At 40.0% G+C, this 143,627-nt stretch overlaps 4 protein-coding genes and 2 non-coding genes across 25 annotated transcripts; 5 read left to right on the forward strand and 1 right to left on the reverse strand.

The window, feature by feature from the left end:
• Positions 1–251: 251 nt before the first annotated feature.
• Positions 252–83,746, forward strand: MAPRE3 (microtubule associated protein RP/EB family member 3). 8 transcript variants are annotated; one of them, XM_074300137.1, is made up of 8 exons: positions 257–451; positions 23,517–23,633; positions 79,673–79,800; positions 80,226–80,371; positions 81,355–81,556; positions 83,004–83,158; positions 83,309–83,461; positions 83,585–83,746. In XM_074300137.1, the coding sequence occupies exons 3-8, from the start codon at positions 79,680–79,682 to the stop codon at positions 83,651–83,653; spliced, it is 846 nt and encodes a 281-aa protein (XP_074156238.1). In that variant the 5' UTR covers positions 257–451; positions 23,517–23,633; positions 79,673–79,679; the 3' UTR covers positions 83,654–83,746. The 8 variants fall into 8 exon arrangements, with proteins under 8 accessions (XP_074156233.1, XP_074156240.1, XP_074156238.1 ...); XM_074300136.1 differs by lacking the exon at positions 23,517–23,633 and adding an exon at positions 62,759–62,851; XM_074300132.1 differs by lacking the exon at positions 23,517–23,633 and having other exon boundaries at positions 252–451.
• Positions 83,747–91,125: 7,379 nt separating this feature from the next.
• On the forward strand, positions 91,126–102,418 carry TMEM214 (transmembrane protein 214). Of its 2 annotated transcripts, none has more exons than XM_074300130.1 (17): positions 91,126–91,404; positions 93,062–93,258; positions 95,414–95,564; positions 95,825–95,959; positions 96,326–96,408; positions 96,757–96,862; positions 97,559–97,640; positions 97,928–98,029; positions 98,265–98,406; positions 98,900–98,991; positions 99,343–99,391; positions 99,609–99,722; positions 100,000–100,117; positions 100,396–100,492; positions 100,675–100,843; positions 100,955–101,100; positions 101,247–102,418. In XM_074300130.1, the coding sequence occupies exons 2-17, from the start codon at positions 93,112–93,114 to the stop codon at positions 101,371–101,373; spliced, it is 1,860 nt and encodes a 619-aa protein (XP_074156231.1). In that variant the 5' UTR covers positions 91,126–91,404; positions 93,062–93,111; the 3' UTR covers positions 101,374–102,418. The 2 variants fall into 2 exon arrangements, with proteins under 2 accessions (XP_074156231.1, XP_074156230.1); XM_074300129.1 differs by lacking the exon at positions 91,126–91,404 and adding an exon at positions 92,412–92,571.
• A 17,951-nt stretch (positions 102,419–120,369) lies between these two features.
• On the forward strand, positions 120,370–139,495 carry AGBL5 (AGBL carboxypeptidase 5). 12 transcript variants are annotated; one of them, XR_012487953.1, is made up of 19 exons: positions 120,371–120,429; positions 121,013–121,095; positions 121,562–121,737; positions 122,995–123,258; positions 123,506–123,677; positions 123,860–124,023; positions 124,680–124,857; positions 125,031–125,209; positions 125,697–126,153; positions 126,735–126,904; positions 127,240–127,375; positions 128,065–128,267; positions 128,815–129,017; positions 135,885–135,992; positions 136,530–136,685; positions 137,443–137,555; positions 137,840–137,908; positions 138,369–138,578; positions 138,971–139,485. XR_012487953.1 is itself a non-coding variant. In XM_074300141.1 (19 exons), the coding sequence occupies exons 3-19, from the start codon at positions 121,718–121,720 to the stop codon at positions 139,140–139,142; spliced, it is 2,898 nt and encodes a 965-aa protein (XP_074156242.1). In that variant the 5' UTR covers positions 120,371–120,429; positions 121,013–121,095; positions 121,562–121,717; the 3' UTR covers positions 139,143–139,485. The 12 variants fall into 12 exon arrangements, 9 of the variants coding, with proteins under 9 accessions (XP_074156244.1, XP_074156242.1, XP_074156241.1 ...); XR_012487954.1 differs by having other exon boundaries at positions 137,862–137,908; positions 138,445–138,578; XM_074300141.1 differs by having other exon boundaries at positions 138,445–138,578.
• On the forward strand, positions 120,766–120,854 carry TRNAY-GUA (transfer RNA tyrosine (anticodon GUA)). Its single transcript is given in 2 exon segments — positions 120,766–120,802; positions 120,819–120,854. It is a non-coding gene; the product is annotated as a tRNA-Tyr (tRNA).
• Positions 121,320–121,392, forward strand: TRNAA-AGC (transfer RNA alanine (anticodon AGC)). The gene has a single exon. It is a non-coding gene; the product is annotated as a tRNA-Ala (tRNA).
• Positions 139,496–139,819: 324 nt separating the features above from the next.
• On the reverse strand, positions 139,820–140,453 carry OST4 (oligosaccharyltransferase complex subunit 4, non-catalytic). Its single transcript, XM_074300150.1, has 3 exons — positions 140,394–140,453; positions 140,127–140,263; positions 139,820–140,034 (listed from the first exon to the last, which is right to left on the reverse strand). Exon 2 carries the CDS (start codon positions 140,260–140,262, stop codon positions 140,149–140,151), a length of 114 nt encoding a protein of 37 aa, XP_074156251.1. The 5' UTR covers position 140,263; positions 140,394–140,453; the 3' UTR covers positions 139,820–140,034; positions 140,127–140,148.
• Between the last annotated feature and the right edge of the window lie 3,174 nt (positions 140,454–143,627).

Consider the following 143,627-nt stretch of genomic DNA (forward strand, 5'->3'; position numbering starts at 1 on the left):
AAGGGAAAAGACGGAAAGGTTGTTCCCAGTTGCCATGGTGATGTGGAAGTGTTCCCTCGTTCCCTAAGTGACTTTGGAGGACGGTGTGGTTCCCTGTTGCTATGGCAATATAGGGGGCCTGTTCCGTTGCTAGGGAGAGGTGGAGGTATGGGCTGTCCCACTGTCCCTGTGCTCGGTTGCCATGGAGACGGCGGGACCTAGCCCCGCCCCCTCGGACTCTGACAGCAGCGGCCGCATCGCGCCTGCGCAGTGCTCTCTTCCCCCGCAGTCTCGGTGCGTTGGAGCCGGAGACAGCGGCGGCCTTTGCTTAGGACCCTCCGCCCCGGAGCCCCCAGCCCGCCCGGCCGGCCCGGAGCCTCAGATACAGCCGCCTCGCCCGTCCCCCTCCCCCGTCCGCCGCCCGTCCCCTTTCCCCGCCGCCGCCTCCGCCGGAGCCATCGCCTCGTGCACTGTGAGTCGGGGCCGAGGCGACAGGAGCAGCCGTGGGGCTGAGTCAGCGAGAGGCCCGGGCCCGGGCGGGGGGAGGGGAGGGGACGGGACGGAGGGCTGCGGGGGGGGGGGGAGGGGGGAGGGACAGAAGGATCTCCAGGTGTCCCCGCCCTTAAGGTGTCCTCCCCTCACCTGCGGGCCGCTGCCCCCTGGGGCCCAGCTCCTCGGCCGGCAGGCCTCCCCAGCAGCCACTCCCCCTCTCCAGGCCGCCCAGAAATCGGGGGGCGCCGGCCCTTGCCCCTTCTCTCGGTGGTCTCTCCACCCCGCCCACCACGTGTGGCCCCGCCACGCCTCTGGTCTTCTGGGAATCGTTTCCTTTCCCCCTCGCCCCGGCCTCGTCCGCACTGCTCCCCAGCCCTCACCTCTCCTGGACCTGACATCCTTTATCTCCTCTGCTTTTCCCTTCTGCTGTGAGCCAGGAGAGAGGGAGAGGGGGGAGGAAGGGAGGGGAAGCTGAAGGGTCCCCGTCTTACTGGCCGGGAATCCGCTGGAGGCCGTGGCGAGGACTCCCGCTCGCTCCCCCCTCTCCCCGGGACTGGTTTGGGGAAGCAGGTCTGGGCCATCCCGGCTGGCTGCTGAATCCTAAGATTTCGGAGCAGCGTGGGGTGGGGGTGGGGGCAGCTCAGTGGAGGTGAGGACAGGGTTTTCCTCCCGTCATTTCCAGCCAATGTTTAGGGGGCACTCGCTAGAGACAGGGTGCTGGTCTAGGTGGGGCCCCCTGTCCTTACTGGGGTCTGAAGAGTTCTCGGAGGGGATGGGAGCGAAGGTCTCTGGTAGCTAAGGTGTTGTACAGTGAAGACCTCCTTTTAACGACGTGATGATGTGAGTAAATTACATCTGAAGCAGTTTTACTTTAAAATATATTTATGGTTTAGTCTACCATAACCCTCCCCCCCCCTTTTTTTTTCCTGTTTGTATTTGTGATTAGATAACAAGGGGATTAGATAAGAAAATCCTCAAACTACCTTTCCATTCTGATGAGGTAGGAGTCTGATTTAACCTGCGGTATAACAAAATCCGAAGCAACTGTTACCTAGGGATGCTACTGTACTTGCATGGGGGAAAGAGATGGAAAACATATGGTGATTATAAGATGTGTATCTGAAGCCTGGAGCTCCGGCCTGGAGCGCCCGGCTTCTCAGCAGTGACACTGCATGGGGACCATGTTGGTAGGAGTTACAGTACTTTGGGTGTGTATGCTCTTAACAAGGCACCTAATCCTGGTACATATACTGTCTCGTTTTTTCCTGTTCCATCAGAGGAGGGGCAGTTTTCAAATACCTTTAGTTTTCTGAAGAGTCAAAATCTTCATGGAGGTTAAAGCTGTATTAGTTGTCAAAGCCAAGAGCAGCCTCTTAATTTATATGCTTCAACTTGAGCCCTCCCCAACCACTCCACTTTCATTTGTGTTTTCCTTTGATTTTTTTTTTTTGCTCATAAATTTTATTATATGACTTTATTATAAGCAAGTGAAAACATAAGCTAGTTTCACTAGTCCAGTTCCACTGTATTAGATGTTGGTCTTTGACAATAATGGGTTTGGGCAGCAAGTGGGGTGGGAAAACATGGCAACTTCTCTACTCATTTGGATTTGCTGATTGCAGAAAGTAATAATTCATGGTATAGTTGACTCTAACTTTTCCAATCCACAACAGCTTTTTTAGACCTCCCTGATCTACATCAGATTAATTTAAAATAGCACAGGTGACTTCCACTGTTGTATAAACTCAGACATGAAGTGTCAAGGAAAACAGTATTGGATCTTGTGTCAGTGTTGCAGACTGCATTTGGTGACATTTATCTTCCTCCAGTGTGATAGTGACCATGGGATCTGAGAGGTTGCATTTCTTTTGTTTTTCCCTCTCTGACTTCTATGTTAAACAACTTGATAAAATGTCTGATTGAACAGGAATAGAGAAAGTAGCTGGTCCAAGAACTGTTCCTCTTGCCTTGGATAAATTTTGAAAATCATCAGTGTTAATTGGGAATGGAGAGGAAAAAATGCATCATGATTATGACAGGTCAGAAAGATGCTCCTAGCTTTCTGTGCAGTTCAGTACATCAGTCTGGACTTACATGAATTAATTAGTCTTTTAAATCTAAGTTTTAAAAACTACAGTGGAACAAACCTCTTCTACCTATATCACTGGAGAAAATAATCACATTAATTGAGATCATAAAGATCCTGAAGTTAGAAAACTAAACTAATATCTTATGGGCTAACCCAATATCTTAGTCTTATTGTATATCTAATTGTGCTTTGAAGGACATGAAAAATCATAAATAAAATAATAACTAACATTATATAGCAGCTTTGTTTTTATGGACCAGGTACTGTGCTAAGCGCTTTTCAGGCATTATCTCATTTTATCCTCAGAACAACCCTGGAAGATGGGTGCTATTAATATCACTGTTATCACACTGGGTATTTACCCCATTTTACAGCTGAAGGAACAGAAGCAGATTGAGATTAAGGACCTTGTCCAAGGTCACACAGCTAGTAAATGTCTTAAACTGGATTTGAACTCATTTTCTTTACTTCAGACCCAGTACTCTGCATGTAGAAAGCTGTGTCCTACATATTGGCTTTACAGGTTTACATTAAATATATCAAGAATCAACATATAAAATGGATATGGCCCCAATCAAGAAAAGTGGTTCAAATCCTACTCTAACATATTTAGTCTAACCATATTCCTGGGCAAATCTACTGATTTCTCAGTGCCTTAGGCCTTCTCTTACCTTATAAGTTTCAGATACAATTCTAAGTCTGCATTGGTAGAAAAAATTTTCCCAATCAGGAATTCCCTATACCAGTGGAATTACAGTTCTAGTCCCCACCCCTATAATGTGTACTGTCTTTTATATTTAATGCACCATCAGTGAAGAATCCCCTTAAAATTATTTTTCTAATAGTGGTGATGGATTTGCACTGGTCCATTCACCCTTCTTCACCTAATCCTCCTTATAATTGTTATTCAGGGTTAAGAGACTCATGTTGTGACAATGGAGCAGAGAAAATGTAAGGATTGAATCTATGGCCTTAGCATGATATTCAAACCAACTGACTTAATCAGCTGGCAGAACACTGGGCATCTGCTATACCTGCGTTTAGCCAAATAGGCTACATCTTACTGGATTGAAACATAAAAGGATTTTACACACACACACACACACACACACAATTTATTTATTTTTGCTGAGGCAATTGGGGTTAAGTGACTTGCCCAGGGTCACACAGTTAGGAAGTGTTAAGTGTTCGAGGTCAGACCTCAGGTCCTCCTGACTTCAGAGCTGGTGCTCTGTCCACTGCACCACCTAGCTGCCCCAAAAGGATTATATTTTAAGTCAAAATAGACCCTGCCCAAATTTATTTAGTGTCCTTTGAGTAGGAATTAAGGATATGTACATAAAACACTAATGTTCACAGCTAACCAGAACTCTTAAAATATTTTTTCTAATGATTTATCAGAGCTGACAAGAGCCTGATGTAGGCCCCTCTGCCCCTTTTTATAGATGCAGAAACTGAGGTGTGGAGGTAAAGTGATTTGCCCAAGGTTATCTAGCTAGTCAGTGATATAGTGAAGCCTCTTCATTCCCAGAATGTATATTCAGTATTCTTTTATCTACATTATGCTGCCTCATCCCCGCTATTACAGGGTGCTTTGACAAAATAATTTGCTATTATATAATTATCCCTGTAGATATGGATTATTTCATTATTTGGCATATTGCAGAGCCAGGAACATTTTAGCATGAACCTCCTTAAACATTTATTCTTGCCACCAAAAAAAGAGAACTCCTCTCACTCATTCTGACTTCAAAAGATGGTTACTAGTTTTTCTTTTTTTTTTTTTTTTTTTTTGTCTTTTTTTTTTTTTGAGCTTGGATGACACTAACAAAGAAATGAATGGAGAGTTTAGTGTTGGGGTCTGCTCAGACTGGTTTCTGGCTGCTGCCCTCTAAAAGCAAAAGGATATCTGTTCTGTGCTGCTACTTAGCCCATCTTCCTTCTCTTAGAAGCCAGAAGGAACCTCCAAACCCCAGGCTACATTTATACAAATGAAAAAAATGAAAAAATGCCTTTTGAAAATTATTGTAATAACTTCACTCCATACTAAAATGCTATAAGTAAGACACAGTTCCTTAAGGTAGTTTCTCAGTCCCTCAAGGGTAACTTTGGTCAGGAGTACAGGGAAAATTTTATCCATAAAGATCTGGCATATGAAATGTTGTTGCAACTGCCAAAGTTGGAATATATGAACTGCCCCTTTGTCTCTGGATTTTCAGCTGACCTGGTTATCTGAAAGGCTGGTGTATGCAGCATTTGGCTGTTGAAGCACAGGCTTAGTGTGTTTCTGTATTTTCTGGAAGTAGCTGGTCTTCAAAGCAGTTAGACTCAGGCTTTTCTGATTAGTGCCTGTAATTTCTAATGGAAGAGCAATCCAAGTTTTAAGCACTTTTAGTTGCCTTTGTTTCAAGAATGAAGGCTCCATTTGACTTCTCCACTAGATATGATATAGTTTTAACATGTGAACTTGTCCAGATTAGCTGTATCAGGTATTCAAACACTGAACAAAGCTTGTATTACTTGGAGAAGAAAAGACTCGAGGGAATTATGATAATTGTCTTCATGTACTTGAAGGGTTAGCACAGGAAGAAGAGATTAGCTTGTTCTGTTTAGCACCATAGAGCAAAGCCAGGATCCATGGTTGGATATTGCAAAGTCAAAATTGGCTTGATGTTGGGACAAACTCCCAAGGCAGTGAGATCTATCCCAAAATGGAATGGGCTGCTTTGAGAGGTGGGAGGCTCCTCTCCTGGGAGGTCTTTGAGTAGAAGGTCCTATCCTTGTAGGACAGGATTCTCATATAGGAGTTCACCTACTTGACCACTGAAATCCCTTCCAACTCAGAAATTCTGTGAAGAAATAAAGGAGTATCAAAAAGGCGATAAAGGAGTATCAAAGAAGGCAAGCCTGAAATTTGCAAAAATTTTTGTTGTTGTTTTAAGTCATTATGATTCACAGCTGCTTCATGAGAAGCCAGAAAAGAGATTAGAGTCACTAAGGAACTTGTTCATTTAAGAAGGTACCATGGTCTAATGGAAAGAATGCTATATTTGGACCCAGGACCATAGATTCACTTGGGAAAGACACAATCTTTCTGAGCTTCAATTTTCTCATCTGCATAATAAAAGATTGTATTTGGATCAATCAGTAAGCATCCAGTAATATGTGATCACAGAGATTGCATCAGACCTAGTATTTTAACTTCAGCAGTACCCTCACTTATATCTGCCCCTTTCATTAGAGAATGGAGAACATAACAAAAAACTTCTTCCAAACCCCCCATTTAAAGAAAGCTCAGCAACTCTGTATTTCCCTGCGGCTGATCTGCTTGAATTAAAATCTACCATTATCATGCCCTAACTATTGTATCCCCAGCACTTAGCACAGTGCCTGGCACATAGCAGGTGCTTAATGAATATCTATTGTATTATTTTGTTTGGACAAACACCACTTTGTGCCAGGCACTGTGCTAAGCAATAATAGTATATTTTTTAAAATCCCTGAACATGGAGATAAAATGTGCATTTATAAGTAAATACAGAATAAATAAAAAATCAATGCAAGATAAGGAGGAAGGGCACTAGTAGTTGTAGGAGCCAAAAAAAAAAAAAAAAAGAGGCTTAGTATAAAAGGTGTTACTGGATCTCTGAGGTGGCTTCCACAAGGCAGAGATAAGGAAGAAGTGTACACTAGGTGTGGGGAATGGTCAGTGTCTAAACATGAATACAGATCCCAACCTTAGCTGTGAGGACCAAAGAAGGCCAGTTAGACCTGGACAGTAAAGTGCAGGAAAGGGAAGTACTGTATGGTGAGACTGAAGACAGGCTTTGGACCAACCAGGCTGTGAAGGTCTTTAAAAGCCAAACAGAAGAATTTATATCCTATCACCCAGCTAGGCAGTCAGTTAATCAACAAGAATTTATTAGGGGCCTATTATGTGCCAGGTACTGGAGATATAAAGATAAAAATGAAAAAAAAAATTTCTACCTGCAAGGAGCTTACATAAATATGAGAAGACAACATATACATGTGTACAACAAGATAAAATTTTGGAGGAAGCACTAGTGGTGGGGAAGATCAAGAAGAGCCTTTTTTTTTTTTCCTGAGGCAATTAGAGTTAAGTGACTTGCCCAGCTTCACACAGCCAGGAAATGTTAAGTGACAGATCAGATTTGATCTCAGGTCCTCCTGACTTCAGGGTTGGTGCTCTATCCACTGTACCACCTAGCTGCTCCAAAAAAGCACCATTTGTGGAAGATGATGATTGAGCTGAACATTTCAGGAAGCTAGAAATTCCAAGACAAGGGAGTGTAATAAAAAGAGTATATTTCAAGCATAGCGCTAGGAAGTAGAATGTCATATATGAGGAGCAAAAAAGGGCAGTTTGACTCAAGAGTGAATAGATTATGTGAAGGGGAATGATATGTAATAAGACTAGAAAAGGTAAGTGGGAACCCAGTTGTGAAGGGCTTTGAATGCTAAACAGAAGACTCTTTTGTTGTATTTGGTCTTAAAGGTGAGTAGGGTTTATGAAGCTGGGAAGTGACATAATCAAACCTGTGCTTTCAGCTTTAAAGGTATATGGAAAGAAGTAAAGGGACTGGCAAAGGATACAGTCACATCAGATTTACTTGTCTTTAAATCTATTTGTGAAGTTACAATCTATGGGGGGAAGGGGGCTGGCAAACTTCCAAAAAGGCTTAAAGTAGAGATGTGAAAATCATGGCATGAGTAGAATTGGACTACATCTTTAAGAGAAGTCTAGGCTGATGATCATGATCTTACCTGTAAGTGAAATTTGGGGGGAATAGTGCTTCCAGAATAAGATGTCTCAAGATGACTGTGTACTTGACAACCCAGGGCATCTAATGTTTAAAAAGCTTTAGGGGCCAGGTACTTTTCTTTATTTCACTTCTTTCCTGTCATTTCATGCCTTTTTAAAATTTATTTTTGTTCTATTAATCTGTTAAGGTAAATGTTTATTTAATTTATTATTATTTAGCTTACTATTATTATTAGAATGTCAGTTTTCAAAGGGTGTGTAGACCCCTGAGATCATTTCATGGGATCTGAGAGGTCAAAACGTTTTTATAAAAATACTAATTTGTGATTTGCCTATTTTCCAACTTCATGTCTGCATGAAGCTGAATTTTCTTTGAATTGTTGTTCAGTCATGTCTCATTCTTCATGATCACATTATGGAGTTTTCTTGGCAAAGATTATAGAGTGGGTCTCCATTTCCTTCTCCAGTAGATTAAGGCAAAATGAAGTTAAATGTCTTGCCTGGAATCACACAGCTAGTAAATGTCTGAAATCACATTTGAACTCAGGTCTTCTTGACTCTTGGCCACCTCTCTATCCACTGAGCCATCTAGTTGCCTCAAGTATTCCTTTGAACATTTTACCTCAAAACAGTATAACAGATCGAATGCAGAATCAGATAGAAAAATCCAGTTGTCTTCTTTTTATGTCAGACAATAAAGATTTATACAAAAATATGTAAAACAATGGCACTCTTTCTCATTAATTTTTCTTTTGGAAAAATATAGTTATTTTTCATAAAAACATGTTATTTATATTATGTTTATTTTTATTTTTAAATCAGTTAAAAATTTAAATATCTGTTTTAATTTTTAATATAGTAAATATTGATAGATATAAAACCACATGAGCAAACGCTCTTTTGGGTTCTTAGTAATTTTTAAGAGTGTAAAGGGGTCCCAAAACCAAAAAGTTTAAAAATTGTTGTATTAGAATAACTAACATGCAGACTCTGAAGAATATTTTAGCTTAATGTTAACAATAGTATTGGTGTTCTTACTAATAACTTATATTTGCATAGATTTTAAATTTTTAAATGTACTTTACATATTCTTATTGGAACTTTCTAGCACTGAAGCAGGTAATACAAATATTATTTTCATTTTATAAATGAAGAAATTGGAACTCAGAAAAATTTTCATTTGCTCAAGATCACACAGCTTTAAAAAAAAAAAAAAAAAAAAAAAAAAGGCAGAGCAGGGACTCAAATTATGTTTTTGGACCTCTTTCTAAAAGGAAGTCAGTTGTCATGTCCAGCATGTCACAACAATTAGACTTTGTAATCAGGTATATGATTTTGACCTATGTGGGAAACTGAAATTCATAAATAATAAAATGTCATGTCCTAGGTCATCCAACTAGTTGAAGACTGGGACTGGGATCTCAACTTCCAGTCTGATATTCTTTCTATGGTTATTATTTATCTAATGCAGACCTCTGGCTTCAGGCATGTTTCATTTAAGCCATTTAAGCCAGTAGTCATTTATTCAGTGTTTGTTATGTGCTGGGTACTATGCTAGAAGTTAATACAAGGCAAAAATAAAATTGCTCTAGCCCTCATGGAACTTACATGCAAAAGGGATAAACATCAAGAACTCAGATAAATTAATGTACAATATATACAAAATAAGTACAATGTCATTTCAGGACCACACTAAGTGTGGTCATTGGGAAAGACCTCATTTAAGCTGCTGAAGTACTTGAGCCACTCTTTGAAGGAAGCTATGATTCTAAGTGGTGTAAATGAGAACAGAGCATTTCAAGAATTGGAAGACAGGCAACTTGTGTAATGGCACAGACATGAGGTGCAGTGTTATATATAAGGGATCCTAACAAGTTAGAATGTATGGAAGGGATTAGTGTATATAATAAGTCTGGAAAAATAGGCTGGAGCCAGAAAGGCTTTAAGTGCCAGAGGATTTTGCCTTTGATTCTTGAATCAGCAGGGAGCTATTGAAGCTTCCGGAGCAGGGGAGTAACATGTTAGACCTTTGCTTTAGTGATTTCATTTTGACAACCTCAAGAAAGCTGCATTAGAAATAAGTGAACAAGATGGAGACATGTACTCTAGGTAATTATATAATACATTTAGTGAATTCAGAACTAGTTGAATAAGTAGACCAATCATCACTAATACATCCATCTTAAATGGAGCACTCTTAAGGATCTGTCCTTGACCCAGGTACATGGATAAAAATAACATTTTTATTAGTAATCTTAGTGAATGAATGAAGAATGAATGAACGAGTGAAAAAAGCTTTTGTTATATTTCCTTTGTGCAAAGCACTGGAGAATAACAAGATAGTCTCTTTTCTCAAGAAGCTCACAATCTAAAAGTGGGAGATAAAATATAGAAGTCTCAACTGCACTCAGTAACAGCCAGTAACTATTGTTGCAAAGTAGATGGTAATGCATCTTTTTCGATGTCATTTCCTTTAATAATATCGTGGCCAACTTTGATATTGAACCACTGGAAAGTGCCAACAATTTTGGTCACAAGATCTTTCTTTTCCAGGTCTCCAGCAGCTTTCACTGTTGAAGACACAGGGACAGCTACTCCTACCCTCAGTTGCTAGGTTTCATTTTGCCAACGGTTGCTCTCTCGGATAATGGCATTGTGATATAAAACATTAGGAAAGGGAACTAGTCTATGAGGCAAGAAGCTCTAGGATCAAATCCATTCTAGCAGTATGACCCTGTAGAAGTTACTTAACCCCTCACTGTCCCCTGGCAACTCTCTTAGACAATCAGTAATAGATCAGTTAAGTGATCTGCATTGATACATTGTCACCTAATCCATCTTTTTGGGGAAAATTCTGGTGGAAAAAAAAAAAGAAAAATTCTGTTGATACATTTTGATTTTTAAATTTCTCACCTTAAGAGTTTGTTTTTCTGGACTATGCATGCTTATGATGGGGGGGTTGTTTTTTATTTTTGTTGCCCAATAAAGGGAGACAGGAGGAGGGAGCAATTACAAATAAAATATTATATATACATATATATATATTTATATATATTTAAGTCTTGTTTTTAAAAATTCTCATAATGCAGAAAAAAAATCTCAGAAAAACTGACTGCCACATTGACCACACATCCTAACCCTAACCCTCCTTTTGTTCACAGGAATCTATTTGTAAGATAGCATATCTAAACTGAGATGATGATGAAAAAATTTCTGTACTTAGCTTACGATTGAATCCATGGTCTTGATTTTATTAGCTAAATGCTATACCCTAACTAGCTGGACTAAACAGCTCAGACTTTCTAACACAACTTTGCAGCATGGTATCATAGATTCTTAGAGTTGGAGAGGATATTAAATGTTAACACTGTGATTAATAACCTAATGCATGAATCCTCCCTACAACATTCCTGACAAATTGCTATCTTGCCTCTGAACATTTACAGCTATGAGCAGTATTTGGGTCTTTGAATGCTTCATTTGCCCATGAAATGAAGATTTATGTTCTCTTGAGAACTTCTCTATTTGAAAAAACACTTTATAATGTTTAGTATATGTAGATATATATGTTTACATATATTAATTTGTCAGCGTCACTTGTATGGAGATACAGGACTTTACAGTTTTCTCTTTTTAAAAAATTTAATTAATTTTTAGACTATATTTGTACATTCATTTTTAGCATATTTCCAAATGAGTCATGTTGGGGAAGAAAATTCAGAACACAAGGGAAAAACCACAAGAAAGAAAAAAAAAAAAACCAAAAGAAAAAAAAAAGTGATAATAGGAGATGCAGGAATTTAAAGTGAATTTTATATAAAAATCACCATTGTTCAATTTAAAACCAACTGAGCAACAAATATGGTTTCAAATGTTCACAATGATTTTTCAGTGTTGTACCCTGTACAATGCATCTCTACCAGGGGAGCCTACGGTGTTTAATCCCTTCTGAGGCACTCTTTTTATAGTCTTTATGCTATCATGACTGGGATTCCCCACCAAGCACTTTCCTTCAAACTGCCTTTGTAGAGGTCTCTTCAATGATGGAATAAGAAAGAGCTCTGAGCTTCGGTCCTTTATTCTTTTTTAGCTTAAAAGTGTCTCACAGCAATACCACCAAGTAAAACAGTTTTCGATTGTGAGATGTAAGGCATAGGTGTAAGATTAAAAAAAAAAAAGAAAGAAAGAAAGAAAGAAAAAAAGAAAAGAAAAGAAAAGAAAAAAGTAGTTCTTAAAGTGTTTTCTTTACCTTCTAACTTGTGTCACTTAGAATTTTAAAGAAGCATTTCACAAGAAAGAATCTTAGTGAAGACTCTCTTCCCTCTGGCTTATATTTCAAGATTTCATTTTGTTTTTGTTTTTCATTTTTAAAGCCATCCCATCTAAACCAAAAATCTAGCCTTGGCCTGCCTCAAATTTTTTGCCATGTGTTAATCTACTTAGAATTTCTGGCACTGCCTGCTAATGCTGAACCCTGCCATATCCTTTGTGACCACTGGCGCCATTTTTATACAAGTGCAAGAGGAGGTAAAAAAACAAAACAAAACAAAATAAAATACATTCTTATTGTTCACAACCATGATATCTATAAAGGGCTAGATTAATACCTTCCTCCTGACTATCCAAGTATATCAGCTTTGCAATCATAGCATTATTAAAGGACAAGACCAATGATAGTCCTTTTGCCACTGGTATAGCAGAGATCATTCTATTTACCCTTAAATAATTTTTCTCCACCCCCACTGCCATATGTACTACCTTGATTGGCTAGCCTCCTAGACATATGTCTGAATGTCCACTTGGATTGTTTAATCCAGAGTACAGGGGAATACATTTCTGGCATCATTTTCGGGATCCAGGGCTTGGAGCATACAGAACATATGGGCTGTCATGCAGCTCTGCTTGTGCTGCCGTAAATGTTTTCTAAGCTGTATCTGTCTTGTCTTCTAAACTGATCTGACTACCCAAACACTCTTTGTTTAGGCTGGTGCAAAGGCCTCCTCTGCTTCGTGTGCTTATTGGTGAGTAGCTTTGTGGATTTGTTTGTGATGGCAGCTTACAGTAGACTGATTACCAGGCAAGATTCACCCAGCCCCAGGGGAATTACTGATCTAAAATGTTTGCTGACTGGCAAGAAATAAAATCATGGGTGTCTGAGTCAGTGAGACCAGTTAGGTTAATGAGTATATGTAAAAGGGCAGGGCTTGGAAGGCTGTGTGAAACTAAATAGCCATTCCCATGTGTAGAGTTCTTCATCAAATCTGTATCTGTTGTGGTTTTATGTTTACTGCAAAGTCAGACGTTTTTTCAGGCACCTGATTTTTGGCACCAGCCCACAGAATCCCTGTTGATCTCCTCAAGTTATCAGCAATTTGGAATTATTCTCTGCTCTGATTTTTTAGATGGGAATAGTCCAGAAGCTCCCAAGATAGAAATTGATTTCATTTTGGTATTCTTTTGATATACCTTCCAGTTCTTGGCATTCTTCCCTGCCCTTAAATGTACTGTTCTGTACTGGCCTCAGAAATGGCAGAATACAGGGGGAGGAGGGAGGTAGTAGGGCTGAGCATTAAATCTCTGTTGCATTAAGTCTAGAGATACCCAAACTTGTGAATTATTCATACAAATTTGTATATTTGATCATAGGGCCTTCTTATTGAACCCCTGCTTTGAACTGGTACTATGCAATATGGCATACAGAAGATACATGTTAGTCCCTGCCCACCGTGAACTTTAGTTGAAGAAAAGAGAATAAATTGGCTAGTGAACAAAATAGCATTTATATATGTGTGTATTTACATTTTATGCATATATACTTATTGGTATAAAAATACTAAATTATAATTGAACATTACAGATATAAGATAATATATATGGTATTAAACAGTTAAGTGTAAAAATAGTTTAGAAAAGAGCTAGCATTATCAGAGTAGGCTTCTTGGAGGAAACAGTAGATGGAGCAGTGTCATGGAAATCAAGAGAGAAAATTTCCTGAATAAAGAGTGGTAAGCAATATCAACTACTACAGAGTAGTTCAAAAGGATTTGGCGGCCATTGGATTTGGCCAAGGAGATCAAAGGTGAGATCCTTTTTATTCTTGGAAGTGATAGAGATAGGAACCGAAATCTTTTTTAAGTTTGGGAGATAGCACATATAAAGGTAAAAGAGAATTCTGTCTCCTATCAGTCAAGGCTCCAACCTACCTTTCCAGACTTAAGCATCACTATTTCTTCTTCATGTACTTTGTTCCAGCCAAATTGGCTGACTAAATGCCCCCCATTCATGTTCTGTCTTCTCATCTTGCCTTTCCTCATGCTGTTAGCCAATTCTCCATTAATTCCCTCCTCCCAAAACTCACACCATTCTCTTTTCCTTGAGATCTTTTCCTTTCTTCAAAGCCCACCTCAGATATTAATTCTTCCAGGTGTCTGTGACCCAAATGAACATTTCTTCTTCTACAGATTTCTCATTGTAAAGGTCTAGACAACATGTTTTGAGTCTATTATATTCTTCCTTATATCATCACTCTCTGTAAATATGTGTATGTATATATGCAACTAGATTATAAGCTTTTCGAGGACAAGGTCTGTGTATTTTATCTTTGTATTCTTAACATTTTGCATATAGTAATCAATTAATAAATATTTCTTATTTGAATTGAAGGACAAAGTAAGCTGTGAAGAGATTGAAGATGCTAGAGAGAAGAGATAAGCATGGAATCAAGTTTCATTGCCTCAAGGGGCAAGAAGGGATGATATTTAGGACATGGATGAAGGGGTTAGCTTCCCAGAGGAAAAAGACTACCTCTTTCTTTAAGACTAGCTGCAAGGAAGAAGAAATGCATGTAATGATAGGTATGTTAAGATGAAAATAAGAAATCTCATTTTGTTTGATCCCAGTCACATAATAAAGAAATAATCAACAGTGAGGAAAGATGGGATAGTAGTCTTGAGTAAATCTAAAGCAGTCATTATGAAAAGAGTTTTTAAACATGTAGGAGGTTAATAAAGGGATTGTTAAATAGGGGATAAGTACAAGTTGATATTTGACAGCTTGAATTTGTAATGGATCTTGTCTGCATAGTTCTGCATCTTCTTTCCACCACTGTTCATGCCCAGGGAACAAATACAGTCAGTTCTTCTATAATGCTTCTCTTGGAAAATTCAAATTTGTTCTAACACAATTGATTAATAAACATTTTGCGTATAATTTAAATTTGAATTTGCTGATACTCAATTTCTTCTGCAAGAAATAGCAAATATACAGAAAATTGCACCACTTCACAATAATTCACAAACTGAAATCCTTCTGACATTTATTTCCACAAACAAACTTGAGCTCTTTGTCTTATCTTCTAGTGCAGTCAGAGTTATTGAAGAGAAAGCTGGTTCATCCCCCATATTCTTCCCCACTTTCTATCATAGCCTCTAATCCCAACTTCCAGAGTTATGTATGACCTGTCCAACTAGCAGAAGATTTTTGTCAGCTCTGGCCATGGTGAGGATAAGCAGTAAGCTGGGACTGCAGAAGCTGTATTCCAACTATTAACAAGTATAAAACTACTATTAAATGCTAATAAAAGAGGGCAGCAAGGTGGCGCAGTGGATAGAGCGCCAGCCTTGAATTCAGGAGGACCTGAGTTCAAATGTGGTCTCAGACACTTAACACTTCCTAGCTGTATGACCCTGGGCAAGTCACTCAACCCCAGCCTGGGGGGGGAGGGGGGGAAGAAAGAAAAGAAAAAAATGCTAATAAAAACTACTATTTTAAAAATTAAGATTTTTTAAAAATCATGATGAAATTTGTGAGCATTGTGCCCCTAACCCCATTTTTCCCCATAAACTCTATGGTTTTTATTGTGCTATTTTGCATAGCAAGGACTTTTTAAGAAGTTATAACAGAACTGACTGTAGTGTATTTGGAGGTGAGTGGAGATGGCAATTCATTGTTGGGGATTTGATTTAAAAGGTCTAATCAAAGTAATTTAATGAGAGCAGCAACAGTGAATTAGCTTATCATGTTGTCAGAGTTAGATAGTCTTGTGAATCTAGAAAGATGGACTAATGGAACAAGTGAAATAAGAGGAACTGAACAATTATAGGTCCCAGTGAGCACAGAAAGAAAATTCATTATATGTGTAAGAAAAAAGACAGGTAAAGCAGTTGTGGCTTCAGGTGAAGGTGGAGAGGGTTTGTTTGTTTTGGGGGGGCTTTTTTTGGAGGGGGGAGGCATAATATTGAATTAAAGATTCTGAAAGTAGAGTAGTACCTTTTGGTGATGAGGTAAAAGTTATTGAGATGTGACAGATAAGGGTTAATGCAATAAGAGTTTGGGAAGGTTTTAGAATTTTAAGTATTCTCACAAAGTATATGATTTCTACCTGTATTTGGTCACCAGTTTACATGTGCTTCTCTTTCTTACTCTGAAGAGGACCTATACACCTGCCAGCTGTTTTTTGTCCCCAGTTACCTACCTTTGGGGGAATGAGACTCTTTTTATAGACATCCTCTTAGGACTCGCTTCCTGTCTAGTTAGAATCCTGGACCCCACATAAATCCCAGTGAATATTTAGTCTATGTTCCATTCATGTGTTGCTTCCTGATCTAGGCCTTTGGCCTGCTTAAGTGTACCTACTTAAGGTTCATACCTGGCCTTTTTCCTTCAGGTTGTCCTGATAATTCTGAATGATTCTTCTTTCAGCACACAAAGTGAACTCTAAAAAGGCCATCTCACTTCTACAGGGGCAGTGTCCTGATTGTAGGGCCATGCTAAGCTGCCCTGCTCTCACTTGTCCTCTTGTTATACCTTCTTACACCTGCATGAGCCTATGATGACAAAAGAATCTTAGGGTTTGAAGAACCTGATATTAATATTGCAGAATTTTATGGCAGGAGACAGAAAATTGGAAAAATGTGAGCCAATTGTTGACATCTTCTCAGAAGGGAGAAAAAAGTGACCAATGACCTTCATTCTTTCCTGTGGCCACAGATCAACCCTGAATCCTTTTGTGATACTGTATAAATGTTTCATTTCCATAATAACAAAACTGGATAAAATAATTGATGATGGGTCTGCACCTGGTTTTCTCAGGGTTAGACAAATAAATCAAATAATTCAGATTCACTTCTGGCTGGAACAAAAACTAAGAGATCTCATTTTATACCTAGAGTCAAATAAACAGAAATCTCCTGTCTCTGTTCCTATTATTTTTCTTTTCCAGGAGGTCTATAGGGAGGTAATTCAGAACTCCCTTTACTTCCCTTTATAGAACACCTGCAGAGGCATGAGTAGGAAGCAAGGTCACATCATGGAAAGACACCTAGGTCTGGTTTCCCCCCCTGCAGTCACTTCATCTCTTCAGGGCTTTGTTTCCTCAGTTGTCAAGTGGAGGAGGGGTTCATGACAGCTGATCTCAAAAATCTCTATCAGGCTCAAGATTTTATATAGTTCTCTGAAAAAGATCTTGGGACAAGTTGGCAGTAAAGACATAAGAATTGAAGTCCTTGCTTTCCAGAAATGGGCATTTAAAAGCTTGTAATGGATCCTTGGCCTAGAGATACAAGGAATGAGAGCAGATTGGACATCAATAAAATATGACAGGAATGTTATGTTTTCATTATTGCAATGACATAAAGACATGTCAAATAAGTCCAGAAAAGGGAATTTATTCATGGTGAAACAGAAGACTCTAGAAGTCACAACAAAAAGGTATGGTGAGAGTAGGAGAGGCTCAAATAGTGTAGGACTGAAGAGAATTGGGAATGACCACTAAGGGTAAGAAAATTTGAATTGAAGAATACTTATTATAAGTAGAATCCTCTAATATGGATGTTTCATGCATAGAAAAGAATCAATTTTTCTCATGTACATAAAATTAGGTCAAGTAAAATAAAATATTCAATCTATTCAAAACATTATTTTGACCATAGTATGCAAAAATTAATAAATATGATCATATCCAAAATTGAGGGGAAAAAAAAGAAATTTCTTTCTTTTTTTATTTTGTAAACCATACTTGCCTATTCCTTTCACAAGCTTTCATACAACTCCTGACTTGTGAAGGTTATCAGTAAGACAGAGGAAAAGGTACCAACTTGGAAAATAAGGGATTTGATATATCAGAAGAGGAAGGATGATTTATATTTATAATGGGTGTGGGAAGAGGATTGGAAAAGAAAATTGCTACATAAGTAGATCCAATTCTTAGATATGTTTGCAACTTCAAGTAGGTAGAATGCTATAAGATCAGAAGTTAATTTGAAGACAGAATGCTGTATCTATTGTCAGACCCAGTCATTCTAGCAGATGTCTGTTGAATTGTTTTTCTTTGTTATTAAAGAAGGTTCAATTATCCAGAACAGGTTATTTACAGAAATGACTATAATGGAATTAAAGGCAGTAATGCAGCTTTTTTTTTTTTTTTTTAAGTGAAAGTAGTGAATGAAGGCATGACAGAGATAGATTCCCCTTCCAAATTCCTCTTACATAAAATGAATATTGAGTCCTATGTTGTTAGTGACCTTATATATTGGATAGGATTCCTTTGTTTTCCATGTAGAACTTTTTTACTATGGGAATTTGTGTATGGATTTCCTTTGGTCCTGATAGAGAAAGAAATAGTTAAGACTATCTACTGCGAAAAGAGCCAGAGGCATTTTTCTTCTCTGTCTGTCCAAGTCTTAGGGTCAGGAGTAGCATTGAAGTTCTTATTTACTAATAATCACTCATTTATTTGGGGCTTATTGGGGCTCAAGGCCTGTGATTGTTCTACTAATTTCTTTAACAACATATTTTAGGAATCTCTTGCTGTAGAGTACTTTATACCTACATTAGCCCCCTCAGCATTCCTAAACTGCTTCTTAAAAGTTTGATTATTCTGAAAGATCAAATCCTGTCAGTCTGACCTTAAAGGTCTAGAACACTCCTGGTAGCTCAGATCAATTCAATCCTGAATGTGATGGTTAAATCTTCTTTCAAAGAATTACCAAGCTAGAAGATACATTAGAAAGCATCAGGTTAAACATATTTGAACAAGAATGCCTTCCACAATGTCCTTGATTTATAATCTTACAACCATCATTGGAAGCCCTTGCGTGATGAGACCTCACTCCCCATAGAGGCAGCCCATTCCAATTTGGAACAGCTTGATTGTAAGAAAACGTCTGATTATCAGTACTAACTTAAGTCTCTCTGCTTTAGAAAGAACTCCAGAAATCTTCCCCACCTCAACCCTGTATATAGATAAGAATCTCTGACAGTGTTTCTGACAGGCAGTCATATAACTTTTCTAGAAAGACTTCAGTGAATGAATCAGCCCCCCTGAGTCCTGTCAAAAAAAAAAAAAAAAAAAAAAAAAAAACAAGAATCCCCAAAAAGGCTGTAGAATTGGATGCTGAATTTTTGTCTCTGGAGCCTTACGAATGGCCTGATCTAACTCCTTTCCTTGGTGTGGCCTTACCACAAGCAGAGCTGACACAACAATAGGTGCCAATCAGTGCCTTTTGCCCCAGGAAAAACACAGACAACTCTTGTGAGATCAGGATGGTAACCCTTTAAAAGGCCATTTAACTAATTTTTCCAGGTACTATTAACAGCTAAACCTAGTGTAAAAAAAAAAAAAAAAATCTTATGCACAAGAAAAGAATAACTCTCTTCTTATCAAGTAGAGCTTTCCCCAACTAATTATAATTCTTCTAGCCTCTTCTCCTAAAATCTTGCCTCCATGTATTCACATGGATGTTGAGATGGTGCAGTGGTAGAATGCTAATCGTGGAATCAGGAAGATCTGAGTTCAATCCAGCCTCAAATATTTACTAGCTGTGTGACCCTGGGCAAGTCACTTAATCCCAATTGCCTCAGCCAAAAAAAGAAAAGAAAAAAGAAAAAAAAAGATCCGACTCATTTCTTCATGAAGCCTTTCCTCTTCCCCAGTTTAAAATGATCTCTTCTCAGACTTTTATAAATCACTTTTATTTATTCCTCTCCCCTGTTCTATTCTTTTATATATCAATACTTAAACTTCTTGAAGGTCTATATCTTTTTCTCTGCAGAACCAAAAATAATGAGAATATGTTTAAAAGGATTACACATTTTTAACCTATCTCATACTACTTGCTGTCTTGGGGAGAGGGGAGATAACAGAAGGAGGGAAAAAAAATTTGAACACAAGGTCTTATAAGGATGAATGTTGAAAACTATCTTTACATGTATTTGAAAAATAAAATATTATTGAAGTTCCAAAAAGGAACCACATATAATATCTTGGCTAGGGTAGGCATTTAAATGTTTATCGAATTAAATTGATTTTGGCTGAGCCAGTGAAATAGTCAACAAGCATTTACAATCACAGAGAAAAATTGAACCACCAAAGGTACACACAGATATACAAGGGGATTTTTTTAATGAATATATTTTTGATGTCAGAATATTTTACTATTCATTGGGATTAAATATGTGTGATGGTAGTGTGTTACATGATACCTTAAATCTCTAGTAGGAGGCTAGCTTGCACAAATAAATTGTCTAAGTTCCAGAGTTCTTCTGATCTGCTTACCCAAATGCCCTTGGGACTGCTCTAGCCCAAAAGAAGTTCCCCTTCTTTGACTACAGTAGGCTCTTCACTGTGATCTGACCTAGCCAGTATTTCCCTGATCAGGGTCCTATTGCTGGAATAGATCAATTGGCACAAATTCAACAATAAATTCCAGTATGTGCCAATGGATATGTTGGGAGAAGCCTCTGGAGAAGTATTTCCTCACTGTGCCTAAGGAGTATTGTAAAAGTCCTTCTTTCCAATTTGTCCCTTTCCCCTGTGAGCTCAATGTAAACTCTTTAAACTACCACTAACTGTTCTGTAAAGTATCATTCTGCTTGCTGTTAATAAGCAAAGTCTGCTGGCTGCCACAGTGGACAGAATGCTGGACTTGGAAATAGGAGAACCTGAAGTCAAATCCAGCCTAAGAACTACTGGCTGTGTGATCTTGGGCTGTCACTTAACCTTTGTTTGCCTCAACTGCTAAGTGGGGATAATAATAGAACCTCTACTAAGCTTGTTGTGAGAATCTGAATGTATAGAATTTGTAAAGCACAGTGCCTGGCACATGGTAGGCACTATATAAATGCTAGGTATTATCATTAATAATGATGATAAATTCTCTTCCTATTCAACCTCAACAGGAGCTTCAGGAGAGCAGATTGTTTGAGTTCCCATTACTAATTTTGTTCCAGAGAAACATGTATCATAGTGGATGTTAGGAAGACCTAGGTTTGAGTGTTGTTTCTGACACGTATAGGCAAGCTAATCTTGCAGTAATCTAAGCATTTCTTTTTAAGATTCTAAGTTAGGGGCAGTTAGGTTATATGGTGGATAAAATATTGGCCCCAAGTCAGGAGGGCCTGAGTTAAAATTTGGCCTCAGGCACTTATTAGCTATGTGACTCTGGACAAGTCACTTTACCCTGATTGCCTCAAAACAAAATCTAAATTATAGACAGAGTTTCCATAGCAGGAGTTCCCCATATGCCAATGCACCAATGAAATCACACAAGTCCATATTATAATATTGTTATTTAGTGTTTTAAAGTTTAAAAAAGTGTTTTCCTAACCACCACCTTGCGAGGTAGAGATTGAATAGTGTAAAGGACACATACATGCTAAAAAAAAAAAATCACATAGCCATCGCTTCATACCCTTTTGCCTGGACTATTGCAATGGCCTCCCAATTGTACTCCCTACCTCATGTCTGTCTTCTCTCCAAGACTTTTTCTTCATAAATGCCAGAATGATATTCCATATCATTCTCATTCTCAGTGAACTCCATGGTTCCCTCTTAATACTAGGATCAGATACAAACTCTTCTGTTTGGCATTTAATAGCCCTTTCCAACTTGGCTCTAGTCTGCCTTTCCCACCTTCTTTCTCATTACTCCCCATTATGAGCTCAAGCCTAATCCAACTTGTCTTCCTCCTGCTCTTCTCATGTGACATTTTCTCTTCCATCTTCAGGGGTTTGTACAGACTATCCCCTAACCTAGGATATGCTTCCTCCTCTCCTCTGCCTCTTAAAATCCCAAGTTTCCTTCAGAACTCATCTCTGAGCATTACCTAATTCTTTCCCCACTCCCAAGAAATTCCCTTATATTTATTCTGTATATATTTCGTGTTTACCATGTGTATATGACGTGTCCTTGCTCAAAATATGGCCTCCTGGAGATCAGGGATTGTCCCTTTGTCCCTTGTCCTCCAAAACTTAGCATAGTTGACTGTCAATAAACATTTAATAAATGCATGCTGACTAGTAAGGAGAAGACAGTTATTCTAGATGTGGGCTCATTCAGATGTTATCAGTTCCATCTCCATTATTTTTTAGATGAAAAAACTGGAGGAAGAAGTTAAATAGCTTTCTCTAGATTACAGAAAAGAGCAAAACTAGGATTCTGACACCATCCTTTCCACTACACTATGATTAAAGGCATTGAAATGAGAAAGCATAGGCCATGTGGGAGGTGGCAAGTTAGAGTCCAACTTGGGGTCTGGAAGAGTGTGAGAAAATGCTGGTAAGATTAAACAGGCCAATGTTTTATTGTTCTGTATTTCTTTTTAAATCTTCATTGAAAGATGCTAAGGAAAAGTTGCCTGTCAGATGCAATTATACTTTTGTGTTTCATCAGTCCTATTCCCAAGTCGTTTAAATCACTTGTCAGGCCACTTTCATCTTTTCCCAACTCCTGAGAAATTAGTAGACCCTGAAATTTTTTGATACTTTAATAGTATTTTATTTTTTTCTAATTATATGTAAAGATAATTTTCAGCATTCATTTTTGTGAGATTTTTCTCCCTTCCTTTTTTCCCTCCTCCCTTCCCAAGACATCAAGCAGTCCAGTATAGGCATGTTAAGAATGTATTAAACATATTTCCATATTAGTCCTGTTGTGAAAGAAGAATCAAAACTAAAGAAAAATATCACAGGAAAGAAAAAACAAAAAACATTTTAAAAAATGAAAATGGTATGTTTCGATCTGCATTCAGACTTCATAGTTCTTTCTCTGAATGTGCATGGCATTTTCTATCACAAGTCCTTTGGATTTGTCTTGAATCACTGTATTGCTGAGAAGAGCTAAGCCTGTCATAACTGATCATCACACAATGTTGTTACTATGTACAATATTCTGGTTCTGCTCTTCTCACTCAGCATCAGTTCATGTAAAGTAGACATTAAATTGTATTTTCACGAACAAATATGTAAACTGAAACACGGACAAGGAACTGATTTGTCAATCACAGTGAATTTATACTTAAATTGGGATTTGAGTCTCATTACTCCATCTGCTGCCCTGAATTTATTTAAATTAACTTAAACCTTATTGGAATATTTGGAATTGGGAAGAGGGGTCTTCTTAAAACAGAATCATTCAGCACCAAGAGTCATTAAATTGAGTGATGTATTAGAAAGAATGCTGGACTTAGAATAGTTATCTCACAGGGCTTGTTGTGTAACCTCTTAGAGTCTCAATTTCTTCTATAAAATGAGGGGGAAAATAGTATTACTACTTAATGCTTTGTAAAATTTAAAGCATATGTAAAATGGAGCAAGTGATTCTGTGGCCTTAAGCTGTCAGACCACAGCCATCTACATCTCCCCCTCAGGATCTAGAAACATTCTCAAGGTGGTGTAGATATCTCCTTGGGACTACATGCCTGAGTCCCCATGCCAACTGTGTTCCCCTCACTGTTAGCCACAGATTAGCTCCCCAGTTCCAAGTAACAATATTAAGTAACTGTTACAAAAGGATATTTACTTTGAAATTAAAGCAAAAACAGAAGCATTTGCTCCCAACTCTTGATAGTTTCTACATAGCACTGGCCCTACCAGGTTTGGTTCTTGTTTCAATTCCAGCAGTCCCTAAAGGTCCCTAAAAGTCATACTTGCTGCTCAAGGCCTCGAAACTGGGTTTGCTGTGAAACCCATCCTGGACTGGAACTCCAGCCTCTCCAAGTGGTCCACTCTCCTGACTGACCTTACAGACCTTTTGATACAGGGTTATAGCCTCTGATTTCTTTCACCTAAAATGAAAAAAAAAAAAAAAAAAAAGAAAAAAGAAAAAGAAAAACCAAAAGCCAGGCACCCATGTTCATGGGAGGCCTACTGCCTCATAGCATCTCTTTCCTCACCCAGGTGTTGTCCTCCTGGAAGAAGCCAAACCAAGAGAGGAAGAGGGTGATTAGTGCCTTTTGGATACCTGCCACTCCCGGGCATTCCGCTACCGCCTCATGGTTAGCAGATAAGATCCAGGTATAGAATGTTTGCCTATGCTCTAAAGCTCTCCAAGGCACTTCCATTACATGTCATCACAACTCTCCTGGAAGTAGGCTCCCCAGCATCTTCCACCTGGGGAATTTCTTCAGCAGCATTCTGCTAATGCTCATAAGTCCTGAACTCCCCAGCCAGTGCCCTGGTACACAAATATGAAATGGTGATTTTCTTTTATGCAGTTGTATGTCTTCCCTCCCTCCCCCCATACCTGGCACATAATAGGTACTTAACAAATATTTATTAAATTATATTTACTGATTGGGGGTAGCAATAGTATATGTAGTATCACTTCTAATTTATCTTTAAATTGAAGGGTCAGCCATAGATTTAGAGCTACAAAGGACTTTATAAAGTTCATCAAGCTCACCCACTCCTTTTACAGATGAGAAAATGTTGAGGACTAGGCCTAAGTGTGAAGGGACAGGTCGGTTCTCCGAAAGCCCCCACAGTTGTGAATCATAACACACTTGAAGGAATTCCAAATAAGCCTTTACTAACGCAGATGTTGCTTGTGAATTGGGAATGAAATAAATCAGAGGGAAGAGGAAAGGGATTAGAAAATGCAACTGTCTCTCAGTTTCCTAGTATGATTATCATCCTCTCACAAGAAGGGATCTATTCTGCTAGTCAGAATTAGATCCCCAGCCACTAGCAGGTGGCTCCCATAACAAAAGAACTGAATCCCAAAGTGGTAAGATAACTTGCCCAGGATCACAGAGATTTGAATCCTGGTCTTCTTAGCTCCAAGTCCAGGTCTCTAGCCACTGTAACACATTACTTTTCATGAACACAGATTGGTCTGGACTTTTTTCATGATCATAGCAAGTTATATAGGGGGCAATCTCTCCTAGTTCATGAGCCATTTACAAAACAAGATTCTTATATTTCATTCCTTTATACAAAAGAAAAATGTGGTGATGGTGGTGGTGTTTTTTAAATAGAAACCAAATGTCCCTTTTACCAAGATCAATAAATTGGGTTCTAGAGCCAGTAATGAGCCCTACCCACTTAACCCATCCCACTTGTTTAATGTCTTCCCTAGACAGTCCTACGCCAAAACATTCTTAGCCAAAAAATAGGTTAGCCAATTGCTAGAATCTGTGTTTGGCCCTCATGACTTTGAGATAGTAAAAGATAATTCATTTACAATGAATATGAAAGCTTGTTCAAGCTTTTTGAAATTATGTCGGTTCAAAATGTGATTGGATAAATTCATGTGTGATAGAATTTCATTAAGATGAACTAGGAAAATTGAGCTTCTAAACCTGTTGAGATAAACTTTTCGAGGGCCACATGATCTTCTCTAATATCCCTTGGTGTCATTATTAGATATAGGACTGATTGGACTGGACTTGGTCCATTATGACATTACTTTTATTGAAATCCTTATGTTATCCTTGGTGCTAGCAAGAAACACAGAGAGGATCCCAAAGATTAGACCCAAGAAAAGATATAGTAATCTGTAGAAATACTAGAATTGGAGTGAGAAACATATTTGTGAGATCAAGTGTCATGGATCACATAGTAAAGGGACACAGGTAGATTGTGATACTATAGATTTAAAATAATATTAGTCTACTTGTTAAATGAGAATAAAAGAAACAGATCCTACAGAGGTAATAGTAAGGTAATACTGGCATGGGATAGAGGTAATTAAAAAAAAACTTAATATGCTGTAATTGTAATCTGTTTCTCAATGTTGAACCCCACTTGGGCATTGAAAAATGACTGGTTCTCTTACAATCAGTGTGTGGTTTACTGGATGAAAGGATGATTAAGTACTCTAAACCCAAATTGGCAGTCAGGCCAGTGTTGTAATTCCTCCTCTGTTTTTTTAACTATGATTTTCGGAAATGACATTTAAAAAATCTTTTTCTTCCTTAAATGTAAATAATGCTCATCTCTCAGAGTTGCTAGATGATGAGCAAGCATTAATTATTAATGTGTGTATTTTCATATCCACAGATTAAAGGCACTCTAATTTCAAAGAGGTAGAGTTGGATCTGGGGAAAGCTAATAATGTGAGCTTCAAAATTGTCTGCTATTCTCACCCACAAAAGGCCAAGTTCTTGGTGTTGGCAGAATTTTTCATAGTTGATTTTTCAGTCAAATGTAAAGGAAAAAGCTCTCCTAGCAGAACAGAAGCATCAAGTGGCAAAATTGCTGGAGGACACATGAAATGTGAGAGGATTAGGTCCTCTTAAGGATTTGTGTTTGTTACTGATCATTTAAACAGACTTCTTAGGACAAGTCTTTGAACAAAGCTACCTACACATCCCCAGTATCCAATATAGCTCATCCTGCACACTTGATAAAATTTTTTTAAAGTTATGGGGAATTCCTAGGAACTTTGCCTGATAATTAATAATTTAATTTCACATTGGACCTTATTCTTACAGAACACATACACTCGAGACACATCTATTGAAATTAAAGAAAATTTGTTTTATTTGCTTTATGTATTTGAATGCAAGGGCTAGAAACTGAGATAGTAAACAGGGAGAGACATAATAGAAATTATTACGTGCTCTTTCATCTCAGAAACATTTATGCAGAGGCATGGTTTCTTTGCCATTTCTTTGCCATACGGAATCCAACACAAGATATTTTAGTGTTTGGCCTGATTACTGAGGAATTAGAAAAAACCTAAGTAGGCATATATTAAGGTTTCTAACTTTAGTATGTGAGGTCTTCTGTTAAATGTACAGAAAGTTCTACATATCTTCCAGCTTCATATTCCATGATTGTGAGACGTCATTTCTGCTCTGTCCTCAGGAATCCATACTGATTTTTTTTTTAAAATTCTCTGCATGTGACTGACTTTGCAAGGAAAGGACACTGTGCTTTATGCATTCAGCCTGTTTTTGAATGGTAATAGAAAAGATTATTGGTCACTTTTCAGGATCCATATAACATTTATCATTTTATTTGCTTTGGTTTTGCCTCCATCAGAATCAGAATCAAGACCTCTAATTCTAGGCATCAAAATGAGAGAAGACTGAGGCTAAGAGACAGTGGGGAAATTAAAATGTGAGGGGAAAGCACATGTACTTCTACTTCTCTACTACATATCAAATCTATTCTGAGTCAAAACAATGACTTTTTGTCAAAAGGAGCAATATTATATGGAGGATTTGCTGAAAATGAAAAGGCGTCCTGTTCCATGTCTACAGAATGAGAATCACCCATTTTTCCCTTCAATTTAATGAAATGAACCCCTCATTGGACACAGCTTCTCTTCCAGTAAGAAATCTACAATTTGAATTCCTGAGTAGGAGGATGGAGCCTATTCCTCTCAGTATGTTCCCAATGATCTGAAAATAGCTGAATGGGATATTAGGCAAGCATCAAATTATATTGTCGTCCTACCTTTATTGTTCATCCTCTGTCTTTGCCAGTTGGCTTAATATATCAAATTCCTCAACAAACATATATGTAATTGCAATAGTGCATCAGTTGAGCCTTGAAGTGCATCTTTCTTTGCTATTCTGATTAATGATAATAGCTGACATTTATATGATGCTTATTATATGCTAATAAGTACTTTACAATTTTTATCTCATTTGATCTTCACAATAATCCTGGGAGGTAGATACTATTATTACTCTCAATTTACAGATGAGGAAACTGATGCAAACATTGAATGATTTGCCCATGGTCACATAGATTGAGGAAATTGGGTCTATCTGACTCCAAATCTGGTTCTCTAACTACTGTGCCATCTAAGTGCCTCAGCAATGATTGTTTCATCATAGAAGCTTTTGTTGTCCCAGTGAAGAAATTGCACATATATTTTTGATATAAAATAACTATAAGAAATATTACCCAAACCTAATCGGTTTATAGCTAGGTTTTTCTGTGGCCCCTACTTTGTAGGACACAAGGGAAAAAAGATTCATTATGGCTTTCATACAGTTAGGTTGACTAACAGAAAGATCTGGAAATAAGCAGTCTTGGGTTCTGTTCTCAGCCTGTTGTTGACTCACCACTGTAAAAAAAGGAATTTGACTCCACAGTGTCTCAATTTCTCTCTATAAAATAGAGTTATTACCTACTCCCATTGTCTGCACATGAACTCAAGTTTAGAAGCACTCAGATGAAAGGCATTTAAAAAAAAGCAAAATGAAATGCTGATGCAGGAAAGTAGAAGGGAAAAGAACAAGCTGGAAAAGTTTGGGAAAGCATAGTTCTTCTAATTTTGTGATGATAGAGGCTCTTCTGAAACTCAGTTCTCTTTGACTAGGCATACTGTAAATAATAACAACATGTATGTATATATATATATGTGAAATATATTATTATTTATATGAGAATATATTGAAGTATTATATATTATTATGTAATACATAACATATTTAATTATTATTAAATATTTTATTTGATAACTTAATTTTCTAAATTTTACTTCTTAAATAACAATATTAATAAATAATAATATATAATATTATAATAGCCAAATGTGTAAATTCTGTATATATAGCTTTAAGGTTACAAAGTAGTCTGTTTTCTTTTTCTCCTCACAATAGTTCTATGAATTAAATGTTTTAAGTATCTTCCCCATTTTATAGATGAACAAATTAGCATGAGAGGCTACATGACATGTAACAAACCATTTCAACAATTTCCACCCTGAATCTTTTGCTTTCTTGTCCTTTTATTCGTATTCTACTAATTTCCAGTCCTAAGTTATCCCACAATCTTATTTTCTACTCCTACTGAATTAATTGAATGCTCCTGAAACTTTTGATTAGATATATCATAAATTTATGTTGTCAAGCTGCAACTGAATCCTCAGAAATGAATAGTAATTCTTTTATTCACTTCTGTTTGACTTCCTCTGACATTCCCCATAGCAACTGTTTTAATCTCTTAAACTTCCAATTCTACTTCAATCAATATTTACTTAGTCTTTCCTGAGAACCAGACACAATGCTCAACACTGGAAATAGAAAAAGCAAAAACCAGCTTTGCCTTCAAGATCTTATAATTGCATGGAGAAGAGGTAATATATACACACAACAATATATATGTATTGTCCATGTGCTGTTTTTGTAGAAGATCTCACCCCTTTATAGAGAAGAAGATTTTGGCCATCAATTATGTTCTTTTACCTTCCTTTTGTTTTCAGAGGATAAAGTGGCTCTCCATATCTCAGTAAGGCAGAATGGTGAGAAGAAAAGGATGCAAAACAGGGGTTGGACAGACCATGGGTCTGGGATAATGTGTGGGATAATGCAAGGGCTTCTGGGAAGAAGTACTCCAACCAATGAGCTTGCTCCTCTTAAGAATCTGAGCCAGAGAACTATCAAGTCAACCTGAGTTCTCACCTTGTAATTGTCCAGACAACCTGAATTCTCACCTTGTCATTGTCCAGCAAATTGTTTAGCCTGTTTTCGTAAAACAAAGTTTTATTGTATTTAGGGTTCTTAGCTTTAAAGACAGATAGATGGATAGGATTTGGCCTTCAACTTTAGTTTGTGGCCCATAGGTTAGATTACAGAGAAACTGTATAGTCTGCTTTGCTGGATCTTCATCCAGATTATGCCCACTAACCCTGGGAGTCCCAAGGCATTGCCGTGGGTCTTCTTTTCCCTCTCTTGTGGTTGGTGTTCTCACCAGCTCCCATGAGTCATCATCTTTATGCAGATGTTTCCCAGATCTAAATGCATTCTCTCTCTAGCTCTAGTTTTATGAATTAAGAAGTTAGATGGTACAGTGGATAGAGCACTGGGCTTGGAATCAGAAAGACCTGAGTTTAACTTACTAGCTGTGTTACTTAAATCAGCCTCAGTTTCATCTGCTATAAACTGAGAAAAAATAAATAGCATCCATCTCTCAGGGATGTTGTAAATATCAAATGAAATAATATTTATAAAGTACTTAGCAAAGTTTCTGACCTATAGTGGATGCTTAATAAATGCCAATTTTCTCCCCTTCTTTTAGACATCTCTAATGGGGTGTCTTGAAGGCATCTCAATCTCAGCATATCTAAAAAAGAATTCATTATCTTTCCCACCAAATCCTCCCCCCTTTCAAAATACCCTCTTAATGTTGAGGGGGCCATCATCCTACTTGGTATCTAGATTGGCAACCTCATTGTCATCCTTGACTCTCTTCTCATACTCTCTAGAGATATCCAAACTATTTTTAAGTTGTGTCATACTTAAACTTCACAGCATCTCTCATATACTCCCCCATCTCTTCTGCACTGCCATTATCCTACTGCAGGCCCTCATCATCTGGACAGCTACATAAACCTTCTAATTGATCTCCTTAAGTTCTTCCCATTACAGCCTGTCATCATCTACACACCTGTCAAAGTGATCTGTCTTAAAATGACCTATCTTTCTAAAGAGCAGATTTAACTATGTCAATCTCCTACTTGATAAACTCTAGTGCCTTCCTATTGCCTCCAGGACCCAATATAGATTTCTCTCTGGTTTTTAAAGCCCTTCACAATCTGATCCTTTTCTACTTTTTAAATCTTCTCATATTTCTCAATACATATTTTGTGATTTACTGGCATCAGTCTCCTTTCTGTCTTCTGACAGGACACGCTAAATTCCAGCTAGGTGTTTTTTAACTGTGTCCCTTGCCTGGATTGCTTTCTCTTTACTTCCTTGCTTCCTGACTTTTCTAACATCCTTCAAGTCTCAGCTCAACCAATGCCTTTTTCAAGAGGCTTTTCCCAATCTTGCTCTCTTACTTCCACTTCTAGTGATGAGATTTGGCACAGGGCAGAGAGTTGTGGAACCCCTTCTGGTAGGCATAGGTCCTTCGTAAAAGAATTAATGAACCTGAAAAGTTAAACTGGCAAAAAGAAGTTTGTCAGCACTGAGAAGTCAGCTTTTGCTAGGAGGCTGACTTCCTTAGTGGCAAGGTCTCGACAAAGAAGTAAAAGTCTAGCAGAGTCTAGTCAGCTAGACTCCCTAGCTGAGAAGTGAGTCTATTCTTAGCAGGCAGAGGGTCCTCAAAGGCAGCTAAGCCAAGGAAAGAGAGAAAGGTTCCTTGGCATGGCATGTCCTGCTTTTGGCCCTCTGCAAAGAAGTGCCTCAAGTTGCCCCTTTTAAAAGGAATTTGAAACTTGGCTAGAGGCTGGGGGCAGTTTCAGTTGAAATCAGACCAAAATCTTTGAATTGAATAGAAATTTTCCAATTGAATGAGCATCTCTGGACTAATCTTCAATAAAGTTTGAAATCTAGATCTCTAGCCTGTGCTACTGAGGAGTGGTCCTGGATTTAACCAATCCCACCCAGATAACTGAATGAAACCACTTTATCTTGATTCCCTGGGGCGGGTCTCTCAGGGGAGAGCTTCTCCGAGGTTCTAAGAGTTTCTTAGGCGGTCCCCCCAAAGTCAGAGAGAGAGAGACAGTTTCAGGGTTCCCCTGTCACTAGGGCTTCCTTTTGAGATTTACTTCTACTTATCCCCTCAAAATGTGAGCTTACTGAGAACAGAGACCTCTTTCTTTGTATCCCCAGCAAACTTAGTGCAGTATTTGATACAAGTAAGTCGTTAATAAATGCTGTTGACTGCCAAAACTGTCTAGAGAGCATTGGGCCTAAAGGCAGGAAAGCCTGAGTCACATTCTTACTAGCTGTTTGACCCTATAGAAGTAAGTTATCTTTTTTCTGCCTCAGTTAGAATAATAGTAGTACCCATATTCCAGAGTTGTTTTGAGGACAAAATGAGATCATATTTTAGACTACTAGCTGGTACTTAATAAATACTCCTTACCTTACCTTCCCAAGTCTAACCTCTGCTTTTAATTTTAAAAGTCACTGAATACCAGTCTTCATCCTTCTTGACCTTTCTGCAGCATTTGATGTTGTTGAACACCCCTTCCTTATTTATAGTCTCTTTCTTTAGCTTCTTTGACACTACTGTCCACTTTTAAGTCTTCAATTCTTCAGCCTTATTGTGCTTCCACATACTACATGGGAAAGCTCTATCTTTTAGAAAGTTTGCCAGGGGGCAGATAGGTAGTGCAGTGGATAGAGCACTAACCTTGAATTCAGGATGACCCCAGTTCAAATTTGGTCTCAGACACTTAATACTTCCTAGCTGTGTGACCCTGGGCAAGTCACTTAACCCCAGCCTCAGGAAAAAAAAAAAAAAAGAAAAAAGAAAGTTTTCCTGATTTTGAGCCTACAGTTAATTCTCTTAATTTCTATCCATTGCCTCTAGTTTTTCTCTTTAAGGCCAAGCAGAATATAGCTAATACTTCATCTCCACCTCCTGGTTTCCCTGACTTATTTCAAGTTCCAGCTAAAATCCTATCTTCTCCAGCAAACCTTTCTCATCTCCCGTTAGTACTAGTGCCTTCCCTTTGAGATTATCTCCAATTTACCCCATATATTATATATGTCTTGTTTGAACATAGTTTTGTTGTCTCCCTCTTTAGATTATGGGTTCCAAAAGAGTAGGGTCTGTTTTAGTATAATGTATAATACTTCACATGTAATAGGTGGTTAACAAATGCTTCTTGATTTGACTCTTATACAGGGCATTCCCTTAAATACTTGAAGACAGTGATCATGTCTGTCCAAATCTCCAGATTAAGCATTCCCTCTTCTTTCAAGTTTTTTTCCCCATGATTTCAAGACTCTTTAGCTGGTCAGCAAACATTTACTATAAGTACTTGCTATATTCCAAGCAGTGTAGTCTCTCTTCTGAACACTTTTCAGAAATATCAGTGTATAAAATCTAAATTCCAAAACTAAATACAGTTTTCCATATGTAGTCTGACTAGAACAAAGTAGAGAAGTGTTATCTCCTTAGTCGTGGACCTTGCCTCTCCATGCAGCTTAAGATCATATTAATACTTTTGGCTGCCATATCATATTTTTGATTCATACTGAGTTCCTTAAAATATCAATTTACTTTTTAATTATGCTTCTCCTCTCTTGTACCTGTGGAGTCTATTTGTTATAACCAAATCTAAGACCACATTTATCCTCAATTACATTTCATTTTATTTGGTTCAAATACATTTTCTAACTTATCAAGATTTTTTTTGATCTTGAATCTGTAATCCCACCTATTAAAAATTTTTGTGCCATTTATGGTGGTAGTGAGAATAGAAAATGAGGAATATGTACAAGAGTATTGTGGAACTAGAATATAATTTAGGCAATTGATTGTATGTGGAGAATGTGTGTATGATGAAGATAACAGAGCCAAAGATGACTCTAAGATTACAAAGCCCGGCATGGACAAAGAGCAAGTTTGAGGGAGAAAGATAAAGAATTTGATTTTGAACTTACTGAGTTCAAGAATGTTGATGAGATAGCCAAGTTATGATGCCTATCAAACAGTTGGAAATGTAAGATTAGAGCTCAGAGGAGAATTTTGGGTGGAATACTTCTATTTGTTGGAAGTAAAATGCATAGAGGTAATAATTGAAGCAATGGAAATGGATGAGCTTGTTGAAAAGTAGAGAAAATAAAAAGACCAAGAGCCGAACACCTTGTTTGAGAATCTATACTTAAAAAACAGTAAGATGAAAGTGAACCAGAGAAAATGGAAAAGGAGTGTTCAGAGAGGCAGGATACCAAGAGAGAGCAGTGTCGCAGAAGTTGCAAGAAAGAATATAAAGAGACAATAAGTATGGTCAGATGCTATGAAGAGAACATAGAGGATGAGAATTAGGAAAGGCTATTGAGTTTGGCAATTAAGACATTTTTATTATCCTTAAAGAGAAGTTTCAGTAGACTGGAGATAGAAGCAAGATTGTAGGGATTTGAGGACTATCTGGATGGGAGCAAATGTAAAACACTCCTTATGATAGTTTGGCAAGAAAAGGGAAGAGTAAATGATAGCATAGAAGATAATGGAACTAAAGAGGCTTTAAAAAATCTTGGCCATAGTCATAGAGGAAGAACTCAGAGAAGAAAAATTAAATATGAGTGATCAGTGAAGAAGGGAAGAGAATGAAATCAAAGGCACAAGTGGAAGGTTTGATCTTGACTTAAGGCTATTTCATCTTTAGACATCAGTGAAAAGGAAAAATAAATAGGTGAAGACAAAAGATTTTGAGGTATGAAAGAAGGGAAAGAAGGGCACTCAAGTCATTCTCAATCTAGGAAATTAAATCATCCACAGAGAATGGAGTACAGCATTCAAGTAGAGATTTTCAATAGCAAAGAAAGATTTTTTTAAATTGTAATAGGGAATATGATTGGAATTAAATGAGATGAATAAAAAGATGACTCTTCAGCTTGTAAGAGTCCTGTTTGTATGTCTTTCCAGTGAACTCAGTGAGACTGATTTTTGTGACTTCTTCCAGCAACACTCAGTTGATAAGGTTTGGCCGCAGGGCAGAGAATTGTGGGAACTCCTTCTGATCTGCGCTGGTCCTTCTTAGAAAAATTTGCAAACCCAAAAAGTGAGATTTGCAAAAATAAGTTTATTGGCCCTGAGAAATCAGCATTTGCTAGGAAGACTGACTTCCTTCGTGGCAAGGTCCTGACAGAAAAGTAAAAGTCTAGCAGAGGGAGAGAAGGAGAGAGGAAGAGAGGGAGGGAGAGGAAGGGAGAGGGAGGGAGAGGAAGGGAGAGGAAGGGAGGGAGAGAGAGAGAGAGAGAGAGAGAGAGAGAGAGAGAGAGAGAGGCGGGCAGAGGGTCCTCAAAAGCAGCTATGCCAAAGAGAGAAGTTCCTTGGCATGATTCCTGCATTTGGCCCTCTGCAAACAATGAGCCCCAAAGTTTTTATAATTTTTTTTTAATAATTTGAAACTTTGGCTAGAGACTGGATTCAGTTTGAGTTGAAATCAGACAGAAATCTTTGAGAATTGAATAGAAATTTTCCAATTGAATGAGTGTCTCTGGACTAATCTCCAACTAAATAAAGGGTGTAATTAGTAGTGGGTGTTTTCCATGGGAGTGTGCCAGTCTCCTCCAGAATAACAGAATGAAACTATTTATCTTGATTCCTTAAGGGGCGTCTCTCAGGGGAGAGCTTCTCTGAGGGTTCAAAGATTTTCTCAAGGGTTTCCCCCAAAGTCAGAGAGACAGTTTCAGGGTTCCCCACATCACAGTGATTTAGGATTAGGAGCAAAAATGAATGGTAGTAATGCGGTTTGAGTGGTCTCAATTCCTGGTGATCAAGAGGTTAGTACAATAAGAGAATTGTTAAAAAAAAATCCCCTTTAAATTGGCCACAGGTTTAGTGAAAGAATTCACTCGTTCCCTAATTATTACTTGCAAAATGAAAGTTTATTGTTGGATAGAAGTCAGTTTACCAAGAGACTGACTTCTATAGTGGCAGTTCTATGGAATATGGAATTTGGGCACTGAGCTTTCTCAGTTTGCAGAATGGTCCTGGCAAATTGCTTAGTCCATCTGCAAAGATCTTGGTTGAGGGAAGCTGTTATATTGAGTATCTTGGTGGAGAGATTGGGACATCCCAAGCAGATCAGGCCAAGTGGGAACTAGGACAGCCAGGATCTCCTATTGGAATTAACAAACATCAAAGGAGTGCTTTTTGACCAGGATTTCTAATTGAATCATCCAGGAAAGATAGCTTGTCTGGGGAGAATATGCCTTTCCCAGGAGGAGCTGAGATTCTGAAAGGGATCACAGATCAAAAGGAAATACAGTTTCTTCAAGGGACCACAACATAGTAAACAGTTCCCTCCTGCTTCATCCCCCCATAGGCAGTTAAGCTTAAATTCATTTAGGGAAAAAAGGATGAAGATCTCAACTTCATATAGCTGCTTCAAACTGAGAAGGGTCATAGAGACATTGTGAGGTCCAAGGCAGGAGAGGTGTGAGAACTGAAGACAGCAGCAGAGCATCTGATTGTGTGTCATGTGTCCCAATCAGTCCCTGTATGCAGGCTGGAGGGCAGTTGAAAATTCACAGCTTGAAGCCTAGAGAAAACAAATCTCAGCATATTAAAAATGGGATGTTATCCAGGGTGGAAATTATGACATTTAGAAATGGGGCCTTTTTGCAGAAAAATGTATCAAGTCCAGTCTGTGGACTGCCTTAAGAATGTTAGTTCTTAACAATAGTTAGGTTAGCCTACCTAACAATACTGAATACTGAAAGTAGTTAAGGAGTTTTCAAATAGTTTCTGTCTTTTCCTCTGACTCCATATTGCCCTGCTGCAGTCAGGGAACAAGAAAAGGAACAGGGAAAAGAAAGAAACTATCTTTGATGAGGTATAACCAAATGATATCTAAATAAAATTAGGATTAATTGAGTCTAGTGGCAGGTTTGGGGTACAGGGAGTCAAATGGAACTCCCCTGCAATCCCTTTGAGTTCGGCGCAAGGATACAAAATTAAATGAGGTCTAGCAGCGTTGAGAGTCCCCTGTAAAGGAATTTACAGGCCCGAAAACCTAGATTGATAAAAAGAGGTTTATTGTAGGGTTTGGAAGTAAGGTTAAAGTCTGGTTAGTAAAAGATATTAGATAGAGGAAGAAATACACCAAAAGTGGGGGGACAGAGAGTCTGTGATGCAAAGCATGTTTCAACTCTCTGCCAAGAGATGATTCCCGCTTGACTCTTTTATCTGCTTGAAGGGGTTCCTGGTTGATTCCTCTAGGGCCAGAACCCACCAGGTGGGGGTTGGGCTACCTGAGCAGATAGTGGGGGCTGAAAACCCAAGCCAGCTCAGATCCGGTGGGGGCTGGGTACGGCCCAAACTGGCTCAGATCCGGATATTTCCCCTTGGAATACAAGTCCAGATCTTGTAAATCAAAGATCAGTCCCAAAGAAAGTTGGAGATCAGAATAAGGAATCTTAAAGGGGGCTACGCCCGCATCATCTTCACTCTTAACAATTTAATTAAATTGTTTTGGAATTTTATTCTCCAACCATCATTCCAATGGACTTTCCTAAAGCTGCAACTTTGGCCAGAGTTGGAGCTTACAGGAAAGAAACCTTTAATTGCTGGCAGGGGTATAGAATGCCAATCCAGAAAAATAGCAAAAAAGTTCCCACCTTTAAAGTTAGGTAGGCGTGCAACAAGAAAATTGGATTTACACACATATGTTGTATCTAGGTTATACTGTAACACATTTAATATGTATGGAATTGCCTGTCATCTAGGGGAGGGAGTAGAGGGAAGAAGGGGAAAATTTGGAAAAATGAATACAAGGGATAAGGTTGTAAAAAAAAAAAAAATTACTCATGCATATGTACTGTCAAAAAAATATAATTATAAAATTAATTTTAAAAATTTAAAAATTAAAAAAAGTTAGATAGGAGAGTGAGAGAAAAAACATAGCCTGCTTTTCCCAGTGTGCTCATTTTGAAAGGTAGGCTGTGTATCTCTTTGCAAGGAGCTTAGGCAGGTTTAAGCAAGTGCCCTGAGACTAGAGGAAAAAAAAACTGAAAGCAGTTTGAAATCCCCTGTCCTTCTAGATAGCCTCATAAACATGCAAAAGCATAGGTCTCTTCAATTAAAAGGCTGTGACAGGAGGCACTGCTCTAAGGCAGGATGACCAAATCAGAGAAACCAAGTCTAGTTTTAAAATGTATGGAACACGAATGCTTCCTGAGAGGGCTAGAAGCTTTGGCTCCTTTAAGAGCCAAAGGTTCTGGGAGGAGCATGGCCTCATAGTCCAGATTCCTGTTAAACTTCTGTTAATTTAAAAGTTGGTAAAAATTTTTTCTGGAGATTTGAGAAGATTGAGTCCCCAATCTCCCCACTGTACAGTACCCCAGTAAGGGGACAGGATAGGAGTATTTAAATGACAGGTTACCAAGCCATATAGGAGAGGTCTGAAACAGGTCTTGGGTTTCTCTGCAACCCCTACTCTATGGGGGACGGGGAGGAAAGACCAGAGGTGTAGAGCGAGAATGAAGAAGAAAGAAATGGAATTTTCTTACCCAGCCGCTTCCCAAATAGTGAGGGTTCCTCTGTTGATTCTACATTGGAACTCGAGAAGGGGGACCTTGACCAAGCCCCTCTGGAGAGCAGGACGTTAAGGAGATGGCTCGATCCCTGTAGTTCCTGGGAGTAGCAGCCAAGGGTAGAACGAGATGTCTCCAAGGCTTGCTTTAATTACATGACCTTTCTCTCCTCATAGCTATAGCCTGATCATTAAAAACTCCAGCAGCTGTATGTAACAGTGGAGTGGGAGAATCTTGAGGGCTCAAGCTTGGCTTCTCTAGGTTTCTCTGTTTATCTCCCCAAGACAGATCAAAGAAAGTGCTAACCTTGGACCCCTGAGAGGGGTCCCCAGGTTTCTCCTTTGTCTGGGGGGCGTTCAGCTACCTTAAAGAGACACTTCCTCTCGAGTTTCAGAGTTTCTGCCTTAGGACAAGGCTTAAAATCAGAATCTTGGAAAAGCTGGAAGGCCCAGGATTCAGGGCAGATGAGAGAAAATGGAATTTAGGAGGGCCTTGAGATACAAAGGAAGGTTCCTTTGTCTCTGGAGGGGTTGGATAGAGGGAGTTTGAGTCCCTTCCAGCAAAACCTAAGCATCTTAAGCTTTCCAGTTAGGGGATTTTTCTCAAACCAAATATCTCTGCTCAAGGAAGGATTTTTAGAGGCAGAGGTGTTTTGCCTCATTGTAGACAGGTAAAAGCTTTTAGTTTTTCCCCAATTCTGGCAGCAACTCTCGTGTGTCTAGATGTCTCTAGAAACAGAGAGCAACAAAAGGAGGCCTTTTGTCGGTCCACAGCAATTCCCATGGGACGTCCCCCGAGAATTGTGTTCAAGTTTGGGGCTCTAACACGGTGGCTCAAGTCTAACCCCAGGTGCTTGGGCACCACTACAGAACAGAGAAGAAAAAAAGTTTGTTTTTTTTTACCTTATCCAGAGTTTGGGGATTTCCTGGTTCCACTATCACTAGGAATAGTGTGACAAAAGGAGGCTTTTTGTCAGAAAATGCAGATATTCTCCCTGGGAGAATACTGCTCACAGCCCAAACCCATGTCCACTATCTTTAGAGATAGAGTGAGACAAAAGAAGCTTGAGATTTCCCAGTCAGGGAACCATCAACATGATGCGGTTTGAGTGATCTCAGTACCTGTTGGTCTAGAGGTTAGTAGCAATAAGAGAGTTGTTAAGAATCCTCTTTAAATCAGCCTCAGGTTTAGAGTAAAAGAATTCACTTGTTCCTGTATTAATAGGATTATAATAGGATCTTAAATAGAAGGATTAGGATTCTAGAGAGCTTTTGACCTTCTCATCTATTCCTTTGGTTTCAGTAAAGACCTCTGTATAAGTGACTATTATAAAATTCCAAACCTGTCCCTCTGCCCAGCTTCCCTTTTTTTTTTTAATAGCTCCAGCACCCCAAAATCAGAGTAATTTTTGGCTCCCCCAACCAATTGTCAAATCCTTTCAATTCTATATCCTTAATATTTCTGAAATCTATCCTTTCTTCTCATACTATCACAATACTAGTTCAGGATTTAATCACCATGCACCTAGATTATTGTAATAGGATCTTAACTGGACTCCCTGTTTTCAATTTTTCCCATTTTTTTGCATGATCCTCACAATCATATTCCTAATGCATGTTTCCCCAGTGGGTAAGAGTCACTTCAGTGACTCCCCATTGCCTATAGGGCAAAGTACCAAGGCAGTAAGCTGACACTGAAGGCCCTTCCAAATTGGACTATTTTTTAAAAATCATCCACTATGATCAGCCTTCCTATATCCCTTCTTTGAACCTTCCTTTGATCTCAACATAACTGTTCTGTTAACAGTTTCTCATCCACTTTCAGTTCATTCTGAGACTTAGCTGCTACTCTTTTGTAATTCATTCTCAGTTATGTGCCATTAATTCCATGTTCTATATATTTTTAATTAGTTAAAAAGTTGTCTATATATGTCTACATCAAATTTTAGATAGTTATTTACTTTCTCATAGAAATTGTCAACAGAATTTTAGCACTTCTCATCCATCATGAGCCAACTTCCCTTGTAAAATTTTAGGCTATGAGATCCTACAGTTAAGTTTTCTCTAAACTCTTTGAAGTCTGTTTTACTCAAATTTCCCAATCATTTCTATTTCAATAGTACTTAAAGCATAGTATTTGGCATATAATGAATATGATTAACAAATACTTATTAACTTCCGTATTGGTCAGAATCAGGTTCAGAATATCAGTTTCCTTTATTGTTTCTGGTACTTTTTAAAGAACAAAAGTGTTGTTAAAGGAAATTTTTAAATTATTCATATCTTTATTTTTGGCAATGAATTCTAGTAAATAGACAGATGGCTGAAATCCCTCCTTGATGCTATAATATGCATCCATGAATTAATGTAAAAGCATTTACTAAAGCACTTACTATGTGCAAAACACTGAGAATAGAAACAGAAAAGGGAAGATAATCCCTGCTACCAAGGAATTCATATTTTAATGAAGGAAACACAAATAAGAGGTTTCAGTGGCGAGTTAAAAAGGCCTTCTACTGCTGATAAGTAGTTCTCAATCTTCCCATCTGCTTTCCACAGCAACTTTTATAAACCTTTTCATTCCTCCTCAATCCTCCCAGGGTTCCCCCTACCTCCATACTCTTAGCTGAGAGCTTTGTCTCATATTTTATAGAAAAAAGTCAAGACCATTCACCATGAGTTTTTTCTTCTTCATCTCTTATCACTCAGATATCTTCTGCACTTTCTCTCCTTCATCCATTTCATGAAGAAAGATGTGGCTGACTAACCCCTCTCCTTATTCAGGTGATCTCATTCCATTCCCTCTTCTCCAATAAATTGCTTTCTCTATCAGCCTCCTCCCATCATGCTCCTTTTCTATTGCCTCCAAATATATCTATGTCTCTTCTATCCTCAAAAAACCCTTACTTGATCTTCCCATTCCTGCAATTGTTCTGTATCTCTTCTGTCCTTTGTAGCTAAACTCCTTGAAAAGGCCATCCACAATAAGTATAATGCTGGAGAAACTGAGCAAGATTCCCAATATAAAACTGCTTTTCCTATCATATTTCAAATAATGAAACAGCATAGTTTCTTTCTCTCCTTCTGGCCCCATGTGGCTATTATTCCCAATGGCCTTCTCCTAAGCTCCAACTTGGCCAGAGTTGAAGCCTTCAGAAAAGTCAGATCCTTTTTGCTACATACTTTACCTAATTAGAGGCCTTTCAAGCAAGTTAACATAACTTCACTTAACAGGCTATTGTTCTTTTAAGATCTTATACTTAAAGATAACTAAATCTGGCATGCAAAGGCAATAGTAAAATTATTTCCCAAATTTAGACTCATCCTAAAATTCTTAATAATAATTAATAATCAAATGTTTTCTCCAGCTGAAGTTCAGAATTAAACTAAGTACAGTTGCAACATTGAAATAACCAATTCCCAAATTTCTTGATCATTTTTCTTAAATTTAACAGAGCTCTTAAATTAACAAAACAGACAAACAAATTACACAGAACACACAGACTGTGCAGTCACAACATTTAACACAGACCAGGGGCTATCTAGAAAGAATAGCCCTGAGGGAAGTTGTCGGCTCCAGTCTTCCCTCCCATAATCCAAACGGAGCCTTTTTTTTTTTTTTTTTAGCCAGATGTTTTAGCCAGACACCCAAATTTATACTCTGGAATACCCAGAGTTCTGCCAACTGGCACACAGAACCAGATGTGTCTTAAGACACCCAAGTAGGATCCCCTGCATCCAGAAGACCCCAGTCCCAGAATTTATGCCCTTCAGCATTTCATAATTCTGGGAATCCAGATGCTAGCATATAAACAGAATAGAATAGGTCTTAAGACTTAACCAGATGGTACCCCAAAAGGTACCCAGGCAGACTTACTCTCCTGTGGCCAAAATGGGGGTGTCTACCATCAGGCTGTTGTGGCTGGAAATTGCTGTCTTTCCTGGAGGCTCTGGAAAAAAATCCAAGGGGGCATGGCTCCTCAAGGCCAAGAATTCAGATCTACAGCCACCCCGAGGTCCAAGGCAGAGACAGGAAAGTCTATCTCTAATCCTGCTCATTTTCTATCATCTTACTGGGGCCTCCAAAATGTAATGCTGGAGAAACGAACGAAATTAGAGAGTATTTAACAATTTATTAAAATGAGAGAGATTTACTGGGACCAAATGGATCCATGGTTTGGTCTCAGGGCTGAATGAGACTATGATCTCCAAGAATCCAGCAGAAAATGTCAGGTACAAGATTCTTTTATAGAGTAACAAGAACAATGACATAATGGAGGAGGTACCTGGATAGAGATAACCTAATGGGGAGAGGCACCTAGGATGACATAATGGGAGGTACTGGAGAGGCTCCGGATATTCTAATGACATCTAAAATAGAAAAAGACCTTTATCCCTTTCAAACATTAAGAGGGAATGATTATAGCCTAAGGTCTAAGATATAAGACCTTTATCCTAACATTAAGAGGAAATGGTTATAACCTGAGACCGAGAAACTGAATAGGACAGTTAGGGAAACTGGGCCAGGACATTAAAAGGGAATTGTGGCACAACATAGGGACATCTACTTTCTCTCCCTTCACTCTCTTTTTAACCCTTTACAATCCAGTTTCTAACCTTATCTGTCCAAAATTACCAATGATCTTTTAATTGCCAAATCTAATAGTCTTTACTTAAATCCCAATTATCCTTGATCTTTCTGCAGTCTTTGATAAAGTTGATTACCTTCTTGTCTTTGATACTATCTTCTTTCTAGGTTTTCAAAATACTATTCTCCCCTAGTTCTTCTCCTACCTATTAAACAATTGTCCTGTCTCCTTAGTTGGATCTTTATCCAGTTTGCTCCTTCTAACTCTTCACTAAGACAAACCCCAATCCTTGTTCAGCTGATCCCATTCCATTCCCTCTCCTCCAACAGATTGCTTTCCCTGTCATCTCCCCCATCATATTCCTTCTCTATTGCCTATGTCTCTTCCATTCTCAAAAAGCCCTCACTGATCTTCCTATCTCCACAATCTGACCTGGGCCTTTTCCTGTTTGGTGATTTCATAAACTCCCCTGGATTTAACTACAACCTTTATGCTGATGATTCTCAAACCTACCTATCTTGTCCCAAACTTTCTGCTAACCTCCAATTTCTCATGTCCAAATATCTCTCAGAATTATGCTGCTAGCAAGGTTAGTAATCTGAGAATGCTATATTGATAATCCTGAGGCTTTGGGGCTTATGGCATTGATAGTAACTGCTCATTGGTTAGTGCTGGTGGTGGCAAAGTATGTGGGCCCTTTCTTCATAGTGTTTGCTCTTCTTAGTGATGGCTGAAAGGCCTGAGCTAGGAGGAAGATTGGTGAGGAGCCTTGTTAGTCCAAGAGCTCTGGTTTAGAGTTCTGGGGAATCTTCACTACAGCTGAAAGGATGTGATAATTGAAGTGGAAATGGTGGTTTGATTACCTTGTACATGCTGACTCAATACTTTTGTTGCTCCATGATAGGTTTGTGATGAATTTCTTTAACTAATACTGATGAGATTAGGGTTCCTGCTGGTCAGGGAATTAAATGATAAGGTTAGTGGCAGATTCAGGGTTCAGGGAATGAAGAGGTTTGTCTCCCCTAGATTTCCCCTAGGATTTGGCACAGGGTAGGGAGTTGTGGGAATCCCTTCGAGTGGTGCAGAGATCCTTTGTAAAGGAATTTATGAACCTGAAAAGCTAGACTGGTAAAAGAAGTTTATTATTGGCATTGGAAAGTCAGCCTTTGCTACGCATGAATAGAAAGACTGAATTCCTTGGTGGTAAAGTAAAGTTTCTAGTGGAGGAGTCCTGGCAGAGAGATAGAGAATTTGAGCAGAGAAATCCCGACAGAGAGATATAAAGTCTTGTTAAGGAAATAGGTAAGAAAGATAAAGAGAGAGTAATGCTGAAACAGAATATCATTTTAGCAGGCAGAGGTTGCTGCTACACCAGGGGAAGAAATTCCTTGGCATGTTAGGTTCTCTGCAAGGACTGAGCCCCAAGTTAGCTCATTTTATAATTGAGGCTTTGGCTCAAGTTGGGGTTTGCTCTTGTTGGAGGCTGCTGCAGCTTGAGCTGGAATTTGAATAGAGAATCTTAGAATTGAATGAGTGTCTTTAGGCTGATCTTTAATTCAATGGAAAGCTTAATCAGTAGTGAGTGTTATCAATGGAGGTGGTGCCCATCTCTCAGGATAACCTAATGAAGCTATCAGGGTCTTTTACCGAGGCCAGGATTCAAGGAGACTTTCTCCTTGAAGGAGTTTTAGAGAGTTTGGTGTCCCCCCCCTCATCAATAATATCTGTTTCTCCCTTCTGAGTGTGTAATAGCTAGCATACTTCTACCACAATACTAGTTCTGCTTCTTCCTTTGGTCCTCATTCAGCTATTCCTCAGTTGGTTTGCCATTTTCTTTTTTTCTTTCTTTTTTTTTTTCTGAGGCTGGGGTTAAGTGACTTGCCTAGGGTCACACAGCTAGGAAGTGTTAAGTGTCTGAGACCAGATTTGAACTCGAGTCCTCCTGAATTCATGGCTGGTGCTCTATCCACTGCACCACCTAGCTACCCCCTACTTTTGCCATTTTCTAACATGCCACCATCAATCCCTTTCCCACCTTCATTTTCCTCTCCATGAAATATAATCAAGTTACAAAGACCTGAATTCAAATCCAGCTTGAAGTGTTTACCAGCTGTTTGACCCTAGAAAAGTCACTCAACCTCTCTGTCTTATTTTCTCTATCTGTAAAACGGAAGGAGTACTAGCCCCTACTTCCTAAGATAATTGTAGGATATTATAATATGAACAATAATAATATCACATATAATATCACCATCCCTAGGACTTCCCAGATCAAAACACACTCCCCTATTTTTCATCGCTTTTTCTTCTCTACTTTGATTCCGCTACTTTATTACCTGTGAAACCTTGGTTATTTAACTTTTTAAGGCCCTTGTTCCTTATCTATAAAATGGGAGGTTTAGACTACATGGCTCCTAAATTCCCTTCCAATTCTAAATCAATGATTCTCTGATCTTTCTGGTTTGCATGAATATAGCTATCCTTTTTTTTTTTTTTTTCTATCTCTTTGGGCTAAGTTAATCACTTTTAGTGCCATATTTCAATCATAATTCATATTTTACAATCTCAGTAGAATTGTTATTGTTATTTTATTATATTGTTGTTGCTTACCTGTACTAGGATCTCTAGTTTCCCCAAGTTGTTTAGATATACTTGGTGCAATTAAGCATTTATTGAGGCCATGGGTTTTTATTGCTGGTTCCTTTCATGGATTTTTGTCTCCTGTGAATTTCTGGCTGTTTCTACATCTATGTTTTCTTCCTGATGTTATAATACTCTCTCTGTCCTTTGGGCTTAGTAGATCTATAAAAGCAGTATTTTCCCTCCCTTTTCTTTAAAGCTGCTTTGATTAGTTTAGCAAGCTACCAGACCAAAACATTTTGCCAGCCTGTGTTGTTATTACATGCCTTAGTCAAGAGTTTATTATGCTTATATTTAAGATATAGATCAGAAATCTAAATCTTGTTTTCATGCAATCAGCTACCTATTAGATCTATCTTTTCTGAAGTTTTGCTTTTAAACAATGGTGATAAAAATATTACTTGTGTCCTTTTAAGGACTTCAGGTTGGGTTTTATTATTGCTCTTGCTTTGTTTTGATTTTGCCAGGAATTAAAAGAGTCTTAGAAATACTTTTGAGGTTTTTTTTTAATATTTTTATGATAGATTATGTTTTATACCATCTATCTGAGATTCCCATATATAGCTCCCTTGTCCCCATCTTTCAAATTAATTACTTTAATAACAAAAAGAATAAGACCTGGGACCAACCACTAAAAAAGCTACAATTGCATACTATTCCTCATCTTAACCAATTTCTCTCCCCTTCACTCAATCCACTCACTTTCACTACCATTATGATCCAAGATTTACCTGGCTCCCCCCAAAATATCCTAGTATAATGAAAGCATCACAAAGACATACTCTATATACAGTGTCATGGACTACCTGCTCCTTTTCTACAAAGTTCCTTCTATTTGTCTTACAGTACTGACAGACTGGACCACTAAGATGTTCCCTTGTCTCTTCATGCTTTCTCCAATTTGTGTATTCTAGCCTCTAGGCCTGGAACAAACTTCCTTTGCATATCTGCCAGTTGAAACTCTTATCTTCCTTCAAGGTCCAGCTTAGGTTTCTAACGTCTTTCATGAAAATTTCCCTGATTCCTGCTTCCTTTTATCACCTCTTACCACCAAATACCACCATTCTTCTGCCTCAGATTTATCATAGCTTCTTTCAAGACTGCTCCTTTGCACTTGTCACATTCTATCTTGTATCATACATTTCTGTATCTCTTCACCACCACTATTAATATTCCTCTATTAATGATTTTTGTCTTCAGAGAAAGACCTGATATCATGTCCTTTTTCAGCTTCAGTCCCTAACACCTAGCATAGGTGCTTAATAGTTGTATGTTCAATTGAATTATGAAATCACAGAAAAGAAAGTGACCTCAGAAATTTATTTCATCCCCCTAGTTACAAGCAGTTTAAATGTAAACCTTCTAATTTAGGTTACTGTTTTCTGACCTCAGTGGCAGCTCTCATGCATTTTAGGTGGTGGCACCTCAGTTCTCCACCAGCCCACATATAGTAGAACCCTAGCTGGGGAACAAGGGAGGAAACCATCAACACCTCCAGCAGTACACTGGTGGGAATGGACCCTGCTATCCCTAAGGTAAGGATGGCCTTCAAATTTAAAGATCCCCAAGAAAGGAGATTCCATATTTCCCTTTGGAAGCCTTTCAGAATTCAACAACTCTATTCTTAGTAAGCTTTTCTGTGTTTCTAATAAACATTTAAATCATATAGAGATGGAAATGAAAGGCTTTTTAGAAGAATAGTCAGACTTAGTGCCTAAATCAGAACATAAGCACCTAGGATTATGGGTTTTAAACTGAGTGATCTTAGAGATCTTCTAACCTAACTTGGCTCATTTTACAAATGAAGAAACTAAGTTCCAAATAGATTTAAAAAAAAAAAAAAGGCAGAAGGGGAAGGAGTATTTGTTGAATTTGAGGAATGAGATTTAATTCATTCAACAGATATTCATTAAACACTATGCTAAATGCTGAGGGTTATAAAATTGAATAATAAATAAATAAGGTTCAGTCCCTGATCTCTAAGACTTAATACCTAGAGGGATTAATTCAAGGCTGATGGTTTAAGGCAAGGGTTCTCAAACTAAGGCCCACCAATTTATGGCAAATGGTCTGAGGGGCGGAGACAGAGTGTGAGTTTTTGTTTTTACGATAGTCCAGCCCTCCACCAGTCTGAGGGACAGTGAACTGGCCCCCTATTTAAAAAGTTTGAGGACCACTGGTTTAAGGCATGAAGGTTGAGAGACTGTATCAGTTAGGAGAATCAGAGAACAAGTGTAGGACTTTGGCAGATGAAGCTGTGGAAAGGACATGCTCTGCCAAGAACAGAGAATTGCCCCAGGCTTAGTGGAGTATATTCCAACACTGGGCTACTTAGGATGAATTGATCTCCCAGCCTGCCTCTCTTTTCCTCATCTTTAGATCCATAGATCCACTAGGAGGCATTGAGGAAGAGCCCTGTCAGAGGCTTGGGGTTAACAAACTTAACACACCAGCCATTTATCTTTTACACGATCTGTCTTCTCATCAGTAAAATAAGATTGTGGTGAAGGGCCTCCATGGTCCTTTTCAGCTCTAGATTGGAAGAGAACCAGCGCCCTCATTTTACAGATGTGAGGACTCCAGAGTGCCATCTCCAGAGTGACAGGGGTAGTTAAGCTGACACGGAGCTGAGATTTAAGCTTTTCTACTACATCATATTGCCTCCCTCCATTGTTCCTATTCTTTCCTTTTCTCCCACTTAGCTAAATTGGACATTTTCCTCTTTCCCTTTTTGAATCCATTTTAAACACTAACTTTTTTGGTGTTTGCTATCTTCCAAAAAATGTCACAGTACATTTCAGAGACCTCTGAAGTAGACAATTCCTTTAGGTTTTAAGTTGTTACTTAAGATCGTGCCTTACTAGTAATTCATTTATTATTCACTTTATAACCTACAATACTTATTGCAATGCCTAATTAGTAGAGGCTTAATGAATATCAGCCAAATGAATTAACTCTCATTCCTCAAATTCAACAAGATCAAGTCCCAAACTTGCCTACTTTCTCTATTGTTTAAAAAAAAAAAGTATCGGAGCGCAATTTCCTTACCAGCTCAGTAGTCACTTCATTCTGCTGTTGCCTCATTTTATTTTTCCTCTTTACTAGATGCTTATCTTTTCTTATGAGTCTTATCAACACTATAACTTGTGAGTTTATTGATCTTGTGTAATATTTTATTTTGAATTTTGTGATATCTGGTGCCTATTAATGACTTTTGTGGGTAATATTCAGTACTGTTTAGACCCACCATAAAGTCTCAGTATGAAGCTTGATGAGAAATAATGAAGTCAAGATTTTGCGTAGTCCTGACTTTGTCCTTCAAAGTGATAAAAGAAAAAAAAAAACAAAAAACCCAAGATGTATTCACTTGATTAATGAGGGGGAAAGACATAAACAAAGGAAGAAAGTGTTAAGACAATTAAATTCTAGAAGCTAAGAATGAGAAATTTGAACTTGCCTGGAAGGCTTTAGGAAGCTAAAAAGGGTTTTGTTGAGTGTAGCACCAGGTTTTCAGTAACAGAGAAATAAGGTGGTCTTTAGCACTACTTGGTCAAGGCTTCTTTTTTGTCAGATTCTTTTTAATTACTCACTGTTGATAAGGACTCATAATCACCCAAGATTTCTTTTTTAGAATTTGATGTGCCTTTTAATGAATTGTTCTTTACTTAAATTATATACATTCTTTTATCCAACTAGGAAAAATGATTCCAATTATTTATTTGCTGTTTCCTTTTGAAAAACATTTGAGGTTATTGAACTATCTTGACCATATTATTATATTACTGCTTCATGGTCCCTATTTCTGTGCTTCTAGAACATGATATTGAAGAGGGAACCCCAAAACTGAAAATCCTTAAAGGAGAAAATCTCCTTCGACTCTGCCTCTGTTAGAGGACTCCACCCCAAGCACTAACAGTTTCGTCTTTGTTATCTGGGTGGGGTCGGCTCAGTCCTGAAACCCATTAAATTCAATTCAAATTCTAGCCCTAGCTGAAATCCAGGGAGGAGCCAACCTAGGAATCCACCCAGGAGCTCCCTTAGGCTTGTAGCCAAAGCCCCTATCATAAAAGAGCCAAACTAAAACCCTCTCTTTGCAGAGGTTCCAAATATGCTAGCCATACCATGCTTGGCACCCCCAAGGAGCTTCTGCCCACTGGAATACTGTTTCCAGTACCCTCTTATCTTTACCCTCACTTATTTCCTTACTTCCAATCCCCATAATAAACCTCTTTTACCAGTCTAGGTTTTTGGGTCTGTAAGTTCCTTTACAGAGAACTGTTTGCGCCACTAGAAGGGAATCCTCAGAACTCCCTACCCTTGCACTGTCACTAGACCTTATTTAACTCCCTGACCACCAGAAATTTCATTTGGGTACCTCAAATCTAAATCTCATCAATATCAATAAGAGCTTTTGTCTCCTGGGATGGGAAATGCCACCTGCATCCAAAGAGAGAACTATGGAGGCTGAATATGGATCAAAACATAGTATTTTCACTTTTTTTTATTTTTGATTTGTCTATTTTTTCTATCTCATGGTTCCCCCCCCCCTTTTTGGTCTGTTTTTCTTGTACAATATGACAAATATGCAAATACGTATAAAAGGATTGCATATATTTAACCTATATCAGATTGTTTTTGTCTTGGACAGGGAAAAGATGAGAGAGGGAGGGAGAAAAATTTGGAACACAGAGTCTTACAAAAATGAATGTTAAAACTATTTTATATGTTTTTAGAAAAATAAAATACTATTGAGAAGGGAAAAAAAGCTTTTGTCTCAAATCTACTTGACTTTTGGGATAAGTACAATAAAGTGATAGTACCATTAATACTTAAATGTTTTTAACAATAGGTTTCTTAGGGTCATAAGATATCTAGTAGTGTTTTTTGAGGTGTATTAAAGTAAATATTCCTGAGAAGCCTGTGTCATTAAGCTTCTTAATGACAATATAGAACTGAATTTTTATTTGATGAATGACTTACCCTATTTTTACTTCAATTAATTTTAAAACCTTGCCTATCTTATTTTAAAATCAGATAAGAGAATATTACTTTCTCCTTTAAAAAATGTCAACTAAGTTGTTTTTATATCTTTGTGACTCCTAAATGATATTTTTCTATGGATCATTGGTCATCAGTAGAAATAAAATTATTTACTCCAGTACTAATTAATAATCATTTATCGATAATAACACCTGATTACACCTTGAAGTGTAATTTATAAATGAATACCTGGAAGAGTAATCTATAAATGCCAGCAGTTCTATGGAAAACATTGAAAATGATAATCCAAAACTATTTTTCAGCAAATATGAGCAACATTTTTAAAAGAAAAAAATTAAATGTCTAATATATTATAGTTAAAAATTAGATAAAGTAACATGGTATAGTGAAAAGAATGCTTCATTTGCAAAAACTTGGATTTGAATATACTATGACCTTAGGAAAGCTCCATCTTTTCTGAGTTTCAGTTTCCTTCTTTGTAAATGAAGGAATGAGACCATTTCAGCACAATCCAGTGAAGACAGTCTAGCTTCTTTTTGTATGCCCACATAACCATTCTGGATCCCACAATTTCATGTTTATTAAAAATTATAACCATCTTCCCCTTCCTCCAATTCGACAGTCCAGATGTGACTTTTTCAAACAAGTTCAACAAGTTCAATGTGACTTCCATTAGTTGAACTTTATAACAATAGTTCTATTTATCTAAGAAACCAGATATCCACATGGAAACTACTTAGTATCCTAAGTAGTTAATTCTAGGATTTTACTCTGCACCAAGCTGATACAAAATTGCCTTCTCATCACATTAGGAGTTCATGTAGGTATATTCTATAGGTTCTGTTGCATTGACCTCCACAAAGATGAATCCCTTTTAGAAAATGATACCTCAAGTTTTTTTGAGAGCCTTTACTCTTTAGCAGTCTTAAAACTCTGTACCTGCTCATTTCCCCAAAATCTAAAGGAGGGGTCCAGCTATCAGAGATCCTAACCCATGGGGTAAGATCTGCTGCTGAAGTAGCTGAAGTGGTTGTATATTCTTCTACATGTCATATCATCAAGCTGATAAATCTCCAGTTTTGAAGACAGAAATAGCCCATTATACCGATCAGAAACTAACAGGTGCCACTATAACAGATGCCTAGAGATTCAGTCTTTCCTAGATTAAACTAAAATTAAATATCCTACCCAGCAGAGATATTTAGCATCCTAGTATGATTCAGGATGGCTTACATATAAAAGGAGCAGTTTCTCACTGTGAAATTTTCACTCTGAAATTTGTACCTACAAATGCTATCTTTTCCTAGGCCAGGAAAGAATATTGAACTTCCAGTGATTGAATAATTTCTCTGGCCTCCTCCTCTTTGGTAGATGATCTGTATATTTTCCCTGCTTTTTATGTGTGTGTGTATTTTCGAGTTCCTGCTTTTTAATGAATCCAACATGTACAATTATTCAACATGGTTTCCATGGTGAACTAACTTCTGAGTTAGTCTGGGATTAGAGGGCCTATCTTAGTTCTTCTGTCTCTGTGTCCCATGCTAACACGAGAATAATGAGATCAGTCTTAGAGATTGCGCAAAAAATCTTCTGAGGACTTAATCTTCATTGACTGATATACATGATATACAATAGTTTTGTCTTGAAAATGCATGGTAACCTGTACATATATTTAGATAGTATTATCACATATGAAGAGAATCAAGACCCTCTTAGTAGTAAAGCAAATCAGAAGAGGCTAATGGCAGGCAACGAGACAATTAAATATAGTAGAGTTAAAAGCAGCAAAAAGAGAGCATTTGAAATAGGAATAAATGAAGAGTGGTTTCTAGGTCTCTGTTTGCCACTTCATTCAGTATTACTATTTCAAAATATAAAAATTGGAAGTCTTTCTCATCAGTTTTCATCAAAATAATCCCAGATGTTTGTTCAAATTAAGACTTTCCAACTAGCCTACAGAAATTGGTGATGCAGTTTTCACTTTGACATTGTTGTCCTGCTATCCCCTATAAAATTGTAGCATTTTAAGGTTTGTACTCATTGATACACAACCCTGTGAGGTAAGTACTATCCCAGTACTATCCCCATTTGATAGATGAGGAGACAGATTCAGAGGGATTAAATGGGTTGTCTAGAGTCACATGTAGCAAGTTGAGGCAAGATTCAAATTCACTTCAACAGTCTGCCTCCTCTGCTATGCTACTTCTCAGTAGTATTTGTAATAATTAAATAGATGTTTTTGCTTTTTTCTTCATCAGATGTTTTTGGTAGAGGGCAAGGAGGAAACATTTAAAAATCATTATTCTAAACTTTGCAAGAAGATTGTTTCTAAATTTATTCCCATCCTCCTCACTCAAAACAGCAAGAAACATCAAATCAATAAAGCCTACAAAAAGAAAAGAAACATTTCCCAAAAAGGTAATTCATATAGGAAAAAAAATTTTATATGACTAACTTCCAGGTCCAACTTAACCCAGTGTTCCGACCTGCTCCCCTGGCCCATACTCAGAGCTTCAGGTTACAGGTATACCTGCTATAATATTTCTCCTTGGGCAGTGGTCCAGCCAGATACCCCAATTTCTTAATTGGGGAAAGTCATTGAATTTGGCTAATGCTCATATTGAGAAGAGGGACCAAGCGCAGTGTAAAGCCTGATCTAAGAGTCTGAAATAAAAGGGAGGGATCTTGAGATAAGATGATTAAAAAAAAAAAAAAATGTACGTAAGTACAGTCAATCAACATACTAGCACACTAAAAAGGAACCAAATAAACTAAAGAAGGCAAGGTAGTAGGGTGATGGGATGGAGAACAATTACAAGAAAAGAAAGGAAAGGGAACTTCTGGCAAGATAGCTGAATAAAAGGTTATATCTAAGCCCTAGTATCCTTCTATAACCTCAAAGTAACAAGTAGTAGATCAAATGGAAAAGAGGAGATAGAAAAGAATTCATTATATAAAGAGCAAACACAGATAAAGAAGCAGTAAAACTGATAAAGAAAAAAATTAGGTACACACTTCTTTTTCTAGCTGGAATTATGGTGGGCATGGGGGAAAAGGTGCTATTCATTCCAGAATTCCTTCTGAAAAGCGTTTGCTAAACTGAAAGAAGTTGTTTCTTTAAAAAGAAAAAAAAACTTCCCCAAACTATGAAAGGTATAAATAAAACTTGTCATAATATATAGTCCAGTATACAAAAGTAAAATTTTCCTGACTAGTATGGGTTGAAAAGAAAGCATCTATTATGAACTTTTCGAATACTAACAAATTAGCTTTTGTGATAGAGAATCAAGAAGAGCAAGGGTATCAGCCTCAAAAGTACTTGAGATATTTTAGCTTTTGAGTATTTACCATATTTTCAGTGACATATTTATCAAACTCATCAAAATTTCAATGAACATTCTTGATGATTGTGGAATCATACAACAAATGTATTACTTAAACCTGAAATCTGTAAATGACTCGTTTGATTAACATATAAGGGAATTGTAGTTCATGTGAACCTTTGTTTCCTCAGTTATTTCAGTCAATCCAGTTATTATACATATTTACGGCAAGATCAAGAAACAGCTTATTGCTCTGTTTGATAATGCCCTTATTGCAAAAATCTCTTGGTACATATGGAAGTATTTGCATGGAGTAATTGATCCATAAAATTGTTGATAAGATTTTAAAATTTCAGCAACTTCCTATTGCCCTTCTCCACATTTTGTAGAAAGTGGAGATGCTTTTAATAAGGAAGACTAAATCAACAGACTTATTCAAAGAGTTAATAAAGATGTAGGTCATGATTGTTTTTCAAATAGTACATTAATAGAAAAAATTCCTGTGCCATAGTTTGAGGTGGGGGAGCAAAAAAAAAAAAAGAGCAATCCATATGTAAAGAGACACAGTATGCTGAAAGAGAAAGCAAACAATATAAATGAACAGCATTCTGGACTTCAAAATAGGAAAACCTGGTTTTGAATCCTGTTTCTTTCTTTCTTTCTTTTCTTTTCTTCCTTCCTTCCTTCCTTTCATTCTCTTCCTTCCTTCCTTCCTTCTTTCTCTTTCTTTCTTTCTTTCTTTCTTTCTTTCTTTCTTTCTTTCTTTCTTTCTTTCTTTCTTTCTTTCTTTCTTTCTTCCTTCCTTCCTTCCTTCCTTCCTTCCTTCCTTCCTTCCTTCCTTCCTTCCTTCCTTCCTTCCTTCCTTCCTTCCTTCCTTTCTCTTCCTTCCTTCCTTCCTTCCTTCCTTCCTTCCTTCCTTCCTTCCTTCCTTCCTTCCTTCCTTCCTTCCTTCCTTCCTTCCTTTCTTTCTTTCTTTCTTTCTTTCTTTCTTTCTTTCTTTCTTTCTTTCTTTCTTTCTTTCTTTCTTTCTTTCTTTCTTTCTTTCTTTCTTTCTTTTCTTTCTTTCTTTCTTTCTTTCTTTCTTTCTTTCTTTCTTTCTTTCTTTCTTTCTTTCTTTCTTTCTACTTATATTCCATATGACCCTGGACAAGTCACTTACAACATCTCTCAAAATAAGTTGTTTCCTCTACAAAATAAAAATAACATATAACTCCTACCAAACAGTTGTGAGGATCAAATGAAATTTTCATAAAATACTTCATAAGCCTTAAAATACTATGTAAATGTTAGATCTTAACTAACTAAATACTACAGAATAAAGGAAAAATATTTTTAAATTCACTATGAAAAGGAAAAGTAAGGCAATAAATTTTGTAGGACCCCAGAAATAATGGAATAAGCTTCCAAAATGGTTCAAAAGAGAAGTAAAATAATTAAAAAAGATTAGAATGAAAATTAAGGTAGAAATCAGCTCTCAGAGAAGATATCAAAAAAAAACAGAGTAGACAATTTAGATGAAAAGATTCGAGAACTACCTTTTAACATACCAAATTATCAGGAGGATACTATAATGTTCATTTTAAAAAGGAAAGCCCAGGAAGAAAAAAGATTTGAAGAGTCAGAGATGAATTTTGACAGAGGTGTGAGCAAATGATAGTAAGAGACTTAAGTTATCCAAACATCAGCTGGAGTTTACAGTCTTCCAAAAATAGATTTATTAATAATTTTTATCTGACTTGAATTAACAAAGAAGTTATATTCTGAATATGATTCTCATCAACAGGGAAGAATTGGTTGATAGGATGGAAATGATGGCAGCATTTCAAGGAAGCTTGACTCCTTTTTCTTAGAATTTATCATAGAGAAAGAGAGGAAAGCTATGTATTGTTAGATTAGATTTTGGCAGCACAAATTGCAAAGAGTCTAGATAAAAAATAAGTAGAATTCCATGGAATAACATTTTATAGGTGAAGTCAGTCCAGGAAGGGATGATAAGATGTCAAGAATGAAATTCTGAAGAATTCCAATGAAAAGAAAATAGGGGAGTGGTCTAAGTAAACATATGGGGATGTACCAAGAACTCAACAATTTAGATTTTGTTAAGATATACACAAAAAATGGAAACAAAGGTTGGTACCAGAGCTAACAACAAATATACAAATTTTGTATTTGTATGGCAAAAGCATAATTTTAAGTTAAGGTTATAATTTAAAATTTAATTTTAATTAAGTTTAAATCAAAAGTTATGCTAGAAATTATAGCATGGCCTATGAAAAGTGTCAGAAATACTAAAAGCTCATAATAAAATGAGGCTGGTAAAAGTTAAGGATAATGAAAAAGAGTTAGGGTTTTTTGTTTTGGTTTGGTTTCCAGTGTATTGGGAACTGAGAATAAACTAATGATGAAGAGATGCTTAATTTAGGTTTTGCTTTCTTTTTTTTTCTGCCAAGGAGAATGATTTTTGGATTGGAAAGGATATAACATTCCCAACTTAGAGTTGATATCAAAAATAAATAAGATCATAGTAAGAGAGCACCTTGGTTCATCACTAAGGGATGGGGATATGAGCATAATAGCTTTCTTTTCAAGTATTTGAAGGACTACAACATGGAAAAGAGATTAGACTTGTTTTGTTTGTTCAAAAAGGAAGAACTAAGAACAATTGGCAAAAATTGCAAAGAAGCAAATATAGATTTGGTATAAGGAAAAATTTTGAAGCAATTAAAGCTTGCTAAAAATGTTATGAGTGGGAACTACAAAAAGAAAATGGCAATTTTTAACTAGAAAATTACAAATGTTGAAAAAGGTATAAAAAATATTGAAAAACATGAGTAGTATAGAAGTCAAAATGAATGATTTTGAGAACAAGTCCACATATCCTCATGATCACAGTTCTAGGGAAAAAATGGAATTTGATTTTTAAAAAGGCTAAACATCAGGAAATCTCTGTTACTCAAATCTCCTATCTCATCAGTTTAGATGTTCCCTCCAATGTTGTACCCTTCAATCTATCTGTTCCTATTCATCCTATGTGATTCTTTTCCATGATTCCACCCCCCCCAAGTTTACTATAGAGAGTTTATTCAGGTATTCACTTCATATTGGAGGCCTTTCTTACTTCTTCCTAATATTGCAAGAGTACTAGTGTAACACTCTGACTGCTCTTGCCATGATACCAACCCATCTTATCTTCCTAATATATAAATTCATTATCTTTTACTCCTATGCTTTAGAGTCCCTTGTTGGTTACATGTTTTAGCCTACTCATGCCCACCATGTGCCTTGCCTCTCCATTGTCCTCTTCAGAAAGAATTTTTTAATTCTTCAGAGAGAGTTAAAATCTGTATCTCATTGCCATATAGCAAATTGTCTCAAGATATTGGGAACAGAGAGCAAAAGATAGTTGGCTAGAATCCACATAACACTAAAAGAAAAAAGCAGCAAGTTTAATAATTGACCAAAAATTGTGATGGTTATGCTTAAGAACTTCATTTATTAAGCAATACTATTGCAAGCATCTAGAAAAAAGCTTGTTCACTACTAATGAGAAACATTCAAATAGTTTAAGACAGTTTACTAATTTATGAGAGACAAGAATAAGATTTGGAATATGATAATCTAAAAAGCAAAGATCATCTGTTTGTACTTCAAGGTAACATAAGCTGAATCTAATCATCACTAACAGGAAATGTTAACTTTTAGCAAATAGGAATATATTGAGTTATTTCCTGGAAAAAAAAAAAACAGATGTAAGGCAGCATATTTTCTTTTTTATTAAAGTTTTTTATTTTCAAAACATATACATGGATAATTTTTCAACATTGACCCTTGCAAAATCTTGTATTCCACTTTCCTCCCTTGTAAACCTCCCACCCAGAGATTACTGATTATCAGTCATGCCTAATTCCCAGGCCTTCAGAAATCCCTTGCCACTGTCTCATACATGGTTCTTTACCAATCTTATCCCAATCAGAGATCTTCAGAGATCTCTGGCCACCACCTCTCCAAGTGGTAGTTCTCAAATCCAACAGAGCACCGGAAGACACAGCTCCAGACTCTTACACTCCCCACTCTCTCTCCCAGATGGCAAGTAATCCAATATATGTTAAACATGGCAAAAATACGTTAAATCCAATATATGCATACATACTTAAACAATTATCTTGCTAACGCATATTTTCCATTAAACATATCAAAAGAGATAAAAGAAAAGTACGTAAATGCATAGCTAATAAGTAAGCTAGTAAGAAAAGGCTTAGGCAATAAAATTACGTTTTTCATGCTTCTAATGCTAGACAAGGCTATTAATTTTTTTTTAAAAAGTCATTGAAAATAAAGAAGACATCTATAGTCAAAAGAACTAAGGTTAAAAAAGTAATGAATAGGAAAGGAGGAAAATTGCATCAAAATTTCTTCAAGTAATATCACATTGTCTCATGAGTCAGTATTTTGGAGTACGAGAAAGTATAGATGAAAATCATTTGGGAAGCAACAAGAAGAATTTAGTGAAAAATTCCCACATGGTCTGAGCTTTAGAGAAGGATGAATTTTTGTTTTTGAATAACTGTGCATGGGGAACTTTTAAGAGATTGAAGAACATTAGGCAATAGGAAGTGAGAATTTGTTCTGCCTTTTAGAAAACAAATGCTTCTTCAATGGCAAGATCTTGCAATAGATTACATTCTGGAAGTAGGCATTTCTGGAGACCTGTTTTTAAGCAGGTGTGTTCTCTGGGACTACTTCCACTGAAAGAGAAATAAGTATTTCAGCTCCGAGTATCGGGTGCATGGGTCAGAGATGGGCAAGGCATAGGAACAATCAAAGATCAGATGGACAGGTAGTTAATGAAAAGGCTTGAATTGAAGCAGGATCAGGCCTCTTGATAATAGGATGCAAAGTGCCTTCTGGTATACTACAATGTTTCTTTCATGAATTAGTTTCTATTTTCTAGAATTGAGGCTTTTCAGAAGAAGAACTTGAAAAAAACCCAGAGATGATGATAAGAAGGCACTGGTAAAAATACATAGTGGAATCGTTGGGTTGGATAGAGGAAGAGAGCAAAACTTTTGTCTTCTAGAAGCTCAAGATCTGGTATTTTCATGGAGAAAACTCTAAAAAGCAAACAAACAAAAAATTTGTAAGTGCAAAATCTTGAAGAGGAAATAAGATTCCTGAGCAGCCTTGAAAGGGAAAGTAGTAAGGAAGGAGAGGATTAAGTAAATTAGGACTTCTTGGCAAAGAGTACCATAAATTATTGTTTCTCAGTTAAGAAAGAGAGAATGGTGATTTTAGGCGGGTTGGATTCTGTACTAATCCAATTAATCTAAGTTGAGAGTGAATATAAAAATTGAGTAAACTCAAGGGATTTGGGCTGAGGTATGATAAGAGGAAGAGTGTGATCAAATAAGCAAAACAAATCAGTCTTGGTGCTAAGGAAAAGAGAAGAAAAATCAATATAATAGCAGAAAATAGAAATTTAGCAGCTATAACCCTAAATATGAATAAACTAAACTCCATGATAAAATGTCAATGAATGGCAAAATAAATATGAATGTGAAAATATGAATTAAACAGCATACAAGAAACACATTCAAGGCATAAAAACAGGTGAAAATGAGTTAAGGACAATATGTGCTTTAGAGGATTCTAAAAAGCAGAAGTTTTAATCATGATCATAAGTAAAGTTGTTAAAAATTGGCAATGGCATAACTAAACAAGCAAATTGTATTATGATTAAAGTCACCAACTATGGTGCAGCAATATATATATTATATATTTACACACATGCATATAAATATGTATATGTAGTGTATATATAGCAAATGGCAAAGGATCTAAATTCTTAAAGAAAAGCTAATTGAATTGCAAATATATATATATATATATATATATATATATATATATATATATATATGATAGTAACAACAGTTGTAGAAATTTTAAGGATTTTTTTCTTTTTCTTTTTGTTGAAGCAGTTGGGGTTAAATGACTTGTCCAAGGTCACACAGCTAGGAAGTGTTAACTGTCTGAGGGCAGATTTGAACTCAGGTACTCCTGACCTCAAGGCTGATACTCTATTCACTGCACCACCTAGCTGCCCCTTAATGGCTCTTTTTCAAGACTAGATATTTCTGACAAGTATAAGAAGAAAAATATAAAATTATTTAAACCTTAGGAAAAAACATTTCTAAGGCTTAGAAAAAGCTTTATGGCAACTTCTGGATAAATGTTTCTATTCCATCAAGAAGTACTTTTACAAACTTGAATATGTTATAAAGCAGAAAAAAGATCATTTGCAAAAATACTAAACATTCTTTATAAACTATAACAATTTTTTTAAATCATAAAACTACAGACTTTAATGGAGACACTAAAATATATCCAGAAAAGTGAGTCAAAACTCATTATTTTTAGGGAACAAATAAATTTAATAATATTCTCAGTCTATTTCTAAGGAGTGACTTTTAACTTGCAGTGTTACCAGGAATGAGGGAGATTAATATCACCTTTTTTAAAAAAGCAACATAAAAACCCTTGCAACATCTAATAACCAAAAGTGTTTGGAACCTAACTGGTCAGAATTAATCTATTCTTTATTTGGCACTTCTTTCTGTGTTCCTATTCTGAGATGCCCCAAATTCTATTGTTTCTTTTACCTCTTAATATCTGCTATTTATTTTGACCACTCTTTCCAGGCCACTCTTTCTAACCTCATTTTTTTCCTATTATAAGAACTTTCCCTGGAGAAGATAGCCTCAATCCAATGCTTGGGGTTTTCTATTTTGCATATTCCCAAACCACAGGGATTTGGGTAGTCTTCAGTCTGTCTTCCTCTAGGGATGTTACACAGGTTTCAACTAAAAGAGTAGACAAGGTAGAATTCAGGGGCATTTGTAAGAACAGACCTGGGAAAAAGAAGTTTATCATAGTTCATCTCCTCCAGTGCGTCCCTCCTTTCCTTTCTTCCTAAGGGTCAGGTAAAATTCTGTCTATCTTTCACTTCAGGCTGCTCTGAACAGTATCAAGATTACAAAGATATACAGGTTCCCTTTCACCTTTTTTACCATTAGGACACAATTACTTTGCTAACAAGTCTAGGCTAAGTCACAAGCCCTAGAATACCATCAGTGATTCAGAAAGAGACAATTTCCTAATTCTTTTAAGTTAAAATTCAGTTATATTCAACAAAGGTTTATTAAACACTGATGTGCTAAGAACTGTTCAGGATGATGAAGAAAATACAAAGAAAAAAACTTCATGAAGAAGTTTGTGTTTGAATTGTGGTTAATAGAAATTCAGTAGTTCCAGGCACAAAGAACAGCTTAAGCAGAAGCAAAGCTAAGAAAATACCAGGCATGTCTGTGTCCATTTTGGTTAGTGTAGATTGAAGGAGTAATATAAGATCAGGCTAATAGCTCAAATATCAGGTAAAAGCATATGAAATTTACTCATTTATCAATAGGGAACTAATGAAGTTATTTTTCTTTCCTACAAAGAAGTAGCATGACTAGAGCCCCCTGCCTAAGCCAAAAAGTCATGGGAAATCAGAAGAATTTAAGGTTTCCTGTTTGATTTCCCTGACTTCCAGTTATGACTTCCATGATTATTGGAAAACTCTTGAAAACTCTTCTAGACATAATAATGTTTTAGGTTATGAATAATTCGGTAAGAAATTAGCATCATACTAAATTCCAGCCCTTCTCCCATCTCTTTTCAGACTTTAATATGTGTAAGTGGGATCACTGTTAAGTACTTAGACTAGGAGAACAAAAGTTTAGTGATTAAGAAATCTGATTCCAGCTGGACCCCTGTCACAAGAATCAGTGACAGAAATTTACTATGTATCATGAAAGCTAGACCTCACCAGGTGAGAATCACCAAAAAGGAATTTACTCTCATAAGCACAGTGAGGTAGGTTTCCACCCAGGGAGTAAAATGATGCTGCATACTACAATTTATTTCTCTCTCCGATGTGCCCCCAGTGTTTAGCTTGGTATTAATCGCAACACAGGAGCTGTCCATTATTTCAGCTTATTTCTATCTACTTTAATGAAAATATAATTACTGATGGGGAAAGTCAACTTGGCTTTTGTGGACTGGACCTCATAAGATTGTTTTGCTTTGAACCCCCACAGAAAGGTCTAATTTCTTTTGTCTATAAATCTGAAAGCTCAACAGTAAGTTTACTTGAGCAAATGACTCCCTGATAATTGTCATCTAAAATTTGAGAAACATTTTAAGGGATCTTAAACATTATTAATACTAAATACTAAAGAATTTTATTCTTTGGTTTAAAGCTTGATGCTTTAATCTGTCAGTTAATAATACTTCAGTTAAATTACCACAAATATTTACATCCTAAAGTCAATAGTAGTAAGATTCTTCAATTCTTTTCATCTTTCATCTTTCTAAAGTAAATCAATGACCCTTGTCAAACAGACTTTGATATTTTCTTCTCTTACTATTATTCCATGTTGGATTTGTTTAACCAATCAGTAAATTTTAATTCATTGATAAATCCTACCTGTTCATAGAGTACCTCATTTCTAAGATTTGTTAACTTTTCTAGCTTTCAGGCCACTTAGTTCTACTTCTTTAAAATAGCATCTTAAGAAAAATCTTCAAATCTGTTTGTTGTTATTGTTCAATCATTTCCAGTTCTGTTTAACTCTTTGTGACTCTAATCTATAGTTTTCTTGACAAAGATATTAGAGTGGTTTGCCATTTCCTTCTTCAGCTCATTTTGCAGATGCAAACCCTGCAAACAGGATTAAGTGCCAAGGTCACACGATATCTGAAGACAGGTTTGAATTCTAATCTACCTGACTGCAAGTTGAATACTCTATCCACTGCACCACTTAGCCATTCTATTTTTAGCCTTCTTTGTTTCCAGTTATGATAATGCTCCATTTTGTCTTATGTCTATGATTGATTCTTCTTATTCTTTTCTATTTCCTGGTACATTTGGAATTATTTGCAGGTACAGCATAATTTTTTGTTTTTATTTTACAATTATTTAACTACCTTTTAAACATTTCTCATTTATTCCTTCATCTCAGTGTAAAACTTTAACTAGAAACAACCAACCAAAATTCATAAATAAACATTACTTTTCCTGAGCTCTATGTTTAAAAGAAATTATGGGAGAAATATTGAAATTTTATGTTTTTAAATCTAAATTCAGCTCATCTTATATCTTCTATATCCATGGTAATGGGTTATAAGAATTCATGTTGACAATTTTCAGATTTGCTTCAAGAACTATTATGTTACTGAGACACAAAAGTAAACTTGCATATTTCAAAGAACCAGGTTTTCAATAAGAAATTTTTTATTAACCTTCAGTTAACTGGAAAATAAAATTAATATTCCATTTTCTAAACATCCTAGTTAGCTGAAATTTTATTTTACTTATGAAAACTCAGTCATCTTAATTTTTTTTTCACTGTGGGCTTGAGTTTTCATATGTGTGTGTGTGTGTGTGTGTGTGTGTGTAATAAATAAACCTGGGGGAAAGTGGTTTTTACAGAGAACTGACAGCCATTCTAACTTATTTGCAAATCAGATGTAGATTTTAGAGGAAGAACATAAACAGGGATGGAAAGGGTTTGGGAGGGGAGAAATATAACATCTATATTTTATTTCCAACCTTTACTCAAAGCAGCATGTTGGTCCTTCATACTGCAGGCAGAGACACAAACTAGTCAGACAACAAAACTGCAGCAGAGGAAAATGGCCTTCACTGTAAACTCCTGGTCTGGCGTGTCACCATGGTTATGGGCAAGTAGTCTATACTTCCTTTACTCCCTGCAATCTAGTATACATCTCTACACTCTACTGAAATACGTTGCAGTCATCTGTGACTTTTTTGTCAAATCCAATGGCTTTCTCTGTCCTTATTCTTTTTTGTCATATTTGACAGTTGGTCATTTCTTCATTCTTAAAATTTTCCCTCACTTTGAGTTCCATGACATTGCACGATTTTGGTTCTTTCCTGCCCCTCCTGCAGCTTTTCTCTTTCTTTTATTCTCAAAACTGTGAGCATTTTCCAAGCCTTCATTACTGGTTTCTGCCTTTCTTTACACTCCCTTACATGTAGACCACATCCATGTCATTGTTGAGACTGCAACTCCATGTTGATGTCTTCCAGATTTTTATCTTTAATTCTTAACTTCTCATTTACATGTTTCTGGTAACCTAAAGTGATAGTCTTGCGGTCCCCTTTAGCCTGTTTCCTTCATCTTTTCTATCTATTCCATCACCAAATCGTGTCTTTTTTAAAATTAAAATTCCTCTAACATCTATCTGTCCCTTGCTTTGTTTTGGTTGAGATTTCCTCTGGTACCATCCAAATCCAAACTCATATCTGTGTGGGTTCATGCCTCATCACCTATACCTTTATTCCAACATTTGACTTCCCAGACTCTCCAGGTTTTCTCCATCCCAATGAATCTTGCATGGTACTGCAGAACTAATTTTCCTTAAGTACTCCTTTCTTCACTTTATTCTTCCATACAAAAGCCTACAATGGTTTCTTATTCTTTACTGCATCAAATCTAAATACCTCTTCCTAAGCTTTCAAGACCTTACATAATCTAGACCTGTCCTACCTAGCCTTATTTCTCACTACTTTCCAACTTGCTCATTCACTGCCACATAAATGTTTATTTCTATCTTTGTGTCTTTGTACAAGTTGTTCCCTTTTTGCAAAAGGATCTCCCTTTCCTCCTGTGTATTAAAAAGGTCTTCCATCCTTTAAGGTCACTTTTCAAATTCCACTTCTTCCATGAAGTATTCTCTGACTTTTCTAGTCTTCACTGGTCTCCACTTTTTATAGCATGTTTAATCCATTTCATGTAATTCTCACTTATATCCTGTTGTCTTATATTGTTCCCCTTTGGTTTCTTTATTAATCTTATCTCCTGCACTTACACAATTATCCCCTTAAAGGCAAAGTTGACATTTTATTTCTAAATTCCCCACAAAAAGAAGTAGTTAGCACCTGTTTAGATGCTCAGAATACATTTCACTGCTATGAAAGCAACATTATACTTGCCTGGAGAGAAAAAGAGATTCAATTAAATAAACTTTATCTAAAGTTTCCTTTCAGACATTAAACTGAATGTTTTCCTGAGAAATGTCAGAAAGGTAGTTTTTTGGTTTTTGTTTTGTTTTGTTTTTAAGTGAAATTTTCTCTCCTACCCAGGGAAAGGTTAGACTGTTATTTTATATAGTTTGCCCTACTGCAATACTTTACCTTTTTAGTCATTTCCCTAACATCCCTCCTGCTCAGTGTACTCATGTTCCCCATTAGAATGACTATGGGGATTTCAGGTACTTTGATGGATTGATGTAGAGTTTGTATTCCTTGATAGCGCTCCTTGAATCACCCTACCTCCAAATCCTATACATAACCTTCTGTAGATGAAGCAGGAATTTCCTTGGTATTTTGATACTCCTTCCATCAAAGTAAATTGCCAGCCCTCCATGGTTCCTCATCTTGTGAGATTCTTGCCTGTTTTTCCACAAATCTTCCATAAAAGATCTTCCCTATATGCTAAGGCATTTATCTTATTCTTCTAATATCTTTAGCTGTATTTCTGTTGTCTTTTATTATCAATATATGCCAGTTCATATATACCCTCAATTATATTTTTATACATATGTGTTTATACAGATTATTAGCTTCCCTATATCTACTATGCATCTTCTAATGTCTTTTGAGTTATTTGTGACTTTAATTCTTCTGAAATCCTGATAGTTCGTGATACGCAATCATATAACATCATTTGGAGAATACTGATTTAGTTTAGTGTTGAGATCTTTATGACAAAGTGTAAAAACAGGGTGTGTATGAAATGAAATGAAAAATAAATTTTTTAAGTGCCATGGCATAAACTAGATAGGCCCTGTCTTCAAGGAGCTTACATCCTAATAGAGGAAGATAATACATAGAAAGGATACAAGAGTAATCATCCCTGGTTGTGTTCCACATTGACCGCTAATAGGGTGCATTACAAATCAAACTGAATTGACTTCAACTCCCCTAGTTATAGTTTGGGGGAAATGTAGCACAAAAGCTTATGTATCTGTAGCTAGGAAGAAAATGGAGCAGAAACCATCCAGTGCAACCCCTCATTTTGCATGTGAAGAAAAAAGCTGGGAAATGGGGTGACTGCCATGGTTGGACTGGTAGTAAACATGAGGGGTAGAATTGGATCTAGGGTCCTTTGCTCTTAGAGTCAGTTCTCTTTGCTTCAAACACTTTTTTTCCCCCCTGAGGCTGGGGTTAAGTGACTTGCCGGGGTCACACAGGTAGGAAGTGTTAAGTGTCTGAGACCAGATTTGAATTTGGCTCCTCCTGAATTCAAGGCTGGTGCTCTATCCACTGCGCCACCTAGCTGCCCCTGTCAGTTCTCTTTGCATAGTACGGCATTGGTATGAAGGGCACACCAAAAACCTGATGGCAAAAGCCAAAGTTCATCTAACAAGGCATAAAGTAATAAAACATGCTTCCCACCTCTTGACAGAAACATGAGAAACTTCAACACAGGAGTTTCTTAGCCTGGGAGCTTTGAAATGGTGGATTTTAAAAATAATTTTGTAACACTGTTTCAGTATAACTGTTTCTTATGTAACTCCGTGTATTTTACTTTATACATTTTAAAGCATGGTTCTAAGAAGGGGTCCATAGACTTCACCAGAATTTTCAGGGTCCATGATACAGAAAAGAATATAAAAAAAACGCAGAAAAGCACTAAAAGTACAGAATGAGACATTTTCATAAAAGGCTAATGTGTGCACTTTGTTGTTGTTTGACTTTGTTTATTGATTACAAGAAAGTTTTGTTTAGAATTTTCAGGGCAAGTGAAAGAAAGGGAGAAGTATAGTAGTGATGTCATTAGATAGGTGAGAATAGAGTTTATATAGTGCTTTTAAGGTTTGCAAAATATTTTACATATTAACTCATTTGATTCTTAGAACAAACCTGTTAAGTAAATATGATTACTATCCCCATTTTACAAATGAGGAAACTGAAGCTGGAAGTGGTCACGTCACATGATTTTCCCAGACTTGTTAGTAAGTATCGAAGAGTAGGATTTGAATTCAACTCTTCTTGATACCAGGTCCCAGCACTTCATCCACAATAATTTTCTAAAAAGATAAAAGAATTATTGAAGCATTTTCAAAAGACACAGGAGAAAATATAAGGAAGTTAAAAGGGGGAAAGAACAAACACAAATGTTTTGAAACTAACAATATTTTTTAAAGAAAAAAGAACAAAATTAAACTATAGTTTCATATACAAAAAAAACTTTTAAAAATTATTCTTTAAATGTGGAAATGCTTGTGTTTGCTGGTGTTCACCAAGTTCAGAATATACCAAAAAAAAAAAAAAAAGGGGGGGGTATGTGTATTCTGGGTGGATAAGTAGACAAAGTCACTATAACAAAATTTCGCAATAGTAAAGCAGATGGTTAACTGATCCTAATGGCAGAGAATATAGCAGTCAAGATAATTTTTCAAAGTTCAGTTAATGTGTTTTTCCAGTCCAATCTAGGCATTGATTGTGCTTTAAGAAAATGACAGCTACTTTGAAAGTCAATATAAATAAGCCTCCCTCAAGATTGTGGTTCTACACTTACATGCAGAAATATGGTGCTGAATGATTTTATTAACAGAAAAAAAAAAAGTCTCAGATTTTATATTGGTATTTAAAATAAAAGAGAAGATCCCATATCAAAGGAAAGAAAGAAGACTGAGTTCAAAGTAGAAATTACTAAGATGAAATAAAAGAATACTGGAAATATTAAATCAAGAGTTGTTTTAAAAGATTACAAAAATTATAATTAGCAATTTACATTGTTCTAAAATTTTCACAAAAGTCCTACTTTAATGCCTCAATCATGACATTGAGGGTGACCCCTAGCATGGTGTGGATTTGCCTCTACTAATGCAACTTTGGGTACAGCCATTATATTTTGATGTTGTACTTTTGTTAATATTGCCTTTGTCTTTATCTGTTAAGTCTATTATTTTTTAACCCAGGCATTTTATTTATTAAACCATTTTTACTATAGACCTTTACTTTTTTATTACATATTTGTTAATTTTTTAGTTTTATTGTGTTATGATCCATAAATTTCTGCCTTTCAAAAGGATTTCATTAAGATCTAAAACATGCTCTATTTTGTGAATGTTCAATATACATTTGGGAAAAAAAAGTATGCTAAAGATGAAATAAGTTATTCACCTCCTTTCAAAGAGGTAATGAGCTTAAAATGCAAAAAAGAGACACATTTTTGGGCATGGCCAATGTGGAAATTTGTTTTGTTGAACTCTGTATGCTTCGGATGAGGGTTTTATTATTCAGTTTTGTTTATTTGGGGAAGTGGGAAACTGTGGGAGAGATAGATTATAAATGCTGTGTAAATAAATTTATTTTAAAAATAAACTATAGTTTGTCAAAAAGAATGTGTATGTCCTACAATTAAAAAAAATTGAGTCTTTAAACATTAATTAGTTTACTAGTAAGGTAAAATGTTAAATTAATTCCTTTGCAAATTTAACTTAGTAGTTTTTGAAACTAAATAGTTCCTAAGTTCCAAATACATACATAGACACACACACACACATTTCCTGTTTTGCTATCGTTAATCATATATACATATGTAATATATAAAATCCTGGTTCTTCAATATTGGTTGTAACTTTTTTTCTTATTTATCTTTTATATTTTTATCATTCTAACAGTTGTATGTCTTTCCTATTTAATTTTCTATTACTTCTTGAAAAGTTGTGGATTTTAATTTAAGATATGGATAGGGAATATCTAGAAAAGGAAGCCATGATTACAGACCAACCTTATTTCCTTTTTTAACAGGGTTACTAAATTAATATCATGAAAATGTTGTAGATATAATTTACTTAGTTCTTAACAAAATATATAACAGACTTCTTGTGGACAAAGTAAAGTGATGTGAACTCTATGATAATACAGTTACATGAATCCAGATAGATCAAATGACCACACTCAAGGAATAGTTGTTGTTTTGTTGGCAAGATAAAAAGGAGGTGTAGAATGCTCGGGGATCTGGGCTTGATTAGGAACATTCCTATTTCTAGATTGATTCTCTATGAGAAGCCGAAAATCATGCAGGCTTCCTCATGTCAGTATTCTCTCTGCCAGTATGGGTAGTCACAGCTCAGCAAATGCCCCCTAGGTGCCTGAACAGTCCCAAGTTTGAGAACAACGCAGGTTACATTTGTATACATGGCATGCTCATCAAATTTGCAGATGACACAGAGCTCAGAAGGATAGGTACCATATTAATTGAGAGGATCCAAGAAGAACTTGGTAGACTCTTAGTGGACTAAAACAAAGATGAAATCCATGAGGTTGTAGATTTAGTTGTTAGAAGTCACAGAGTCCAGCCCTTTAATTTTACAGATTGAGGAAGCTGAGACCCAGAGAGGTTAAGTGACTAGCTTGCAATTATCTGAGGAAGCATTAGAACCCAGATCTTCCTGATTCCAAGTTCAGCCATCCAATGTACTATGTGGGCTCATAAGTATTCAGTAGGGATAGATATAGTCTTACACTTGATTCAAATTCAATTACACAGCTGCAAGATGGAGGAAAGAAACAATCCATCTGAAAAACATCTGGTGCTTTAGAATGTTGTAACTTCAAGTTCCTCCTGAGTCAATATGCAATATGGCAGCCGAAGAGCTCATGCAGTTTTGGAGATTACATTAAGACAGACATCGTTTCCAGGAATAAGAAGGCAGTCAGAGCCCTCAGATACTCTAGTCAGACTACATGGGTCATGCATCCAGAGGGAGGCAGCTAACTATAGGTAGGATGCTCAGGAGGCCCAAGTCATATTATCAGAGGATCATTTGAAAGAACTGGTGATTTTTAGCCAAAAGAAAAAGAATTCAAAGGGCTGGAAGGTGGGGGGACCAAGAGAGATGGACATGTTAATGGTTTTCAAGGATATTAAGGACTGTCATGTGGACAGAAGTTATTAGATTTGTTCTATTTATCCCTAAAGGGCAGAACCCAGAGCAAGGAATACATATTACAAAAAGGCAAATTTAAACTTCTCAGGAAAGACGACCTAACAATTAGAATGACCTACAAGTAGAATAGATTGCCTCAGGAGGCAATAGTTACCTCAGCATTGGGTCCTTCGAGAGAATCTGAAGGATCACTTATCAAATATGTTATTGTGGCAATTCTCCCTGGATATGGGCTGCTTGATGGCTATTGAACACCTTTAGATGCTGTAATTGTGATAAATATAATTCACAAATATATGTAAAATATTTTATGTTTATTATCAATGGTGCTGTTAAGTATAATTTATTACACTTTCTCCTATCTCATTACTTTCTGGTAATCTAACCTACTACATACTTTTTCAGACTTAATTTCATGGTTCTTTCCAGCCAGTATAAATTATTTGTCCTCTTAATTTCATTCTAGTCTCTCTTGATTTCAGTCTTGATATATGTTGTTCTCTCCATATGAGACTTCATTCCCATGTCCAAACACCTCTTATTAGACCTCCTTCTATTTTAAGACCAAATTCATGTACCATGTCTTCTATATCATTTTTCCTGATTTCCCCTAGCTGGGAATGGTTGGATCCAATCTCTACAATCATCAATTTGGTATTAGGAAAAAAAACCTTCTCATTTTGAGATCTTGAGAAATTCAATGACTTGCTTTGCAAGTTATCTATGGTCCCATAGATAATAAATAGCAAAGCCAAGATCTGACCTTACTTTCTTACTCTGATTTATTTACATGCATATCTCACACCATCTATTGTAAATTTCAGAATAAAGATTACACTTCATATCTTTAGTACTAGTATAATTTGGGCCTTACCAAATATTTACACTGAATTCAATTAAAATTGAATTGAATTGGACCTCAGGATATAAGACAAGGTTTAAGCCAGTCAGAAAGTTTTGCAGAGAAGGGCTAATTTGGAATAATAGGATAATAGGATACCTCAAAATATGGAAAAAAAATTGTAATGGCGAGAATTGTAGATGGCAACTTAATTCGTTTCTTCAAAAAAGTACAGATATAGTCTCTGAAGTTTTAACAGAAAGCCATTCCAAGATCAGATCTGCCTGTAGCTGAGGGAGAGAATTTAATTGGGTTCTTTCATGGAAAGATAGCCTTGCTATCTTAAAGCCCCTAGACTCTGCCCAGCTCCCATAAGGCTCAAAAATGTAATCTTAATTCCATTATTTGGCTAAACCATTCTCTATGCTCAAGAACCAACCAATCGACAAGGAAGCTATACCCTTTCCTCCCCTGTTGGAAGCAAGTCTGACCCAGATATTATTCTTCCCAGATCATCAGCAATTTCCATTCACTGAAATATTGTGCTAAAATCCTGTAGTGTGTGAGCAAATCTGCCACCACCATGTCCCCCATCCTCTTGTTGATTGGAATCAGAGGGAAGTATTTTAAGCTATTCTTCCTTTGGAAGGATGCTGGGATTGGAATTTTAAACTCTGTACAATTTGTAGCATCCGTGTTTAGATATGTTCAGAGGTATAGGATCACTTCTCTTTCCATTTTCCTTTGCTTACTACTTCAAAACCTATAAATCTACCCTGGGGACAATAAATCCAGCTCTAAGTTTCTGGTTTCTTCTTTCTATTAGACTATTAATAAAAATATACATATAGAAGTTTAAAATTTACAAATCACTTTTCTCTTAATTCTTTTGTGAAAGTATGTAGTGCACTAGGAGTAGCTCCCATTTTACAGGTAAAGACATTAGAGATCAGAAAGTAAGCATGACCTGACCAAAGTCACAGAGCAAACAGATGCCAGAGAACAGATCTTTCTGATTCCATGTCCACTGGTCTTTCCTACCTCATAATTAGAGAAAGTACTGTGCCTTTTCTCCTATTCTGAAGCTAGGTTTTTCCTATTAATCCAGTAGAGCATGACTCTGAATGACCTGGCAGGAGCCTGCGACCTCCATGTTGTAAACCATTTGCTCCCACTCATTCAACAGCATAAGTGGGTACCTAGGTGGCATGGTACAAGTCATAAGAAATTTGGACATAGAGTCAAGAAATGTGGTTTTGGGCAGCTAGGTGGCTCAGTGGATAGAGCACTAGCCCTGAAGTCAGGAGGATCTGAGTTAAAATCTGGCCTCAAGACACTGAACACACTTCCTAGCTGTGTGTGACCCTGGGCAAGTCACTTAACCCCAGTTGTCTCAGCAAAAAGAAAAAAGAACCATTAAAATTTCTACAACTGTTGTTACTATCATATGCTTTTTTGCAATCCAGTTAGCTTTTCCTTAATAATTTAGATCCTATGCCATTTGAAGAGAAGGGAGGGGCACTCAGTGCAAGCTGTAACAAGAGACTTGTTTTTTTTGTTTTTGTTTTTTTTTCTGAGGCTGGGGTTAAGTGACTTGCCCAGGGTCACACAGCTAGGAAGTGTTAAGTGTCTGAGGCCAGATTTGAACTTCCGTCCTCCTGAATCTCTATCCACTGAGCCACCTAGCTGCCCCAAATGTGGTTTCTTAACCCTTTCATGTAGCAAGGTGAGGAATGATGATGCAGTCTGAGTACAAAGGAGCTCTGATAACCATGTACGCTGGGACACAACTGACTGTTAAATAAGGATTGCCAAAGATGATGGTTTCAAAAAAGCTTTTTTCAGGGGCTCCTGGTCTAATGTTCTTAGAGGAATAAATGGAGCCTTCATGTTTGTCCTGTATGATGAATTGAAGAAAGTTATATAAGTACATCCTAACTAAAAATAGAAAGTGAATAAGGATCTTGCAGAATACTTAACCATACTTAGCATTCTAGTCTTGATCTTCAGTAATTCCTGGGTTTTTTGTGTTTTTTTTTTTTGGAGGGGGAAAGAGGTTTCCAGGTCAGTTCATATATGTAGAGAACTCATTTATTGTGATCTATTATTCACACAGTGAAACTGATGATTCAGTTGGATGGGGGAAATTAACAATTATTGTGAATCCAAGGAAGCAGAGCAACTTAAACTCATCTAGTTTAAATGCTATTTTTGTAGTCCATAAATATGTATTTAAGTATTTTTTAATTTCTCTCTCCTACTTGTGCTTAAGAGCTAGATACACAATTTTGTACAGCTGAATATTTGTCATTTATGATGACCTGTGTTGGTCATTCTGCTCTAAAACAATAAATACACAGAAAATACTTTTAATAAATAATGAGACAGATAGGTGGCACATTGGATGGAGCACCAGCCCTGGAAACATAAGGATCTGAATTTAAATCTGGCCTCAGATATTTGACTCTTACTAGCTGTGTGACCTTGAAGAAGTCATTTAACCCTGATTACCTTGTTTTAAAAAAAATGAATGAATAAAGGAAGAAAATATGGGATTTGAGAAAAAGATAAACAATTTTATTTGAACATGTTAAATTTGAAATCTAATTGGAATTACCTAACAGGTAATTGATTATATGGAACTGGATTTTAGGCAAGAGAGTAAGGCTGTATATATAAAAGTATGAGAGTCATTTCCCTAGAATTTGATTCCATGAGGAAGAGATGAATTATTGGATTTATTGGAGAAGGATTTATTAACTACCAATCACATACAGTAAGTGGCATGACACATAATAAAAATCCCTGCCTTCATATAGTCTATCTTATTTAAAAAAAAAAACAATTGGACAGAAGAACTTCAAAACTATGAAAAAGAGTATAATCAACTGCCAACCAAAGGAAGAGATTAAGAGAAAGTTTCATGAAGGATTTAGCCTTTGGAAGGGTGGAAAATTTGACCATTTTCCCATATCCCTAGAGATCTGCAATAATGAAATACCTGGAATACCAAGAGACAGTGTAAACTGAGAAAAGAAGAGAACCCAGTATAGAGATGTGGGGAATACTCCCTGTTAGAGGGGGGTGGGGCACAAATGATGATGAAACAACACTTGAGATTGAGGAGTGGCCAGAGAAAGAGGAGAAAAAGCAGTGGATGGAAGTGTCACAGAAACCCAGGGGAAATAGAATATCCAGAGCCAGGAGAAAAGGGTCACATGCTGCAGAGAAGTCCAAAAGTTTGGGAACTGGAAAAAAAAAAAAGTCATCATTGGATTGGGGAACTAAAAGATCATTGAAGAGAGCAATTTCAATTGGGTGAGGTCAGAAGACAAATTGCAAAAGATTGCTAAATAAGAAGTGATTTTTTTTTTTTTAAATTTGTGAAACGAGAGAGATATAAGAAGATAGCTTTAGAGAATGCTAAGGTCAAGTGAAGTTTCATTTAAACTTGAGCAAGACTTGTGCATATTTGAAGGAGAGACCGAAAATTAGGAAAATAGAGAGAGGAAAAGAAAAGGTCTGTAACAGCCCTGTGGGAAGTTAAGGAGGAAAATCAATTAGCACTGATAGTTTAGGTGGTTGGTCTGTAGTTGAATCTTGTTGCAGAATAATAGATGGATAGATAGATCCATCAAGTATTTATTAAGGGCCTATTATGTGCCAGGTACTGTGCTAAGGAATACAACTACACACTGGGAATACAAAAAGACAACTCCTACCCTCATTGCTTACGTTCTGTTGAGGGAAGACAATACAAAAGAAAGATGATTTTTTTTAATGGTAGATAAAGAAGGTAACTCCCTGGCAAATAAAACATTTTACAAAGTCTGGAGCAAAGATGGATCCTAGTATCTACAAAGGGCCTAATGGAGAATTCTAGGCAAGACTTCACCAATTGGAAGAGGGGGCAACAATGGTGGCAACCAAGAGGAGGGAGCATTGTGTTATGGAAAGAGTATGGACCTGACTGACAACTTTTCTACTTCCACTTTTGAAAAAATTAACCTCTTGTGCCTTCATTCATTAACTCTGAATTAGATACATTATCTGCATTACCTACCAGGTGGCTAGACAGATAGAATGCTAGACTTTGGAGCTTCAGACCCATTAGAGCTGTGTGATTCTGAACAAGCACTTAACCTCTTTCAGACTCAGTTTCCTTATCTGTAAAGTAGAGGATAATAATAGCACATACCCCACAGGATTGTCATATGAACCAAATGATATAATATTTGGAAAGTGCTTTACAAACCTGAAAACACTGTATAAATGCTCTTAATATTAATTTGTTAGGAGGCTTATGTGAGATTATGCATATATGAATTATTTTGTAATATAGAGTTATGTAGGTGTGAATTATCATTCTATCACATCTTTTTTTTTTTTCTCAGCCTTCCAGCAAAGGATTAGTTGTGATACTAATATAGAAGGTACTTTTGTTGTTATCCCTGGATTTTAAACATCAGCATGTAATGAGTTTAAAAATACTAAATGCAGAACTGGTAGAATATTCTTTAGGCCTTCCTAGGCATTTTGTTTTGTTTCACATTGTTTGAAAGAGAAGCAGTTAGAGATGTGGGGAGAGTGGATAGGTATCCAAACCTCTGAATTCATTACTATAGGGTCTCCTGGTATATGGACATTCCTTTTACTGATCTCTTAGCCAGGGTTACAAAGCCAGTATGTATTGGAGCAAGATTTGAGCCCAGCTGGGCTCCTTGACCCCAAGGCTGTCTACCCACTACAATCCATACTCCCTTTAAAAAAAAAAACTCACCCAATTTTAACAAGTTTAATAACTTATTCCAGTCCAAAGGCTTATATAACATCAATTTCTTGCTGGCAGCAGCATTAGGTGACCTGGACTGATCCTGAGAACTAGGAGAAAGCCCTTAATAGTTCAGGTCAGTGTCTGGCAGCACCCCCTTGAGAACTGCCACAAGCCCTCTAGTGACTAAAACTTCAGCAAGAGAAGGATTGAGGGTTGGGGGCAGTGAGTAGGGCCTCTCTAGGGTTCTTGGGACTGAGTTGACAAGTTGTCCTACAGCTACTGAGAGAATGAGCAAAGAGCACCCTGATAAGTTCCAGTACCAACTTATCTTTCCCTACAGCTGGCACCTAGGTAGAACTGCACTTAGAATAGCCATTTAAGTCTCTTCATTTAGCTCCCCGTGCTGGATTTGGAAACGACTAGGGTGGTATCAGACTGAGCTCATAATAGGCATATTCTGAGATTATAAGGTCTATGAAGACAAAAACTGTGTCTACTCGTCTATATATTCAAGCACATCTAACATTATCTCCATAAACTGAATACTTAAATGTTTGGTGGATGAAAGAATAAATGTGGGTGAAAGGATACTGTACCTGTTCCCCTTGCCCCATTTGGCAGAGTAATCCTTTCCTGGTCAGGTCACTGCTCAGCTTAGAGAGGAAGATGATTGGCTGTATCTTCTCAGGGCTTTGTGACCCGTTGAAAGGGCTACTCCGGCCCTTCTGAACCTCCCCCATCCCTGGCCTCACACACTCCCCTAATGCAACCCCAGAATAACCTGGACGGAACCAAAAGGGGTGGGGGTGGTGGCTACATAAAATTTCCAAACATTACTTCAGCCCAAACTGTGTCTGAGCAGGAAGACAAGAGCCCAGTGACAATGGGGCATGGTCCCACATCAGAAGCTGGAAACTTTTTGGCAGATTCAACAGATTGAGTGTGTGCTGTACAGGGGTCTCACTTCTTTGAACAAGCAGCAGTGGTTCCAGCCTTCCTACCTGGTAGGACGAGATCTATAAGAGAGCAAGGCCTATAGGAAATTCAGAAATGAGGGGGGAGAAAGGAAATTGGTAAACCACCGCTAAAGGCTGAGCTGCAGAAAAAAATCTGGCAACTTCACGAGGCAGGGAGAAAGTGAGAACTACCATAGGTTTTTATCATCCACTTGGCTAGTCCAAGATGCTGCCATTTTTCCCTCTAGGCTCAAAGCTTTGTGCTTCATGATAATACATAAGAACTAAAGCTGCATAAAGCCCTTGTTTCATACATGAAAGCCCATGGGCTCCATTCTCTGGAGTCTGATATTATTTACCCTAATCTGCTGAAGAATGCTGCTCTCTGACCATTTCAAGACAAATATTTAGATCTACGGCCAAGGGTAGAAATCTATGTGCCCCTTGGAATAGAGGACTTTAGTCATGCTCTTCATAGAGTTATCATAGGGGAGCTGGGAAGTATGGCATAGAAAATTTCTGATAAAGTTGAAAAGAATGAAAGGACATTTTAACTGCTTTCAAGTAGGTGAAGATTGTCTATGGAGGATGATGACTAAGCTTTTCTCCTTTTCTGCTGAAAAGAGAATAAAGGAATTGGGTTGAACTTGGACCTGACGGGCTTTAGATTGGTAAAATGTTAGGATATCCTTGATCATGAGTATTTTTAAAGAACAAAGCAAATGACTTAAAGTCTCTAAATCATGAATCAAGAATTTAAATATCTAAACTTAGATGTTAGACACCTTAGATTCTAAGGAAAGAGACCAAAAATCTATTCGAATGTTCGTTTCTAAAATTCTTTACTTGGAGACTATTCCAAAAGCCTATTTCTTCCCCCCCCCCCTCCTTTTAGCTGCCTCAGACAACGTTCAAACATTGTATCTCCTTAGGTGTTTCTGTCTACAGAAAATTTTAAACCTTCATTATAATATCTGTGAATTGATTTATCACAAAATAAATATCTGCCAGCTTTGTAGTATGGGATTTCTAGGCATTCAAAAATATGAACAACTATTTTTTTTTTAATTTGAGTATCCTTCATTGTACTCATACATACAAGTTTCAGTTGATCTGCCTTAACTACCTTCCTACCTCTTGTCTGGGCTCTCAGGGGTAAACTTTTTTGATACCAGTAAAGAAGTTATACTCACTGAATCACTGTTATAAAAGGTGCTAGAATAGGGGGTGACCTGTTGCATAGAACTTTATAATTATAAACCAAATCTTTTGCTCCTTTTTTTCCACTCTATGCCTGTTCTTAGGAATCATGAAACTATAAAGCAGGATTTAATCTTAGAGTACAGTTCCTAAGTATCAATCTCTCAATGTAAAAGTGACAATACAATGGCATATCTGTCACCATATGTCATCAGGTAATTGCAACAAAAAAAAAAAAAAAAAAAAAAAAAAAACAGGATCCACAACAGGACCACCCTTGGTATTATGTGGTTGAATCAAAATCAATCTCCATGGAAATTTTAATTTTCCCAAACTCCATAGACTGCTTCCAGAGAGCATCCACCATTTGTCAAAGGATAGACAGCACTGCCAATGATGACAGGGAGGCAGAAACAGCCTCCCTGTGTGGCACTAACCATTACTTAATCTCTCTTATCACAAATTATTCTTGTCTTAATACACCTATGACAATAACTATCCAGACTAAGGTGGACTGGGGAGAGGAAGGATGAAGCATTCTGGGCAAGAATGATCTTGGGAACAGTAATTTTGAGTCATTTCTAACCCAGAAACCCTCAAGACTGTTCCTAAAAGGGGCTGCCCCACAATAAAAAATATGTTCAATAATTGCCCTTGATTGCAAATTGTAGAATCTTACATTTTGGAGCTACCTATGAAACAATTTATCGTTGAATCCTTCACAATCAGGAGTGCCTTCCCCTATTCCAACATGCTGAACTTCCTTCTCCTTATTCTCAAACCTCCCCCTCCCAAAACTCTCAGCACTATTGTTGTTGATGATCCTTCCTTCTCGAAGACCACCATGACATCAGGAAGGGGATGCCGTCACATGCAAGTGAGGGAGGAGGATTGGGCAAGGTCACCTGCCTCAATTTCCTCTCCAGAGCCTGTGCATCCAGTGACCAGATATAGATCTGGAGATGGTATCAGAATTAGAATAATCTTGTATTACAGGTGCGGCCACAAAAAGTCTGTTTTTAAGGAACAGAGCTCCATCTGCTGGTCACGGCACAGTTGTCTTCAGAGCAAGGTCTTCTAGGAACCCAGGAAAGAACAAAGGGAGGAAGACAGACAATTGAGGCACTCCCATCCCTGTCAGGCCCCATCATAAAGTAAAGCTGGACTCTCTATCATTCTCCCTGTGAAAGGCTCCTAGGATTCTGGGATGGTTACTTCCAAACCTATTCCTAGGCAGAGCAGAGCCTTATCTACCGAAGTGTCCCATGAGCTGCTTCTGAGGCTGTAGCCCTAACATTAGTTGGTATCCCTGAGAAAATGACGTCAGTAATGTAGCAATGATGGCATTGAGCTCTGGAGGCATCGATTCTTCCAACTGTGTGTTTCCAGGCACTTGGTTTCCACCCCAGATATCATTATTTAGGATCCCAGGCTTAAGCCTTCCCATCAGGCTTTCCCATTAAAGGTTGCTCAAGACATCTTCTAAGAACCCTGCTGCATAGGTGGCCTTTCTGAGAACCTTGCTTTCAAAGGCTTTGGCTGTGTCCTAAAAAAGAAGCTGGAGACTTGTTTTTGGCATAAGGTCAATAGAGATATAAAATTCCCCCAGCTCCCCACCACATTCCTCAGGACATGCCAATATAAGCCTGAAGACTGCAGGCAACAGCGACACTGGGCCTCATAGGGCTACTTACCATATCTGCTTCTAAAAGAGGACATGTAGGCCTAAATCTAATTCAGTCTTGTAGAAACCCTAAACAAGGCTGGGGTCTCAAGCTGGGGGGCACTTGAAGACCGGTTTTAGTGGATCATTAGTGATCTACTTCCATCTAAGACTGCTTCCTGTCCTGCTATATATACCACACAGGAGCTGTCAGCCTCTGGATTTTCCAGGAAGCACCATCTTATAAACAAGTCTGTTGGATCCCTCTGCTCATATCTGCTCTGACTAGCTTAGATTTAGACTAGGTCATTATAGAAGTACATGTCTTCCTCAATAGAATGCAAGCAAACTCCTTAAGAGATGAGATTGTTTCATTTTGTTTTTGTAATCCTAGTACATAGCACAATGGCACTTAGTCAATATAATCATTCTTTATTCTTTAGCCCCTTCGCTGGGCTTAGGACTAGTTCAAAATGTCTGGGTCACAATCTTTGCTGAGTCTTGCCCCAGTGCAAACATATATAGCAATAGAGCAACCACTAGAGAGAAATATAGATTAGAAATACCTTTGGTGCTTTCACCATTACACAAACCTATGCACATTTTGTGACATCTCAGCCACTAGTGTTTTGACCATTTACCATAATGGTTTTTGCCATGTTGTTATCTCAATTAGAACTAATTTGGTATTACAAACCTCTAGGAAACAAGGGAAGACTGTCAGATTTTCCATCCTCTCAAAGGTAATCCTACCTTCATGAAGCTTTCCCATCAATTTCTAAAGACCCTTCAATCTTTAGCACTGGCTTTGACCCTTATTTGGCACTTTTATGTTCTGTCATATTGTTTCTCTGTAGAATGAGTCTACAAACTACTTGAAGGCAGGGATTTCTCTTCTGCATCATACTGCATCTAGTACAATGCCAGGCACATGGTAGGCACTCAACATACCCTTGAATTAATAATTTACCCAGTTTGTCTCCTCAGAATATTTTGCCGATGCAACCTAGGGGCAACACTACTTTTTCCTTTCTGTTTCTCGAGATTAATATACTGCTCTTTCCTCTGGATAAGGCAAAGACAAGGTAGAGTGAAATTCTCTAGACAATGACCTACTTGCCTCCTTTCTGTCTCCTCATAGCTGGGGTATGGCCGTCAATGTGTACTCCACATCTGTGACCAGTGAGAACCTGAGTCGCCATGACATGCTTGCTTGGGTCAATGATTCCCTGCATCTCAACTACACCAAGATAGAACAGCTATGTTCAGGTAGGAAAATGGCAAAGCAGAAATCTGAGGTAGATGTAGAGAGGAAGGAAGGAAAGAGCAGGAATTGTGATAGTAAAATAACTTGAGAATTAGAGAAAAGAGGTATGGAATTATGGTTGGGGTGGAATCAAGCAGCAGAAACCTGAATTAATTTACCAGATTTGTTCATAGAACTTAAGTATATAGAGTATTGGATTAAGGAAAGATTAAAAAGGGTCAGAGAAGCTGTAGGACCAAGGGGAAAATTCAAAAGAATAGGAAAAAGATGAAAATGGTACCAGTAGTCTCTATTCTCAGCACCAAATAGGCTCCCAAATCTTGGGTTCAAAAGGCATGGATCCGGGGATCTAGGAGAAGAAAGAGTGGGGAAAGGACAGGAGCTAGACTGTGGGGACACCCTTCAGGTCAGGCATGCCAATTCACAGGGGCTGCTTACTGCCAGTTCATGGATATGCTCTTTCCTGGATGTGTGCACTTGAGGAAGGTGAAGTTCCAGGCCAAGCTAGAGCATGAATATATCCACAACTTCAAGGTGCTGCAAGCTGCCTTCAAGAAGATGGGTGTTGACAAAGTAGGTGTCTGCACTCAGGAGACCCTGAGGAGCTGTCTGGCCCTGGGGAAGAAGACGGTCCGGCAGCGGCCACCACAGCAGGGGCTGAGGGATTCATTTGGGTCCTTCTGCAACCTGCTCTGGCCCTTCTCTCACTCTCCCTCCCCTCCCACCCCAGCTCCCTGGCAAGAGAATCCAGCCTTGAGGGCCATATTGAGAACCTCAAACCTCTTTACATACTGAGACACTCAAACTCCCCACTCCACTGTATCCCCTCTTTGGACTCAACATATCCTTAAAACTCAGGCTCTCTATAGTTTGGTTTCATTTAGCTGTCATTTCTTGGTTAGCCCAAGGCAATTCAGACCCCTATTCTAACTCTTTTATTTCTCTAGAGTATTGATTTTCCTTCAGCCTGACCCTCTTCCTCCATCACTCAGGGGGGAGGGTTACATGAGTTTTTAACTGGGAAGGGATGGGAAATCATTCTTTCTATTTTGTGAAGAAAGCACTTGCTCTCTCTGTCTCTCTTTTCCCCTCTCTCTCCTCTTTCTTTCTTTCTTTCTCTTTTCCCCCCTCCCCTCTCTCTTTTTCTTCCCTCTTTCTCTCTCTCTCTTTCTCTCCCTCTCTGTCTCTCTCTTTCTGTGTCTCTCTGTCTCTCTCTATCTCCCTCTATCTGTCTGTCTCTCTCTTTTCTTTCTCTTTTTCTCTATGTTTCTCTCCCTTCCCCTCCCACTCTCCTCTCTTACATGCACTGGCACGCTCACATATCCCTATTTGTCTCAGCCCTGCCTCTTTCAGTGGTTCGGGAAGGGCAGGAGGTCAGTGGGATGGGGACGGAGGTGGTAGAGGCTTGGGCAGTGGGGAGGGAGTAAACCTAGAGAATGCAAGGGCTGCATGTTGGCCTCAGGGAGGTGGGCCATGATGCAAAAACTTTGCCCCTGAGAGAAAGAGCCCTGGAGTGGCCCATAGTGAACATTCTCTGCCTATCTGGTCTGTTTCAGATAATTCCTGTAGAGAAATTAGTGAAAGGAAAATTTCAAGATAATTTTGAGTTTATTCAGTGGTTTAAGAAATTCTTTGATGCGAACTATGACGGAAAGGATTACAACCCTCTACTGGCACGGCAGGGCCAGGATGTGGCGCCACCTCCTAACCCAGGTGATCAGATCTTCAACAAACCCAAGAAACCCATTGGCACTGCAGGTAACGTGCCCCAGCCGGGGGAGGGAACATGGGGGGCCGAGCCTAGAGTGCCTGTGGGGCCGGCCCCATGCCCACCAGCCTGGAGGAGACTGTTATCACGGAGTTCAGATGTCATCTACACTTGTTATGGGAAAGATCCAACAGTAGGGTGGTGATTAAGGGACAGGAATAAGGGTGGGTGCTGGAAAATAGCTGTTCACCTGGAAGGTGGCTGGCAGATTCAAGGTAGGAAACATGAGGCATTTCTTCCAACCGTCTGGGCTTGATCTGTGTGGACCCTAATAGATAGAGGTGGCAGCTGGTCCTTTGTCCGTTTCCTCAGCCAGAACATCTTGCCCTTTTGCACGCAGCAGCCCAGAGCACCATTGTGACAAAGGCCAATCCACCCAACCAATACAGCTGTGGCTTCTCTCCCTTTCCCTGTCCATAGGGGTACATTCTGGGTACATTCTGTCTTCACTTATCCCCAATGCCTGTTGTATTGAATACTTAATCAGAGCAGCAGCTTGAAATAAGAAGTTGAATGAGCTCCAGTAGTGGAGGAGGAAGAGAAAAGGGAGAACTGAGAGGGATGGGAATGGAAAAAGAGCAGGGACTCCCTGAGTCCACATCTGACTCCGTCATAGCAGAGTCATCTCTTCTGCTTGCACTGCCTCCCCTACCTCCTACCCGCTTGCTTTGCACAGAAGCAGAAGCAGCCAAATCCTCCTGGGGAGCAGCAGTAGAAAGGAAGCTAGCCACAGGCTGTTCAGAACAGAGGCATGGGGAAAGCCTGTGGGCACATCATCAGTTTGACAGGAACAGTCTGACGGTGGCACACAGTAGTTGGGAATCCAACTTATGTACAAAACAGCAGGAAAGGAGAGAGGAAGAGGAGGGGGCCAGCATAAAGGGATAGAGGAGGGATAAGCCCAGTTTCTTCTGGCAGTCCCATCTCCCTGGGTGAGGGAGAGAACACCTGGGAGTATCCCAAGTTGTAAAATCCCAGGGTCTCTCCTGATCAGGACTTGGCCAGGCAGAAAGATGGGTTTGGAATTAGGAAAGTCAAGAACTAGAGACAAAATTTTGCTCATCTGGAGCCCTACTTCCTGGGTCTGGCTGCTCCTCCCTGAGCTCCAGCTGTTGGTAGGGTCTTTCTCCCCACTCTCCTGCCTTCTCCCTTCTTCCCTTCATTCTCAGGCCAGCTCTTTTCCCTACCCCATTCATTGCCTTCTCTTATTCCCAAAGTCTCCAAAAGGTCTCCCTGGCTGTCATAAAATAAAAACACATAGTTAAGAGTTTGGGGTTCAGATCCCTCTGCTTGGCTCCCTAGTCAGGCAAGGGAAGGGGAAATGACTGTCTCTTGCATGGGCTGCCTGTACCCCTTGCAGCTGCTACATGAGGCCACCTTATGCCGAGCTGAGTCACTGGGCACAACTGGCCTGTTCTGATCCTTCTTTCTGGGCAGTTCCCCAGAGGACGTCACCCACAGGCCCTAAAAACATGCAGACTCCTGGCCGGCTGAGCAATGTGGCGCCGCCCTGCATCCTCCGAAAGAACCCTCCCTCCACACGCAACGGCGGTCATGAGGCTGATGCCCAGATCCTTGAACTCAACCAGCAGGTTAGTACAGACCTGGCAGAGTCACACTGCCCTTAAGGTGTGGTCCTGGCCCCCTCCACCCTTAGGAGGCCGGCCAAGATCATGGCGGAGGGAGAAAGCTGGCCTCAGGAAGGGGGGCCCAGATATGTGAGGATCATTGTATCCAAACAGCTACTGGACTTGAAACTGACGGTGGATGGGCTGGAGAAGGAACGTGACTTCTACTTCAGCAAGCTCCGTGACATTGAGCTCATCTGCCAGGAACATGAAAGCGATAACAGCCCTGTCATCTCTGGCATCATCGGCATCCTCTATGCCACAGAGGTCAGCCCTTGGGACCCACCCCCGCCTGTCCTGCAGTGGTCCTGGGTCCGAGGGAAAGTCCCCGTCCCTGACATGCTCCCTCCACTCCACTACTGTCTGACTCTCTTTTCTTCCCCTGCTTAGGAAGGATTTGCTCCCCCTGAAGATGATGAGATTGAAGAGCATCAACCAGAAGACCAGGATGAGTACTGAGGAGAGCACAGCCTATGCCAGCCCTGGTTGATTGCACGGCTTTCCCCGTGCTTCCCCCCCAACCCAAAACATTATATCCCCCCTTCCCTCATAGCCAGTCGGCCAGGTGCTTTGTGTCAGTGCCGCAGCATTGGGGAGCCCCAGAGAGCAGGGGTGGGTGGGGGACAGGTGAGTAGGCACGGGGCCCTGTACATAATATGGCGCTGGCCCAAGTGGGCAGGACCCCATGCTCACTCCTCACCTCTATTTATTTCCGTTGTCTCTTTGCTGTGTTGGTCAACACTTTCTAGGGTGGTACTACCTGCCCATCCACTCCACCTGCCCTGCTCCCCCAACAATCCACAGCTGTATATTTGACAGACAAATTCATTGGTATATTTTTACTTACTGGATTTTCCTTGCACTTTACCTGTTCTTTTCCCAGGGCTTATAAAGGCCAGGGGCTCCGGGGCATCGAGCCTGGCTTGGCTCCCCTTCTCCATTGCCAGGGGGCCAGGTTAGGGCTCACAGATCCTTATTTATTTTGTCATTTGACTTCCCAGTGGCTGAAGGGCAGGTCCAGGGTGGGGGACGGGGGAGTACAGGATAAGTTTGCAGCAGACTGGCAAAGGCTTGGGGGGCCAGGGAGGAGGGGAGCACCTAAGGGGTGGAATTATTCCCACTTGACACTGGGCCCACCCTCAATCTTCTGCTCCTGGCACTGTAGCCTGGCACTGCCCCTGTGTCCCTTTCCCCACCCCCAGCCTCTCCCATTCCTGCAGCTTAGTTCATACCACACGGACTCTGCCTGGATCCTGCTGTATGTCTGCCCTCCCATCGTTCCCTCCCTCTCCCTTGCCCATTCGGGCCACCCAGCCTGCATCTGTGTTCACTTTTATTTAAAATAAACTTGTGTGGTAAAAGGTTGGTGCCATGTCTTCCTCCATTGAGCCATGGGCTGGGTTTCCCTCATGCTCCTGAAGCAACATCCTGGCTATTCATCAGCGCCCAGAAATTACAATCTACCTTTGACTTCAAAATTTCAACTCTGACCTGGATCTTACCACCTCTAAATAATGTATGGCAAAAATGTCTGGACAAAATAAGCATATGAGAACAGTGAAAAGAAAATCAAGCCACAAAACTAAAGCAAGTGAAAAGCTATAGGAAAGTGATTGTGAGGAAGTACCCCTACTTCATGGTAGCTGCTATTACTGGAGGAGTTTGTTTCACAGATGGAGGGCCCAGACATACAGCTGACATGGATAAAAGGAGACTGAAAGAAAAGATGGCTGTTCTTGAGGCTGAGCAAAACGAGGGGATGAGAATATTTGAAAATAATTAAAATCCAGCCACAAAATAAAAGAGCAAACTGAACATCTTAACCATTATTTAATAATTATCTAATCATTTTGAAGAGCAATCTGGAATTATGCCCAAAGAGTTTTTAAAAACTGTCTATACCCTTTGACCCAGCAATTCCACTATTAGGTCTGTTTTGGGGAAAGGAAAAGAACCTAAATGTTCTAAAATATAACTCTCTTGGGGGTAGCAAAGGACTGGAAATTGCAAAGAGGTCTGTCAAAGGACTCTAATGGTAGCCATCTCTAGGGCAAGATATAGAGGGAGAGAAAAAAGTAAAGTGCACAGCAGAAAATAGAGAAAGCATAGCAAATTAGCTTTGAAAATGTACTTAGTTTAAAAAAAGTCTGAAATGTTTGTATAGTGAATTCTCTATATTGTGCTATGTATATGGAAATGTTCTTTTTTTGTCTATATATTTTAAGTTCAAAGTGATTTTTTAAAATTAGCTTCTTGTCCAAGGGAGAAAGGAAGGGAAAGGGGAGGAGAAAAATTTTGAACGCAAGGTTTTGCAAAAGTGAATGTTGAAAACTATATCTGGATATATTTATAAGGAAAGCTATTAAAGTAAAACAAAAAAAATCAGCTTACACAGCAACTATAAAAAAAAAAATTATCCTTTACAGATGAGCAAACTTAGGGTTAGAAAGGTAAAGTGACTTAAGTCTGAAAAGTGCAGTGTTTGACCTGGAAAATCTTATCAGTGTGATCCTAGGAAAATCACTTTTAGCCTCAGCAATCCTCATCTGTAAAATGGCAATAATAGTAACTATCTCACAGGTGAATGAAATAAAATAGTTATGAAATCATTTGGCATGCACATGGCAAATTTTAAAACTTACTATGAATGCTAGCTGTGATTATAATTGTTTGAGAGCCAACCTAGCTAGTCCTAGAAAGGCTCAATGCCAAGGTGCCTGCAGGATGATGATTTTTTTTCTATTACAACAGCCCTCAAAGATCATCTAAGGCACAGAGAGCAAAAACAGAAGTGGTATTGTCAGTGGAATATAGTACAGTCACATGAATTATAAGGGAACAATGATGAGGCATCTTTCTGAGAAACATAAGCCTGGCATAGAAACATGATATGTAGTAGTAGTAGTAGTAGTAGTAAGAACTTCAATTATCTGGACATCTGCTGCAATGCTCTGCCCAAGGTAGAGCTACTAATAATTTCCTTATTTGCCTTAATGCTATTTCATTTTTCAAAAGTAGAATAATCTACGAGAAGAATTACTATTTTGGATCTGGTTATCAAAAACAAGGAGGAAGAGTTGCTGGAATGAAATGATGGGAACACTGGGAGGCTGTGATCAACTTCATCTTAGAATTTGTGATAGGTAGGAGAGCAAATTTCAGAGAGTACAGAGAAAAGAAAGTAACAAAAGGATTATCTGGCCTAAAATTCTTGGAGGAAAGTGAGCCTAAGAAAAACAGATCTCGAGAGTGACATTATAGAGAGGTCAAAAGAACATCCCAATGGGGAGGAATTAAGGAAGTTCTTTAAAGAAACCAATATGGTTCCTAGGGAAATCTTGTATTTTTAAGTACAAAAAAAGGATATAAAAACCCAGTGAATACAATAGTTTCTAAGTGTTTGGAAGGATCAGAGACCACATCTCTCATAGAAGGGATGGAAATTGTGGAGTGCCTGGAAGGAATTTCAGTATTGGCTGACATTTGTATGGACAATAGTGAACCACTAAAGGTTGTTGAGGGTATATCTCAACATGATTGCCACATAAAATGCAAATGGCATCAATAAAACGATGTTTAAAAGGTCAATTTTCTTTGTCATTCTTTCCCTTTTATTTTGATTTTTCATTCACAACAATATGAAAATATTTTTTAAATGATTATACATGTATAATCAGCTATTGTCTTAGAGAAGAGGGGAAGTAAGGGAGAAGGGGGAGAAAAAATTTGGAACTCAAAATCTTACAAAAATGAATGTTGAAGACTATCTTTACATATAATTTCCGGGGGGGGGAGGGGGAGTCAAGTACAGAAGGAGAGGAGGAAGCAAGGATAAATGAAGCAAGGATGAAGACAGAAGCATGGCAGAATCTCTAAGAGAAGTGACTAAAGCTCAAATGCAGTTAAGGCAACCAAGTAAATCCAGAAACAACAAATGAGACCTTGTTTGGATTTCTTTTTTGGAGGGAAGATTGGCTATATTGGACAAAGAGGAAGATCAAAGAAAGGACAGGACAACTGCTTTGGTAAATGGAATAATTACTTGCTATATTTATATGCCAAAGAAAATGCTCTTTGGAAAAGAAAAGAGAAAAAGACTGATAGGTATTTGTTGCCACAGGTAGGTTAGGATTCAGTGAGAAAGCACCTGGCTGCCTTGGATAAGTTTTATTAGATCCTAAATAGTAATCTGTTCTCAAACAAATTATCAAATTTGTGAGTATTCAACCTCTGTCAGAGATCTTTGAAAGTTTTTGGAAAACAGGCAACATTATGCCAGATTGGAGGACAGATACCCCAGTTTTCAAATAGGAGAAAACTATAGGTTAATGTTTTAACTAACTTTGATTCCTGACAAACTTATTGAATGTAAATGTGTAGAAAAGGAAGTAATGCTCATGAAAGGTCAGTAGACCTTCACAAACCCATGCAACTTGGGTTCTGGAAACTTGATGATAAAATTGTCTTATTTTTTCTTAGCAGTGAAATGACAGGCTACAGGTACAGAATATGCAAAAAGCTATATATGACAGTGTAACCAGACTAGTACTAAAGGGAACTGATAAAAATTGTTTAGCTAGATTTTAGTAAATCATTTAACAATCATGTCACATTCCACAAAAATCTTGGAAAAAGTGGTGTTGTGGACTAGGTCATAGTATAATTAGATATATTTTAAATTGGTTGACTGGCCGGAGCCAAAGAGTTTCCTATTAATTTGAAGGTGGTCTTTAATAAAGTATACTCCAGAGATCTCAATACCTTGATTCTGTGCTTTTTTAAAAACATGAACAAAGGCATAGAGGGCATGATTTTCAAATATACAGATAACAAAACTTGAAAGGTTAGCACACATGTTGTTTGAGATTAAGAAATCAAAAAGAAGTTGATAGGCTAAAATTTTGGACCCAAAAACTAAGATAAAGTCTAAAAAGAAGACTTTACATTCTTCTGATAGGGTTCAAAAATCAGCTTAAACTTAGTCTTGGATAAAAAAATGAATCACTGACAGTTTAAAAAAAAAACTAAGAACTGCATGAACTGATGCAGAGTGAAATGAAGAGAACAATTTCTATAATAACAAGAATGCTGTAAAAACAACTTTGAAAGAGTTAAAAACTCTGATCAATGTAATAACCAATCATGGTTTCTGAGGACCAATGATGAAACATGATGCTACCCACTTTTTGATAAGTAATAAATATAAGATGAAGAATGACACATACTTTTTTTGGACATAGTAAATATGGCAATTTATTTTGCTAGATTATGTATATTTGTTTCAAGGGTTACTTCTTTTCCCAAGGTGGAGGGGGTACATAAAAAGAAGAAAAAAAAATCTTTTTTTTTTTTTTTTAAAGTTCAAAAAAACACACCTTTGTCTGGAATGATGGATTTGAAGTCAGAGGATTGCTCTGCCATTTTCTACCTGCAAATCACTTCAACTCTCAGAGCCCCAGAGTTTGCTCATCTGTAAAATAAAAGTTAGGTAATGCTTGCTAAGGTCTTTTCCAGCACTGAATAGATCATCCTTCTTTGAAAAGATGAGGGTCTATGATTATAAAATACTACAAAAACTATCAGGCTAGTTATGTTTTGGTTAGATTTATTAAATTGCTTTTTATCTTTATTCTCAATTTAAAATGAAGAGGAGGGAGAGAAATAGGAAATGAAGAGGACAAAAACAAATTATAAAAAATGTTTTCATAAGTATAATATGGGGGAGGGTGGCTAAATAACAGTTCTGAAAAAGATCTGTGATATTAATGATATTAGTGGACTATAATTTCAATATGAGTCAAAAGAAAAATTGTAAGCAAGAAAACTAATATAATTGGGGGCTTCATTAAGGGAGGCACAATTTCCAGGAAGAGAGAAGTGATGGTCTTGATTTATCCTGCTCTAGTCAAGTATTAGTAATCCTGTTATCTATTATTACTTACTGGTTTTTGGTAGAAAGAGAGCTGCAGAGGGTATCTAGGTTCTTGAAGTTATTTTTATTATATCCAGCTTCTATGAAAAGACTATGATTTGTTTCTAAAGCTTCTCTTTTATTTCTAATGTCTGCTAGATACTCTGAAGCATACTCCAATTATTAAAATCACTCCTGTTTTTCCTTCCATTGTTCTTTCCCCATGTACCTATATGTCTTTACTCTGATTCCTAGATTTTCTCACATGAACATTCTTCACCATTGTAATTGCCATGTGACAAACAATCCTGTTAAAATTACTGTTAAAGCTCGTGGACTAGCAAAATCACATGATTTCGGAGATGGACATGATCTCAGTGGCTATACATTTAACAAGGTGGTTTCCAGCCTTTGCTTGAAGATCTCCTGGGGGGAAGAACCTAACACCATATGAGGCAGTCAATTTAACTTGAGTCCCTTTGGCAGGTATGTGGTTTTCCATCACTGTATGATGTTCAAGCAAAGAATGCATGACAACCTAGTGGTGTGTTAGGGGATTCTTGTTCAGGCAGCCTCTTCAATCTCTTCTAATTCTGAGATTCTGTATGCAGGGCAGATAGCAAGATGCTCACGCTGGGTAGGCCCTCCTCCTGCCTTCTGGGACCAAAGAGAACAAATCTAATGCCTCATCCATAGGACAGTCCTTCTAACAATAAAAAGCTATCATATAAGCTCTTTTTCTTCACAAGCTTAAACAACCCCAGTTCCTTCAACTTATCCTCCCTGTGATAAGGACTCAAGATCTTTCCCTGCCAACTTCTCAATAGTCTCCTTACATTGTGTCCCCCAGAACTGAACACATTAATCAAGATGTGGTCTGATTACAGAATCTCATAGTTGTTGTGCCTTCTTTGCTCGAGCACCAGAAGCTAGACTTCTCAATGAAGCCCAAGGTCATATCCATTTCTTAGCAGCCACATATATTGCTGAACCATATTAAGCTAGCAGCATGCTAAAATAAGGATCTATTTTTTTTTTCCCCAGCAACTTCTGCATCTTGTATTGAAGATGAATTTTTGTACCCAAGTGTATGTCTTTCACATTTGTCCTGGTTAAATTTTATCTTATTATATTCAGTCCAATGTCTGGCCTATCAGAATATTTTTGGATTCTGACATCCAATACATTAGTTGTTTCTTCCAGTATAGTGCCATCTGCACATCTGCTGAATATCCCATTTATGTCTTTATAACTAGTCAATAAAAATGTGACACTGATGTAAGAAATAACATCACAAATTATAGGAGAAAAAGATACCTTTCAAAACTATAGATATGGGAAAGGTTCTTAATCAAACCAAGTTTAGATTATCCTAAAAAAATAAATTGGGGTGAATGGTCCTCCTGATAAAGCCAAAGGTCACCATGGCTTTTCTGGATGCCCTATACATGTTCAATTCAAAGAATGTACAGTCTAGGTGCTCTTTCCCAAAAAAACAAACAACAAAAAACCAAAAACCAAAAAAACCCCACACCTTTCTTCTTGATTGGAAGAGTGACTCCAACTGCAGGACTAGATTAGAAGCATATGGATCTAGAAATGGAGTTAATTCAAAGACCATTTAGCACACCCTCTTCCTTTTATTCATGAGGAACTTGAGACTGAAGGAGGTCAAGTGAGTTGCAGAGAGGGGATTTGAACTCCAAGACTTCTGACTCCAGACTCTGAGCTCCTTCCACTGTATTAGTTTCTATGCTGTGTAAGCACGGCTTGTGTTTCTACAATAGAATTTGCAAAATGCTCTCCTAGGGACCCTTTAAGGCAATGAACACAAGCACTGCCGCCCTCCTTTTAGAAATGAGGGAACAGGTTTAGAGAGAGGAAGTAAAGGTCACTCTTCTAACAGCTGGAGCTGATACTAAATACAGCCCAGAGCATCTGATTCCCAGGCCAGTGGGGTAACATTATATGCACCTGAGCCAACCGTGAACTTTAATCTCAAATAGACTGCCAACCTGAGGAAAGAAGAACCGCAATAAAAGAATGTAGGGCAGTCAAGCGGGCAATGGGTAGAGCATCGGGCCTGGAGGTACAAAGACCTGAGTTCAAAATCAACCTCGACACTTGCTAATTGTGTGATCCTGGACAAGCCACTTAACCCCCAAACCGGGGCACGCCTGAACTACACAGTTAAAGGATAGTCCGCTTCTGCTGGTGACCCCTGAGCGCTGACGTAGCCAGCCCAGCCACCTTCTCTCAGGCCTGAAGTCAGAGCAGGCTTGGAGCGCCGGGAAACGCGGTAAGGGCGGCCCGCTTTCAGCAGGATCAGGTTCATATTGGGTCCCCGCAATATGTGGCCTAGTACCGGAGGAGGAAGTTTAGGCTACGGAAGGAAAAGTTAAAATCGGGCGGTCCGAGGTAGGGTCCAAAGCGCGGAATTTGCAAGAAATGGATTCAGATCCTAACTTAGCAGCTTAGTGGCTGCCTGTGACCTTCAGGCGGTCGCTTTCTCTTAGGGAAGGGGAGGGGGAGCAGTTTGGTGCAGTGCAGAGGGCTGGGTCTGGGGCCAGGAGCTGCCTTAGAAGTCTCTACCCAGCCCCAATCATCCGAGGCTAGTGGTCCCCAGGGCGCCGGGTCCTCTCGTGTAAAATGAAGAGGGAGCAGTGCAGAGCTCGGGAAGGACCTCCCCTCGGCCTCCCATCCTTTGCGCAGGCGATTCCGCTGCCCCTTCCAGCCCCGGGACCTCACCCTGCCCTCCCTACTCCGGCACACTTGCCCTGAGCCCCAGAAGTGCAGGAGGGAGCGCTTGAGGGGCTGCGTGAGCTCTCGGAGCTCCACGATCTGACAGACCCCCCTCCCCCCGCCGGCTTCATCACACTGATGAGCACGAGGGAAGCGATGCACGTGGCAGGCAGTATTTTACACGGCTTTCCGCAAACATCAAGCCCGGCTTCCCCGGCACGCCTGCTGTGATTGGAGGAGAGGGAGACCAGGGGGTGGGGGCGATATCTTCGTGACCCAGAGACACGAGGATTCAACCCTGCAAACCCGCGGCTGTCGCTGCAGGAGGAGGTTACGGCTCCTCTCCGTTTAGGCCCAGGCCACACCCCTCCCGAGGCCTACGCCAAGACTACAAGCCCCAGCATACAGCGCGGGCGGTTATCTCCGGGGAGAGACGTGGCACCGCGCTCTCTGCGCAGGCGCGGACGTAGAGTTGGGGGCCTGGGCCGGCTTCGGGGGGGAAGTGCTTGCCTGTCAGTCTGTCTGTCGGTCTGTCTTGGGAGTGGCGGAGGGAGAGACTAGACCATGGCGGCCACAGCAGCGGGTGGGGGTCGCTGGGAAGTGGTGAGGAAGGGCCGGCGGCCTGGGGGCGGAGGAGGCGGAGGCGGAGGAGGAGGAGGCGGCGGCAGCGGGAACCGCCGGGCACTCGGGGAAGCGAACCGAGCGCGGAGCGTCGAGCTGGTCCGTGAGTACCGATCCCGGGCCCTCGGGCCTGGCCGAAGCGTTCCGGGACCCGAACCGAGTCCTCCGACAGCCCCGTCGGGCGGAGCGCGGAGCCATCCGGGGTGGTGCAGCTAGGGCTCCCGGCCGGGACGTAGGACCCTCCGCCTTCCCCGCCCGGGCTGGAGGCCGGAACGTTTCCTTTTTATTCTTGCCCGGGCGCCCGGCCCTGTGCTGGGGTTGCATTGGAGGAGGCAGCAGTGGGGTCCGCCGCCGGCCTGCACAGATGCTCGCACGCATGCATACACAGATAGTGTAGAGTCCCTGCCCCCGGGAGGCTGGAGCCCCGCAGCTGGGAGGAAAGCAGACAGCTGCCCCCGCCCCTCCCCCGGCCGGCTGGGCCGCAGCTGCGTCCGGAGCCAGGGGGCTGAGCCGGGCCCCTCCGCTGCGCTCCCCGTACTCAGGTCTGCCTCTCCCCTTCTGCTTCCCGCCCCCTCCCTGCCCTCGCTCCGCAGCTGCCATCCAGCCCTCAGGCACCCTCTTTGAGCTGGGCTTTCAGAAGGTGATGAAAAAGCACAACAAGGAGCAAGTGCCCCCGCCGGCTCCCGCGGAGCACAAGAAAACGGCCAAAAAAACCAAAAAGGCGGCCGCCCTCGCCGAGCAGAGCACCAAGCAGGGCCGCTTCCGCAGCCTGGAGGAGGCCATGAAGGCGGTGAGTGGCGCGGCCCGGAGGGGAGGGGGCACCACGGGGAGCAGACGGCTCTGGAAGGGGGGGAGAGCCGCGCCATGGGGGCAGTGAGAGGAGGAGGGACGGGCGGAATCCCGGCCAGACTCGCCTCTGGGCTGTAGGAAAGGCGAGCGCATAGCGGAGAAAGAAAGCCCCCAGAGCCCAAAACCAGAGGAGGAAGGGAGTGAGAAGCAGGGCCGGGGGCCTGGTTGCCTAAAAAATCACCGCGTTTCACAGTCGTAGTGACCATCCCAGCAGCTTCCTGTATAGGACATGAGAGGCCAGGGGCCTCTGAGTGAAAACGTTAAAAATAAATGTTTCCTAGGAGTCACTTTCCTAGGTGTTCCTACTTTTCTACCAGTTTCTGACAGGTGGCCCTCGTGCAAGGCCCAACACTGCTGTCTGCCTTTGAACCCTCCTTTTCTTTTCCAAATTATTCTAATTTGAGTCATTCCCGTTCTCTCCAACCTTTTCCTCTGCTGACTTCTTCCTACTTCTGGTCCCATCTCCTTCATCCTTAAAAAAATCTCACTAAATAGTCCCACATTATTGACTGCCTTATAAACTCCTAGAAAAGCTGTCTCCTTGTCTCAGTCACTTCCCCTTTCACTCTGGCTGGCAGCAGTCTCCTCGCTTCACTGACTCTGCCCTCTGAATTATCAGACTTCTCAGTTGCCACATGTCGCTGTCTTTTCCCAGTCCTGTCATTCAGGACCTTCTACATTTGGACCACCCCACCCCCTCCTTGATGCGCTTTCCTTTTGGATTTTTGTAACACTGCTCTCTCTGGTTCTGCTACCTGTCTAACCACGCCTCAGGCCCCTTTGCTAGTTCCTCACCCAGCCCATACCTCCTAACTGTGGGTTCTGTTCTATCTGAGAATTCTATCTCAGTGACCTCAACAGCTCTCATGGATTTAATTAATATCTCTGCAGTTGTCTCAGATCTATATATTCATTTTCTTTCTCTCCTTGAACTTGCCTCCCATTTTAGTAATTGCCTCTTGAATATTTCAAACTGAATATTCTGGATTCATCTAAAATTCAACAGGTCTAAAGAGAACTAATTCATTGGCTTCCTCCCTACAAAAAAAAAAAACAAAAAAAAAAAAACCCTTATCCCTTTTCTAAACTTCTGTTTTGGTTGAAGGCATCAATATTTTTCCTGTCTCGCAGATTTCCAATCTCAGCATTCTTTATTCTATCTCAATCAGTCACCAAATACATCTCATATTCAACCGCTTCTCTTTATTCACATAGCTACCACCGTTGTTCAGACTCTGATCACCTTATTGCAACAGCCTCCCAATTAGTCTCCCTGCCTCAAGTCATATTACTGTCAAAGTGATTTTCCTTGAGCACAAATCTCAGCATCTCAATCCCTAATTCAAATTACAGCGGCGTCCTCTTGCCTCTAAAACCAAATATATATATATATATATATATATATATATATATATATATATATATATATATATCTCCCTGCTAGGTGTTTGAAGTCTTTCACAACCTGTTTCCAGCCTACCTTTCTGGTCTTGTTGTAGAATACCCCCCCTTCCTCCACTGTCCAGCTGAACTAGCTTTTTCTCTGTTCTTCACATTCCCAATCTCCATGTGCTGGGATTGACTGCTGTCCATTTCTAGAACACATCCTTCCTCATTTCTTCCTCACAGAATTCCTCTCTTCAGGACTCAGCTCAGGCCTTTGCTACATAAAGCCTTTCATGATGATCCCCTCAATTGCTAGCATCCTTCTTCCCAAACTACCTTGGATATTACTACTTTGGCTCTATTTGTAGTTATTATCCTTATCCTAAATATATTTAATGCACTTTTCTACCCGACCTCCTTAGAAAGTAAGCTTTTTGCCAGTAGACATCATTCCATTCTTGATGTCCTCATCTCCTAGCACAGTACCTTGCATTTGTGGTTTTAAAAATAAATGTTTCTTAAATGATTCATTCACAGCTACCTCATTTCACATATCCTGGAGTTATGAATGAACAAAAATGTAGCATGCCACATAAATGGTATTCTTAATAATTGCCATTTCCTTGTTCTCTGTGGACTCCTTACAAGTCCCAGGCTATCTTTTCCTATTTCATGACCGACTAACCCTGGGCTTCCTGTGTCCCTGGCAGCTAGATGTTGTAGCACTGCAAAAGGAAATGGAGAAGAGCCAGAGCATGTTCCCTGGAAACCCCTCTGTGTGGGTGAAGGACCTGGCTGGATATCTCAACTATAAGCTGCAAGCACCTCAAAGTGAACCTACATTAAGCCAGCACACACATGGTTAGTCTACCCTCCTGAGCACCCAGTGAACCTAGAAAATTCTGAAAAAGTCGTTTTGAGGCTGATTGATAGCAGAGCCAAAATGTGCCCCTAACTCTGCTTACTAGTCCTGTGAGGCCCCCAACCTGTTTTCTCCATAACTAAGAGTGTATTTGGCTCAGGAAGACCACATCTGTACAACCAGGGAGGGAAATAAGAGTCTTAGAACTGCCATGAGCCCCAAGCCTAGAACTGATTACAGAGGTTCTTGCCGGTTCCAGATTACCCCTACTGCCTGGTGGGCCGAGAACTTCGTGGAATCATTCGAGGATTGTTGGGAAAAGCAGTTGGTGTCCTGGAACTTTTCTTTGACCATTGTCTCTATACCATGCTGCAGGAAATGGACAAGACTCCAGGTAAGGGCCAGAAACACTGGTTACCATGCTCTGTGCTGGAAGGATATCTGTGAAGAAATTTGTGAATTCAGAAAATCATTTTGGACAGAAGTGGATTGTGGGTGAAATCTGTCAAGAAGTGATAGGGTATGGGACAGCCAGGTGGCGCAGTGGATAGAGCACCAGACTTGAATTCAGGAGGACCCGAATTCAGATCTGGTCTCAGACACTTAACACTTCCTAGCTGTGTGACCCTGGGCAAGTCACTTAACCCCAGCCTCAGGGGAAAAAAAAGAAGTGATTGGGTAGACTGTAGGTTCAGCTGCAAAATCGAAATTCACTGAGGAAATCTAATCTTCATTGATATGGGACCTCATGCTTTTGTAGGTGAGTCACTCCATGGCTACCGCATCTGTATCCAAGCAGTTCTACAAGATAAGCCCAAGATTGCCACCATGAACTTAGGCAAGGTGAGCTCAAAGTGATGGGACATGCAGTTACAGGTTTGAGAAGAGAGATGGGGTAGGGGAATTGTGCCATTTCCTCCTGTCTTCAGGACAACATGAGGGATGGTAACAGAAAGCAGCTGCCATAATTCTAAACTGAGCTAAATACTGTACTTGCAGGAAGACCCTATGAACTCAGTTTTGGTTTCCAATTTCCCTCCCTTTTTATATTGTTATTTCTCAAGTCTCTTTTTATTCTGTCATTCTTCTCACCTATCAGGCATTCTTTATGCTTCACCTCTGACTTAGACATCTAGTTATCATCACTCCCTTCCCCCACTGATAACCTGCCTCCTCTACTGGTTTCCCCAGTATCTCGAGCTGCTGAGATCCCATCAGAATCGACCAGCAAAGTGTCTGACCATCATGTGGGCACTGGGGCAGGCAGGCTTTGTCAACCTAACAGAGGGACTTAAAGGTAATGAGACTGCATCTGATCTCCTCTCCCTGCTTTGTGCCTCCCAGGTATATCTCCAAACCCAAAACAGCCTTAGCCAGAATCTTAGTGTAAATAAGTATTTGCTTAAAAGAACTGATCCTTTCACCAAATGTGAATTGAAAAGTGCCTCAAAAAGTCATTTATCTTAGGACTACCTAAGCTGGGTTGGGTCATTTGCAAATTTGATAAGCATAACTGTCCAAGTCATTATAAAAGTATAAATTACTGGGCCTTATGGGAAGAGCTTGTGGTAATTATCTCTTTGAATTCCTTTATTTTACAAAAGGAGACACAACCCTATAAAAATCAAATGAATTTACTTTGGGTGTGTTAAAGACCAAATTGGAATCAAGAAGACCAGATTCTAGATCTTCTGATTCTCCAGTGATTGTTCTTTAGCTAGGTAATATACTAGATAGTGTACTAGACTTCAATTCTGGAAGCCCTGAATAGAAATCCTGCCTTAAAACTAGTTGTATAACACTAGGCAAGTCCCTGAACCTTTCTCAGCCTCAGTTTCCTGAACTATAGAATGTGAATAATGTTTGCACCTCATAGATTGTTGTGAGGATCAGACCAAATAATCTGTAAAGCACTTCACAAATGTTAAAATGCTATAAAAATGCTGGCTGTCATTACTGTATCACACTGCATTACCCCATCACTCTCCCATAGTGTGGCTGGGGATCATGTTGCCTGTCCTGGGAATCAAGTCTCTGTCTCCCTTCTCAATTGCTTATTTGGACCGACTGCTTCTGTGAGTAATTTTGAGGGTTCAGGGAGGGAGCTAAGAAAGGTCTGGCAATGGCCACAGAATGACTGAGTCAACAGAATATGATGTTAAAATTCTGGTCCCTTTAGAGACATGGGGAAAATCAGAGTAGGCCATTCACCCCAATCCCTTCAGTGGAAGGTTGAGGAAGGACCAGTGGGACAGGAACACGGATCAGGGAACACTATCGTTTGCCATGGACATTGGACTTAAGTCTTCAGGGAGTTGGGTCCAGGGTGAAGTTTGCACATTCTTCTCCCCGCTCTGTGCAGGATGCATCCCAACCTCACCAAAGGCTTTGGCATGATTGGCCCCAAGGACTTCTTCCCACTTCTGGACTTTGCCTACATGCCCAACAACTCCCTGGCACCCAGGTATGGCAGCTGTATGTTTATAACACTAGCAAAAGAGTCAGCAGGGCAGCTCAAGAAAGCCAGAGTTACGGGATTGGGAGATGCCTTCCCCCACCCCCAGATCTTTTAAGTTGTCAATCAGTGAGCTCTTGGGGCCATGTTAACCTGAAAATACTAGCTTTGAGGAAGTCTGGTGGGGCAAAAAAGGTCTCACATAGCATACCTTGTGTATGACTCCACCCCACTCTGTCCACAGCCTCCAGGAACAGCTTTGTCAGCTCTATCCCAGACTGAAAGTGCTGGCATTTGGTGCAAAACCAGAGACTACTCTGCACACCTACTTTCCCTCCTTCTTGTCCAGAGCCACCCCTAGCTGTCCCCCTGAAATGAAGAAAGAGGTAAGAATAAAAAAAAGATCAAGACAGGTCATTGAGAATGCTGGAGAGGAATGCTTCCTCATACTGAAAAAACTTTTTAACTGCCCTTTGATAACTTGTTTATCGGCATCCTCCCTTTTGCCTGTGTGACACGCTCAACACAGTGGTTGTAACAGAACCCCCACCTGCCTATCCTCTCTGACAGACGTGGCTCCTGACCTCCCTCTCCTTGTCTCATTTCTGTGCCTTAGTGACTGAGCTTGGATGCTGGCTCTAGAACCATAATTCTACCCTTGCAGCTTTTTGGAACTTGCTACCTAAAGACTATCCTAAGAACTCTTAAGTTGTGATACATCCCCCGTAGGGATCACTTTACTGTGATTTGTAGCATCTATTGCAAGGCCTGGCCCCATGTTGTGGAGGTAATCCCCCCCTGCCTTAGTACACCACTGTCCATGAATATTGAGTTGTGAGACCAACTGTGCTTCCGGCAATTGTTCTCTTCCCCACACAGCTCCTGAGAAGCCTGACTGAGTGTCTAGCCCTAGATGCCCTCAGCTTCAATGTTTGGAGACAGCTGTACACCAAACACCTGTCACAGTCCAGGTGGGCTAGACAAAGCGAGCCCTGGGGGCCTCTGCCTTGCGGGACCTTGAGTGAGATCTGCCTTCTGTCTCGGGGACCAGGGGAAGGAAGCTCAGAGAGCGGAGCCGTTCCCCTGGCCTTCTGGCTCTCAGTCACCCCTTTTCAATCAAAGAGGCATGGGGGTGGAGGCTTTCCTGATGTGAAGTTGGGTCTCAGAGCTTCCCTTGGGGACTTAAGGAAGATGCATTAGAGCTAAAGCTTTTAATTAGATGGGCCAGGTTTTTAAAAGGGCAAGAAAATGTGAAAAGCTGTGGGGCCTCTGTAGTCTGGGTCTGCCAAGAACACACTGAGAAATGACTGTTTTTTCCACAGCTTGCTGCTGGGACATATTCTGGAGACTTGGGACCAAACTCCTAAGAAGGTGAGGCACTGAGCTGGATGGAACCAGCTTGCCTTGGGGGATGGGCAGCTCAGGAGAAGTTCTGGTTCTAAGATGGCGCCTTCTCTGAGCAACTGGCTTTCCTGTAAAAGCTCTGCTGAGCTGGGAGGGCTGTAAGCAAGTGGGGAAATCTAAACAGGGAAAATTGAAAAAGAGGGAACCCTGTGTTCCCAGCCCTTGGCCTTTTGCTTCCCACCAGATGAGAAAGTCTTTGCAAGAAATAATTCAGTCCTTCAAAATGACAAATGAGGAGCTCCTAAGGAAAGGAGGAAGTAACACTCAAGACACCACAGCCTGCAATACCATCTGTAAGGTAACCCCGCTCAGACGTTGGTGCACCCCCAGACATCCCCAGACTCCTCCTCCCTCCACCCTGGTGTCCCTGCGCTTCCACCCCAGATGCTCCCTGACTCAGGATGTATCTCCCAGTCCCAGTCTATGCCACCCCTCCCCGGGAATCCCAAGGTTTCCTGTACTTTTTCATGGCCTAGTTTAGGCAGCTCTCCTGCCCCTACCAAGGTGTAGCTAGGAGTGCGTGCAAAGATCTGTGTGTGCTCTCTGACCCCACTGCTCCACACTTTCTTCTCCAGGGCCTCCTGCAGCGGGCTCGAGGTCGGCAACTGCCCTGGGTCCAGCTGTTCCTTGTGTTCCTGCTGTTTGCAGCTGGTTTCCTGTTCCATGACTTCCGGTCACATGGCTCCTTCCAGAGTAAGAGGTCTTAGATGCTCAAGGATAAGGCTGGTAAAGGAAAGAGAGGGAGGGGAAGCAAGAGAGGGCCTGGGTCAGACCTGGACCCAAGGGCCTGGCCCCAGGCGGTCCTCTGCAGGCCTCGTTCTCAACTTTATGCTGGGGGCTGGGCCAGGCCATGCTGCCCAGCTGTCTTCCAGCCTGGCCCTGGCAGGCCTTCTGCAGGCCTCGTTTTTCAGTGTCAGCCAGGCACCCCCTTCTTACCACCCCCACCAAGCCAGCTCTGCTTCCCTTGCCAGCTTCCTTGTCAGCCCGGGTGCTGCAGTCATCAGGCTTCTTGCCTGCTGGGGAGGAGGCCTGTGCCAGGCTCCACTACTACGGGCTTCAGGGTTACAGGTGAGTCCCCCAAAGGGTTAAGATTGGAGGGGTCTCCCTACAGTGTGATGGAGCCAAGGGGTAGAGGGAAACTGCATTTCCTTCTCTGTTCCCCACCTTCTGCCTGCCCCCTAACCCTTACAAATGTCATAAAATGTTAGGAATAGTCAAAAGGAATTCCAACTGTTTCTCCAATTCCACAGCTGGTTGGAGGAGACGTTGCCTGTTTTTGGTTCCCATCTGATGGCGGTGCTAGAACCCAGCCTGCAGCTGGCCTGGACCCAGACCAACACAACAGTTACCTTTATCTCTACCTATTGTGTGTCCTGTCTTTCTTGGGCCTATGAGAACCTCCCTGACGTTTTCCATGGGGTAAGCTGAAGAACAGAGATGAATGGAGTCCTTTGGACAGGTAGACTATTATCCTTTAGAATAGCAGGAGAGCCTTGAACTAATTTCCTACACTTTCTGATCCAACTGCAGACCCAGTTCACAGATTCATTGTCACATCTGCTACTACAGCTAAGGGAATTGTTGCTGCTCTTGTACCAGGACTTTCTGTTCCCTCTGTGGCATGTATTGCTTTCTGCATTGTCCCAGGTCCAGGAACATTGCCAGGAGGCCTGCAGGTGAGACCCCTTAACTTCAGACTCCTTGTCCCACCCCTTCCTTCCTTCCTTGGTTCTGTCCTAGCAGTTCATGTTACCACTTGTATTTTGGCTTACTTTATTTGGTGTCCTTCCACCTGAACCTCCCTTATACGTTCTTCTTACAGAGGTGATGTGACCTGGGACTGTATAAAGATACAGCTGAGTAAGTTTGCCCACTGGATTTGGCTCTGCCTACAAGACACCACCATTGCCCTTGTGGACTGGGCATTAACCATGATATCCCAACAATAGGCCCTGCCTGAGCAGTCACTTGTTTCCATTTTTGGACAGGCCAGCAAAGACTGTTGAGGGACAGGGGGATATGCATGGGAGTATGTGTCTGCATGAATGTCTTATTTGCTGTTGTTAACTTGGTGTCCCTTGTTCTGGCCTAATCCCATCCTCGAAGTGATCCGCTGCCTCTGCTCTAGCAGAGGCATGAGCCTGAAGAATGTCACTTCCAGCAGGCCCTCAACCTCCTCTCTATGACCCACAGAACTCTGACCCTGTGTCACACAGCTCTATGTCTCTCCATGCATTCATCTGGTAGTTTTTGCTCCTCTGAGAATCTTTTCTTTACTGCCCTGTGTTTTTAACATACAAAGAGACTAAACTCAAGTGAGAGTCCCCTTTTTGGCTCCTCTGACATGGCTCCATTGTTCCTGATCTCCTGACCTCAAGGAAGTAGCACCTGGAAAGCTGGATAGCCAGAGGAAAGGGCAAGAAGAGATCAGTGGACTTCACTACCTATTCTGTTACATGATATCAGGCTGCTGACACGAGAGCAAGAGCCATAGTGGCATCAGAAAGCACACACACCCCTTAGCACTCCGGACAAGGTCACCGAGGTTTCTCCATTGGCCCGATGGCAGCCCTGGATACAGACTCCTCTCCCCTCGGGAAGCTCCCCTTATGCTCCATCAGGCCCCTCCATGTCCGTGGTGTTCCCACTACCGGCTCCATCCCCAGTGCAGCACTGTGAGGCAGGAGAAAGAGCAGGTTGTCGAAGGGTGGGTCTCTCCTGGGCTTCTGCTGCTCCTTTCTCTTGTCCCCAGTTGCTCCTCAGGCCAAGGCTCGGGAGAGTTCCAGTGATCATGTGCCTGCTCCCCACTTTAGTTAGGCCCAGGGATCTCTCTCTCAAGCATCCCTACAGAACAAAGGGTTCAGAGATACTACTTCTGGGTCTGTGTATGCCTACTGAGTAGAATAAAGAACACACATTTGACCTCTTGTTTCCCCTGTTATGTTTTGGTGACCACCAAGAACTTTGGGTCAGTTGGAATAAACAGATCTGCTCGATGTATTGCAGCCCTGATTTCTGCTTAATTTAGCCTAAGTACTCAGCCTGTGCTGTTGTGTGTCTCTTCCACCTTGTTCTAGGAAACAATGTCTTGCCATTGTCTGAGTAGTGTGTGAGAGGGAAGGAAGAGTAGTGCCCCGCCAGGCTGAAAAGTCTGCCCTAGTGGTTTGGCACAGTGTTTTACCTGGTGGAGGTGGCCCAGACTTGGAAAGAAAGGCACAAAATTTAACAATGAGCTTATGCAAAGAAGGCCATGATTAAGCTGAAAGCTATCCTGAATAGCCCTGAACTATTCAGTGGCACTGGTCTGCCTGAGGCCCCAAGACCCTGCTCTGACAGATGTCATCAGTGGCCTGAGCCCCAGAGCTGCTTGCCAGGTGACTGTGCCCTTGGTCAGATAGCCTTAGGTCTTCCTCTGGAGCTGGGCAGGCTCAGAGCCCTTGCACTCGCACCTACTAAAGGCTGACCTGGCACAGATGATCATCAGGGTGCCTGCTGCTGCAGGGTGCTGCAGAAAGCATCTGAGTTGGAGATAACCAGAGCTTGAAGTTTTTCTGTGTTCATACGTGAAGATAAATGATGAGTTGGAAATAGAGGCTAGTCTGAGTCGCTTCTTGTACATCAGTTTTCATGACTTGACTCCAAGCAGCATTGTGGTGGTTTGGTTTCTTGTGTAACTACATGGAGACATCAACTTGGAAGGTTGGAATAGAGAAGTAAATTATAGTGAGAGTTTCAGTTATAGAGTAAATTGGCTCATCTTTTTTTGAACCAATTACCTTAGGGAAAAAGATGTTACCTTAGAAGTGTTAAGACCTGGTGCTGTCTAAACCAATCTTTGGAAACTCATAAAACACTTCCCTCCTGTCAAAACAGTGCAGTTAGGTGCTGCAATGGATTGAGTTACCCTGAATAAGTCATTCTGCCCTGTTTGCCTCAGTTTCCTTATTTGGAAAATGAGCTGAAAAAGGAAAGAGCAAACCAGTATTTTTGCTAAGAAAACCCCATATGGGGTAAGGAAGAATTGAATATAATTGAACAACTGTCAAAAACACTTTTTAAGCTGGGATCATAGTGATTATTTTAAAGACATTTTTGTTATGTGAAAAATGTGTTGGGAACTGTCAAGTCTCTACTACTAACAAATATACAGGAACTTTGGAGTCACAGACAACACATTTTAGTATTAAAACTAAATTAACTTTGTTAAACCATGAGCCAGATAAGAAATGAAATCATAGTGCCATGTAAAATGAAATGACTAATCATTTAAACTTTTAACTTAGTGTTGTGACCCTACAAAAGATGGCATTGAAAGCACAACTGAAAAATGGAAGTTGGAGATTCATAACTACTATACTTGAATTATTATTATATTGCTGATAAGAGTACAGAAATAGCGTCTTAGTTAGCCCAGAATTATTTTTTAAATATTTTTTTTTAATTCTCTAATTTCTTCCTGTATCTCTTCACTCTTTTCTCTTGCAGGGCCATTTCATATATACTTTTGAAAGAAAAATGCAAAACTAATCATTATACCAAAAGTGTGTATGAGTGTGTGTGTGTAATGTGCCACATCCATGGTCCTCGACCCACATCAACAATGAGTTGATTTCTTGTATCACTTCTTTGGAGCTGTGTTTGTTATTGCTAATTATATAACATTTGTTTTTCATTGATTGTTTCATGGTTCTTTCCATTTATATAATTGTAATCAAAATGTACATGAGTTTTTTGATTCTGCTTACTTCATTCTGCTTCAATTCATGAACATCTTTCCATGTTCTCTGTGTTCATCATATGTGTTTCTTGGAGCAGAGGAAATGTTCGACTCTATTCATGTTCCACAATCATTCAGTTATTCCTCCTTAACAATTGATATGTACTTCATTTCTCTTAACTCTCAACACAAAAATTGCTGCTATATTTTGGTCCATATAGGAACTTTCTTGTTATCAATGAACTCTTGAGGATATATTCCTAGTCGTGGAATCTCTGGACTAAAGAACTTGGACATTTTGGTCACTTTATTTACATAATTTATTTTTTAATTTAACAAATACAGAATAGAAAATATTAGAAAAAGCAAAAAAAAAAAAATTGCCATGTGTACAGAACAACATAAGAGAGGATTCAAAATATCAGACAATAAGTTTCCATTTCAAGAAAGCCTTTATGTAGTATACATTGTGCTCAGAGCTGTCCATCTTTGCTTCCTTGTAGGTTTTCATTTGTTTTTAAAAACTTGCTTTCTTTTTATTCCTTTTCTCCTTCCCTTTCCCCAATACCATTCTCAAGGTGGCTAAAGTTAAGCATAAGTATATTCATGTAATTATATACACGTGTATAGATATATGCATATACATCAATATACTCACGCATATACATTCATTTATATCTATGCAAGTCTATACTGTTATTGTTGGGCCTCTGTTTCTCTGATGGTGACATCCTTCATTAGTCCAAGTCTTTCTCTGTTTTTCTAAATCTACCAATTCATTTCCTACACCATAGCAATATTCCAACCTTATATCATCTAGTTATTTTAAAATTCTACAATATTAATATAGCTCACATAGTGTAGTTTCCATTTTTTTCTCTTGATTAAATCTATTTTAGCTTTAACTTTGAGATCAATGATTACTATCCCTAATTTTTTTTCATTCTTCTCCTCCCAATCATTATATTTATGTATATCTCTTTATTTCCTATCCCTACTGACTCCTCTGCTTTGCTTCTACCCACTGCTTTGCCTTGCTATTACTTAATATATCCTTCTCCAAAAGTCTCTTGATGTTCTCATTCTTTCCTTCCCCTTTTATTCTATTCCTGTTGAACTACAGACTCTTTTGTATCCCCTTAGTCTGTTCCTTCCCCTTCTTTACAAATTTAGACTTTTATACCCAACTAGATGTATATGTATTATTCCCTCTTTAATCCATTCCTGATGTGAATAGGATTCCAACACTAGCAGCCTTCCTTCCCATCTAATTCCTCTCTATCAGTTCTTGCTCTTGCACTTCATATAAGCTCTTGACCTTTCACATGGTTTTGCTTTTTACAATCACATCATACCCAGCTCTACCTCAGCCTTTCTTTTGGACTACCCAATTACTAAAGACAATCTTAGACATATGGCTCATTTCTCCACTTGTAAAACAATTTGTCCTTATTGAGCCCCGTGTAATCAGTCTTTGACATTTACCTTATATTTCTCTTGGATCATATATGTCAGATTTTCTATTAAGTGCAACAAAAATCTGTCAATTTATTGGATGTCTATTTTTTTCATTCAGGATTAATTTTCTGTATTTGCATAATTTCATATTGCTTTCCAAAATGTTTGTACTGATTCATAGCTCCATCAACAATGCCCTAGTGTTTGTCTTCCCCAAAACTGCCATTAACTGGGCCCATCTTTACCCAGTTTAGTGGGCACAGAATTCTATTTGTAATAAAAAACAAGGGGAAAAAATTTTGATGTTTCCTTTTTGAAATATTAGGGCAATGTTTGCCTGCTCTGAGAGATTAGACATAGGGATATAAAGGGAAAATGTGCTATTGGAAGTATCCTGTGTCTGACTTCTGCTTTGCCTAAGCTAGTGTACAAACAAAAGTATAGACAAAAACAGACCAGAGGAATTTAATTCAGTGGGAGATGGTTTGAGCTGTCGCTCATATTTCTTGGACCATAAGATTCGTCAGGGAGGTAGAAAACCAACTAAAGACTACTCTTAAGGAAAACAAACTGGAGAAATGCAATGGTGGCAAAGTCTTATATGAATTTATAAGTAGCATGTAGCATATAGAAACAATATCAGCTAGGGAATGGAAGAGAAAATATATCAGCACCTAGTTGGAAAATAGACCCAGTATTGGTTCTTGGTGAGCACTATCTTTTTTCCAGTAGTTTTCTGGAGTGAGGTGACAAAGGGAGAGATTGAAACAGTGAAAAGGAAAGGAAAATCATTAATGAGGGGAGCAATGGAACAACATTCTCATGGAAAGAGGGATATATTCTTTTTACTTTTTTTTTAATTTAATTTTGATTTTTGAATTTTCTCCCTCCCAATTTCTCCTTCCCCAGGCATTGAGAAGGCAAGAAAAAATAAAACCCATTACAAATATGACTAGTCAAGCAAAACCCCATATTAGCCATGTCCAAAAAAAAAAAAAAAAAAAAAAAAAAAGGAAAATAGGCTTCAACTTGCACTGTTGAATCTGTCAGCCTTCAATCTGGAGGTGAGCAGCATATTTCATCATGAATTGGTGGATTTGTGGTTGGTCATTGTGTTGATTAGAGTTCACAAATTTTTAATTGTTCTTGTTTACAATATTGTAACATTTGTTCTGGATCTGCTCACTTCACTTTGCATCAGATCATACAAGACTTGTTTTTATTTTTTTTTTAACCATCCCCCTTCACTTCTTACAACACAATAGTGTCTTATCACCTTTCTGTACCATAATTTGTTTAGCTATTCCTGACTGGATAAGCATCCCATCAGTTTCTATCCTTTGCCACTACAAGAAGAGCTAATACAAATATTTTTTACATGTTGGTCCTTTTCCTGTTTCTTGATCTCCTTGGGGTTATAGATCTAGTAGCAATCCAAGTCAAAGAGCATGCCCAGTTTAATAGCTTTTGGTGCTTAGTTCCAAAACCTCCTGGAATGGCAGACTAATTCTTAGGCCCATTAACAATGCATGCACATACCTGTTTTTCCATTCCTTTCTAGCATTTGACATTTTCACATTTAAAAAAAAAAAAAATCAATCTGTGGGTGTTAGGTTAGTACTTACAGTTGTTTTGATTTAGAGCATTTTCTCCTAAGGCAGTATTGTGGGCTTGATTTCTTCCTCTGAAAATTGCTTGTTCACATCCTTACGCCATTTGTCAGTTGGGCAATTAAGAAATATATTCTATAAGGGGAAATGAAGACCTGATAATAAGCATAATCTGCAGGATTTGGTGCACAGGTCCTCTGAGAGTGTTGTTCCTTAAAAGGAGGAAAATCAGTTTGTTGGGGCAACTGGCATCAGAAGAAAGTGGAAGGGTGTGGATTTATAAAGTCCATGTCACAGGGGAAAGCAAATGATCATGGAGAGAGCAAGGAGTAGAATTGAACCAAATTATCAGAGTAATCTCTACTGTGGGGCAATACTTAGATCCTTATTCTCTCGCTAAAAGTATTAATGATACTTCTAAAAATCGGGTACAACAGAAAAAGGGGACAAGTTCCACAAGCCAATAATAGAAATTGTGTAGAAGGAATTAAAAATTGGTACTTTAGAAACTTTAATTTCACAAGGAACGCAAAGACACTAACAAAGGAATAAGTAAATGTAAAAGTCATAAATCAAAAGATTAGAAGACAGAAAAGGAAGAGAATTAAAGAACAAGAGTAACAAAATTTTTGAGTCACATAAATTGAAGGCACTTAATACATTTTTCTTTTCTTCCCTTCCCTTCCTTTTCCCTTTCTCTTTCCTGCCTCCTTATCTCCCTCACCTTCCTTCCTCCCTCCCTCCCTTCCTTTTTCCCTATCTTCCTTCCTCCCTTCTTTTTTTCCTTCATTCTTTCCTTTCTTCCCTCTTTCCTTCCCTCCTTTCCTTTCTTTCTTCCTTCCTTCCTTGTTTCCCTCTTTCCTTTCCTTGTCTTCTTCTTCCAGATAATTTTTCCTTTATGAATTTAGATACTATTACACTTGAGATGTAATTTTGATGTTGGGTTATTGTTTATAGTTCTTTTAGCGTAATGTAGTTTTCTTGTTTATTCTCTATATTGTGAGTTTTTATTTTTGTTTTGTCTGATAGCCTGGCAGTAATTCCTTCCTTTTCTTGGATTCACCTTATGAATAGTAGATTTTATTCCAGCCTCCCATTTTTATTCAGTATATGTCTGCTTTTCAGGTGTTTCCTATAAGTAAAAGATTGTGAGGTGTTTTTTTTCTTAGGCAATCTGTCATTTTATTTTTATTAGGTTGTTTAATTCATTTACATTAAAAATTATGTGAATTAAATCTATATTTTCCTCCATTTGTATTTCTAGTTTTCCTTCCCTTTACTCCTAATTCAGGATTTATTTGTGTTTGTTTCTCTTCCTCTTTTAATATAGTACTTTGTTCCTACCATTGTTTTTGCTTAATTTGCCTTAAGAAAACCTCCTTCTCCCAGGATTTCTTCTCATCACTAAAATACTCTTCTTATTGTTAACCTTTTTCCTACCTCAGAAAAAGAAGTAACAAAGGAACTACTAAAAAAAAAAAAAAAAAAAAAAACTCCTGCTCTGATAGATTTAATTTTAAACAATACTAATAATGTACAATTATTCTCAAAATTTGAGAAGAAAAATCTCTAACAAATTCTTTTTTTGAGACAAATTTAGACCTAATAGCTAAGCAAGCAAAAAAAGAAAGCAAAGGAGAAATATAGACTAATGCTATTAGTTAATATAAATTTAAAATAAAACTCTATCAAAGAGATTGCAGTAATTTAGCCAAGCAGTCATTCATAGTGACCAAAATGGATTTATGCCCAGATTGCAAGAATGATTCAACATTAGAAAAGCAGTCAGCACAATTAATCAAAAACAAACACAGCCAAAACCACAATTATCTCGGATGCAAAAAAAGACTTTGACAAAGTGCTTCACTTATGCATGCTAAAGATCCTACAAAATACAAGCATAGAGGGATCACTTTAAATACTATAAAAATTATCTACAACCAAAAGTAAGCATTATATGCATAAAGATACACTAGAAGTTTTCCCAATAAGCATAGGAGTAAAACAAGAATTCTTACTCTTTGTGTTATTTGATATAGTTCTAGAAACTATAAGTTATAAAACAAGATAAAGAAATCAAAAGCATAGATAGGTAAAGAGATAAAACTTTCCCTTTTTGCTGTTGAAATAATGGCTTATTTAGAAAATCTTACTAGATCAGGAAAAGATACTAATTGAATAAATTAATAACTTTAGCAAAATTGCAGTCTACAAACTTAACTCATCAACATCAACAGCATTTCAGTAAAATAATAACAAAATCCAAGTAGAAATAATAGAAAATGAAATCTTCAAAATAACTTCAAAATGAAATTAAAACCATTTTTAGTCAGATTAAAAAAAATGCTCTGAATAACTATAGGTCAGAGAAATGCAAATTAAGACAACTCTGAGATACCACTACACATCTCTCAGAGTGGCTAAGATGACAGGAAAAAAAAACAACGAATGTTGTGGGATGTGGGAAAACTGGGACACTGATACATTGTCGGTGGAATTGTGAATGGATCCAATCATTCTGGAGAGTAATTTGGAACTATGCTCAAATAGTTGTCAAACTGTGCATATCTTTTGATCCAGCAGTGTTGTTACTGTGCTTATATCCCAAAGAGATCTTAAAGAAGGGAAAAGGACCTGTATGTGCAAGAATGTTTGTGGCAGCCCTTTTTGTAGTGGCAAGAAATTGGAAACTGAATGGATGCCCATCAGTTGGAGAATGGCTGAATAAACTGTGGTATATGAATGTTATGGAATATTATTGTTCTGTAAGAAATGACCAACAGGATGATTTCAGAAAGGTCTGGAGAGACTTACATGAACTGATGCTGAGTGAAATGAGCAGGACCAGGAGACACAGCAAAAAGATTATATAATGATCAGCTGTGATGGATGGGCTCTTTTCAACAATGAGGTGATTCAAAGCAATTCCAATAGACTTGAATTGGAATGCTACCTATATCCAGAGAGAGAACTATAGTCACTGAGTGTTTTCACTTTTTCTATTGTTGTTTACTTGCTTTTTGGTTTTTTTCTCATTTTCCTTTTTGATCTGATTTTTCTTGTGCAGCATGATAATTGTGGAAATATGTATAGAAGAATTGCACTTGTTTAACATATGTTGGATTATTTGCCATCTAGGGGAGGGGAGAAGGGGAAAGGAGGGAGAAAAAAAACATAGGGTTTTGCAAAGGTAAATGTTAAAAAATTATCTATGCATATGCTTTAAAAATAAAAAGCTTTAAAAAATAAAAAAAATTTAATTTATGGAAGAAAACAAACATTTTGATAACATAACATACTAAAAAAGTTGATTCCACATGAAACTTCAGATACATTATGTACAACTTTTTATTCCTTTTAAATATATAATAAGATTATCATGTACATTAAAAAATATTACCTCAGTCTGAAAAATAACAAAAATGCATGAAATATTTTGAGGCTGTACCAAAGAACAAGAAATACTATATGTATTCAAACTACAAATAATCAATTATAAAATATTGCTTAGAGAAATAAAGAATAACTTAAATAACTAGAGGAATTTTCAATGCTCCTAGCCAATCTTTGCCAAGATAATAAAAAAGATCATAATACCAAAGTTAATTTACAGTTTAAATGTACTAAATTAAATTACTAGTGATACTTTATAAAGCTCAATAAAATAACAGCAAAACAAATTACAAAACCAAAATTACAAAATTCATTCGGAGGAATAAAAGATGTAGAATACCAAGAGAAACAATGAAAAAGTTGGAATGAAGAATGAATAACACTTCCAGATCTCAAAATATATTATAATGTAATAGTCATCAGAATAATTTATTATTGTTTTAAAAAGATATAAAACTAACTAGACAAAAATCCAATGTTTAGCAATAAAAATATACTTAGGAAAGAATTTCTTATTTGTTAAGTTCTTAACATATCAAAAAATTAAAACAGATACAGATCATATGACTTTTATAAATATGGATAAAAGATTATAGTCTTAACAAAGAGTAAAGCAATTACAAAAGATGAATAGATGATTTTGATTACAGTAATTGAAACTCTTATGCACAAATTTAATATATCTGGAATAATAAGTACAGGAAAGATACCCCAAATCACTAGTGAGAGAAGAAATGCAAATCCAAAAAATCCTGAGATTTCACCTCCCCACTGGCCAAAATGGCAAAGATGGTAAAAATGTGAATAGCTGGTGTTATCTTGCAGGAAGATAGGTGTTGTGGTGTTTCTGTGTATTGTTGGTGGAATTATGAATCATTATAGCCATTTTGGAAAACAATTTGGAATTATACAAATAAAATATCCATACCCTTTGACACGGAGACTCCACCATTAGGCATTTGTTAAGTGTGTGCCCCAGGTCCAGAAATGCTTGGAAATCTTCTATTTCATAAAGATCTAATTTCTCTCTTGTAGGATTATACTCAGCAGAGAGAATTTACTGGTCACTTTCTGAGAAACTCCTAGGCATATTAAAGCCAAAATCCAGAGCTTCCAAGTCAAAGAAAAAATGCTGTAAGTAATCAAGAGGAAAGAATTATTGTAATGAAGAGCTAATCAGGCTCAACCAATGCTTTAGCAGCCACCACTTTACAGGAGCAGACAGTTTGGAATATGATATTCCAAAAGGGAAATGATATGTCTTCAGTTAAGACTTAAATTACCCAGTAAACATTGAGCAATCACTGTGGACAAAACACTTTGCCAAATTCTAAGAGATATAAGGATAAGTAACTGGCACAGGAGGCCCATTCAAGAGTTCAAATTCAGCCTCAGACACTAGCTATATGACTCTGGGCAAGTCACTTAATCCTGTTTGCCTCAGTTCCTGATCTATAAAATGAGCTGGAGAAGGAAATGACAAATCACTCCTATATCTTTGCCAAGAAAACCTCAAATGGGGTCACAAAGAGTCAGACAGGATTGAAATAACATAAGCAACAAGAAGATAAAAGTCCATTCCCTTGGGACGCTTATAAATCTAATAGAAGAGAAGATATACAGAAATAACTATGGCAAAAGGCAAAAGTCTTCTTCCATCTTCCATAGGAGAAAATTGTATAGATGAAGGAGCTAGAGAAGAAAACTTGAGATGAATAAGGAAGAAATTAGGTAGAGGATTTGGAGGGCTTAGGACTGGTGAAAGGGGTCAGATGATGAATCTGAGGAGTAATCTGAAAGAATTTAAGGAAAAATTAAAATTTGAAGATGACTTAACCTGAAGAAGGAAAAAGTTTGAGGAAAAGGGCTAAAGAAAGAATGAAGGGAAGAAAAGTCTGGGTAATAAAAAAAGGTTGGAGAGAAGGAAAATGAAGTTGAATGTTCCCGTGATGTTGTTTAGAGGTGATGAAGGGAAACAAAGGTGTAAGAAGATGATTAAAAATAATGGTTAAAAGGTAATAAAAGACATAAACTATCAGTAAGATCAAAGGGCAGAATAAGTTTTGCAATCAACAACTATTCAAAGTTCAGGTCAGTTTACCTTCCAGAAGAGAAGAGGAGGTTTGAAGAAGGGAAGAAGTCTGAAGGTCTGAGAGAATAAGAAAGAATAATGTGGATCCACAAGTATCATCAGGTGGAAGATCACCCAGTAAACGTTAGAAGAGAGAAGAAAAGTGGCTAGTGGTAACTGTCTGTTGAGGGGAACTATTTGTCAGCCTTTTCATAAAAGAAATGTCTATTGTTTTCCCAGAATGCACACCCAAGACAAGATCAAAGAACCTCCCAAGACTTGTCATCATGAATGAATATTGATCTCTTCTGGTGATCCTTGTGGGCATAAATAAAACCACCAGAAAGAACTTGCAGAGCATTGACAAAGATGACTGCCTCTTGGTTAAGAAAAAAACATGGAGGCATAAGTAATGTTTTCATCCCCACTGAAGGCCAGCAACATAAAAGATGAGATAAAAGCTAATTTTGTAGGTGAACAACTGGGTTTTAAAAGACAGTATCTGAAAATTGAGACTTCTATTTCTGAACCATAATTTCAATGATAGCTTCCTTAAGTAAAATAACCTTGACAAACTTTGGTAAAAATATATTTGCCTCATATCTAGCAAATTACATAATCACCCAGGTAGATTTCACAGAAAGAAACTATAGCTTGGAGAAGAAGTAGCCTAGAAACTCTGTTAGGTTCTTACTAAGTGCTAAGTCGGTACTTAACAATTCTCTAGTCTACACCTTTTGGTTCTGGCCTTTAAGGGGAGTTTTACCCCTTTGAACTTCTGGGGAGGAGCTTACATGTTTAAAAGGAGCAAGTTCATTGGTAGAAGCAATTTTCCCACAAGCCCTTGAGTTCTCACACGCCCATTCTCTGGGAGGATAAAAGAAGTTGAGCAAGGAGTGAGTCTATTCTAGGTCAGAGTTGAGATGGCTCTCTACAGGAAGAAGAGTCTGGCCGGGAGATTGAGTTGAGACAGCAGATCTCCTCCCTGGAGACAACAGAACATTACAATTTGGCGCCCAACGTGGGGCAAGGACTTTTGCTTATCCTGACAAGGACTTATTCTGAGCCCTTCAGGGGAGCTAGCCCAGACCTTCACAATTTAGCGCCCGAACAGGGAACGGTAAGAACCTAACAAAACACCTTAGGAGAGGAGCCCAGAGTAAAGCCTACAACCTCAAGAAGGATGAACAAGCAAGAAAAGTAAGAAAGCAAATTTGTCCTCATGAAGACCATGGAGACTTGTAATGAGAACTATGATTAGGGTATGACTCTGGATGAGGCTATCTTATTCAAATGGAATAGGACTGGCAAAAAGGGATGGCAGGGAATCATTACATGTTAAGGTGGCTTATTCATGTAGGGAGAGGAATCAGAACAGAACATTTGGGTAGAAAGTAGTAGAGAAACAAATGGAAACAAAGTTGTTACTTCCATAGAAAAGTGAAATAGAAGAAGAAAATGTCTCACACCTAGCACAGAGGCATAATGTAGTAATAATGGAGAGCTTAACAGTTAAGACATTTCCTGGAAATCTCTGACAAAAGCAGAGCAGATAATTCTTAATTCCCCTTTATGACCATTTCAACCCTCAAAAGGTGGAAGAATCAACAGGAGGGAATGCTATTCCATATCTAATTCTCAGAAAAAAAACAGAAAGAGACTGGATGTGAAGGAGGAGTGATAGAAACCATGGTGGGTGGGATTAACTACCACTTTCTTGTTTTTCTCCTTTATTTACAAAATTTTACATCACAGGGTGGTGTCTTGATTCAGGCATGAGCTGAATTTAAGTGAGTCAGAACTGCACACATTTTTCAGCCTTAATCTCTCTTTGAAGTCCAGTGACAGGACAAAACACAAGTGACCTGAGTTCCCAGGATACAGTGGATGACCTTGGGTCTTCCATGTATGGCCAGGCCCTAAGGGCTTCACAACACCTGCTTCAGTCACCTTTATGGCCGCTGGAACAAACTGTTCTCATCTGCCCCTTCCTCCAGGAAAGTCTTCACGTGCTCTTCATGTTAGGACTCCCTCCTAACTCACCAAGGGTTTCGGTTACAGCCATCTGATTTAGCCATCTGCCGAGATGGTTTGTACCCAGGTGTGGCTACTGTGTCACTACAGCTTCTTGAAACAACAGGTGAGAGTTGGGTGGAAGGCAAAGGCAGGAGCAGCCTCAAAAAGGGTTTGGCAAGCCTTTATAACAGAAGGGCTGGCCCTCCTGGAACACTTTATACACAGCCGTGCCCTCCTAGAATGTAGGTTAGAGAAAAAAGCTAGGTGTAGAAGAAAAATATCAATAATGGACAAGCATGCCAGGAATAATGTTAATGAGTTTATTATTGATGAGGTCTTCACCGTTAGGTATGGTTAACAGAGGAATTGATAAAAATCCCTGAGGCAGGCAGGCAGAAGGCTCTGATAAGAGACCAGTTTAGCTCCATGGTCTCACCTTCTGAGGAGCTCATCCAGTCTGAAATCCAAGTTATGTCAAAGACCCGAGACCCACTCTCTGGAAGTGTCTCCAAATAGTCTCACCTTCCCATGCCCTGTCAGAAATCTCAGTCATGTTCCAGGGGTTAAATTTTCCTATAAAATCTACTTCAGGGCCATCCCGTGGCTGCAGCCTTCCTTTGGGTCAGTCTGCCATGGCATTCTGCCTCGTGATGTCTTTCTCCTTAGCCCCCTCTCCCCTATACCCCCCATAGTATCTTTCCTAATTCCACTAGGCTTACCAGCCCACTTCTCCTTACAGATAACTCTTTAGATTCTGAGTCCCTTTCAGGACTTAGCCTGCCAACTAAGAGCATACGGAAGCCCAGCTTTTGGTGCCTGCCATCATCTAGTGTCTACATCACCTCCATCATGTTGGTACCCGAACCACATCATCATCTACATCACCCACATGATTTTGGTGCTGAAACTACATTATTCTCATTCAAGCATTATTCTAATTGGAGAGGAAAATATGCATCTTTCTTACCCAAAATAACATGAGATTCTTAGACAAGGAAATTTCATAATAAAACATAACTCCAAAAGTCAGGGTAAAATAAAATTTAATATTTTGTTTCATTAATCCAGAACAATTCTATATACCACTCATTTCCTTTATGACAATTCTCTTTAAATCATGAAGAGAGAGGCTACTCTTCTTAGGTGGTTTGTTACCCTAAGAGGCTCAAAAGTGGATCAATCAGGGGTTCATCTTATCTAACAGATTTTAAAGAGTCCATAATGTTGAAGATAAAATTTAAAAAGTCTGGCAAAAACAATTTTATTTAATCAAATAATATCTAAGTATCTAAGCCATTTCTGGCTTGCCCATGCCATCTAACATCATTATCTGTCCCCAAGATGGTAAATTTTATAGGAATCTTAAAAGGAAAATATAGTAATATGTGAAAATATAATTTTAGATTAACAGTCCAAAGTAATAAGAGTAATAAAATCACCACTTCATTTCTTATGCAGCAAAGTGGTATTCTTCCTTTGATCACTACTTTAATCCTTTCTCAATGGATAAGTATCGATCTCTTTGGTTGGTTGTCTTTCATTCTCTAAGAGGACCAAAATGACATCACTATATTAAGAGTTACAACCATGGCTGATCAGACCAGTACAAGCTCAGGATGCTCTGCCCAGGTTGGACACAAAATAGTCTCTATGAACATTTGGGGTGTCTTCTCTAACTGCATCTTGAGTTTCTTCTGGGCTAATTCACTTATGCTTTCCTCATGGAGCAAGACCTTCTCTGATGAGGGCACGCCATGTGGGGCAGTCTTGTGCCAAGGTCTCCCATGTCATACAATTGATTCTGAAATTCTTAGGCCTTGAGAGGATCCTTGTATCGCGTTTTCTGACTACCTTGTGAGCGCTTGCCCTGTGTGAGTTCTCCATAAAATAATCTTTTTGTCAAGCATGCATTTGGCCTTTGAACAATGTGAGCAGCCCAGCAGGGCTGTGCTCTCCACTGGGGAGTTGGAATGCTTGTTCTGCCAGGAGCAGAAGAGGTCTGTACACATTTGTGCACCTGACCAGGCCTTTGATACTGTCGGTCACAAGGGCTTATGGAAAACCATCAAAATTTGGTTACTCAGAGAAGTTCTCCAGTACAGTATGTCAGTTTCATGACAGGAGGCTTGCCCGGGTTCTGGACAATGGATGATGCTCTTGAGCTTTCCCAGTCACCAGGGCAGTGACACAAGCTGTGTGCTTGCTCCCATGCTTTTTAGCATGAAGTTTTCAGCCATATTGGCAAACACCTTTGATATGGACAAACACATAATCAAAGTCAGCTTCAGCACTCAGGATAAATCTTTGACTTGAAAAGACTTGATAAGCCAAAACTAGAGTGGAGGGAGTGTTGAAGCATGCTTTTTTGTTTGCAGATGATTGTGCACTCAATGCAGCCTCTGAAGATGAGATGTAACAAAGTACGGATTGATTCTCTGTTCCTTGTGCTAACCAATCACTTCAGGAGAGTGGGGAAAGAAATAATGTCAATGAAGCAAGAAGTAGATTTGTTATTTCCCTTTATCTATTTCTTTAAGAAGAAAGACCTTTTTGTCCTCAACTTATCATTCACCTTTCTAAGGGATTTGTTTTGTCCAGGAACCTGGGAAAAGGATGTTAGAGAAAAATATTATTTCTTAATGTTTTAAATTTTACTAAAAAGGAAGCTTTTAAAAACACACTTCCATACAAGATACACACACACACACATACACACACACACACACACACACACACACACACACACAGATAACAATCCCACTGATTAAAATTCTACAGAAATTAACCCATGAAGAAGTTCTGAAGATATTAATTATGAGGAAATGATTCCAATAAGGAGGTGAAAATTGTCAGAGGTGACTGATATGCATCCACGGGAAATACACCAATTAACTTGGATTTTAGATGTGAACAAAAGAGGACAGAGTAAATATAAGTGAATATAAGTTCTATAAAATGTCAGACATTCTAAAACTTAGGATTCAAGTTAAGGACCACAAAGAGGTGTTTGGATTTTGTTTTGTTTCTGTGTTTGGGAAAAGAAGAAAATAAAGACTCTGTCACCAGCTTTTTTTTTTTCCTTCTCTCCATAATTATTTGATCACCTCATCTTCTCCAATGAGTTCAGTTGCCAAGTCTATGTAGATAACTTTTTGATCTGTCTATATAGTTCTAGTCTCTTTCCTATGTTCCTTAGGTCACATCATCTAGTAGACATTTCAAACTGGATGTCTCAGAGGCATTTTCAACTGAACATGTCTAAAACTGAATTCAGCATTTCTCCCCAACACTCTCCTTTCCTGAATTTTTAAATTTTTGTCAAGGGTACCACTATCCTTCTATTCTGCTAGGTTTGTTATTTTGGTTGATATTTTGAATTTTCACATATCAATTTGACATTTCTACTTTCATAACATTCCTAGCAAATATTCACTCATTTCTTTATATTTACACAGACACCAACCTAGTTCAAACTCACCTTACTCCCCAAGCGAATTATTAAAATAACCTCATAATGAGTCTCCTGCTTGCTTTCTCTCCTCCATCCTCCATACAGCTGCCAAAGTGAATTTCCTGAAGCATGAATCTAGGAAATGGGAAAGACACCAGAAAAATAGAAAAGATTAAACTTTCCAAATTTCAGGGAAGGTAGATAAATCTGCAAACAGCCAATCGATGAACTTGACTTCAGATTTTGGGAAAATTCTAGTATCAAAGAGGAGATCTAGAAAGTGAAGTAATAATTGCATATAAGCAACATGGTTTCATCAATAACCAGTGATACCAAAACTACCTTAATATCTTTTAGAAGAGACAACAAAATAAACATAGTTTACTTAGATTTTGGCAAAGTGATTCAAGTATCTTCTGGAAAATTTGGAGAGATATGGTTCAGATGATATCAGATTTGGACACTGCTGAATGGTAGAACTCAAAAGTTTGGTTGTTCAGGTATGACGGACTCTCCTTGAATTATTGGCAAAAAAATACTGGAATGGTTTGACATTTTTCAAGTTCATTTTAAAAAGGAAGAAAGGGTTAAGTGACAGTTAGTGCCAGAGGCCAGATTTGAACTCACAAAGATCCATCTTTGGCACTCTATGCATCTCACTACCCTTCATGGACAGATAGATGGATGCATGTGAATATATGTATATGTGGGTGTAAATATGCATAAGTATTTGTAAATGAACCTAAGCTTTATATCCTGTCATCCTTGCTAGAAAAATTCTAACTCAGTTTACTGTCCCCCACAAAACCTTTTTTTCCTGTCTCTGGTGTCTTTTTTCCTAACTAAAATACTCCAGTATCAAATCCATGCAGAAGAAAACCAGTCAGTGCAGCTTTCAGCAATTTCCATTTCTTTTCCTTTATGGTTTTGGCTCTGCATGTGATCTTTGTGGCAGCCATGCTGGAGCGGGGAATCGGGCAACAGAATACCAATACCAGAGGCTACAGGACCACCGGAAGTAACTTGAAGTGAGAAGCATTTCTCCAAAATACTTAAATGTAGTTTTAGGACTGGACAGTTCACACATACTGAACATTTCAAAAATAAATCTGAAAGGAACCTAATAAAATCAATAAATTCCTAAGACATTTTTGGTGAAAATATATTCCGTTTAATGGAACACCTTAAAGATATATCTTAAATTGAGCAGCCCCTTATATTGCTTTACAAAGCAATCCATGTCCATTAATAAATACAAGAGTGAACTTCACCAAAATTATTGCTAAAGTATATTTCATAATAAATTATGCCAGAGATGTTTCAAATATATGCAATCAGAAGATGGACGTATTGTTTTGGGTAAGGTATTTTGCACAGAAAACGCACATTAAAAACAAAAACAAAAACAAAAACACTTTTATCAATAAGGCACGCAGAGCAAATTTATCAATTGACACGAAACTACCCTGTGGGATTGGGCTGATTCAAATAAGATAAAACTGTAAAAGGATTCAAGTAAACTCTTATGCTTAGAATTAAAGTGACCTCACAAGACTAAGATAGAATTCGTCTGAAAAAGATCCGGAGGTCTTAGAGAACCAAGATCAAAATAAGTCAGCAACGTTTTCTGTCAGTCCAAAAGGCGTGCGCCTGCAAGGGTGAGAGCAGGGAAGTGATCGTTGGGGTCGGACTGTAAGACCAGGCTCAGTTTGGGCCGCTGCGTTTCATTAAAGACTTTTTTAAGTCATAAAACGTCCAGAGGATTGCAACTGGAATGTGGAGGGTTGAAGTCCTCGCTTACATGAAGATTAAGGGAGACAAGGGGACAGAGAAAGGGCTGGACTATTTCGGTTTGAACGAAGGAACGGAGGTGGGGCTGGAGGCACAGAGAAAATGTTGGCTTTTTTATTGCACAGTCTTATTCTAAGGACGTTCATTTGTTTCGCAAAGACGGCGGAGATGTAAGGTCTAGGATTTCCCGTGTAGAGTGTACGCGGTGCGGCGGGCGCCCCGGACCTCGGAGATGCGGGCCCCCGTCCGGAGTTCAGCCGGCCCGCCACGCCTTCCTCGCATCCCGGGCCACTCGGCATCCGCGTCCCCTCCCGAGTCTCCCCGTCCCCAATCTTCCCCCGATTGCGGGGGAGGGGAGCACCTCCTGCTGGCCTACGGCTCGCTGGGCATCCACGCGTACCGCGGACTGCGGCCCGCATGCTCACTGCAAGACTGAGCGTCTCCTGGCTCGGCCTGACGGGGCCTCTTACTCCATTTGTGGGGCGCGAGTCAGAGTTGGTAAATCGTTGCTGGCATTATTTTAAAAAGCACTAGTGCGCTTGTGACTTTGGACCGAGCTGCAAATAATCACAGTTTTAAATGGGGGAGGAGAGAGGAGCGGGATGTGCAATTCAGTGGATGGTAAGGGAAATGTCTTCCTAGAAGCTGCTGATGAGGTTAGAGAAAGCAGTGCCCGTAAACTCGAGAGCTTTCTGCCAGGAATGCCTTCCAGATGGCTATTTCGAGTCCATGGGGCCAGTCAGGAAGGTTAGAGCTACTGAAAAAATAAACCGGAATGAGCACACCGCTGGTAAAAAGTTAAAGGATATCAAGAGTAGACCTACGCCAGCGAGGCCTTCGATAGCTCAGTTGGTAGAGCGGAGGACTGTAGTGGAATTACTCTGGTTATCCTTAGGTCGCTGGTTCGATTCCGGCTCGAAGGACTTCCCAAAGCTTTTTCTTTTTTGCTCCTTCTTGACTATTTTTTGGCAGTTTAATTAACTTAATTCACTTAATTGGATTTGTATATACAAAATATGTATTTGCATGCACCACCCCAACGTTTTGACCAAAATTGACCTGTTTGCATCTAACAACATAGGACATGTAGGAGAGTATCCCGGGATAAGCGCTACGTAATCAAGTGTGTGACGGTTGATTCTGGCTGAAGCTGCTTGTGTCATGGTGGGTGAAACTCTTCTGTTGCGTTTGTGTTTCTCTTAGTTCTTTTGATAAAATTATGTTTCCGTCTCTATTAGCTACCAAAAAGGCCCATTCTTTAGCAAGAGCCTCCAAGTTCTTCAGCCACCAGGAAATAACCAAGGGGGCGGGACAAGTGGTGGACTGGCTGATTTCACTACATTTCACTACTCTAAAGAGAGGGGAAAGGAAAGGACAGAAATGGCAGTGGGGGATTAGCTCAAATGGTAGAGCGCTCGCTTAGCATGCGAGAGGTAGCGGGATCGATGCCCGCATCCTCCAGTTCCTTTTTTTTTAATCTCTTAAAAGACATATAGTCCCTGAAGCCCCTATCGTTCAAAGCACACTTTAGAACTTACAACTACTTTTGTTCTTATTATTATCGCAGTCATTATTGATAAAAAACGGTTATTTTTTTCCATTCCGTTGCTCGGTGCTCGTCTCTTTGCAGTCCCGCCCCAATGACTGTTAACCGCCTCCGGAGCAGCGGACGCGACTGGAATTCTCTCGAGAGCTGGGTGACTGCGAACCCCAAGACGTTACTTTGCCAGGGAACCCGGACCCCGGCGACCGCGAGGGGAGAAAAAGACCCCCCACGCCCCGACCAATGGCAGCGAGTGTTGCTGGGTAAGTGGGCAGCTGCGCCCGCGGCCAATAAGCGGATGGCTTGTTGTTTCCTGGCAGAGCGGGGTCCCGGCGCCGCGGCGCTCCCGTTTTGTTTGGGTCCTGGGCGACGGGCCCGGGCGCTGAGCCGGGGCCGGAGGCGCAGCCACACTGACGGGAGGAGGAACGGGAGCGCCGGCCCCGAGAGAGGTGAGGGGCTCTCTGCGGCCGGGCTCCCCCACCCCGATCCAGCCCCCGGCCCCGCCCCCCTCGGCCCCTCTGGCCCGGAGCCCCCTCCTGGGATACCGTCCCGGCCCCGCCCCCGTCGCTCTGGCCGCTGCCGCTGCCTTCCTGGTCCCGCGCTTGTCCCGGAGCCCGGAGCCAGGCTCCCGACCCCGCTTCCCGCGCCGGGCAGGTGGGCCGATCCGCGTCGGGAGGCGCTGTCCTCTTCCCCTGCCCCACGCCCGCAGCCTGCACGGCTGTGCTCCTCTCCTGTCCCCTCCGCCCTTTGGGAATTGATTTGGTACGAGCTCGGGGCTTGCAGCCCCTCCCTCAACCGCCGGGCCTCCGGGAGAGTAGCCCCCGGCCCGGGCTCAGACCCAGTATCCCCGCTGGAATTGAGGTGTAGAGCTGCTCGGTGACCTGGACGACTCCCGCCCCGTTTCCTCGAGCCTGGAATAAGCCGTCCTTGTTCTGCCTTCTTTTCCACAATAGGTGGAAAGCAATGGGAAGCTGGGCCCGGGAGGCTGCAGAAGTGTTTCTCCAGGTTAAGCTGATCCACGTGGGGGAGGGGTCAAGGAGAGGGGGGAGGGTCTCGGAGGTGAAGCTTGGCTCCTCCCTCTCAAGTGGCTCCCGACTGCCTGGGGGGTAGTCCTCGGGGATGGCTCCCCCCTTATCAAAGTTGGGGTGTCCTCCCTAGGATTGAGGCCAGTTTCATTACACTATGCAGACTTTAGGCGGGAAAGAAGCTCAGAGTCTGGTGTTCTCCACATGGTTTAATCTCGTTACATCCTCTCAGAGATGGAAGCCCCCGGGGCCTGGAGATTGAAGTAACCAGTACAGTAGCATAATGGGGTTAAGATCACAGCCTTAAGTCCCGGGTACCTGGTGGTAACTTCTCCTTTTGGTGTTCTATAGCTAATCTGCTTCTCGGTTTTCTTGAAGTACTACTGTAGGAAAGTACCCTCAGAACCCCAGAGACTAACAAAGTCAGTTTTCACAACTTGTCTTCTTCCCTCTCCTTCCCCTCCTTCCTTCCTTATCCCCATCCCACCCCCTTAGCTCTCAGGGCCAGTCTGGGGCAGGAGGATGCTTACTCAGCCCCACCATGGAGCTGCGCTGTGGGGGACTGCTGTTCAGTTCCCGCTTTGACTCAGGGAACTTGGCCCATGTGGAGAAGGTGGATTCTGTGGCTAGTGAAGGGGAGGGGGGCGGGAGTGGGGGGTCAGCCCCCACCACCGGCGGAGTATCCTCTACCTCTGACTACGAATTCAACGTGTGGACACGGCCTGATTGTGCTGAAACAGAATATGAGAATGGGAACAGGTATGAAGCTGGGGTCAAGGGGAGGGAATATGCAGAAACCCAGCGCCATAACTTCCTTTTGGCCTTACTCTCCTACCTGTCCTCCCAGGGACCTACTTGGCTCTCCTCACAGTTTCACAATGCCCTCCTTCTCATCCCCATAGAACAGCCTTTTCCCATTCTTTCTACTAACCTGCCTTGATCCGTTCCTCTTGCTACCTCATCCCTCTCTCTTATAGACTTGTGTCTTCCTATTCTGCCCCATTAGGTCATGGTTCTACTTCAGTGTCCGGGGAGGAATTCCAGGAAAACTCATAAAGATCAACATCATGAACATGAACAAGCAGAGCAAACTGTACTCCCAGGGCATGGCGCCCTTTGTGCGTACACTACCCACTCGACCTCGTTGGGAACGCATACGTGACAGGCCCACCTTTGAGGTAGAGTTTCCACACAGAAGAAAGGACTGTTGCTGTAGACAAAAACTAAAAAGAAAGAAATTGTCTCTGATACGATGAAGTAGAAAGGACTCCATTCTGCCCTCTACTTTAGATCCAAGCTACATGTGTGTTTTGGGGGTAGTAGCTGGTTGCCCTTTCCTCTTCTCCCTCTGTCCCCTCAGATGACAGAGACACAGTTTGTGCTGTCCTTTGTGCACCGCTTCGTTGAAGGTCGTGGGGCCACCACCTTCTTCGCCTTCTGCTACCCCTTCTCCTACAGTGACTGCCAGGATCTGCTGAACCAGCTAGACCAGCGATTTCTGGAGAGCCATCCTTCCCTTAGCAGGTGCTATGTCATACTTTTCTTCCTCCACAAAGTCCTGAGATCAAACACTGCCCTTAATTCTCCTGTGATTTGCCCTGATAATTCTCAATTGATACTTCAATCTTTTCTCTGTATAGTTGTGTACCATTGGCTACCTTTGAGACAGGAGTATCAGTTTTCCTGATCATGCCATTCCTATCTTCACCTCACATTTTCCTGCCTTGTACTGTCTTAGTCAAAGAAAAAGAGGACTAAATCCCTTTTTTCTCCACAGTCAATCAAAGCAGTATTTATTCATTGACTCATCTGTGCTCAGAATATGCTTTACCTACTTATGCCCTGACAGGACAGCCTGAAAAAGAATCTTTATCTCTAAGAAACCACAAACTAAGGAAAGGGCTGAGAGCCATTAGCTCTTCCACCTCTTTGCCTTATGGACAAAGAACTTCTTTATGTCAGCACATGTGCTTTTTTTTTTTTTTATCTAAATTTTTCACTTTTGCATTATTTTCTGTTAAGTTTTTGCATTCAGCTTCTAAATCATAAAGGTGGGGAATTGGGGACTAGGTAGTTTGTCTCCTTCTCTACCTTGTAATAACCCTCTGTAAAAGTGGGCTGTCCTTTTTTGAGACACCAGGGGACTCCCATGGCCTGATGACGACTGGTTATCCTTGTAGCCCCTTAGATTCCATCTATTACCACCGAGAACTCCTTTGCAACTCTCTGGATGGACTTCGAGTAGATCTGTTGACTGTGAGTTCCTGCCATGGGCTTCGAGATGAAAGAGAACCCCGTCTGGAGCAGCTATTTCCTGATACCAGCACACCCCGGCCATTCTGTTTCTCAGGCAAGAGGGTGAGTGGGGAGGAAAGAAAGGTAGGAAAATTGGCTCTTCTCTGTCATTACAAGTATCATGGCAGAGGCCAAGACACTGCTATCACAGCCCCAGCTGGGATCTAGGCTGTATCCTGCCATTAAAATAGAACCAGAACTGACAGTCCTGATTATTGCTCTCCTCTTTATCACAGATATTCTTCTTGAGTAGCAGGGTGCACCCTGGGGAGACACCATCTAGCTTTGTCTTCAATGGTTTTTTGGATTTTATCCTTCGACCTGATGACCCTCGTGCCCAGACCCTACGTCGTCTTTTTGTCTTTAAGCTGATTCCCATGTTGAACCCAGATGGTGTGGTACGGGGTCACTATCGGTAAGGATGACTCCCTCTTCAGCTCTCTTGATCATCAGCAGTCACTTTGATAAATGTTATGTTGTCACGATGGGGTACAGTTTACCCTGTCCTGCCTTCACAATTCTACTACATCCTAAAGTGGGAATGCCCCTTTGGCCTCTCTTGGACTTCTGGGAAGGTCACCTGAAGGTGGAGGGCTATTCCCAGATTCCAGTAGCAGTACAATAGACATGCCCTTCCAGAACACCTAGTACAAGCATGTCAGGCAAGTTCAAGAATGATTAAGTTGATAGTAGGAGTTTTATTATCTCTTAGTTTTGTTCTCCAGTTTCTGGAGACCTGGAGAGAGGCTGTCTTCAATCCTTTCCCTTCCTTGGCTTTTCTATTTAAGATTTCAGACTATAAGATAATCAGTCCCCTGCCTCTTATATCTTATGCCACTTACCCCAGTCTGTTTTCCCACTCCATCTTTCTAGAACTCCACCTTATCCTTGTTCCCACACAGGACAGACTCACGAGGAGTGAACCTAAACCGTCAGTATCTAAAGCCAGATGCAGTCCTGCACCCGGCCATCTATGGGGCTAAGGCAGTGCTGCTCTACCATCATGTGCACTCACGTCTGAATCCCCACACTCCCTCTGACCAACAGCCCAACCCTCCACCCTCAGCCCAACCTGGTCCTCTTTCTGAACTTGAAAAAACGGACAATCTCAATAATGAGGCTGACCTTGGACTCTCAACTGATGGGGAAAATTCTGAGTCCTGGACCCAAACTGAGCCAGCACACCAGGACCCCAATAGTTTGTGGTTTTTGGAATCAGAATCTGGTGAGGTGGAACCAGCCCCTGAAACCATCCCCCCCAAGGAGAGCGGTGTGGCCTACTATGTGGACTTACATGGACATGCCTCCAAAAGGGGATGTTTCATGTATGGAAATAGCTTCAGTGATGAGAGTGCCCAGGTAGGGACCTTGAAATTGTCCTGGGAATGTGGTATACATTAGGAATTAAGGAGTAAGGGGAGGGAGGTAATGTATAGAATATGAGCAGAAGAATGGCCATAGACTTGTCACTTTGGAAAGAAAATTAACTGAAGGAGGGGAGGGAGGAGGAAGCTGATAACAAATCTGTAATTATGGGATATTTTTAAAGTCAGGGTTTTGGTGCTAAAGCCAGGCTTTTTAAAACTTAAAACAAAATAGGTTTTTTTCTAATGGGAATCAAATGGAAGAGATTGGGGAAAGAGGGTCAGGAGAGACAAGGAAAATGGTCTGAAGGGGAAGAAATTATATTGTGTTGATTTAATAATATATATATATATATATATATATATATATATATATATATATATATATATATATATATATATATGTACTATTCTTAAACATCTTAAAACAAAACCATGTACACAGTGAGAATTCAAGAGTAATAATTCCTGATATTAATAATTCTAGTAGCATCTGTTTTATATTGAATGCTGTGACTTGGTCCTTGCCCTCTATTTACCTTATTTTTTTCTGAGTTTGCTCTTCATCCCATATAGGTAGAAAATATGCTGTATCCAAAGCTTATCTCCCTGAATTCAGCACACTTTGACTTCCAAGGCTGCAATTTCTCAGAGAAGAACATGTATGCTCGGGATCGTCGAGATGGCCAGTCTAAGGAGGGCAGTGGGCGAGTTGCCATCTACAAAGCCTCAGGGATCATTCACAGGTTGGGTTGACACTGGGAAAAATAGGGCTTCAGCCTTAGGATATGTTCTTCTAGAAGTACCCACACCCAGTCTAGAGAGGGGAATGGGGAAAATGGATTGTAATATCCCAAGGTATCTTGGAAGAAAGACCTTCAGATAAAGATTCTTTTTTGTCTCTGTGGGGTCTGTCTTCCACAGTTTAGCTTGAAAGATGCAGAATGGGGGGGTGGGGGTGGAGGGGTGGGGTTGCCAGTTCACTGGGAAATAGCCCTTAATCTTTCCTTTGACCACTTTAGTATATTCAAGCTACATGTCGTCTGTCCAGAGTAGTGATATAAAGGTCTCTGTGTCTTAGCTACACACTTGAATGCAACTACAACACTGGACGCTCAGTAAACAGCATCCCTGCTGCCTGCCATGACAATGGGCGTGCCAGTCCCCCTCCCCCACCTGCCTTCCGTTCCAGATACACTGTGGAGCTGTTTGAACAGGTAATGAACTGTAGAGGTAGAATCAAAGGCATCAGGCAGGGCAATGTCAAATCATGGCTGGTCTACACTAACTCCAATTGACTGAATTCTTATGGATAAATGATACTGCTACTAGGGGTCTGGTTAGATCTTCCCAGAAAACAGGGAGTTGAATTCTCCTTAGTACTGCCAATAGGGCTCCAGCTGAATAATCCTTCCAGTTCTGGGATCATACAGAGGTTATGTTCTTCAGTTTAAGTAAACAAGTTCAACAACTTTTGGGACTTAGGTTTTTTCTCTTACTGCTTTGTTTTTCTGGCCCTTTCTCTTTTCATCATACAAGGACCTTTCCTGACCTCATTGGAGCCTCCATAGGAAAAGGAAAAACATACTATTGAGGGTCACTAATCCCACAACAAAGAGTGCTGCTATCTGGCTTAATTCCTAAGATAGCAACTCATAAAAGCAATTGTATGAAAAGGAAAAAAAATGAAAGACAAAAAGCCTCAGTCTCAGCTTTTACAGGGGATACTCTGGCTGTAGATGAGGTCAGTGGCCTTCCCTCTAGCACATGCTATAACCAAAGTACTCTGGGGTTTAGGCTAAGTTTAAGTGACCCAGATCAGATGTGTTTCAGTGATTACTTTCTTCTTTACCAAGCATGGTATGAAGCCCCCAAATGCTGAGCAGTATTTGAACTCCCTTGGCAGGTAGGGCGGGCTGTGGCCATTGCAGCCCTGGACATGGCAGAATGCAATCCCTGGCCACGAATCGTCCTGTCGGAACACAACTGCCTCAACAACCTGAGAGCCTGGATGCTGAGACATGTCCGTAACAGCAGAGGTGTAGGTAACAGCCTTAATGTAGGCATCAACAAAAGGAGAGGCTCTCGAACCCCACCAAAAGGCCCCAAGTAAGGACAACAGGGCGGGAGGAAAGGGTGGGAAAGTAAAAGTTAGTTGCTTTTGAGATAAAAAGAGGAGGTCTCATCAACCTCAAAGAGTTTCTGAAGAACTCAGAAGACATTTAATTTTACAAGTAATGTGTACCATAGGATGCTTCTAGGAGGACAAAGGGTCATGAATTTAAATCCACAATAATTGATTGCCCAACAGATAGAGAATCCATATTGCTAGGGAAATAATAAGCTAGGCAAGGGAAACAAAGAAGGAAGGTAGAGCTATCAACCTATCCCAGAGGTGAGGAACATTTGTCATGGGAAGTTACTTGGAATTTCCTTAACAACATGACAAAGATTGAGAAGGATTACATGAGATGGGCTTGATAGCTAATGAAGAGACAGAGGATTTCTTTTTTTCTTCCTTGGTACTGATACTTAATGTTCGTTCCTTAATCCAAATATGATTTCCATTGGTTCTTCATTAGGGAAAGACATAAAAGTTGAAAGACTTGGAACATACCCATCCCAGATTTCACCCATTTTATCTGCTTCTTTGCAGTGGTTTGCCTATATCATGCTCTGAAAACACCCTGAGCCGGGCCCGAAGCTTCAGCACTGGTACCACTGGCAGTAGCCAACAAAATTCTCCACAGATCAAAACTTCACCCAGCTTTCCCTTTCATAGCAGTCGGTCCACAGGGCTACCAGGCCTGGGCCTTGGGGCCCAGAAAGGCAGCCATCGGGTCCTGGGCCCTGTTAGAGGTAAGCTGATAAGGAAGCCCCTGGGGCAAATGTTCCATTCTCTCTGGTGTTGCTGGGGGAAAAATTAACCCTGAAGATTCATTATTGGGCCTGAATCATGGGGTAAATCAATAAAACCCGTTTGCAGAAGAATCTATAGCCTCTCCTGAGACCTTGGTTTTCCTTGCATTATGGGGGCCACAGATTGGGAACTGTGGCCTTGAGTAAGGGGTCCTAAGTATGCTCTAGCAAGAGCACAATGAACTATAAGGTTCCAATACATACTGAAAACTAGACAAACCCTCTAATAAAAGGGAATGCTAGATAACTGAGAAATATTGAGATATGTATTTAATCAGGGGTCATAATATGCTGCTGTGTGGTCAGGATGAAAGCATGAAATAATGGCTATATCCCAAAGTCCCCGAGAACTGGAGCTACTTCTGACTATAGAACCTAGACAGAAAGACTGAAGTCAGAAGCACTGCAAGACCTCCAGAATAGAAGAGGCTGTCTTCAAGTAATTTTTCTAGCCCTGCAAGCTAGATTTCCTGCTTCCCCACCCACCCACCATAGCTTTAATTATTTACCTGTGCCTCAGTGCTGACAAAAATTGCCTAACGTGGCAAACCCATAAAAATAATGGGAGTTTTAAGCCTTTCTCCTCTTAGAAAGAGGCTGGGTTATAGGCAAGGAAAAAAGGAAGTCACTGGGAGGCAACAGGCATAGTGGGAAAAAAGCCCTGAGTTAAAATGCTGGCTGTGCAACTTGCTACCTAGGAAATTTTGGATAAGTTACTTAACCATTTTACAATTGTTTCCTCATCTGTAAAATGAAGATGTTGACATGTATAACCTCTAAGATTTTTTACAGCTCTAAATCTGATTTTAGGACAGTAAAACTGAAACAAGGAACAGAGAAATTATACCTCGAGAAATAGGTTAAATTAGGGATTTTTAAACTTTTTGTATCACAGATCCCTTTTTAAGTATGGACCCCTTATGAGAATTTTTTTAAATGCATAAAGTGAAATAGGATTTGCAGAGAAAACCAAATGTTACTGAAATAGTCATTAAGAAATGTTTTTAAGTTCTCAGGCACCAGGTTAAGAATCCTTGAACAAGAGATCATTAATCAGTGTTTGAGCCACAATATGAAGGTTTTGAAGCTAATATTAATTTTAAATTTAGTTTGGGGAAGCTTTCTTTGCTCCTAAGAACCCCTTCCTCTAGGGTTCCTGTCATTCCTCACATACCAGAGAGTAATGTAGAATAGCAAGGTATAGAAATAAAGAGTTTCCACTATAGGAAATTAGATATTGGTTCTAGTTCCAGCTCTGCCACTTAAGTAGTGGTATGGCCTTGAGAAAGTAAATTTTCTGACCTTCAACTTTTTCATCTCTAAACTGGGTATGGGAATTGTTTTGTTTACTCCTCGGGGTCTACAGATGGCACTAGAAGAGTTTGTACACAAGACATAATACCTCCAGAACCAGGCCTACTTGCTCTGCCTCCCCTACTGGGATCCACATAGTCTCAGGGCAAAGGTTGATTGTCCTCGATTTTACAGCATCATAGAAAGCTAAACTGCAGAGAGGCTACTGCCTAGGAGTAAGTAACCTTAGGGCTACCCTGGGCAAAGGAGAATTCACAAGGTTGCTATGGTCCAGAATAAGAACAAGGAACCAGAGCTGAGGGAAGACACCTTCTACAAGGGAATAGGCAGACTAGCTTCTTCTACCCCAGGAATTCTACAATAGACAGGAGGGTTCAGCTAGGTGACTTCCTGAATTTGGGATGGTACCAGCCAATAAGTGAGTTCAAGGGAAGACTTCTAGTAGAAAAAGCCCTGAACTTGGATTTGGGAGAAACTTAGATTCAAATACTGACTTTCCAGAGCTTTGTGATCCCGACAAATTAAGTTAATTTCTATAAAAAGGGGATGACATGTATTAAAAATACCTTCATAACACTAAGGCTACTTCACAGTAAAAGCTGGAACACTTGGGAGAGGTCTTCACCTCCTGTCTTGGAGGACTAGTGAAAGCCTGAAGCAGGATCTAGGTAACATTGCTTTTGTGGTGTCCAGGGCATAAGGTAGTACACTCTTACACACTGAAGGACCCCTGAAATACTGAATGCAACTGGCAGCTTTTGGTAGAACAGCTAAACTTGGTTGAGGGTGTTTTTCTATGTGGTGGGTAGAGGGAACATGAAGGGGAAAGTGCTGTTATCAACACTGCTGTTTAATTTAAGATTTTTTTAAAAGTTTCATTCTCAGAACAGAAATTTAATCTCATTCTCCTACAATGTCATTCCACTTTGCGGAACAAAATTGTTAAAAATAAATCCTAGAACCCCAACCCATAACTATCTGTTGCCAGGGTCAGAGAAAGTACTGGTTTTCCTTTCTATTTTCCACTTGATGACAGATGGGAAGGATTCTAGTGTCACAGAAGAGTTAAAGTCGATAAGTATTTTTTTTTAAGCCATCAATTAGAAATTCTACGTTTAAGATCCACATGTTGCAGCCCAGGCACCTCTATTATTCTAGTTGTTCTGTTGATGTTATGGGGACAGAACAAGGATCAAGAGTATGTGCTGATCAATCAGTAAGCAACTAGGACATGTTTGGCATTGTGGAGACAAATATTGAGGTCTACATTCTAAGTGCATTGGGATGGGAGTGGGGGGCATTACTCACAGAGACAAAATAATAGGATTATGCTAAATAATTTCAGGAACACTAACAACTGGGATAATTAGTAAAAGCCTCTTGCAGGTGGTGGCCCTAGAGCAAGGGGCTCTAAAAGGCAGAGGTAAGGAGAGAAACCTGCTAGACAAGCCATTCCCCATGGGGACAGATATAACACAAATGTCATGTCATTTATGAGAAATGTGATAGCTAGCTGTTTTGGACCAAAATAGGTGAGAAAGTATGTGATCAGCCTAGGCACAGGAGTACCGAGAGGTTGTAGTCAGATGATGGATTTTAGGTGCTAAACAGTCTATATTTTATTCTAAAGGCAAATAGAAATAATTGGAGCTCCTTTGATATGGAAGTGACATGGGCAAACCTTTACTAAACTTTAGAACTCAAGTGTTTCCTGCCTTCATTGTTCTTTCTGCTCCACTAACAAGCCCTACCCCATTGGGACTTGTTAAGAATGTGAAAGTCAAGTTGTGGCTTAGGGAATACAGGATCTCTCAATATACAAATGAGGAAAATAAAGCCTAGAATAGGGATATATATATATATATATATATATATATATATACACACACACACACACACACATATTATGTATTTGTCTATAGCAAAGCCAGGATTTGGACAAATCATGCTAACGCCTTTCCACACTGTTCATTACAGTGCCTAGAGCTAAGACCATGTGTCATGTATAGTCATTAGAGGTTTGAGGCCTTTTTACCACCATGTGTACAGTTGGACAGTATCTAGAGCTCCTGCTACTGCTGCCCTGAACTCCTGGCCCTAAACTTGGCTTTTATCATCTAGTATCTCTTGCTGAATTCAGAAAACTTGGCATCTAGCTTTCTGTCCTTATAGCTCTCAAATTCCTTTATCCTCAACACAATTTTGTTGATATAAAGTTAACCCAACATGGCTGGGGTCTTGGGTACCTGCTGCCCGAGTATGATAAAAGGAACACATCATCTGTAATTTCATGATGTACATCTATTGTATTCACCAGAGTTCAACTTCAAAATCCCCAACTTTGATCAATCACTATGGGTATGATTTAGACAAACTGCCCAGAGTAATTGTGGCAGACACCCATAATAACAGCTATAACTTGTGAAAGACAAGTTCATTTCTTGTTTAGTTGTGTGGTCAGGTGAGTGACCTATCAAGTTAGCCAGCTTCTTCCAATACCACAAATGGAAGCCCCTTCCAGATAACAGTTATCTGGGAGCCAAGCCTGCCTCCTCAAATTCAAATAGTGGGATACCCACTGCCTACCCAAGACAGCTTAATCCACTGCAGCATTGAGCTCAGATAATATTTCTATTCCAAACTGCTAGTTCTCCCTTGTCCCACAGACACAAGAATAATAAACTCTTCCACAAGATAGCCCTGTAGGTTTACTCCTTTTACCTAACACTGATCTTCCAAGTTAAAAATCCTCAGTTCCTTCAATTCATATTCTTAGGTGTGGCTTGAATTTAGTAGTTGCCCTCTTTTGGATATGACTGTTTATAAATGGCTTTCTGTACCCAGAAGTGAAGAGTATTTTCTGGATATTATCTTTCAAAGAAGCCTAAGATCATAGCAGCTTTTTTTTTCCATTGCTAATGAAAAATGTACACTAAAACCCAAAGATCTCCTGCAGATGAACTATTGTCTGCATATGCCTTCTCCATCCTTGCTTTCTGAAATGAGTCCTCTGCCACCCCCTACCCCAAATGCAAGCCTTTAATTAGAACCCATCATTCCATCCTATCAAGTCAATTAAGACAATTTTCCTCACCTACTAGATAAGGAAAATAGTAGCAATTACTTCATCACATGGCTGTTATGCACCTCAAGATCCCATCTGCAGTGTTCTGCAAACCTTAAGAGTATTATATAAACGTTAGCCATCATTATTTGTATCCTGAACCTGATGGTTGACCTTACTAGCTTCACCTTATTTGAAAATCTGATAAATATGCTATATACGTTACGGATTAAAATGTAAATAGTATGACACTGATGTATCCCTGTCAAACTACATTATAGACCTTCCTCCAAGATTTTATCAAACTATTACCTGCTATTCTTTAAATCATAAAACCTTAAAAAATATATTTAACTGTAATATCCAGCCCATACCTCTAAATATTTCCTATCATAGCGTGACACTAAAATGTTTTATGAAGTCCAGATAAATTCTATCTGTAGTCTAGTTAGTTACTGTTGAAAAATTTAGTTGGGAAAAACATATTCTTGATGAAACCATGCTGACTTTATGATCATTTCCTTTTTTAGATATTCTTAAATCATCCCTTTAATAATGTTCTCATATACTATCAAGAATAGAAATCAGACAAGCCTTTAGTTTGTAGAACCCCTTCTCTTCCTTTTTAAAATTGGACCACTTGCTCTTTACCAAATGTGATGCACCTCTCCTGATCTCTACAATCTTTCAAAAATCAGTGTAAGTTAGCAATAACCATCTTGAATGTATTCCCAAGACTACTGACTTACAGAGGGATGCTCTTAGTATATGCTTGTCTTGGTTTTCAATCCCTTTTTAACATTTTTTGTCCTATCCTTTTTGGCAGAGGGAAAAAAAAATCTGAAATCAAAATATATGTTGTCATCTCTATCATCCTCTATTGTTATGCTATCCACCCCATGCAATGGTCCTACCTCCTTTCCTTCCCCCAGAGCAATTTCTTTTTCTGCTGTTGCCTCAGCTCATTCTGAACTTAAGGACTCTTACAGAATTATGCCATCCTGCTATTTACCTCTGCTTCCAACTTCTGCATATCTTTATGCCAATGAATTTCCTATGCATTCCCACAATTCCTTTTTTCCTGATGGAACTAATTTTTTTTTTTATATCTTCAGAATTTTATTCTTCAGGGTAGCTCTCCTGGGATGACTTATCTTGATAAAATGTAAGCTAAGGAATTCTACTTAACCTTTTTCTGAACCCTTTGAAATATGTTCCCCAAAATTAAAATATACAGACTAGCCTGGCTTTCTCCTCCTTTGCCTTAAAGCCTCATAGTCATTTTCCCCAAAATTACTATCCCTTGTTGCTGGTCAGAATTATGTCAGGCTAGCAGCTCCTCTATTTGCATCCCCATCTTCTGAAGGATGAAACTGGCATTTAGGTAAGCCAGGAATTTAACTGTTTTGGTAAAGAACTGGTCAGATTTCTAGATAATTGAAGTTCTTTGTCTTTACTTTATCTTGCCTCCATACCAGAGTTGTGAATTATTTTCTAGCTTCTGGTCTATTTTTGCTTTCTAACTAGGTCAGAAGTTATTAACCAGGTGCCTATGATCTTTAAAAAAAAAAAAAATATATATATATATATATATATATATATATATATATATATATGTGTATATATATATATATATGTATATATATATATATATATATTTCAAAAGCTGTATTTCAATATAATTGGTTTCCTTAATAATCCTATGTGTTTTATTTTGTGTATTAAAAAATCATTATCCTGAGCAGTCCCTAGACTTCAGCAGAATACAAATGAGTCTGACATAAAATATATATATATATATATATATATATATATATAAAGAACTTGATCTAGGTGATCTGTTGTGGAACTCCACAACAATATCAATTATGTTTCTTCCTTACTATATTTCTTAGTATATTTACTCTCTGAAATTTAAGAGCAAATATCTTGCAGAGAAAATACAAAAGGAGTTCCATCATGGTAGCAGCCTCCACTTCTCTTAGCTATAGTCCAAAAGCCTTAATAGTCCTTACCACCTCAAAATAGAACAGGCAACTATGGAGAACAATCAGTTAGCTCTAGAGAGAAAAAAAGATTCAAGCTGACAAGGGTGTGGCTTCCACCTTGGCCAGCTATATAAAATTGCTGTGTGTAATTTCTAAACCACTACTTTTCTTAGGCTTTTCTGAGAAAGTTAACTGACAATATTCAGTAAACATAATAATGAGGCATTCTCAAGTCCAGGAAATGTCTTCAAACAGTAGTCTCTTCCATCCTAGTTCACGCAGGCAAGAGCCCAGAAATATACATTAAATCAGAAGAATAAAAGTTCAGGAGAACAGAAATGGAATTTGGCTTTCTAGGGTCTAGGTTCTGCCTTTTTTGGCCAGTCCTATTCCTCTTCTTTACTGAGGAAACTAGTCCTGGATCCCCTCCTTGTGTGACAGATGCAGGGAACACTGCAGAGGAAAAGGAGGACTGCAACAACACAGCAGGGAAGCAAAGACAAGGTCATGGGCAGAGCTGGGTTACTACAGACTGGAAAACACAAGCAGGTAAAAGAAACAGGAACCAGGTTAGCTAAGGATTTATAAATTGAATGGAAGGTAACATTCATAAATATGCATAATCTTAAAGAGAGAAACTCAGTGGCAGGCTATATAAGAGTCCTTAGTGGAAGTGTCCAAAGTGGGAGAGCTTCTGAGATGAGGAAAAAAAAAACAACTTGTGAATATCAATATTTAAATAATCTGTGACTAAGTCATTGGATAGACATCAGCATGTACTTGGAAATAGTGAAAATCATGGTTTCTCCTAAGGAAAGGACCAAGATGGAAGACACAAACCTTGGTTTCAGTTCCCAGCAATATTTGTTTTCTTAACTAGTGAAAAAAATTAATCTTCCTTTGCCTTCGAATTTCTAATGTCTATTAGAAATCCTCCCCATCTGAGAGTTAACTCGAGGAAAGGACACGAATATACATAAAGCCCAGGCCCCACTAAATCATAACAGTGTGGGGAGCAAGCTGGGCAGTAAAAAACACCCCTTGCTGACTCACCCTTTTTATCCCCTTCTGTCAATCTCTGCTCAGAGTCCCGGGGCCAGGACAGGAGAAGGCGGCAGCAACCACTGACCCATCGACCTACCACAGGCAGCTTGGACTCGCCCCCAACTCCTCCTAGTACCGGCCCAGCCCCTTCGAGAAACATAGGCCCCTGCTTACTGCCTACCTCACTGGGTATAGCAGGTCTGTACCTAATACCACTGCTATGTGTGATATCCATTTCCCTCCCCCCCTCCTCCAGTTAATGGCCTCAAGTCAATAAAACCATACAATTTTAACTATGCTGCCACCTACCCAGGGTTCCCTATTGATACAATATGGCTCTAATCTATCCTTCCTTACAACCCCAGTTGTTCCCCTAGTCACAAGTCTGGATTATGCCCCACATAAAATATCTCCAAAAGAAATTGGAATTTATGACTTAAAAGAGAACCTGAATTGTACCTACTTGAAGAGACCTCTCTAAAGGGACTCTTTCCTAGTTGTCCAAGGACATCCACTTGAGATCCCTGACTCCCAATCAGTGTCGTGCTAGAAAGGCAATAAGGGCAGTCTCTTGCAGGTTATATTTTCATGTCTACTTTTATTTGGCTGGAATATTTTCCCTTTCTGAGTTGGGTGTAAGAGCACTTTCTGGGCAACCACTTCCACTCCCATCCCTATATTCCTCATCTTATTGGTTCCCACCTTAGCTACCAGCTCTGATCCCTTTTCCAGTCTTGGATTCTGACATTATCTCTTAAAGTTTGACTTACATAATGACTAGAAGTCCTGAAATACCTATTTGGCAGTCAAGATTGGGCAACTTTTGTGACCAAATTGTGATTAGAGCCTGATTAGGGCTCCATGCCATCCCCAAGGTATCATCCATCAGATGTCTTGTTTTTAAACTTCTTCAGCATGGTCCCATTCCAGTGATAATTTTTCTCTTAATCCCTAGGGAGTAGCTGCTCACTCCTGTCTTCAGGGGATAAACCAGAGACCGTCATGGTTATTGGGAAGGGGCTGCTGGGGAGTAGTTCTCGCACCCCCTGCATCAGGGCTCGACTGCAGGTAACACTTGATAGCCTATCCCTGTTTGCAGCACAACTGCCCTAAATAGAGCCCAGATTCAGTGGATCCTTCGTTCTGGTAGTGGGAGGGAGAACATTCAATACTGGTCTGTTGCCAGAATGGAGTCTTGTTGCCAAATAGTCTATAGCTATCTACTTACCCCTCACAGCTAGCAGCAGTTCCCCAGCCCCCAATTTCAGTTTCCATAACCTCATTCATTCTTTCTTCCAATCACACCCCAACCTCAGCTTCCTAGCCTTGGCTTCTTTTGTCCTTGCCTTCAGCCTATCCTCTCTTTCTGCCCAGAACTGCCCGAGGAGAGTTTCCGCCAGGAGGGGTCCCGGATTCCCCAGGTAACACCTCTGGCTGCTGCTCCAAGGAGCAGCCATGACACCAATCCCAGGGTTCAGACAAGGCCCCCAGGCTAGTGTTGAATCCCTTTGGGTTGGCAGAAGTGGGTCTAGGCAAAACCTGTTTGGGCAACTGAGGATTATCTCCCCTGGCAGGGGCTGAAGAGTAGAGGAACTCTGAGGGAGGTTTGCATATACCCTATTGTTTCCCCATGGAGAGCTTTCTCTGCTCATCCAGCCCCTTGCCATGGAAGGGCCACTGAGGCTCAAAACTATGGATGGAGCACTTGGACCCTTTTACTATCCCCACCCTGGGTAAGACCCTGGAAGGCATAATCCAGACTAAATAAAGTCCTTTGCCCCAATCCCATATTACCTGTCCTAGCTAGGGGCAGGCCCTAGAAGTTCTAAGTCCTAGTTCCTTTGTGTTAATCCCCTACTGTACCATACTCCCTCCATGGAGATGCCAGAATCAAGTCCAGGAAGTGAGAAGCTCAGGGGAAGAGTCTAGCCCTCAGCGCCACCCCCTATCCATACAGGCTAGGCCCGGGTTGGGCCGGGGCTCACCGCCGCCTGGCAGAGGGATGAGAGGCTCTTCGGGCCCCACATCCCCCATCCCCCGGACCAGGGACAGCTCTGAGCCAGAGCCAGGATCCTGCTCTGTTGCACCAGGGTAAGCACAAAGGGCCTAACTATAGCCCTCTTCCACAGGCACCTAATTCCATGACCCTGATATAGATCATGTAATTTTCACCCTCAATCTTGCCCTTATTGACTACATTATCTATTTACTAAGAATCTTAATTTTCCCAATTTCCTTTGTCACCCTAGAATCCAAATGCACAATCCCAATGAAAAATTCAACCTCCTTGACTTTCCTCACACCAAGAAAACTTTAAGAGCTGAGACTGCCCCTTCCCCATAAATGAGAGGCCTTAGAATACTGCTGTCCCATTCCCCATTCCCTACCCCCAATCACAAGACAAGTCATCCAAAATTCAGATCTTCCTAAACTGAGAGATGGGGCAGAATTCATCAGCCCAACTCCCCTCTTTTCTGTTACAGGCTGTACCCGGTTGGGCCCCCACGGCCCCACTCTGCCCCTGCCTCCTCACTCTTGTCCCGTCCCATCGTTTGCTCCCAGCCCCCAACTTGTTACAGTGGGGGAGCACTGGGACAGTCTGAGGGTTGTTCTATTATCAAGCCCTCCCCAATCACTCAGTCTCCCAGAGTATGATTTTGCCCCTGACTCCATGGCAGGGCATCCTTCCATGGTTTTAGGGCACAGGAAACGCCCTAACCAGTTGCTTCACCCCCTGTAATAACCATGGCTCCTTAGAGAGTCAAGCCTCATTGTCCCGGGACCACTTTGGGGCAGGACAAGGAGCAGGGACCTCCCAGCCCCATCCCTCCCTCCACAGCACAGGAATTTGGGACCATATATATATATTTTTTATATTGGTGGGTTGGAAAAAGAAATCAGTCCCTACACTGAGCCCTGTTCAGTGGCAGATTTTGCCTCTGGCTTGTTTCATAGGATAGGGAAGACTTTGAGGAAATAAAAGTTGTTTGGAAAAAAACTCAAGAAATGTTTGCTATTTTGAAAGATGGACAGCACTGATAGCAATATAAAAAGTCCCTCCCCACTCCCCCCACATTCAATCTAGCATCAAATTTTATCAGGAAACCCTGGAAAGGAGGAGAGAATGTTGCTGTGGCAGCCCCTTCCATAGGGGCCGACGTTTCCAAAGATTTCTCCCTCACCCAATTTCTGGACAGCCTTTTCTTCATAGCCAACCTGAAGACCCATATAGGGTGATCTTCGGCTCCTTACCCACTGTGCACAGAAACCATTCCAGCTCTTCCCCACTCCCATCTCCCAGTAAGCAATCTTTGCCTCTTAACAAATGCCAGTTTAGCCTCAAAAGAGGAGGGGGATGTTTAATAGGGGCCCAAACCCCTCAGCCTTGGAGCAGCTGCTTCCCATCCTCTTCGAGGCTTTTGGTCCTGGTGGCAGGCGTCTCCGCGTCCCTCAGGGGCCTTTCCGGGGCTCAGGCTTGTGGCATCCTCGGCTCTGAGCAGGCGGGAGAGATGAGCACGAAAACGCTTCCTCCAGAGCACAGAGCCATCTGGGAGACACAAGGGGAGGGCGCAGGTGAAGCCAGGGCTGGCCCGAGCGGCCTTTCTCCGCCGCCAGCTCCGGAGGGCAGGAGGGCATTACCTGCAGGGGGGGCCGCGCCGCCTCACTCCTGCTTCTTGGGGTTATTGACCGCCACGTAGTGATAGAGAACCACGAGCAGGAAGAGCGACACGCCCAGCATGTTGGCGAAGATGGCCAGCTGCACGTCCGTGATCATCCTAGGGACAGAGCAGAGTCGACGGGCCAGGCTCAGTCAACGACAATGGACGGCCCCGCCGGGCCAGGCCGCCCGCGCTTCCGCCCCGCCGCCCCGAACACTGAACCCGCCGCCGCCCCAGCCTCCCTCACTTGTTTCTTGGCGTTCCACAGAGCTTGCAGAAAAGGAGCAGTTTTGCGGCGCCGGACCGGAACTACGAGTACTCTGCGCAACCCAAAGGAAACGTGGCTGGCCGCGCGTGGCGAGCGGAGGAAATGGCCACTCTAGTCCCTAACTCCGCCGCCTCGTATGCTCCCTTGGGCTCGGGTGGGCGGGCCACGAACCAAGCGCTTTAAGGATTGTGCGCATGCGCCAGGCCTTTTTTTTTTTTTTTTTTTTTTTTTTTTTTCCCTCTCTCCTTCCCCTCTTCCCCCCCCCCCCCCCCAGTCCTTCCTCGCCAGACCTGCAGAGGGAGCCAAGCGCTTCGGCTTTCCGACTAACACGGGATGGTTGCGTGACTGGAGGAACGGAACCCTCACCCACACCGGCTCTCCCCCTCTACAAAGCACCACTCCTGGCCCTGCCCCGGAGTCTTGCTTCCTACACGTGCACCCCATCAGAGTCCAGCTTTCTACACTGCCCCACAGCTGGGCCTCCCGCACATGCACACATCCGCCTCCCTCCCGGAGTCCTACTGCAGCACAATGCCCTGTCTCCTTCATAGACACTTTCCCTCTCGCATCCTCCGGCAACCCTTCCGAGCTCAGTCTCCCGCCCACAGGCCATCCTTCCCAAACTCTTGACTCCATCTAATTAAATCTCAAATGTTTATTAGGCTAGGGGCAGCTAGAAGGTGCAGTGGATGGAGCAGCGGCCCTGACCTTAGTTCAAATCCTTCCTCGGACACAACACTGTGTGACCCCAGGCAAGTCACAATCCCAACTGCCTGGGGTGGGGGGGAGGGAGAAAAATATTAAGCCTCTTGCTGTTCAGGGCTAAACTCCTGAGGTGGGGAACAAATACACAGATAAAGAAATAAAAAATATAACCAGTAAATGGAAGGGGAGGGAAGTCACAAATAGTAGTAGTCACGAAAGACCTCACTGGAAGGGAGCTTTGTCCTTCATCCCAGGACCAAGCTACAATGGAGAAGTAATACATAGTAAAGGACTCCAAGAGCTAGAGGAAATGAGAGGGTGGGTGGGTGGCAATCCATGCAAAGTCATGCAGACCAGAGATGCAATATCATGTTAAAATGGACAGCTCATACAGGGGAAGGGGCAAGGAAGATTCAGGACCAAGGTTTACAAAAGCACCTTACTCATTGCAACTTGTGAGTTCATTAGATAATGACAGTATTTCTATTTCACGAAGGAGAAAATTGTTTCTTAGAGGGTCCTGGAATACCAAGCAAAGGGCATTTTTTGGTTAAGGTCATTATTTATTAGGCATTTGAAAGCTACAGAAGTTTTCTGAGCAGAGGATTTAGGGATGATCTGGTCACTTGGGTGTTCATGGATAAGCTGGGATTCAAACCCAGGTTTTGTCGCTAAATACAGGGTAATGAACTGAACCAGCTACACCCAGCGAAAGAACTCTGGGAGATGACTATGAACCACTGCATAGAATTCCCAATTCCTCTATTTTTGTCCGCCTGCATTTTGGATTTCCTTCCCAGGCTAACTGTACATTATCTCAAAGTCCGATTCTTTTTGTACAGCAAAACAACTGTTTGGACATGTATATGTATATTGTATTTAATTTATACTTTAACATATTTAACATATATTAGTCAACCTGGCATCTGGGGAGGGGTGGAGGGAAGGAGGGGAAAAGTTGGAACAAAAGATTTTGCAATTGTCAATGCTGAAAAATTACCCATGCATGTATCTCGTAAATAAAAAGCTATAAAAATAAATACAGGGTGCTTTTACCAAATCAGTGGGAAAAGGTGACAGGTTCCATTATTAATTTAATCAAAATCTGGATTTTGAGCAACATTATCAAATTTAGTAGAGTTCATTACGCTTATGAAGTGAGAGGAAGTTTCAAAAAAAAAATCATTCGAGAAAAAAAACTTAACACAGTTGCCCCAAGTATTCAGATGGGCTGCTCCGGGTAGTTGGGAAGTGGGAGTGGGGGCCTTTGTAGGGAGATCTTAGGAGAAAGAGTTGATCACATACTGGGATTCCTGACCAGGTCAAAGCTTGGACTAAATGGCCTCTTAGGAGCCCTTTCAGCCAACATTCACTGACTTCATGGGTGAAAACTGGCAGCTTAGTCAGGGTCCTGAATTCTAAAGTTTCTCATGGCAATAGCAATGGCATTGTTTTGATGTACAGGGTCTGAGGAAATAAGGTAGAAATGCTGAAACCATAAGAAATCAGCACATTCTTTAACAGCCTGGTGATGTGAGAATATATTCAAGGCAAAACTCACCTTGTTAGAATTCAAATTTAATTGTTACCATTAAAATGACTTATTCGGATACATGGATTCAGAGACCAGCTTCCTCCATTTGCACCTATTGGATCCAGTCTTTCACACACTGCGCACACTGACAGTCCCTCTGAGGACAGTCTTACCCCCGAACTGCGCCCGCCTCCTACAGCACACAAGGGTGCACCCCCGCGGGCCCTGCCTGCTTCCCGCCTTCAGCTCCCAGACTGCTTGGCTCGCAGAGCCTGACTCGGCACAGCTGGCCACAGCTGCCAGGCCCTCGCGGCAAAGGTCGGACACCCTGGCAAGCGCGGCAACTCTTCCCGACACCGAGGAGCCGATATCGGGGTTGGCCAGGGCTGCGTCCCGGGCCCGGGGAAGTGGCTTAGCCTGACCTCTGTGCCCTCCCAGCCGCAGCGCCCTCCCCTTTCCTGTGAGGCCCCCCGGGCCGCGGCCCCGCCCGCTTCCCGCCAGGTGTTTCCTCTTGGGCTTTCCAAGCCGCCCTGTTCGGCTGCAATGCTCTAGGTCTTGGGTTCGAGACTGTTTCTCCCTGGAGCAGAAGAGTGAGTGTGCCGGTACTCGGAGCTAGAGCTGGGAGTGAGGCTGACATTTTAATGGGATAAAAAAAGGTTTTCTTCCCCTCCCGCCAGCCCAGAGACTCTTCTGTCCTCTGCTCCATAAGGGAGTGGGAGAGTGTCTAAGATGTGCTCACTGCGTGGCCGGGCTGGGGAAGGGGTTCAAGGGTAGGGGGTCAGGAAATCTTCCCACCCCCATCTTTCCTCTCCCCGCGAGAGAGGGATTAGGAGCGAAGGGGCCAGCCTCCCGGAATCCAAACCTCAAATCTTGGCGCTTTGGTCAAGTGGGAAATCACCCCCCGGATGTGGCGGGGAGGTGAGCCTCGAAAGAAGATCTCGGTTTCCCGGTAGGAAGAGGGGCTGGGGAGAGGA

Source organism: Sminthopsis crassicaudata, chromosome 3 (assembly GCF_048593235.1).
Source record: "Sminthopsis crassicaudata isolate SCR6 chromosome 3, ASM4859323v1, whole genome shotgun sequence".
NCBI lineage: Eukaryota > Metazoa > Chordata > Mammalia > Dasyuromorphia > Dasyuridae > Sminthopsis > Sminthopsis crassicaudata.

Bases quoted from the DNA above. Each gene is read 5' to 3' on its own strand.
- MAPRE3 (XM_074300131.1), top strand. From the start codon at position 72,994: ATGTGGGGAATACTCCCTGTTAGAGGGGGGTGGGGCACAAATGATGAT. The intron at 83,159-83,308 runs GTTAGTACAGAC...GTATCCAAACAG, and splicing joins TCCTTGAACTCAACCAGCAG to CTACTGGACTTGAAACTGAC. The intron at 83,462-83,584 runs GTCAGCCCTTGG...TCCCCTGCTTAG, and splicing joins GCATCCTCTATGCCACAGAG to GAAGGATTTGCTCCCCCTGA.
- TMEM214 (XM_074300129.1), top strand. From the start codon at position 92,412: ATGGCGGCCACAGCAGCGGGTGGGGGTCGCTGGGAAGTGGTGAGGAAG. The intron at 98,407-98,899 runs GTAAGAATAAAA...TTCCCCACACAG, and splicing joins CCCCTGAAATGAAGAAAGAG to CTCCTGAGAAGCCTGACTGA. The intron at 98,992-99,342 runs GTGGGCTAGACA...TTTTTTCCACAG, and splicing joins AAACACCTGTCACAGTCCAG to CTTGCTGCTGGGACATATTC.
- AGBL5 (XM_074300140.1), top strand. From the start codon at position 121,718: ATGGCAGCGAGTGTTGCTGG. The intron at 124,858-125,030 runs GTGAGTGGGGAG...TCTTTATCACAG, and splicing joins TCTGTTTCTCAGGCAAGAGG to ATATTCTTCTTGAGTAGCAG. The intron at 136,686-137,442 runs GTCTGTACCTAA...CTTAATCCCTAG, and splicing joins TACCTCACTGGGTATAGCAG to GGAGTAGCTGCTCACTCCTG.
- OST4 (XM_074300150.1), bottom strand. From the start codon at position 140,262: ATGATCACGGACGTGCAGCTGGCCATCTTCGCCAACATGCTGGGCGTG.